This window comes from Hyla sarda, chromosome 2 (genome assembly GCF_029499605.1).
Source record: "Hyla sarda isolate aHylSar1 chromosome 2, aHylSar1.hap1, whole genome shotgun sequence".
Taxonomy (NCBI): Eukaryota; Metazoa; Chordata; class Amphibia; order Anura; family Hylidae; genus Hyla; species Hyla sarda.
The window spans coordinates 115,462,969-115,607,147 of NC_079190.1; the positions used below are offsets into that span (position 1 = coordinate 115,462,969).

A 144,179-nucleotide genomic window follows, 5' to 3' on the forward strand; every position below is an offset into this window, starting at 1 on the left:
AAAATGCTCCAAAACAAAAGTCGCAAATGATGAATTTCATACCAAGGCATGATTTTAATTGAAATGACGACTCACGAACCCCATTCATTTCAATGAGCCGACCGGAGTCAAAAGCTGACTGCGGTCGGCTCATTTTTGCCTCGTATCCGGTTTTCTGACCGGACTTAAAACCGTAGTTTACTACGGTTTTAGGTCCGGTCAGAAAACCAGATACAAGGCAAAAATTTGCCGACCGGAGTCAGCGTTTGACTCCGGTCGGCTCATTAAAGTCAATGGAGTTTGATGCCGGACCGGCTGAGGTACAGGAGCAGCCAGTTTTCCCCTCCCTCAGCCAGATCCGGCAGCCGTATACTACAAACGTAGTGTGAAGGCAGTCTAACATCTGGCTGCAAAGTTTTTTGCCTGGCAAATGTAACATTTTTTGGGGCCTTTTTGCTTAAACCCAGCATTAGGGTACTTTCACACATGCACATTATCTGCTGCAGATTTAAGTCAGCAGATTTTACTGCCAATTGGAGTCAATGGGCAGCAAAATCTGCAGCAAAAATATGCTTGTGTGAACGTACCCTTAGGGTACATTCCCACACGGCGTATTTGCTGCGTATTTGCTGCTGCGTATTTTATTTTCTCTGTTGAAGTCAATGGGTAGGAAAATACGCAGCACCAAATCCGCAGCAAATAAGCAGGACATACGCAGCAAAATACGCCGTGTGGGAACGTACCCTTAGAGTGAAGAGACTGAGCAAAGAATAACTCTTGTTCAAGAGCCAGCATATGTTACATGGTAATCTAATGAATTCAATATGTAACAGCACCGCTGGAGACATACTTCAGCTTCAAATAGGGTTGCCACCTGGCCAGTATTTTACTGGCACAGCCTGTATTTTGGCCACTCTGCTGGTATTTTTATATTAAAAATGGCAGCAATGCAATGGCCGGTAATTATCCAACCAATCCTTCATCTCCCAGAATGTTGTACCATATACTATACCAGCGTTTACCAACCAGAGCACCTCCAGCTGTTGCAAAACCACAACTGAAGTTGAAGTTTTGGAATAGCTGGAGGCTCCCCTGGTTGGGAAACATTGACCTATACTTTATACAACTATATAGTCCAAAATGCTGGGAGTTGTAGTTTTCATTTGGGACAGCTGCTGAGCCACAGGCTGTATCAGGGTATGCTGGGATAAAAAAAATAAAAAAAAGTGATCAAAAAGTCACATCAAAACAAAAATGGTACCATTAAAAACTACAGATCGGGGCACAAAAAATGAACAAAAAAAAATAAAAAGTTATGGGGATCAGAATAGGATAAAACATGTGTATCCTGTGATGTTACGCATATATTATTAATTTTGCAAATTTGCATGGCCGGTATTTATTTGCAAGAAAGGTGGCAACCCTAGCTTCAAAGGATGAAGTAAGTGGTAAGTGGCTGTACCAAACTCTGCCATAATAACAACAACAACAACAATAATTATATATTAATAATAATAGTAAATATGGGAGCATTTTACATGGGAATTGTTGAGGACACTGCTCTGTAGCAAAACTGCGTAGGGATCAGGGAACGCCAAGGCCTCATTTATAAAATGAAGACAGTAAAAGTTAATTATTCGATAAATCATGAAACCTATTCCACCTCATATATCAGACATGTCTCATTCTTCTGGTGTGGCTTAAAAGTTGTTCTGAGGCAATGCTATGTGGGCACAGTTACTCTGAAATGTGCCCAGACCCCCTCCCCTGCCTTCATCCTCCTTATCGTACATGTTTTCAAAAATAGGAGGTTCCTGGAATGTGAACTATTATTTTATGTATTTTTTCCCATGGAAATAAGGTTGGAAAACACTCGCATCATATCCTTTTCTCTTACTGACTGTGCTGCAGACCAGATACTGAAGGGAAAGCAGCATAATACTTAGGTATTGACAGTATCTGTGCATACCCAGCAGCATGTTAAATGTTCACTAATACCCTATTATAACAGGCATATTACGGCATAGTGAATGCATTGTCACATTATGTATGTATCACTATTTTATTGCAGTGGTTTATACATGTGTCTTTGCTTTCATGTGTGCACAGACAGGTGGAGCACAGATCTTTATATTTGTTTTCTTAATGATTAAAGTGCCATATAAAAGAAATATGTAAAACTGTTCCATGGTCATTGTATTTATGTTACTGAGCTCAAATACGAAGAAAGCCCATATTCTTCTATTCTTGCTGTAGCTATGTTAAAGCTTGGAATATATTGGACTGGTGTAGCATCGGGAGCTACACTGCTTATGTAACTCTGGGAGTTAAGTAAACCGCTATTTACGCAAAACCCATTAATGTCAATGGGAGTTAAAGGTGTACTCCGCCCCTAGAAATCTTATCCCATTACAAGCGGGGCATGACGTGACATCACGAGCCTCAGATGCTGCACCCAACACTCTAAACGAATGCTGGGTGCCGCAGGGAAATTGCAGGGGTCCCCAGCGGCAGGACCCCTGTGATCAGACATCTTATCCCCTATCCTTTGGATAGGGCATGAGATGTCTAGGGGCAGAGTTCCCCTTTAAGCAATTTGCATAAGATAGTGTTCAAACCATCTATAGTCACTTTAACAGGCCTGAGGTAGCCTTTTGATTGGGTATCATGGGTGAATTCCTTTACATAAAGACCTATAGAGATCTATAAGCAAGAATAATGGTGTCCCAAAAAAGTCCCTAGCCTTTACTGACTTATTTATCTGATACAGACAGAAAGCAATGGGCACATATAAATGACAGCTCTTACTGACCCGTGCATGTAGTAACCTTTTCATTTCATTAAAACCCAACTAATAAAAGAGAAACTGAGATATACCCAGTTCGGCTGCCAACAAAGCTTAATCTGGCTGCTCCTGATATGCGCCTTAGCTGTGACTCAACTGTTTCAATATATTTTCCAATAAACTTTTGGAACCTTTATGTCTGGTTAATCATTTAAAAAAAAAAAAAAATCCATGTAAAAGGGTTGTCTCCCTATTACAACCAATTTTGGAAATGAGCCCCATAGGAGGAAGCCATTTTCCAGTCTCTCCAGAGATGGTTCAAGTCAAGGTTCTGGCTGGGCCACTCAAATACTTTCACTCCTGTGCTGTCTTGGTTGTGTGCTTAGGGTCATAGTCTTGTTGGAAGTTGAACCTTCAGCCCCAGTTTGTGAGCACTTTGGATCACACTTTCATAAGGAATATCTCTGTACTCCATGAAGCTTTCCCACAGCCTCCTACATTATCAATGCCAGTACACATTTATCATATCTCTGGGTCTTCTGGACAAGGCCGCATGCACCACAGTTGAACTGAAACTCTGTTTCACCAATATTTAACAACATCTGTTATTTTATATATTTGAAATGTATCTATTTTTTTTTAAAGGAAATTAAATATTACTTAAAAGTATGTATTTTGGAAAGCCTTTTATGTGATAACAGGGCTACATAATATACTGAGCGTTACTGCATGTAAACACTGCAGCAGTGCTCAGATCTGTATAAAGGACCTATCCTTTCCTGTCTGATTTCCATGATATGTTGTGTCATCTCTTTGGGCAATGCAAACTGATAATTCATCACTGAATATCACTTCCATCCAATCGTCCACCCTCCATGATGGCTTATCTCTGCCTTATTTTCTTCTGTTTAAAGCGCAACTGTCATAATTTTTTAACCCCCCAGACTACTATAATGTTGTTCCTGATGATCATAAGGTGACTGCAGCCATACCTTTATTGCTGCTCTTCCTTCTTTTATAACTTATAAAATCGTTTTATTCAGCGGTCAGGCACAGTCGGATAGGCGTGGCTTGGGGTTCGCAAAACCCCGCCTCCGCCATACCTATCCGCTCTTTCAGTGCTGGGACCGCTGTGTAGTAAGACACATCGGGCCACAACTAATCCAGTGCACATGCGCCCCTCTCAGACGTGTGTGCCGCTGCCCTGTATTGACAGAACGAGCACTTGCTCCCTCCCACTGTCTATGCGCTCAGTGCGCATTTGCTGTATTAGAGGCGGTGAACGAACAACCTCTCTGCCTCTAGTATCTGTACAACCTGGTTGCCGGGTGCTGAAGAGGACAACAACGGGCATTGTTTTTTGTAGAATATCAGAGCCGGATGGGAGGGGTGCATGCGTTGTGGACCGCTGTGTCTTACTACACAGCGGTCCCAGCTCTGAAAGAGAGGATAGGCATGGTGGAGGCGGGGCTTTGCGAACCCCAAGCCACGCCTATCTGACTGTGCCTGACTGCTGAATAAAAGGATTTTATAAGTTATAAAAGAAGGAAGAGCAGCAATAAAGGTATGACTGCTTGAATAAATGTCCCCCTATGACCTGTTATGCACAATGGAACGTATCTCTTTAACAGCAATAATGTCAGCCTGTCACCTGAGTTTAGAAGGACCTCCTATACTGACCGATTGAAACGTGATTACATTGCACTTACATTGAGTGGCTTTCACATCTTTTTCAATTGGGGTCGTTCATCTTTCAGCCAGTAATAATTATTTCTTTCAGTTACTACTCATTTCTACAGAGCCTGCCAAGAAAAAAACAAAAACATTTTGGGCTCTGCAGTTTTTCAAGACCTATAGTGCCCGAAACAGGAATATTACCTACAAGGGGGCTGCTGTCTACAGAGGGCTACTACCTGTTGCCTACAGATGGCTACTACCTGCTGCTAACAAAGGGATACTACCTACAAAGGACACCTACCTACCTATGTAATTGTGAAAACTGTGCAAAGGGACCTACTGGAGCAACCTAACTACCTAATGGGGGGACCTACCTACTCTTCTCAGACCCATTTATCTACCAACTCAACAGTGTGGGACACTTAGAGGTATTTAAGTCACTATAGGTACTGAAAACTGCAGGCCATAAATGTTTTTCTGGCAGGTTCTGTAGACACAAGTCTTTGCTGGGAAAAATCTTCATGGCGGAAAGTTAAAGGGGTACTCCGGTGGAAAACTTTTTATTTTTTATCAACTGGTGCTAGAAAGTTAAACAGATTTGTAAATTACTTCTATTAAAAATTTGTAATCCTTCCAGTACTTATTAGCTGCTGAATACTACAGAGGAAATTATTTTCTTTTTGGAACACAGAGCTCTCTGCTTTCATCATGACCACAGAGCTCTCTGCTGACATCTCTGTCCATTTTAGGAACTGTCCAGAGTAGGAGAAAATCCCCATATTCTGCTCTGGACAGTTCCTAAAATGGACAGAGAGGTGAGCAGAGAGCACTGTGTTCCAAAAAGAAAAGTACCTCTTTAACCTCTTCAGGACGTGGGGCGTATGCATACACCCTGCATCCCGAGTCCTTAAGGACGTAGGGCGTATGCATACGCCCGTGGGAATTCCGATCCCTGCCGCTAGCCAGTTGGGGACCAGACTGGGATGCCCCCCCCCATGTCGGCGATCACAGAAAATCGCATGTCAATTCAGACATGCAATTTTCTTCTCTTCCAGGCTGATCGGGTCTCTGGTGACCCGATCACCTGGAAAATAGGGATTTCTATTGATTTCTTGTACTTCTGTCACAAAAAGAAAAACAATTTCTCCTATTTGGTTTTTAATAGTTTTATTCTATTATAGTTTTATTCTGTTGTAGTTTTAAGGCATAGTGCTTTGGGTTATCTTTAATGTAATAACCTTCCATTTTTTTTTATTTTTTTTTAAATAAAGCTTTATTAAAGTTTTATAATAAAAAGGAAAACAAAAGTATGCATCAGCAAACATAAATTCAATAGATAAAGGGGTAACATCCTCCTTGGCAGATATATCATAACAAGTGCACTAGGAACACTCTAGGACAGTGGTCTTCAACCTGCGGACCTCCAGATGTTGCAAAACTACAACTCCCAGCATGCCGCTGTCCGGGCATGCTGGGAGTTGTAGTTTTGCAACATCTGTAGGTCCGCAGGTTGGAGACCACTGCTCTAGGAGATATGAGGGAAATGCTTTGAAAGGACAATTAAAGGAGATCAGTAGTGCAATATAACTTATCCCCTATCTGAAGGATAGGGGATAAGTTATAGATCGCGGGGGGTCGGAGCGCTGGGGCCTCCTGGGATCTCCTGGACGGGGCCGCAGCAGTATTTTGGAAAGGGGGCGTTCTGTCCCCACATGACGCGGCGGCCGACTCTCCCCCTCCATGTACCCCATGGAGATACATGGAGGGGACGTGTGTGCAACGGCTTTCTGCTGGGGACGAAACTTCACTTCCTGCAGACAACTGCGGCCCCGTCCAGGAGATCCCGGGGGGGCCCAGTGCTCGAACCCCCCGTGATCTATAACTTAATTTATCCCCTATCCAAAGGATAGAAGATATTTTGCGCTGGAATACTCCATTAAGATACTCCTAGTAAGCACCAACATGGAAAGAAAGAGTGGGGAGTCGTCTGAAATCACTGGGCTGATGCCTGGGTGGGGGAGAAGGGAAGAGAGGGGAGAGGGAAAGCAAAAAGGTAGTGAAAAGAGAAGGAGTAGAACAGAAAAAGATAACCTTCCATTCTTGTTTGTACTTGCACCACTATTTTCAGTTAGCTATTATTTTGTGTCATATTGTTTTGGTGATTCCATTATTTTTGCAGATGTTGCATATTGGTTTACAGCTCTAGAAAATTAGAATAGGCTTGTGACAATAAAGGGAGATTTACAACCAGTTATATGCTGTGAGGGGCTGCAAAGCACAATAAGGCCATGTTTACACGGCCAAAAATTTGCAAAATGTCCCCCGGGAAAATTTACTTGATTCGGCAACAGTAGGACTGGCTTGGAAATGCGCCATCTCCATAGACAGCAATCCATTTCCGGGCGGAATCCGTAGAAGCATTGAACAGGTTCAATGTTTCTGCGTGTGCCACAGAAATTCCGCCGTGTGCACAGTGCAGCAGAATCCCATTGTAATCAAAGGGACTCTGCTGCAGCAGAGTTTTCAAGCAGAATATTTCTGATGAATTCTGCTCGGAGATTTATTAAAACTTGTGTATTGGAAAAGTAGGGCAGTTGCCTATAGCAGCCAATGAGATCGCTTCTTTCATTTTTTTAAAAGGCCTCTGGAAAATAAAAGAAGCAATCTGATTGGTTGCTATGGGCCACTGGTCAACTTTTCCTCTGCACAGATTTTTTTTTATAAATCTCCCCCTATGTTCAGGAGTTGTTGATACTGAAGTGGGAATTTATCATTGGCACAGATTTTTGTACAATGCCAAACCCCGCCGTGCAGGTATGTGGGTTTTCCATTTGCTGCACACAACATAATACGTTGTGCATGTCACTTCATAAATTTGTGCAAATTACAGAAATCTCTAGTGCAAAAATAGGGCAAAAAAACTTGCACAGTCCTACACCAATTGGTCATTGGAGTGTATTTGCATGAAAAATGTTTTTATTCAAGTGATAAATTTTGTGCAACAACTAGTGCATCTACTAACCAAATCTATGTTTACTCCTCGGTGCAGTGATAGGTGGCATGTTGGGTGGGGTAGGTGAGATTTCTGGTTTGTGAGGTAGAGGAGCATTGGAATGTGAGAAACTTAGAACCCAACACCCACCAGTAAAACAGGAACGACATCAAAGACTATGGACAGCTTCTTTGCATTCTGTAAATCTGCACCACACTTTAGCTCCTTGCAGTTATACCTGCTTAGCAATACACTGAAGTCATTGGGAATATGTAGAATGTATGGATTTATCCTATAGAATAAAGAACTTATACAATATAATATCGATGAACACATTTTCAGTGGAATCTAAGGCTTGTCACACCCTAGAATGTCATTTTCAGTCTACTTAAGGAATTGCTGACATGCCAGCATCTGGTGACTTTTCTCCTTTATCTGCATATAAAAGAATTTATTCCACTCCCAAGTATTTACTCAACAACAAATAGCTAGAAAATGGTAAACGCAGTGAACATGTACAGTAAATTAAAATGCAGGAAAATCCAAAAATATCAAGCACAGGTATAAAATAAGGTATGCTAGTTGGTAGTAGCTCATTATATAACGTCAAAAGTGGTCATTAATCTGTGTAATACAATATAATACTTTAATGTTTAATATTTATTGCAATGATGACATCTATTGTTAACAAGTTGGAATTGCAGGCCAATGACTAAACCATTTAAATATCAGATCATAACTTTTGTGTCTAATAATCTCCTGTTCATTCTTTGTTAATAGATACCATCCTCCGGGGGAGGAACAGGGCCGGATCATCATTGGCGCTCTCGGAGCTCCTACTCCTGGCCCCGGCCCGCAGGGGGCCCCAGTTACATTTGGAACATCCCTGTGTCCTGAAAAATCTTTTCAGAACACAAGGATGTCCCGGGGGTTACCTCTCTGCGGCGGCCCCCCGCTTTAACTTAAAAAAACGCAGGGGCCACCGGGAGATAGCGTACGCAAGGACGTCACTGCCGTCCCATTCGTGTGCCCATAAGAGAAAAGTGGAGCGGAACAGTGAGGAGGACGTGGTAAGTGACCAGCGGCACTTCATCTTCAGTGTTCCGATCTCCGCTCCTACGGTCCCGGGACCTACTGCTATGGCCCATAGGCCATAACAGTAGATCGTGACCCAGGTCCCCGGGGTCCCTGTACCGGAGGAGCCGTGGTCGGAATACTGAAGTAGGGCAGTAAACAGGCATACAGCCTCCAGCCATACACTGTATATGGCTGAAGGCTGTATGTCTGAGGGGGAACTGTACTGCACCTAATGTGGGGGAACTGTACTGCACCTAATGTGGGGGAACTGTACTGCACCTAATGTGGGGGAACTATACTGCACCTAATGTGGGGGAACTATACTGCACCTAATGTGGGGGAACTATACTGCACCTAATGTGGGGGAACTATACTGCACCTAATGTGGGGGAACTGTCCTGCCCCTAATGTGGGGGAACTGTCCTGCCCCTAATGTGGGGGAACTGTCCTGCCCCTAATGTGGGGGAACTGTCCTGCCCCTAATGTGGGGGAACTATACTGCAGTTAATGTGGGGGAACTGTACTGCACCTTATGTGGGGGAACTGTACTGCGCCTAATGTGGGGGAACTGTACTGCGCCTAATGTGGGGGAACTGTACTGCGCCTAATGTGGGGGAACTGTACTGCACACCTAATGTGGGGGAACTGTACTGCACACCTAATGTGGGGGAACTGTACTGCCAACCTAATGTGGGGGAACTGTACTGCCAACCTAATGTGGGGAAACTTTACTGCCAACGTAATGTGGGGGAACTGTACTGCCAACCTAATGTGCGGGGACTTATACTGCCAACCTAATGTGCGGGGACTTATACTGCCAACCTAATTTGGGGAACCACAACCTAATGCAGGGGAACTATACTGCCAACCTAATGCGGGGGGAACTATACTGCACCTAATGTGGGGGAACTATGCTGCACCTAATGTGGGGGAACTGTACTGCCAACATAATGTGGGGGAACTGTACTGCCAACCTAATGTGTGGGGACTTATACTGCCAATCTAATGTGCGGGGACTTAAACTGCCAACCTAATGTGGGGAACCACAACCTAATGCAGGGGAACTATACTGCCAACCTAATGCGGGGGGAACTATACTGCACCTAATGTGGGGGAACTATGCTGCACCTAATGTGGGGGAACTATACTGCACCTAATGTGGGGGAACTGTTGGGGGGGGGGCATCATAATGAAGTGCTCAGTATTCCAGGCAGCCTTAATCTGGCCCTGGAGAGGAGGAGCTATTTCATTTGTCACAGATTCTATCCTTTTCACACTCTATAACTCCATCAACTGTCTTAATTGATTCCACCTGCTGCAAAGGTATGGCTCTATATTCCACGCTTCATCCAGGTATACTCTTTGTATACTGTATTCTACTATCAATCAACCTCCACGAGGTGTAAAGCTGCCCTTAATGGCACAGTGGGAGGAGGATCTGCAGATTGATCTCCATCTTCCCTCTCTCGGCATGATTGTTGCACTCACCTGAATAAGGGTAGTTGGCAAGTCTCATTAACAGAAACTGCCCTTAAGATTTTGCATAGGGCTTATTATGTTCCCGCCAGAATTCACGCTACAGTGGGGCAAAAAAGTATTTAGTCAGCCACCAATTGTGCAAGTTCTCCCACTTAAAAACATGTGAGAGGCCTGTAATTTTCATCATAGGTATACCTCAACAATGAGAGACATAAGGAGAATAAATAAATCTGCTCTTCTCCATCTGTTCAGTGAGCAGAATGATGACGCGGCCCCTCAATCAAGCCAAAGGGGTGCCGCTGCCGGGCGAAGTAACAGGAGTAGGTAAGAGGAGCTCCCCGCCCAGGGGACTACTTGCAGGGCTGGCGGGGACTATGTTATAAGTTCATATCTTCACCATCCCTGGGGGCAGGAGCATCCCCCAGGGATGGTGAGAATAAAGATTTTACCCTATATAACACTTTGCTAAGCGTTATGTAGGGTAAAATCTGATGATTGGTTCCCTTTAAGCCAGTACATGTCCAGGCCCATCTGAAGTTTTCTAGAGAGCATTTGGATGATCCAGAATAGTATTTGGAGAATGTCATATGGTTTTTGGTAAAAACTCAACTTATTGTGTTTGGAGGATAAAGAATGCTGAGTTGCATCCAAAGAACACCATACCTATTGTGAAGCATGGGGTGGAAATATCATGCTTTGGGGCTGTTTTTCTGCTAAGGAACCAGGACGACTTATCCATGTAAAGGAAAGAATGAAGGCCATGTATCGTGAGATTTTGAGGGAAAATCTCCTTCCATTAGCAAGGGCATTGAAGATGAAACGTGGCTGGGTCTTTCAGCATGACAATGATCCCAAACCCACCGCCCGGGCAACGAAGGAGTGGCTTCGTAAGAAGCATTTCAAGGTCCTGGAGTGGCCTAGACAGTCTCCAGATCTCAACCCCATAGAAAACCTTTGGGGTTAGTTGAAAGTCCATGTTGCCCAGCGACAGCCCCAAAACATCACTGCTCTAGAGGAGATCTGCATGGAGGAATGGGCCAAAATACAAGCAACAGTGTGCGAAAACCTTGTGAAGACTTATATACTTTGACCTCTATCATTGCCAACAAAGGGTATATAACAAAGTATTGAGATGAACTTGTGTTATTGACCAAATAGTTATTTTTTACCATAATTTGCAAATAAATTCTTTAAAATGTGATTTTATGGATTTTTTTTTCTCACTGTGTCTCTCATAGTTGAGGTATACCTATGATAACAATTATAGGCCTCTCTCATATTTTTAAGTGGGAGAACTTGCACAATTGGTGGCTGACTAAATACTTTTTTGCCCCCTAGTGTACTTGTCCCCATATTTCTGCTTTCTGGAACCAGGTCATAGATTTGCTTACCTCTGTGACCGGGAAGGTCTTATACCCTTGATCCAGCGATGTGCCTTCTAGATCTTAAAACTGAGGGACTGCCCCACGCAATCTTCCGCCTATTCCAATTTATATTTTTAGCGCAAATTCATGTAATCTGTTCTCTCCTTGCCTATGGTGATATCTTTTTTAAACAACATTATGTTATCTGAACGTTTTAATGCTATTATAGCTAACACTATGACACTTTTTGATAAAGTTTGGGATCCCTGGATCTCATCTGCCCATGCGGTTGATAAGTCTTATTGTTTGACTGAGTTTTCTCATTTGTTACCTGCTCCCAAAGTGACCTGCCCAGTTTTAGCTTTACTGTCCTGGCATATTTCCTTACTAGAGTTTTCTATTATGCCTTCATTCCCCACCCCCTCTCCCCTCCCTTCCCATCTCTGCCCCCTTTTCTCCAGACCTTCGATTATATTGTCTGTATCCATTTCTGTTTCCCTTTTATTTTTGTAGCTTATTGTGGTGACCCACGGGTATATGGCAGGACCACAGATGCAGCGATGTGAGTGGTGGGATCAGATGGTATTAACCCCGGGGGCAAGATGTTGTTAACCCTTAGTATTCGTGATGCCAGTGTGATTACTCCGCTATCCCAGTTGCTAGTAGTGAAATGAGAGTCCACAATCAGTTATGGTCAAACGGAGGCTTTACTGAGTATAAGACAGATGGAATTATCTTCACAGCTATGGCCAGATTTCCAAGAGAGGAGGCCAGGTACCCAGAGGGACCTCGCAGCTTGCTGGACCAATATACTTGTAATTAACTTGACTCGAGATGGGACTTCACTTGACTATATGCAGGACTTGACTAGTTTTAGTGACAGCAGACATAGACTTGAGACTTACTGCAATGACTGTAGCTTTTGGGGTCTTCCAGATGCTAATCACTTGCACTGAGATGTCTGGTGTTCACTGTTCCTCAGCAAAGGTTGATCTCCATGAGCTGCTTGCAGCAGAAGTGAAGAGAGTGAATTGTAATGGCCGCCCCTTTCTATAGTGGGGGACTGGACTAAAACCCATTGGTCAAGCTGTGGGTCATAAGTTAGCAGGTGCTCTCTGGGAGAACATGTAACAACAAATCATGTAGCTGCATAACATAACGTGACAGACTTACACAGGTCCTTTAGACCTCCCACAGGTCATTTGTACTACCTATACATTAGGAGACTGTCTAGGCATTAAAGCAATACACACAACATTCTGGAAACAGGGGGAGACCTTGCAGGGGAGCCCCCAGGTCACTGAAGGTCTCAACCTGACAGGGCCTAAGAGTAGTACAGGACCATGTCCAGTACTGGGATATTCCATTATGTTGCTACACTTTGTTGATTGATTGTTTTTACATTGTTGTTTGCACTTTGTATCTGTGTACATATGTTTAACCCCTTTAGGATGCAGCTCATTTTCACCTTAAAGGGGTACTCCGCCCCTAGACATCTTATCCCCTATCCAAAGGATAGGGGATAAGATGTCAGATCGCCGGGGTCCCGCTGCTTTATGGTAGTGGTAAAAATTCGATACCTGCATAATTTCTTGGTGAAAATGCTTAAAATTGGCATCATAACGTTGATGTGTTTTTACTTTTGGGAAGACATCAGAGGGCTTCAAAGTTCAGAAGTAATTTTCTAATTTTTCACAATTTTCAAAATCTGAATTTTTCAGTTACCAGTTCAGTTTTGAAGGGGATTTGAGGGGCCTTCATATTAGAAATACTTCATAAATGACCTCACTATAAAAACTGCACCCCTCAAAGTATTAAAACCCTTTAAGTGTTTAACAAGAATAGCAGCAAAGTGAAGGAGAAAATTCTAAATCTTCATTTTTTACACTCGCATGTTTTTGCAGACCCAGTTTTTTAATTTTTACAAGGGGTAAAAGGGGAGAAATCACCATAAAATTTGTAACCCATTTTTTCTTGCGTATAGAAATACCTGATATGTGATCGTAAAGTGCTCTGTGAGTGCACTTGAGGGCTCAAAATGGAAGGAGTGACAATGGGATTTTGGAGAGTGAGTTTTTCTGAAATGGTTTTGGGGGAGGCATGTCACATTTAGGAAGCCCCTATGGGCCAGAACAGCAAAAAAAAAAAAAAAAAAACCACATACAAACCATTTTGGAAACTATACTCCTCAAGGAACGTAACAAGGGGTACAATGAGCCTCAACACCCCACAGGTGTTTGACGGCTTTTCGTTAAAGTTGGATGTGTAAATTAATTTTTATTACATTTTTTCACTTAAATGCAGTTTTTTCCCCAAATATTACATTTTTACAAGGGGTCATAGTAGAAAATGTCCCCCAAAATTTTAACCCCATCTCTTCCGAGTATGAAAATACCCCATGTGTGGACGTCAAGTGCACTGCGGGCGCACTACAATGTTCAGAAGAGGAGTCACATTTGGCTTTTGGAAAACAAATTTTGCTGAAATGGTTTTTGGGGGGCATGTCGCATTTAGGAAGCCCCTATGGTGCCCTAACAGCAAAGAAAAAAAAAGCACATGGCATAATATTTCGGAAAGTACACCCCTCTAGGAACATAACAAGGCTTACAGTGAGCCTTTACACCTCACAGGTGTTTGATGACATTTTGTTAAAGTTGGATGTGTAAATGGGATAAAAATTTCCACTAAAATGCTGTTTTTTTTACATTTTTACAAGAGGTAATAGGAGAAAAATTTGTAACCCCATTTCTTGTGTGTATGGAAATACCCCATGTGTGGACTTCAAGTGCTCTGCTGGCGCACTACAGTACTCAGGAGAGAAGGAGCGCCATTAAGCTTTTGGAGAGAGAATTTGGTTGGAATAGAAGTCGAGGGGCCTTGTGCATTTACAAAGCCCCCGTGGTACCAGAACAGTGGACCCATTCCCCACATGTGACCACCTTTTGGAAACTACACCCCTCACAGAATTTAATGAGGGGTGCAGTGAGCATTTACACCCCACTGGCGTTTGACAGATCTTTACACTTTTCATTTTCATGGACCACTGTTCCAAAAATCTGTCAGACACCTGTGAGACGTAAATTCTCACTGTAACCCTTATTATATTCTGTGAGGGGTGCAGTTTACAAAATGGGGTCACATGTGGGAGGGGGTCCATGGTTCTGGCACCATGGGAGCTTTGTAAACGCACATGGCCTTCAATTCCATACACATTCTCTCTAAAAGCCCAATGGCACTCCTTCTCTTCTAAGCATTGTAGTTTGCCCTCAGAGCACTTTACATCCACATATGGGGTATGTTCTTACTCAGAGAAAATGGGGTTACAAATTTTGGGGGCTTTTTTCCCCATTTTCTCTCGTGAAAATGAAAAATTTTGGGTAACACTAGCATTTTAGTAAAAAAAAAATTTTTTTTTCATTTTCTTATCCAACTTTAATGAAAATTTGTGGGGTGTTAAGGCTCACTATACCCCTTGTTACGTTCCGTGAGGGGTTTAGTTTGCAAAATGGGGTCACACAGCGATATTTATTTTTTTGCGTTTATGTCAGAACCGCTGTAATATCGGCCACTTCTGTGCAAATCACTAATTTAGGCCTCAAATGTACATGTTGCGCTCTCACGCCTGAGCCTTGTTGTGCGTCCGCAGAGCATTTTACGCCCACATATGGGGTATTTCCGTACTCAGGAGAAATTGTGTTACAAATTTTGGGGGTCTTTTTTTACTTTTACCTATTGTGAAAATAAAAAGTATGGGGCAACACCAGCATGTTAGTGTAAACATTTTTATTTTTTTATATTAACAGGCTGGTGTAGACTCTTCCTTTTCATAAGGGGTAAAAGGAGAAAAAGCCCCCCCAAAATTTGTAACGCAATTGCTCCCGAGTACGGAAATATCCCATTTGTGGCCCTAAAATGGTTCCTTGAAATATGACAGGACTCCGAAGTGAGAGAGCGCCATGCCCATTTGAGGATTAATTTAGGGATTGCATAGGGGTGGATGTAGGGGTATTCTACGCCAGTGAATCCCAAACAGGGTGCCTCCAGCTGTTGCTAAAATTCCAGCATGCCTGGACAGTCAGTGGCTGTCCGGAAATGATGGGAATTGTTGTTTTGCAACAGCTGGAGGCTCTGTTTTGGAAACACTGCCGTACGATACATTTTTATTGGGGGGGGGACAGTGTAAGGGGGTGTATATGTAGTGTTTTACCCTTTATTCCGACCAATAGCGGAGATAGGAGGGTTTACACCCCAGCCACCTCACTCCTATCCGTTCCGGTGGGATTGGGGGTGTCTTGGTCACCCCTGATCCCCCTTATTTTCTGGGTCACCGGAGACCCGTATGACCCAGAATGGCCGTGATTGACCAGCGATTTGCGGCGATTGCCGACATGGGGGAGTCTCAGGACCCCCCTCAGCAATGTGCCGGGATGCCTGCTGAACGATTTCAGCGGGCATTCCAGTCCAGTCCCCGACCAGCTAGCATCGGGGACCAGAATTCTCACGGGCGTAGCTGTACGCCCTATGTCCTTAAGGACTCAGGATGCAGGGCGTATGCATACATTTCTTGTCAATAAACTTTCTCCTTTTGACACTAAAAGGCTTTTTTATCATGTAAATTTATTGATTTTGAAATATATTAAAAATAAACAAAAAATACAACCTTGTGCCTTGGTCGGTAAGTCAGCTGAGCTCCCAAAGTAAACATAAAGTCAATCAAGTATAGCACATTAAGTAATACATGAAATGGAAATTACAAACATGTTAGAATATGAGTACATGTCATAACAATGCAGTAGCAAAGAAATAAAAAAGAAGTGCCACTGAGTAACAATTCCAATGCAGCTACTACCAATGACTCTAGAAGACCAAATAGTCTTTTCTGCACCAGTGTCAAGGGAGCCAGGGCTGTAGAGTCCAGTCAAGGGCCCCATAACGTCTTTAATTTAACAATTTAATTGGCTGGGGATGTAGATTGTATGAAAAGCTTTTGGTGTACACACTTACTTTATACAAAGGCCTCCAATACCCAAATTTCCTTTCAACCTTTATTTCCAGTAGTCCAGTAAATGTCAATATACCACTAAAACTAAAGATGATAGAATATCTTTTATTTATTATTTTTATTTTTTATTTTCCTTCAATTTTCTTTTTTCTTTTATTCAAAATATAAAAAGTTACAAAACATACTGTGCTACAATGACATTCAATAATAACCCTTACCCACCCCCTGCAGGCCAGAGTCAGGTATCTACCACACAAAAGAATAAAAAAATAAAAAAAATTAACTCTTTTACATATTCTCTCCTACCTTATTTTGATCTATATTGAGCAGGATATTTTTTCCTCTTCCCACATATTCCACATCCTTATTGTTTGTATTGCCCTTTTCTTATTTTGCATATTTGACAGAATTTCATAACTCTTTATCTTGCTAACCAGCTGCACCCATTCTTCTATCCTCTGAATTCTTTCTGACCACCAAGCTCTCAGTTTAAGGAAATTTGCGCAGAAAAGTAACTTCAGCAGTGGAATAATTATTTTGACCACTTCCAACCACCTCTCCCAATATAGCTTGTCTAAAATTAATTTGCAGCTCTTGATTAAATATACTGTTCAAATAATCAATTATTTTCTTCCAATATGAAGCAAATGATCTTAGTCGACTATGCTATTCCATTGAGTGTAATCCTGTATAAAATGCTTATATTAAATGTAATTTTATTCATTTTAATGGGACCCTACGGGTAACAGGTGCCACCATATGTCATCTGTTAGAGGTGTCCATTATATGTTGGCAGCTTTTCCCGGCGAATGTTAAACAGTGGTCATTAATGTAATGTGAACATAACCTAACATGACATGAAATTTTCCGATAAGATAAGGCCCACTGGAGTCATGCATGCTTCTAGAGAGAGCTGAATTAACACTAGCACTTAGCTCGCCAACATGTGATTTATCACCACTCCGTGTTCACTAGAGTATTGAAGTGAGGTTTAAGATGTGTGGTTGTAAAGTGAGCTTAGCACAGAGCCAACAAACCACTAAGGTAGAGAGATTTTTCTTATCTACACAACACAATGACCATCTTTACCATGCCGCCCTGTACATTACATTACAATAGTGTGTGATACTTGAGATGTTTGGAGCCCTTGTTGTGCTCAGTAAGTCTATGTAAACATTTAGAAATCATTCTCTAAAGAATAACCATTTACGACTGGAGAAAAGTGGTAAGAAGAAAGACAAACTGGACAGACTCTGAGGAGCCTCAAGAGGGGATGATCAGCTGTTGTCACTAGTTTACACATTGATTCTTATTGTTTTTCTGCATTGATGTTGGAGACAAGGGGTGTAACAAGTTACCATGGCGCCCTATCGGAAAAACACAAACAAAAAATCATGACATCACAGCACATGGAGAAAAAGCAGAAGGTATTGCCACCATGCAGGTGTCGTACACAGTGATTGTACAACAAGACCTACTCCGTTATTGTCCGATATGATGGTATTTATTTACCACACACTAAACAGAATTATGGCGATGTATACATGGCTGGGAACAGTATAAGAGTAATGTAGTTGTAGTGCCTGCTACTCTGTGACTAGTTATAGCAATTGTTTGAGCAAAGAGATGCTGTTTTCTTCCATTTCCCTCATGTTACAGGTACAATAGTTTTCTACTGATGTATAAGCCTTCATGCTAAAATGTAAATGAGGCTTAAGTGCTTAATAAGCATTTTTCAATAAGGCAAGAACCCAGGGGTAGCCAGCCCATCTTCTCTTATTCACCATGCCTTCCTTGTTCATTGAAGAGCAGTAGGTATAAGCAAGCAGACATACAGGTGATTAAAAGGAGGAGATGGGCTGGCAGACCCTGGGCCCTTGCCATGCTGGGGAACACCCCCTGGGCTCTTGAGCCTCATTAACACACCAACAGAAAGAAATATCTCAGCTTTGGAAAGAACTAAGGAGATAAAAAAAAATAAAAATAAAAAAAAAAAGGTTGTCCTATCAAGGTTATTTACTGCTGGCATGTCTAAGAAAAACATACTGGTGTTTCAGACTCAAGCTAAACAAGTTAACAACCAGCATCTCCCAATACCATACTTGCGGTGATTTGTGGTCCTTTGAAGTAACACATTAAAGCCATCAGTCCTTTGCCATCTGGCATCACATAAATGTATCTATATATTTTTTTTTTCCAAATTCCACTGCTGAGCATATACATATATGATAAATGTATGGAACATTATTGACATGACAACCCTATGCAGAATTTACTAGAAAGTCTGAGTGAGGAGTCTCCCAGGGTCAAACTTCTCTGCCCAGAGGGCTGTAACCAATTTAGTCAAAGTCTTGCCCAGGCCAGAGTAGAGCGCAGACATGCCTTCTAGGTCCCATAAGAAGATTTTAAGCCTAGCCGACATATGCATACGTCCTGAGTCATTCCGGTCTCCGCCGCTCGCCGGGCGGAGATCGGAACTGCATGCCTGCTGAAATCGTTCAGCAGACATGCCATGCAAATGCAGAGGGGGGGTCTCGGGACCCCCACATGTCGGCTATCGGCGCAGATTGCAAGCGAATTCATGCCAGCGATCTGCGCCAATTCCGATCATTCGGGTCAATTGTGACCCGATGACCCGGTAATAAATGGTGATCGGCGGTGTACGATACACCGCCAATCTTCTGCCATTGCTGGGGGAGAGGTGACAATACTGTCACCTCCCCAGCAACGCTGCTATTGGCTGGCGATCGTCCAGCCAATAGCAGTGCGGCAGAGGAGGGGTTAACGGCTCCTTCTCCCCCCTCTGCGCGCTTACTGAGTTCAGTCAGCGGGCAGTGCGGGAAAATAAGGACCGGTATCCCCCCTCGGAGCATCGGAGACCCTCAGGAAGAAGAGGACCCCATTTGATCAGGGTGAGCTTTTTCCAGGGACAGTTAGGGAATCAAAAGAAAGCAAAAGTGAAAAAACTGTAAAAGTGAAAAAACAGAAAAAAAAGTAACCCCCCCCCTGACCCCCTAATAGGTCCCCAAGGGTCCGCTGTCACCTGATCCATGTGACCCCGGGCCCTATTAGGGGTTCAGGGTGCTGCGAGTGCCACCCATTATTTTTTTTTTTTTTTTTGGCCTCAGCTTTTATTTTTCCTGTAAGTTTACACCAAGCACCACACACTACACACTTCCCTGACCCCCCCCCCCCCCCCGCACACACACCCTCCCCGCCACCGTAGAAAAAAGGCGAGGGCCCGCCGGGCATTTTCAGCAGCGGAGGCTGGCTCTTTTCTAGCCTCCGACTCCGAAACTGCCAGTGAGGACGAGGTAGATCCTACTTTTTTGTGTTCTTCCTCGTCCTCCTCATCATCTAGCAGTGATGATGAGCCCCCTGCAAGGCGGCAGAGATGCCGCCAGGCGAGGCCAAGCACCCCCCATGAGAGTGACCCAGTGGCCGACACTAGTGCGAGTGGCAATGCCGCTCGTAATAGAAGTCCGGCCCCCCAAACAAGTGCACCAGAGCCCCCTTCCCATTACCCTGTCTGGAGCTCTCCAGAGTGTAAGCAGCCACGGGTTCCGGAGTTTGTTGGCAACTCCAGAATCCGGATTGACCATGCTGGATTCACTGATCTGGACTTTTTAAAGTTTTTTTTCAGTGACAGCCTGGTCAATCACATGGTGGAGCAAACAAACTTGTATGCCCAGCAGTTCATTGCCCACCACCCCGATTCGTTTTTGGCCAGGTCCAATGAATGGTACGCCATTGATGCAGCGGAAATGAGGACATTTTGGGGCCTCTCGCTGCATATGGGCCTGGTCAAAATACCAAGTGCTCGTCAGTACTGGAGCGGGGACGTCCTCTATCAGACCCCGCTTTACAGTATGGCGATGACACGGAAGCGGTTCGAGGCCATTCGGAAATGCCTGCATTATGCAGATAATGTGTCATGTCCGCCCCAAGGTGATCCCGCCCATGACCGGCTTTACAAAGTGAGGTCGGTCATCGATCACTTTGGGGCCAAATTTTTGGAGGCCTACGTACCGCTCAGGGAGATCTCTGTAGATGAGTCTCTCATCAGTTTTAAGTGAGACTCCTCTTCCGCCAGTATATTCCTTCGAAGCGGGTACGGTATGGCGTGAAGCTCTATAAACTTTGTGAGAGTACCTCCGGGTACACTCTCAAGTTTAGAGTGTATGAGGGACGAGATTCCCATATTGAACCCCCAGATTGTTCCCCCACTCTGGGTGTTAGCGGGAAAATCGTTGGGGACCTTATGCACCCATTGCTGGATAAGGGTTTCCACCTATACGTGGACAACTTTTATACCAGCATCCCTCTGTTCAAATCCCTTTCCGCCAGATCCACATCTGCTTGTGAGACCGTGCAGAGGAACCAGAGAGGCCTCCCTCTAAATTTGGTTCAGATGCCTATCCCCAAGGGTGAGCCCCGTGCCCTCACCCATGATAACCTGTTGTTGGTGAAGTATAAGGATAAGAGGGATGTCCTTATATTCACCACTATTCATGGGAACGGCAGCACCCCTGTCCCTGTGCAAGGTACCATGGGACCGGTCCCCAACCCGATTGTATTCTGGACTACAATCGGTATATGGGGGGAGTTGAACTCTCAGATCAAGTCCTCAAGCCATATAACGCCAATTCGGAAAACACGGGCATGGAACAAAAAAGTTGCGGTCTACTTGGTACAGGTTGCCATGTACAACGCTTTTGTACTATCCCAGTACGCTGGCAACACAGGGACATTCCTCCAGTACCAAGAAGAAGTCCTAAGTTTCCTGATCTTTGCTGACCGGGAAAGATCAGGCCGGACTTCCCAAGGGTCTGGAGTTATTATAGGCGCCAGGATCGTCCCAGGCCAACACTTTACAGGTGTGATCCCCCCCACTGGAAAGAAGGGACGAACCCAGAAAAAATGCAGTGTGTTTCAGGAGGGGGATTCGGAAGGACACCACATATCAATGTGACACTTGCCCAGATAATCCGGGCCTCTGCATAAACTGCTTCAGGGAGTATCACACTTCCATGGAGCCCTAAATTTTCCCTTTTTATGTTATTTTCCATAATTTGACCAATGTACCAAGTCCAGAGTACATTCCAAATTTTTAACACCATAAATCTCTAAATTGCCCCAAAAACCTAATAAAAAAAAAACAAAAACTGATGGGTGTTTTTTTCAAAAATGGGTCATAGGTCAACTATCATCTGGGACTTTTTTATGTTGCCTCAAATGCGCAGCACTCTCTCTCCACCTGAGTGGGTGCGCATTTGAGGCAAGAGGTTAGGGACAGCCACACACATAACATTCCCAGAATGATGATTCAGAGCATAGGGTTTGGGGCGGGCATATTTTTTTTTGTTTTGGCTATGCTCTGGGTCATCATTCTGGGAATATATCCTTTTTTTATTATAATTTTCTGGCCCACTGTACCCCATATTACTGGCCTCTGTATCCCACCTGTATACCCCTGTTGCGGCCCGTTGTTCCCCTATTTAATGCTCCTTGAGGGGGGGTCCCACATCTTGGCTCCATATGAAGCTCAAGGCCCCTGACTGCCCTCCCACTCCAGCAAGACCTGCTGTGCATCCGCCGAGCCATTATCATCAAAAAATAAGGTATGTCCTTACTCCAAAGAAATGTATTTACAAATTGTGGGGGGTCTTTTCTGCTATTAACCCTTGTAAAAATTTGGGGAAAACTCACATTTTAGTGAAAAAAAAATATATATTTTTTTTTTTACATATGCAAAAAACGTGAAACCCCTGTGGGGTATTAAGGCTCACTTAATTCCTTGTTAGGTTCCTCTAGGGGCCTAGTTTCCAAAATGGTATGCCATGAAGACCCTTCAAATCCACTTCAAACCTGAACTGGTCCCTGGAAAAATAGTGAGTTTGAAAATTTTGTGAAAAATTGGAAAATTGCTGCTGAACTTTGGAGCCCTCTGGTGTCTTCCAAACGTAAAAACACATCAATGTTATGATGCAATCATAAAGTAAACATATTGTATATGTGAATAAAAAAAATTATTTGGAATATCCATTTTCCTTACAAGCAGAGAGCTTCAAAGTTAAAAAAATACAAAATTTTCACATTTTTCATCAAATATTGGGATTTTTCACCGAGAAAGGATGCAAGTTACCATAATATTTTACCACTATGTTAAAGTAGAATATGTCACAAAAAAACAATCTCTAAAAGCATTCCAGAGTTATTAATGTTTAAAGCGACAGTGGTCAGATGTTAAAAAAAATGACCGGTTCCTAAGGTGTAAAATGTGTAAAACAAAAGAACAGGCGCTCCCTTGTGGAGAATCAATGGGATCACAGGTGCGTGAGAAGGGAGGGTAAAGATGAATGCTCACCCTGCCAGGTTGTGCAAATTCCCACACAACAAGGATCTGCGTTTGTAGTATAGTGAACTGGGTCTGCAGCCTTCCTGGAATCGACAGAAATGCAGAGGCGAAAGCTTCAGGGGTGCAGGAATACAGGCGCTGACCAAGAAGGGGACCAGTGAAGCCAGGTAGATATCAAACAGCTTTAATCCAATGCGAAGCGTTTCACTGCGCTTGCGCGGTTTCATCAGGCATCAGGATGCCTGATGAAACCGCGCAAGCGCGGTGAAATATGTCGGATTGGATTAAAGCTGTTTGATATCTACCTGGCTTCACTGGTCCCCTTCTTGGTCAGCGCCTGTATTCCTGCACCCCTGAAGCTTACGCCTCTGCATTTCTAAGGTGTAAAATGGCTGGGTCCTTAAGGGGTTAAAGGCGTACTCCGGTAGAAGTACTCCAGTACTCATTAGCTGCTGAATACTACAGAAAAAAATATTTTCTTTTTGGAACACAGAGCTTTCAATATGACCATAGTGCTCTCTGCTGACATCTCTGTCTATTTAAAGAACTGTCCAGAGTAGGAGAAAATCCCCATAGAAAACATATGATGCTCTAGACAGTTCCTAAAATGGACTGAGATGTCAGCAGAGAGCACTGTGGTCATGATGTTGTCAGAGAGCTCTGTGTTCCAAAAAGAAAATAATTTCCTCTGTAGTATTCAGCAGCTAATAAATACTGGAAGGATTAAGATTTTTTAATAGAAGTAATTTACCAATCTGTTTAACTTTCTGGCACCAGTTGATTTAAAAAAAAAAAAGTTTTCCACCAGAGTACCCCTTTAAGATACATGACAAAAACACTTTTGCATTTTTTAACAAAAAAACATTTAATTTGGGGAGAAAATTAACACATCGGTTGCTATGGGTAACTTATCTATTGTTCTCATATTGCACTTTAAACTAAACATTGAAAAAAAAAAAGGGATAACACAATGCTATGGTGAAATCACAAAATAGAAGTATGCTCTGTTCTTGACAAATCTTTACACCAATGTAAAAAATGGAACATTAATGCCTGAAAGTTCAGACAGATGCATACATTTTTTTTTTTTTTTAAGCATTACAATCACCATACATATGCTCAGGTCAGTTATACATCAATTTAGGCTGATAATATTGTCTCTGGGTGGATTTGAACCACCAACCTTTCATTTTTTTTTCCCCTTAATGTGCTGACCAAATGCACCACAGAGACTGGAACTATCAGGAAAAAAATGTATGTATAAATTGGTAGCATCAAATAACATGAGAGGGAACAGTAATAAAATGGAAGCAAACAGGGGTCCTGTTGAAAAATAAGGATTACATACAGGTAAAACATTTGTAGAATACACATAAAGGGAGATCCACCATAAGGTGATTTAAGTAAGTTCCTGGCAGACAGTAATGGGCATGCTGTGAGATTACCATAATACTGTGGCTAGCCATTTGTGAACTGTTTTTTCCTGTTTAAATTTTCTTCTTTGCCTACAAATCCCACAATTCCACTTTCCTCCCTCCCACACATCAGCCACCCCACCCATTGTAACATAAATGAGCAGCATCCATTCAAAAGACCTGTGGTTTTCAATCAGGGTGCATAAAGCTGTTGCATTAGTTGCAGATTAATCTCTCTCCCACCAAGTGATCCCCCCACCCATTGAAGCAGACAGGCTCCCTGTCATCAGCTGACTAGTGAGTTAGGTCTCGGCCACATTGCAACCTGGGAAAAATCTGAGACAACAGTAATTTTGTATGTTGTTAAAAATAAATATTGGGGTGAAAATCACATAAGAATTTTTAGAAAACTATTGCACACAGGTACAGACACTATATTATGAACTACACTAACTTTACAGCCCCTGTAGCATAGTCAAATAAAAAAAAATCCTGGAATACCCCTTTAATGCCTACATTAACCTGTTAAGGACCAAGGGCCTACCTGTACGCTCTGAGTCTGCTCCCTTTCTATAAAGCGGGTCCACAGCGGGTCACACTTGGCACCTAGCAATGGCCGGGACCCGTGGCTAATAGCGCACAGCACTGATTGTGGTGCCGTGCGCTATTAACCCTTTAGACGTGGCGTTCAAAGTTGGTCGCCATGTCTTAAGTGAAACTAAACTACCCCCGGCTAGCTCAGGGGGCTGTTCGGGACTGCGGCATCTTAAACAGCTGTAGGACACGAGGAGGGTCCCCTTACCTGCCTCCTGGTGTCCGATCGCCGAATGACTGCTCAGTGCCTGAGATCCAGGCATGAGCAGTCAAGCGGCAGAATCCACGATCAATGGTTTCCTATGAGAATCCATTGATCAATGTAAAGGATCAGTGTGTACAGTGTTATAGCCCCCATATGGGGGCTATAACATTGTTAAAAAAAAAAGTGGGAAAAAAGTTAATAAAGATCATTTAACCACCTTCCCTAATAAAATTTGAATCACCCCCCTTTTCCCATAAAAAAAAAACTGTGTAAATAAAAATAAAAATAAACATATGTGGTATTGCCGCGTGCAGAAATGTCCGAACTATAAAAATATATTGTTAATTAAACTGCACGGTCAATGGCGTACGCGCAAAAAAAATCCAAAGTCCAAAATAGCATATTTTTGGTCACTTTTTATATCATGAAAAAAGAAATAAAAAATGATCAAAAAGTCTGATGAATACAAAAATGATACAGCTGAAAACTTCAGATCACGGTGCAAAAAATTAGCCCTCATACCGCCCCAAACGCAGAAAAATAAAAAAGTTATAGGGGTCAGAATTTGACAATTTTAAACATATAAATTTTCCTGCATGTAGTTAGGATTTTTTTCCAGAAGTATGACAAAATCAAACCTATATAAGTAGGGTATCATTTTAATCGTATGGACCTACAGAATAGAGATAAACCCCAAAAGTTATAAAATGGTGTTTTTTCTTAAATGTTTTTGTACAATGATTTTTTTTCCGTTTCGTCGTAGATTTTTGGGTAAAATGACTGATGTCATTACAAAGCAGAATTGGTGGCGCAAAAAATAGGCCATCATATGGATTTTTAGGTGCAAAATTGAAAGAAAGAAGGAATGTCCGGCACTGAAAATGCACTTAAAACTTGCTTTTACTGCATGACAGGAGTCACAGTACAGGTAGGAACATCTGATGCGTTTCACACTCACAGGTGCTTAATCGTAGACTGGATTTCAAATAAAAAATGCAGATTAAAATACCCTAACACTGGATCACGTGTATAACATCACAATGTAAAAACAAAAACCAGACATGGAGGAAAGGAATCATGAATTACTATCTTGGTCAACAAGATTTCTTGCCTGAACAGGGACATATCAATTCTTGTTCCCCTACATTTTTTTCTTCAAATATACATTTTCTTTGTTTATCTGTAGGTATATAACTCTTGGTTTCAATAAAAAAAAAGACCATCTTGGAACATTTATGATATGTAATTTATGGTTTGCAATTTCTATTACTTGCATGCATGGACCCCATTCCAATCATTATTAGTAGTCCCAAATGGTGACCTGTCCACCTGCATTACTTTTATTAATGTAATAATTGATCTGGGAGGTAGGCATGGCATGGGCTACGTGCAACGTGATAGGATTATACAGTACCCGTCCATCCCATGGGAGGCAGGTTTAATGCCTCTCCGACATCACATGGAACACTACAGTAATTACTCCCCTGGTCTGAAGGAATTTATCGCCATCGCCACTGAATTTCTGTTACATCATAATTATTTCATGTTCGATGGCGATTTCTTCCTTCAGACCAGGGGTGCTTCCATGTGCGCAAAATACTCCCCCTCTTTTGCAAATATCTTTATGTTTTATTGAGAACAATTGTTTATTTTTTCATCCAATAAACCATATTTAGATCAGATCAGTTGGATAGATAGATACATAGATGATTTGTTAATGATTTGGTAGGGCACAAAGACAGTTTTTTCAGTTTGTGGAGTATATCAGTCATAACAGTCTTAATCTTAAGTTTTAAGATTTTAGTTACATGTCCATTTTAGTTACACGTCCATAATTTTTTTTAGATATTACGTTAATTCATAAAGAGTCCAACATACAGTTTCTCCCATATAGAAAGGATATGGCTACAAATCCCGTTTTGATGGCTTCATCTTGCCATCCTAGGCATGTGATATAAAAAACATCCCCTTTGGAGAGATGTGTAGAGCCAAACGTAATTGTTCTGAAAAAGAACAACTTGAAAAGGAGATTGGGGAGTTAAAAAACAAATAAAAAAAGAGGGGTTACCCACAGGACTGTCTGAATAGGGCCCACACTAGGACAAACACAGTGGAAAGTGACAAACTTGTCACTTACACTAAGAAACATCAACAACAATATAAATATAACATGAAACAGAAAAAAACATTTTTTGTTACACCATATAGTGCCCAATTTGGCCAGATCAAAAATATAATTACAGAATATACCCCTATCCTTGAAACTGATCCCATCTTAAAAGAAGTAATAAAAAAATGGAATTCAAGTAGTATCTAAGAGAGGTCCCTCACTAGGTTCATTTGTCTCTCCCAGCCTCTTTAGTACTGTTAAAACTCACAAAAAACTTGAGGGCACGGTTAATGGGTTAAAAACAACGGGTAACTGGGGATGCGGTCACAGTAGATGTATTACCTGTAAATATATGTTCCCAATCAAAGAAATAGCGTCATGCTCTACGGGTAAAATTTATCCAATACAGGAATACATCAACTGTAATACAAAAATGCTTGTCTATGTGGCAACCTGCACTCTATGTAATGCACAGTATGTGGGCTCCACATCGAATACACTAAAAACATGCAATAGGAGGCAGATTTCAGATACCAAGGGTGATACAGTGGGTATCTCCATGTTGTCCCGACACTTCAGGGAAATAGATGGAGGTGCCGTGTACTCCCTACGTTTATCCGGTGTGGAGAGAGTTAAGATGAGTATTAGAGGAGACAGTAGGAGAAGACTTATCAATAGGGAAATCTACTGGATTTTTCTCCTCGGTACGCGACATCCGCAGGGTATGAACAGGAGGTTAGATCTAATTATGACATACTAAATAGCCTGGTGTAGTTTTTTTTCCCCTCCATCACAATTCCAATCGTTGTTGGTTTGAGAAGGTGTTCTTGTTTTTTAGTACTGTTTATGGAATGCCAAACTGAGAACATACTATTGCAATTCGATCTTGCATGCATGGAACAGAATACAAATACGAAAGTCTTCGATCAATATTACCATTGGCGGCGGCGGAGGCCACGATCGGTAGCGGTGATCGTCAGGCGGCGATGACATGCGGCTGGCTCCCTGGTGCAGCATGCTGCAGACTACGGAAGTCGGTGAGTTGCCTAGCAACATCTGGGGGGCTACAGTTTGGAGACCACTATACAGTGGTCTCTAAACTGTAGCCCTCCAGATGTTGCAAAACTACAACTCCCAGCATTCCCAGACAGCTGTTTGCTGTTTGGGCCTGCTGGGATTTGCCGTTTTGCAACAGCTAGAGGGCTACAGTTTGGAGATCACTGTGCAGTGGTCTCTAAACAGTGGCCCTCTAGATCTTGCAAAATTACAACTCCCAGCATGCCCACACAGCAAACTGCTGTCTCATCATGCTGGGAGCTGTAGTTGCGTACCTCCAGCTGTTGTATAACTACATCTCCCAGCATGCCCTTCGGCGATCAGTACATGCTGGGAGTTGTAGTTTTGCAACAGCTGGAGGCACACTGGTTGGAAAATACTGAGTTAAGTAAAAGAACCTAACTGATGGTTTTCCAAACCAGTGTGCCTCCAGCTGTTGCAAAACTACAACTCCCAGCATGCATGGTCTGTCAGTGCATGCTGGGATTTGTAGTTTTGCAACATCTGGAGGGCCACAGCTTGGAGATCACTGTGCAGTGATTTCTAAACTATGGCCCTCTTAATCTTGCAGAAAAACAACTCCCAGCATGCACGAACAAAAAATGGCTGTCTCACCATGCTGGGAGTTGTAGTTGCGTACCTCCAGCTGTTGTATAACTACATCTCCCAACATGCCCTTTAATACATGCTGGGAGTTGTAGTTTTGCAACAGCTCGAGGCACACTGATTGGAAAATACTGAGTTAGGTAACAGAACCTAACTGAAGGTTTTCCAACCAGTGTTCCTCCAGCTGTTGCAAAACTACAACTCCCAGCATGCACAGTCTGTCAGTGCATGCTGGGAGATGTAGTTTTGCAACAGTTGGAGGTAGCAGGAAACTCACCGTAACCCCCCGCCCGTGTAGATGCACCCTAAGAAAACTAAACTAACACATAATAAAGGGTAAAACACTACATATACACCCCTTTACACTGTCCCCCCCCTCAAAAACAAATGAAAACAGTGATTCTAAAACGTAGCCCCCAGCTGTTACAAAACAACAACTCCCAGCATATCCGGACAGCCACGGACTGTATGGACATGCTGGGAGTTTAGCAACAGATGGAGGCACCCTGTTTGGCAATCACTGGCATAGAATACCCCTATGTCCACCCCTATGCAATCCCTAATTTAGTCCTCAAATGCGCTGGTGTTCTCTCACTGTCGTATTTCAAGGAAACAGTTTAGGGCCACAGTTTAGGGCCACATATGGGGTATTTCCGTACTCGGGAGCAATTGAGTTACAATTGTGACCCCATTTTTGAAACTAGACCCCTCATGGAATGTAATAAGGGGTTTAGTGAGCATTTACACCCCACAGGTGTCTGAAAGATTTTTGGAACAGTGGTCTGTGAAAATGAAAAATTAAATTTTTAATTTGCACAGCCCACTGATCCATGAAGATTTTGAATTTTCTCCTTTACTTTGCTGCTACTTTTCTGAAACACCTAAAGGGTTAACACACTTACTGAATATCATTTTGAATACTTTGAGGGGTGCAGTTTTTATAATGGGGTAATTTATGGGGTATTTCTGATATGAAGGCCCTCAAATCCACTTCAAAACTGAACTGGTCCCTGAAAAATTTAGATTTTGAAAATTTTGTGAAAAATTGGAAAATTGCTGCTGAACTTTGAAGCCCTCTTCCAAAAGTAAAAACATGTCAACTTTATGATGCCAACATAAAGTTGACATATTGTATATGTGAATCAATATATAATTTATTTGTGATGTCCATTTTCCTTATAAGCAGAGAGATTGAAAGTTAAAAAAGTGCAACATTTTCAGAATTTTCATCAAATTTTGGAATTTTTCACCAATAAATGATGCAAGTATCGACGGAAATTTATCACTAACATAAAGTAGATTATGTCATGATAAACAGTCTTGGAATCAGAATGAAAAGTAAAAGCATCCCAGAGTTATTAATGCTTAAAGTGATAATGGTCAGATTTGAAAAAAAAAAAAAAGAAAAGAGCTGTGTCCATAAGGGGTTAAGGACGCAGCTCATTTTCACCTTAAGTACCCAGCCATTTTACACCTTAGGACCCGGCCATTTTTTGCACATCTGACCACTGTCACTTTAAACATTAATAACTCTGGAATGCTTTTACTTATCATTCTGATTCCGAGATTGTTTTTTTGTGACATATTCTACTTTAACATAGTGGTAACATTTTGTGGTAACTTGAATCCTTTTTTGGTGAAAAATCCCAAAATTTGATGAAAAATTTGAAAAGTTCGCATTTTTCTAACTTTGAAGCTCTCTGCTTGTAAGGAAAATGGATATTCCAAATACTTTTTTTAATTCACATATACAATATGTTTACTTTATGTTTGCATCATAAAATTGATGAGTTTTTACTTTTGGAAGACATCAGAGGGCTTCAAAGTTCAGCAGCAATTTTCCAATTTTTCACAAAATTTCCAAACTCACAATTTTTCAGGGACCAGTTCAGGTTTGAAGTGGATTTGAAGGGTCTTCATCTTAGAAATACCCCACAAATGACCCCATTATAAAAACTGCACCCCCCAAAGTATTCAAAATGACATTCAGTAAGTGTTTTAAACCTTTAGGTGTTTCACAGGAATAGCAGCAAAGTGAAGGAGAAAATTCACAATCTTCATTTTTTACACTTGCATGTTCTTGTAGACCCAATTTTTGAATTTCTACAAGGGGTAAAAGGAGAAAATGTATGCTCATATTTGTAGCCCAATTTCTCTCGAGTAAGCACATACCTCATATGTCTATGTAAAGTGTTCGGCAGGCGCAGTAAAGGGCTCAGAAGCGAAGGAGCGAAAAGGGGATTTTGGAGAGTACGTTTTTCTGAAATGTTTTTTTGGGGGCATGTTGCATTTAGGAAGCCCCTATGGTGCCAGAACAGCAAAAAACAAACCACATGGCATACCATTTTGGAAACTAGACCCCTTGAGGAACGTAACAAGGAATAAAGTGAGCCTTAATACCCCACAGGTGTTTCACGACTTTTGCATATGTAAAAAAAAATAATAAATTCACTAAAATGTGTGTTTCCCCCCAAATTTCACATTTTTGCAAGGGTTAATAGCTGAAAATACCCCCCAAAATTTGTAACCCCATCTCTTCTGAGTATGGAGGTACCCCATATGTTGAACTGAAGAGCACTACGGGCGAACTACAATGCTCAGAAGAGAAGGAGTCATATTTGGCTTTTTGAGAGCAAATTTTGCTCGGGGGCATGTCGCATTTAGGAAGCCCCTATAGTGCCAGAACAGCAAAAAAATACCCACATAGCATACCATTTTGGAAACTAGACCCCTTGAGGAACGTAACAAGGAATAAAGTGAGCCTTAATACCCCACAGGGGTTTCACGACTTTAACATATGTAAAAAAATATATATATATATTTCATTATCATTTTGGAAACTAGACCCCTTGAGGAACGTAACAAGGGGTACAGTGAGCATTTTTGGAACAGATCTTTGGAACAGTGGGCTGTACAAAATTTTTAATTTGCACAGCCCACTGTTCCAAAGATCTGTCAGACACCAGTGGGGGGGTAAATTCTCACTGCACCCCTCATTACATTCCGTGAGGGGTGTAGTTTCCGAAATGGGGTCACATGTGTTTTTTTTTTTTTTTTTTTGCGTTTTTCAAAACTGCTGTAACAATCAGCCACCCCTGTGCAAATCACCTCAAATGTACATGGCACACTCTCCCTTCTGGGCCTTGTTGTGCGCCCCCAGAGCACTTTGCGCCCACATATGAGGTATCTCCGTAGTCGGGAGAAATTGCATTACAAATTTTGGGGGGCTTTTTTCCCTTTTACCTCTTGTCAAAATGAAAAGTATAGGGCAACACCAACATGTTAGTGTAAAAAAATTATTTTTTTTTACACTAACATGCTGTTGTAGACCCCAACTTTACCTTTTCATAAGGGGTTAAAGGAGAAAAAGGCCCCCAAAATGTGGTAGGCAATTTCTGCCGAGTACGGCGATACCCCATATGTGGCCCTAAACTGTTGCCTTGAAATACGACAGGGCTCCAAAGTGAGAGCGCCATGCGCATTTGAGGCCTGAATTAGGGATTTGCATAGGGGTGGACATAGGGGTATTCTACGCCAGTGATTCCCAAACAGGGTGCCTCCAGCTGTTGCAAAACTCCCAGCATGCTTGGACAGTCAACGGCTGTCCGGCAATACTGGGAGTTGTTGTTTTGCAACAGCTGGAGGCTCCATTTTGGAAACAGTGGCATACCAGATGTTTTTAATTTTTTATTGGGGAGGGGAGGGGGGCTGTGTAGGTGTATGCCTATATGTAGTGTTTTTTACTTTTTATTTTATTTTGTGTTAGTGTAGTGTAGTGTTTTTAGGGTACAGTCACACGGGCGGGGGATTACAGCGAGTTTCCCGCTGCGAGTTTGAGCTGCCGCGCAAAATTTGCTGCATCGCAAACTTGCAGCCTGATACTCACTGTAAGCCCCCTGCCCATGTGAATGTACCCTGTACATTCACAGGGGGGGGGGGGGACCTCCAGCTGTTACAAAACTACAACTCCCAGCATGCACAGTCTATCAGTGCATGTTGGTAGTTATAGTTTTGCAACAGCTGGAGGCACACGGGTTGGGAAACACTGAGTTAGAAAACAGACAATGTTTCCCAACCAGTGTGCCTCCAGTTGTTGCAAAATCACAACTCCCAAACATTCTCAGGCATGCTGGAAGTAGTAGTTCGGCAACATCTTTAGAGCCAGATGTTGCCGAACTACAACTCCCAGCATGCTTGGAGTTGTAGTTTTGCAACATCTGGAGGACTACAGTTTGCAGACCACTAATACAGTGGTTCCCAATCTGTGCCCTTCCAGATGTTGCAAAACTACAACTCCTAGTATGCCAAAACTGTCCAGGCATGCTGGGAGTTGTAGTTTTGCAACATCTGAAAGGCCAGATGTTACAGAACTACATCTTCCAGCATGCCTGGGCATGCTAAGGATGTGTAGTTTTGCAACATCTGGAAGGGCACAGTGGTCTCCGAACTGTGGACCTCCAGATGTTGCAAAACTGCAACTCCCAGCATGCCCAGACGCCAAGGTCTGTCTGGGCATGCTGGGAGTTGTAGTATACAGGGTCCCATTACAGCAATGCATGTCGCTTTACGGCGACGTGCATTGCTGTAAATGGCCCGACCACGGCTGAAGAGGAACTCACCTGTCGCCGCCGTCTTCATCGCCGGGATCCGGGTCTTCAGGGACGAGGTAAGTATCGGGGCCCGGCCCCAGCACTCCCCCTTCCCCCGCTGTGTCCTCCGGTCTTCCTCCCGTCCTCTCCGGACTTCCAGGGGCCGGGAAGGGCGGGAGGAAGTAACCGCCCCCGCCTGCAATTGGTCGGTTAGCTAACCGACGGATCGCAGGGGATAGGAGGAGGTGGCAGGCTTTCCAACTCGCTCCTATACTTTAGCATGGTCCTGGCTGTCTGTGACAATCGGGATCATGCAAAATTACCGGGCGGTCGGGTCCCAGAGACCCGATCAGCCCGGTTTCGCCGCAGATTGCAGGGGCGATTTCCATTGCGATTTGCGACGATCGCCGACATGGGGGGCCTACATGGCCCCCCTCGGCGTTTGCCCTTGATGCCTGCTGAAGCATTTCAGCAGGCATCCGGTTCCGATCACTGCCCGGCGCGCGGCAGGGACCGGAAAACGCCAGGACATACTGGGACGTCCTGGGTCCTTAAAGCCCAGGGTGCGGGGACGTCCCCGTACGTCCTGGGTCCTTAAGGGGTTAAAAAAAAAGTTTCCACCATCAGTATCATAGCCTATAAGTAGTCTAGCTGGCATCAGGATGCTCTTATGGATGATAACATTTTTAAAAAGAAACAGCTTCCTGTGAAGGGAGTGCAAACTGCATAATTTGTAAAAGCATGTATAAAAATAGCTCTATAGTTGTACGCCTTTATGAACTTACGTTAACTTACAGAAATGTGTTCACGTCACAATGTATAATACAATGTATAATACTCTGTAGTGAGGTTTTAGGAAATATATTCACATACTGTACATAAGGGCAAAGAAGTGACTAACACCCAGATACAGATAAGAATTTTAGGTTTGTTGATTGTCACAAGGGATTTGTGGGATATGTAATCTGTAGAGGGCGCTGCTGATTTGTATGAACATTTCCAAGAAATGAAGAGCTGTGTGCTCTGAAATATAATACAATACTGTGTACAATGCCCTGAAGCCTAGCTTATCCTTATTATTCCATCCATCAATGCCCTTTCATTGTTCCCACAAATACAGGCTCCGACAGTTTGTGTGTGAGGCACAGCCACGTATAATAATACATAGGTATAGTGTCACACAACTTAACTCAAAGGGTTACTGTAATCCAATGCATTTCTTAAAGGGGTACTACGGTGGAAAACTTTTTTTTTAAAACACAGAGCTCTCTGCTGACATCATGACCACAGTGCTCTCTGCTGACATCTCTGTCCATTGTAGGAACTGTCCAGAGCAGCATATGTTTGCTATGGGGATTTTCTTCTACTCTGCTGACATCTCTGTCCATTTTAAGAACTGTCCAGAGAGCACTGTGCATGTGATTCAGCAGAGAGCTGTGTTCCAAAAAGAAAATAATTTCCTCTGTAGTATTCAGCAGCTAATAAGTACTGGAAGGATTAATATTTTTTAATTGAAGTAATTTACAAATCTGTTTAACTTTCTGGCACCAGTTGATTAAAAAAAAAATAGTTTTCCATGGGAGTACCCCTTTAAGCCAGGTATGATTCCAGTATAGAATAATGCCTAGGGCAGGGGTCCCCAGCCTGTGGCTCTCACACTGTAGTAAAACTATGACTCCCATCTCTCTAGAGCAATGTTTCCCAACCAGGGTGCCTCCAGCTGCTGCAAAACTACAACTCCCAGCATTCCCTGACAGCCCGCGGCTGTTCAGGAATGCTGGGAGTTGTAGTTTTGCAACAGCTGGAGACACCCTGGTTGGGAAACACTACTCTAGAGGGATGGGTTCCCTGGTCAAGTCTGAGGACTTCACATCATCACATATTGTTTTTTTTTTTTTCCTGTTTGACCACAATGGGGTACTAATTCTATATAGGGGGATTATTACCGTTTTGGGGTCACAGGGCATTATTATTGTATGGAGGCAAAGTGAGGTGGGCAATATTGCTGTATGGTGGCACAAGGGGACATTATTACTGTATGGTGGCACAGGGGGACATTACTGTATGGTGGCACAGAGGGACATTACTGTATGGTGGCACAGGGGGACATTATTACTGTATGGTGGCACAGGGGGACATTATTACTGTATGGTGGCACAGGGGGACATTATTACTGTATGGTGGTACAGGGGGACATTATTACTGTATGGGGGCACAGGGGGACATTATTACTGTATGGGGGCACAGGGGGACATTGCTGCATGGTGGCACAGGGGGATATTATTACTTTATGGTGGGCACAGAGAGACATTATTACTGTATGGTGGCACAGGGGGAAATTATTACTGTATGTGGGAGCAGGGGGACACTATTACTGTATAGTGTTGCTCGCGAATATTCGCAATGCAAATTTTATTCGCGGATATCGAATATTCGCTAATTTGTGAATATTCGTGAATATTGCACTATATATTCGCAATTACGAATATTTGTGGTTTTATTTTTCACAGTACACATCACAGTGATCATCCCTCTCTGCTTCGCATGTGCACAAATAAAATGCTAATATTACGAATATGCGAATTTAGCGAATATATGACGAATATTCGTCCATATATTCGCGAAATATCGCAAATTCAAATATGGCCTATGTCGCTCATCACTATTACAGTATGGGGCACAGGGGGACACTATAACTGTATGGGGTATTAATATTGTATGGAGGCATAGGGAGACACTTATACAGTATTAGGGTACAGGGGAACACTATTGCTGTATGAGGTTATAGGGGGACATTATTATTGTATGGGGGCACTTTTACTGTATGGAAACATATGAGGACATTATTACTGCATGGAGGAACAGGAGGCATTATTATTCTCTGGAGACACAGGGGGAAACTATTACTGTATGAGGGTACAGGAGGACACTATTACTCTATAAGGGTAAAGGGGGGCACTATTACTGAATAAGGGTACAGGGGGGCACTATTACTGAATAAGGGTACAGGGGGGCACTATTACTTTATAAGGGCACATGGGGGCACTATTACTGTATAGAAGAACAAGGGGACATTATTACTGTATGGAGGCAAGGGGGCACTATTACTGTATGGGGAATAGGAGGGCATTATTTTTGTGTGGAGGCAGGGGGGGGACATTATTACTGTATGGAGGCACAGGGGGACAAATGATTTGGGGACAGGGGGCAGGAATAATGAAAAAAATATATCTGGGAGAAAATACTGATAAGGGGTGTATCTGCAAGGGAGAGGAGAGCAACGCTATTAGAAATATAATTTTTTGGGGGGAGGATGCCTTTATGATGGTTTAGTAAAATAGAGCTAACTTCTTCCTAAAACAGCACCATGCCTGTCTGCAGGTTGCGTGTGATATTACAACTTGACTCCATTTACTTTCATGGAACTGAGACGCAACACCAAACACAACCTGAAAAGAAATGTGGTGCAGTATTATACAGAAATCAAAAGGGATAACCCCTTTAAGAATAGGGTCACACATAACAGATCCACAGATGACTGACCACTATTGTGTGCCTCCTGCTGTGCCTGCTCGTAGCAGCAATCCGCCACTGCTACGAGCAGACAAACAGGGACATGTGAGTCGCTGTACTCAGACATTCCGGACGCTCTCTAACTAGCTCAGGTAGAAGGGGGAGTGACCGCAATGTTAGTGAGCGCACTGCACATGCACACGGCTTTTTGCGCAGGAGGCACACAATAGAGTTCGGTCAAAGGTGGATCCACAGTGTAAAATGTAAATCATAGCATTGCCCCTGGTCTGATTTGAGAAGGTCTGACTGCTCAGTTGGACATACACACAATCAGGGCCATTTGAAGGAATTTGGGGGCCCCAAGCAAAATAGACATGGATGTGTCTGAATGACTGCCTGGAGTTTGTGGCAGCATGAGGAGACCACATAGTGTCTGAATGGCACAGCCTGGAATTGGCTGAAGAATGAGGAGAGACCATATAATGGCCGAATGGCACAACCTGGAGTTGGCTGAAGTATGAGGAGAGACCATATAGCGTCTGAATGGCACAGCCTGGAGGTGGCTGAAGCATGATGAGACCATATAGTGTCTGATTGGCACAGCCTGGAGGTGGCTGAAGTATGATGAGACCATATAGTGGCTGAATGGCACAGCTTTGAAGTGGCTGAAGCATGAGGAGACCATATAGTGTCTGATTTGCACAGCCTGGAGGTGGCTGAAGCATGAGGAGAGACCATATAGTGTCTGAATGGCACAGCCTTGAGTTGGCTGAAGCATGAGGAGACCATATAGTGTCTAATTGGCACAGTCTGGATGTGGCTGAAGCATGAGGAGAGACCATATAGTGTCTGAATGGTACAGCCTTGAGTTGGCTGAAGCATGAGGATACCATATAGTGTCTGATTTGCCTGGAGTTGGCTGAAGCATGAGGAGAAACCATAAAGTGGCTGAATGGCACAGCCTGGAGTTGGCTGAAGCATGAGGAAACCGTATAGTGGCTGAATGGCACAGCCTGGGGGTGGCTGAAGCATGAGGAGACCTTATAGTGTCTGAATGGCACAGCCTTGAAGTGGCTGAAGCATGAGAAGACCATATAGTGTCTGATTGGCACAGCATGGAGGGGGCTGAAGCATGAGGAGACCATATAGTAGCTGAAAGGCACAGCCTTGAGTTGGCTGAAGCATGAGGAGACCACATAGTGGCTGAATGGCACAGCCTGGAGGTGGCTGAAGCATGAGGAGACCATATAGTGTCTGATTGGCACAGCATGGAAGGGGCTGAAGCATGAGGAGAAACCAAATAGTGTCTGAATGGCAAAACCTGGAGGTGGCTGAAGCATGAGGAAAGACCATATAGTGGCTGAATGGCACAGCCTTGAAGTGGCTGAATCATTAGGAGAGCATATAGTGGCTAAGTGGCACAGCCTTGAGTTGGCTGAAGCATGCGGAGACCATATAGTGTCTAATTGGCACAGCCTGGAGGTGGCTGGAGCATGAGGAGAGACCATATAGTGTCTGAATGGCACAGCCTGGAATTGGCTGAAGCATGAGGAGAGCCCATATAGTGGCTGAATGGCATAGCCTTGAGTTGGCTGAAGCATGAGGAGACCATATAGTGTCTGATTGGCACAGCCTGGAGGTGGCTGAATCATGAGGAGACATATAGTGACTGAATAGCACAGCCTTGAAGTGGCTGAAGCATGAAGAGACCATATAGTGTCTGAATGGCACAGCCTGGAGTTGGCTAAAGCATGAGGATACCATATAGTGTCTGAATGGCACAGCCTGGAGTTGGCTGAAGCATGAGGAGAGACCATATAGTGTTTGAATGGCACAGCCTTGAGTTGCCTGAAGCATGAGGATGCCATATAGTGTCTGAATTGCACAGCCTGGAGTTGGCTGAAGCATGAGGAGAAACCATATAGTGGCTTAATGGCACAGCCTGGAGTTGGCTGAAGCATGAGGAAACCATATAGTGGCTGAATGGCACAGCCTAGAGGTGGCTGAAGCATGAGGAGAACTTATAGTGTCTGAATGTCACAGCCTGGATGTTGCTGAAGCATGATGAGACCATATAGTGGCTGAATGGCACAGCCTGGAGGTGGCAGCAGCAGCATCAGGAGTCCTCCCTCTCAGTGGGTGTAAAAAAGGCCCCCATTTTGTGCCGGTAGCGAAGGTTCAATAAGGTGGAGATCCAGAAGTCATCCCGCTGCCAAATGGTGACAATTCGGCTGTCACTACGCCAGCAAGTGAGCATGCATTGTGTCATTTGTGCAAGTGACTCGGAGGGACTCCCTGCCTCAATTTCCACTGCATACTGCCTCGGTGTGTCTGGGTCCTCTCCTCCTGCTCCTCCTCTCCCGTCAGATAACTAATAAAACCGCCCATTTGGCGAACCCTTAACTGTGCTCCACTGTGCCCCCCCCTCCTCCTCCATTTCAGCCCCCACAGGACTCATGTGGCCGTGAGATGTAGGCGCCACATCTTCATTGCCCTGATCAGCCATTGTTTCCAACATGTGTTGTAGGAAATGAAGCAGTGGAATGACGTCGTTCATCCCGTATTCCTGGCGACTTACTAATAATGTGGCTTCCTCAAAGGGCCTGAGCAACGGCAGGTGTCACGTATGAGCTGCCACTGGTTGACATTGAAGTTACACAGGGGAGTCCCCCTATCTGCTTGGATCATCAAAAAATTGGTGATGGCTTTTCTCTGTTCGTATAGTCGGTCCAACAAATGGAGGGTTGAATTCCAACATGTGGCAACGTCTTAAATCAGACAATGTTGGGGATACCGTTCTGACGCTGCAGCTCAAGGAGGTTCTGCTTTGCGGTGTAAGAGTGGCTGAAGTGCATGCAAAGTTTCCTTCCCATTGTTAGGATGTTTTGCAAATGGGGGGAACACCTCATGAACCGCTTGACAACCAGATTGAACACGTGTGCCATACAGGGCACATGGCTCAGCCTTCCCTGTCGCAGCACAGACAAGATGTTCTTCCCGTTTTCAGTCACCATGGTTCCCATTTCCAGTTTTCATGGAGTAAGCCATGCTCCGATTTCTTTACGAATTACTTTTAGCAATTCCTCCCCTGTGTCACTCCATTCGCCAAGGCAAACCACGTGAAGAACACCGTGACACTGCCGTGCCCTACACACATGGTATGCTGAAGGGGCACTGAGACTTGTCCGTGCAGTGGAGGCTGAGGACACGGTGGATAATGAGGAGGCGGAGTCGCACACTGCCACAGGACCAACGGCCTGAGATCGTGAAGGAGGAAGCGGAATGACCTGTTGAAATTGCTGTTGTGGCTGTGCAGGAACCACATTCACCCAGTGAGCCGTAAAGGACATGTATTGTCCCTGACCATAGTTACAGCTCCAGACGTTGGCGTTGTAGGTGCTGACTGTCCTCTGTTAGATCGTCCTCACTGAATAGTTGAGCTGAACCCACAGCATAAGATACTACTTTAGGGGAGGGATCAGCATAGGATAGAGGCAATGGGAGGACAGGGACTGCTCCTGGACCATGCCAACTGACTGTTGACTGGGGGTGTCAGATGTCACTTGTGATGAAGTGAATGACCATGTTAACCAATCGATGACGGCAGATGGGTTGCGGGTCGTAGACACGACCGCTAGCTGATACCAGGAGCTCAGGCCTCTCGCTGCAACTCCTGCTGCCACTCGCCCCTAGTCTGCTGTGACCTCTGCCTGCGCCTAATGAATTTAGGGCCCTGCCATGCCTCTGTGCACGTCCTGGCACTTCTCTACCTGACATACTTAGTGCGTATATGAGGGGAGTACAATACGATTCACTATGCTTCAAACAGTAATTGCCTAGAACAGCAGCAGGTGTGTACTTTTGGCTGTCCTTTCACAGTATCTAGTCCCTTGACAGATTAATAGGTGCAAAATAGTTTGCTACTTAGATGTAGGTATGTGGTATGTACTTGTAAGGGCAGAAAAATGCAATACAGTACGCTTAAAAAAACTTAATTGAGTACAACACCAGCCGGTGAGTTCATTTGCCTGGCTTTTCACAGTATCTAGGCCCTTGGCAGATTAAAAGGTACAAAATAGTACACTACTTAGATGTAGGTATGTGGTAAGCACTTATGAGGGCAGAAAAAAATGCGCAACGGTATGCTTAAAGACGTAGTGGAGTAAAACACCAGCCGGTGAGTGCTTTTGCCTTGACTTTAACAGTATCTAGGCCCTTGACAGATTAATGGGTACAAAACATTACACTACTTAGAAGTAGGTATATGGTATGCACTGATGAGGGCAGAAAAATGGGCTACAGTACGCTTAAAAAATTTATTTTTGCACACCAGCAGTACAAAACAGTTCTGCAGCACACAGTCGCTGTGTACTGAACCCAAAATTGCACTCTCTCACAGACTATTAGGAATAGACTGCTGGGTATGCATTTTACTGTCTACAGACTAGTTTAACCAGCAGACTATTTGTTGTGGAACAAAGAGGGCAGAAAAATGTGCTACAGTACGCTTAAAAAAGTATTGGAGTAAAACACCAGCCGGTGATTACTTTTGCATGGCCTTTCACAGCATCTAGGCCTTTGGCAGATTATAAGGGAGAAGTGAGCCCTAAAGCTGTCCCTATAAACCACTCTCTCTACCTACTTGCCCATCTGCCCTAAATGACGGATCGATAACTTTTGAGCCGGTCCGTTCCTTGCTCTAACATTCATGGGCGTCGAAGTCAACAAAATAAATGGAATTGTACAAAGTTGGGGAACAAGTCAGGAACATAACGGAACCTACAAACAGATATAGAAATACAAACAAGGCAAGATATAGAATACTAACATAAAATGGGTCAGGAAATCAAGGTCACTGTTCACACTGGACTCAGAACAATGAACACACTAGACACCTCACCCCAAGCATGGAGCAACATCAATAACAAAGCCAAATAGGCTCCTAGCCAATGGGCACCTTCCACCGAGTGATCAGGATACTATATGTTTTTTGTTTTGTGGTATGTCTATTAGTTTGCTTTTTGCTTCTGCTTTTTCACCTGTTATAGGAATGAGGACAACACCGTGAAGACCATTATCAAGTCCTCCATATCTGATCTATCATACTCTCCTGTTGGAATACTGCAATACCAGAAAGCACTTTATATAATATTATATACTTACTTCTTATAAACAATTTCTGTCTGTTTGTTGCCAATTTCTATATTATGTAAGTATCTATAAGGTTGAATAATCTTATGTATAGTTACATCCAAATCTCCACACATAAACTGACAAATCCTTTGATGAACCATAGTACTATTTGATATACGGGGAAATGCGTCGGGAGTTTGTGGGATTGACCCATAAGAGGATCTCTAATTGAGAGGTTCCATTTTTTGTATACCGATTATTGCGTAATATAAATATTGTATTAAGTAAAAATTGTATACAATAAAGGTTTTTAATCCCTTCCCGCTATATGACGTATGCATACATCATGAGCGGGCTCCCGCGATAGAACACGGGGTCACAAGCTGACCCCACGTCATATCGCGGTGGTCCCTGCGGCCATCAATGGCCGAGACCCGTGGCTAATATCGGACATCACCGATCGCGGTGATGCCCGGTATTAACCCTTCAGACGCGGTGATCAAAGCTGATAGCCGTGTCTAAAGTGAAAGTAAAAGTTGCCGATTAACTCAGTGGAGCTGTTCGGGACCGCGGCGATGAAATCGCGGTGTTCCGAACAGCTTGCATGACAGCTGGAGGATCCCTACCTGTCTCCTCGCTGTCCGATCGCCGAATGACTGCTCAGTGCCTGAGATCCAGGCAGGAGCAGTCGAGCGGCGATAACACTGGTCAATGCCCGGTTGTTGCCAGGCAGTGAACAGAGTATAAGATCAGTGTGTGCAGTGTTATAGACCCATATGGGAGCTATATCACTGCAAAATAAAATGAAAATAAAGTGTTAATAAAGATAATTTAACCCCTTCCATAATAGAAGTCAGAATCACCCCCCCCTTTTCCCAATGAAAAAAACTGTAAATAAAAATAAACATGTGGTATCGCCACATGCGTAAATGTCCGAACTATAAAAATGTATAATTAATTAACCTGTTAAGGACCAAGGGCGTACAGGTACGCCTTTGCTCCCTGGTACTTAAGGACCAAGGGCGTACCTGTACGCCTGTGGGAATTTCGGTCCCCGCCGGCGAGGACAGAGCGGGGGTGACTGCTGATATCGATCAGCAGGCACCCCGCGCAAATGTCATCAGACCCCCCCCCCCCCATGTAGGCGATCACAGAAAACCGCAAGTGAATTCACACTTGCGATTTTCGGCTATTCCGTTGATGCGGAGATACATGGCGATACACCCCCTATCACCCACTGTATCTATGGGGAGGTGACGATTTTGTCATCCCCCCCCAGGATCGCTGCTATTGGCCGGCCAATAGCAGCCAGCAGGGGAGGGGTTACCAACATCCTCCTGCAGCTCCCGCCGCTGGCTGTGTTCAGTCAGCGGTCAGAGCTGCTGGAGAAAGCCAGGGACCCCCCCTCTGCAAGATCGGAGCCCCCACAGGACCGAAGATCCCCCTTAGAGCAGGGACAGATTAACCCCAGGGACAGGTAGGTGTTAAAAATTAATAAAAGTTAAAAAAAAGTTTAAAAAAAAATCCCCCCCCCCTCGACCCCCTAATAGGTTCCCAAGGGTCCTCTGCAGTTTTTCAGTGTGACCCTATTAGGGGTTCAGGGCGCTGCATTTGGTGCCCCCATTATTATTTTTTTTGGCCACAGCGCTTTTTTTCCCCATATAACGGTGTGTGATTTCTAATCACACACCGTTATATATAGAATACACCAAGCACACACACAGTACATCCCCCCCCCCCCACCGTAGAAAAAAGGCGAAGGCTCGCCAGGCATTTTCGGCAGCGGAGGCATACGCTTTTCTTTCCTCCGACTCCGAATCTCTCAGTGAGAACGATGAAGATCCTACATTCCTGTATTCTTCATTATCCTCCTCATCATCTAGTACTGATAATGAGTCCCCTGTATGGTGGCAGAGACGCCGCCAGGCGAGGCCATGCACCCCCCATGATAGTGGCCGGCACTAGTGCGAGTGGTGATGCCGCTCGTACTAGGAGTCCGACCCCCCCAGACATATTTACCGGAGCCCCCTTCCGGTGAACCCATCTGGAGCCCCCCAGAGGGTTATTAGCCACGGATTCCGGAGTTTGTTGGCAACTCCAGAATTCGGATTGACAATTCTGGATTCTTTGAAATGGACTATTTCAGTTATTTTTTCAGTGACAGTTTTGTCAATTTGATGGTGGAGCAGACGAATCTGTACGCCCAGCAGTTCATCGCCCATCACCCTGATTCCATTTTGGCCAGGCCCAATGAATGGTACGCCATTGATGCAGCAGAAATGAGGACATTTTGGGGCCTCTTGCTGCATATGGGCCTGGTCAAAAAAAACTGTGTCAGACAGTACTGGAGTGGGGACATCCTATACAAGCCCCCGCTTTACAGTATGGTCATGACACGGAGGCGGTTCGAGGCCATTCGGAAATGCCTGCATTATGCAGATAATGTGGTATGTCCACCCCGAAGTGATCCCACCTATGACAGGCTTTACAAAGTGAGGCCGCACATCGATCATATTGGGGCCAAAGTTTTGGAGGCCTACGTACCCCTCAGGGAGCTCTAGGTCGATGAGTCTCTTATCAGTTTTAAGGGGAGAGTCATCTTCCGCCAGTATATTCCCTCGAAGCAGGCGCGGTATGGAGTGAAGCTCTATAAACTTTGTGAGAGTACCTCCGGGTACACTCTCAAGTTTAGGGTGTATGAGGGACGAGATTCCCGTATTGAACCTCCAGATTGTTCCCCCACTCTGGGTGTTAGCGGAAAAATCGTTTGGGAGCTTGTGCACCCATTGCTGGATAAGGGTTACCACGTGTACGTGGACAACTTTTATACCAGCATCCCTCTCTTCACATCCCTTGCCCCCAGATCCACGTCTGCTTGTGGGACAGTGCGGAAAAACCAGAGAGGCCTCCCTCTAAATTTGATCCAGACACCTATGCCGAAGGGTGAGTCCCGTGCCCTTACCCATGAAAACCTGTTGCCGGTCAGGTATAAGGATAAGAGGGATGTCCTTATGCTGACCACTATTCATGGTAACGGCAGCTCACCTGTCCCTGTGGGAGGTACCACAACACCGGTCCTCAAGCCCGATTGTATTCTGGACTACAATTGGTATATGGGTGGAGTTGATCTTTCTGATCAATTCCTCAAGCCATACATGGCCAAGCGGAAAACACGGGTATGGTACAAGAAAGTTGCGGTCTACATGGTACAGGTTGCCATGTACAACTCTTTTGTACTTTCCCAGTACGCTGGCAACACAGGGACATTCCTCCAGTTCCAAGAAGAAGTCCTAAAGGTCCTGATCTTTGGCGACCGGGAAAGAGCAGGCCGGACTTCCCAAGGAACTGAAGTAATAGGTGCCAGGATCTTCCCAGGCCAACACTTTCCAGGTGAGGTCCCCCATACTGGAAAGAAGGGATGATCCCAGAAAAAATGCAGAGTGTGTAACAGGAGGGGGATTCGGAAGGACACAACCTATCAATGTGACACTTCCGATCATCCGGGCCTCTGCATTAAAAACTGCTTCAGGGAGTATCACATGTCCATGCAGTACAAAATTTTCCCTTTTCATTTTAATTTTCCATAATTTGACCCCAATGTACCAAGTCCAGAGTACATTGCAAATTTTAACACCATAAAACCACTAAATTGCCCAAAATACACTTATCTAAAAAAACTAAAAAAACTGATAAGACCTCTGGGGGTATTATTTTCTCTGGGTCATGGGTCACTGAGTCACTATCATCGGGGACTTTTTATGTTGCCTCAAATGCGCAGCGCTCTCTCTCCACCTGAGCGGGGTGCGCATTTGAGGCAACAGGTTAGGGCCGGCCACACATGTCACATTCCCAGAATGATGATTCAGAGCATAGGGTTTGGGGCGGGAATATTTTTTAGTTTTGGCTACGCTCTGGGTCATCATTCTGGGAACATAATCTGTTTTATAATTTTATGTTCCACTGTACCCCATTTTAGTTATTTAGTGTACCCCAGTTATTTACCCCATGTAATTCCCCTTGAGGGGGGCCCCTCTGTTCTGGCTCCATAGGAGAAAGCCAAAGCTCAAGGACCCTGACTGATCTCCGGCACCTCTGAGACTGGTGTGCATGCTGTTTACGCCCAGACATGAGGTATTTCCTTAATCCAAAGAAATGTATTTACACATTTACAATGACATTTTATCCTTTTACCACTTGTGAAAATGAAATATTTGGGGTAACCCCAGCATTTTAGTGTAAAAAATCAAATTTTTCATTTTCACATCCCACTTCATGAATATTTATCAAACACCTGTGGGGTGTTAAGACTCACTGTACCCCTTGTTATGTTCCTTGAGGGGTGTAGTTTCCAAAATAGTAGGCCATATATTTTTTTGTTTGCTGTCCTGGCACCATAGGGGCTTCCTAAATGAGACATCCCCCCCCCCATTTCAGCAACATTTGCAATTGTGACTCCTTCTCTTCTGAGAATTGTAGTGTGCCCAAAGTGCACTTGACGTCCACACATGGGGTACTTCCATACTCAGAAGAGATGGGGTTACAAATTTTGGTGGACATTTTCTACCATTTCCCCTTGTAAAAATTTTGGGGAAAAAATGCATTTTAGTAAAAGAAAAAAAAAATCCATATGCATATCCAAAGTCGTCAAACACCTTTTAGGGTGTTAAGGCTCAGCGGACCCCTTGTTACATTTGGGGGAAAACCATCTTTTTAGTGAAAAAAAATTTCATTTACACATCCAACTTTTACGAAAAGTCGTCAAACACCTGTGGGGTGTTAAGGCTCAGCGGACCCCTTGTTACGTTCCTTGAGGGGTGTAGTTTCCAAAATAGTAGGTCATGTGTTTTTTTTTTTTTTGCTATTCTAGCACCATAGGGGCTTCCTAAATGGGACATGCCCCCCAAAAAACCATTTCAGCAAAATGTGCTTTCCAAAAGCCAAATGTGACTCCTTCTCTTCTGAGCATTGTAGTGCACTCACAGTGCACTTGACGCCCACACATGGGCTATTTTCATACTCAGAAGAGATGGGGTTACAAATTTTGGGGGGCATTTTCTCCTATTACCCCATGTAAAAATGTAAAATTTGGGGGAAAACCAGCATTTTAGTGAAAAAAAAATTCATTTACACATCCAACTTTAACGAAAGTCATCAAACACCTGTGGGGTGTTAAGGCTCAGGGGACCCCTTGCTACGTTCCTTGAGGGGTGTAGTTTCCAAAATAGTATGCCATGTGTTTTTTTTTGCTGTCCTGGCACCATAGGGGCTTCCTAAATGGGACATGCCCCCCAAAAACCATTTCAGAAAAAACTCGCTCTCCAAAATCCCACTGTCGCTCCTTCCCTTCTGAGCCCTCTACTGCGCCCGCCGAACACTTGACATACACATATGAGGTATTTTCTTACTCGAGAGAAATTGGGTTACATATTTTAGGAAGATTTCTCTCCTTTTAACCCCTGGTAAAATTCCGAGTTTACAAGAACATGCGAGTGTAAAAATTTAAGATTTTGAATTTTCTCCTTCACTTTGCTGCTATTCCTGTGAAACACATAAAGGGTTAACACACTTACTGAATGTCATTTTGAATACTTTTGGGGGTGCAGTTTTTATAATGGGGTCATTTGTGGGGTATTTCTAATAAGAAGGCCCTTCAAATCCGCTTCAAAACTGAACTGGTCCCTGAAAAATTAAGTTTCTGGTCCTACAGTGGAATTTGGCCTGGTCCTTAAGGGGTTAAACCGCACGGTCTATGGCGTACACGTAAAAAAAAATTCCAAAGTCCAAAATAGCGTATTTTTGGTCACTTTTTATACCATAAAAAAGGCAATAAAAAGCGATCAAAAAGTCCAATCAAAACAAAAATGATACCAATTAAAAATGTCAAATCAAAAATTAGCCCTCATACCGCCCTGTACGCTGAAAAATAAAAAAAGTTATAGGGGTCAGAAGAGGACATTTTTAAACATATACATTTTCCTGCATGTAGTTATGATTTTTTCCAGAAGTACGACAAAATCAAACCTATATAAGTAGGGTATCATTTGAACCATATGGGCCTACAGAATAAAAATAAGGTGTCATTTTTACCTAACAATGCACTGCGTAGAAATGGAAGCCCACAAAAGCTACAAAATTGCATTTTTTTTCTTCAATTTTGTCGCACAATTTTTATTTTTTTTTCATTTTGCTGTGAATTTTTGGGTAAAATGACCAATGTCACAGCCAAGTAAAATTGGTGGCACAAAAAATAAGCCATAATGTCGATTTTTTAGGTGCAAAATTTTAAGCGTTATGATTTTTAGAAGGTGATGAGGAAAAAATGAAAATGCAAAAACGGAAAATAGCCTGCGTCAGTAAGGGGTTAAGGTATTTTGTAATAAATATTTTATAAAAATAAATTTTTTTAGCTAATGTTTGGTAGTAGTTTTGGTTTGGAACTAGCTAAATTGGACATGGGAGTCCATTTCTTCAGTGATAGTGTTTTCCAGCGGAGTATGATTTAAAGTTTTTCCTATATATATTTTCCAGTCCTTTGAATCCACTTCTGTCTTTGGCTCAAAAACTGAATGTAAAACTGTTACAAAAACTGCAACAACAAAAAGCTGCGCATCAAACCCCTTTTGTATTATCTTTTTTTTTTGTCTCTTGGGGTAAAGGTCACACCCATATCTACAGTACATTTGATATCCAGTCACGTTTTGGTTATGAGCATTTGTCATGGTGTATTACATTGATCCTCACTCACCTTGCTTTGTTAGATGAAGTTATGACCTATTTTACATTTAGCCACAACGCATCTGACTGATGAACATAAATTAAATTTTATTAAATGGACTTTAATTTGAGTTGTCTCAAACAATGACTATGCAATTTTCCGCAGATGTGTAACAACACTGAAATGTTTGTCAAGCTGCATGTCACCACCTGGCAACGTTTAATATCTCATTTAATGACACAAAAAGATCTTGTATATAGACATTTACTCATCGAGACACTCATAGCTTCTGACATGGATCACCAGAAATAATCGTAATACAGGTCTAATGAAGAATTGACAGACAAAGTGACATCTGGCCTATGATACACAGGAAGAACATAAAAACTCCTTAACCCCTTAAGGACGCAGCCCTTTTTCACCTTAAGGACTGAGCCCTTTTTCGCAATTATGACCACCGTCACTTTACGAATTAATAACGCGAAAACGCTTTTACCGAATATTCTGATTCTGAGATTGTTTTTTCGTGACATATTCTACTTTATTTTGGTGGTAAATTTTCGGTGTTACTTGCATCCTTTTTTGGTGAAAAATCCCCAAATTTCATGAAAATTTTGAAAATTTTGCATTTTTCTAACTTTGAAGATCTCTAATTGTAAGGAAAATGGATATTCACAATAAATTTAATTTTTCTTCACAAATACAATATGTCCACTTTATGTTGGCATCATAAAATGGACATACTTTTGCTTTTTGAAAAAATTAGAGGGCTTCAAAGTAGAGCAGCAATTTTCAAAAATGTCATGAAAATTGCTAAATCTGAAGGGACAGATGTTACAGAACTACAACTCCCAGCATGCCTGGGCAGTCGAGGCAGGATGAGAGTTGTAGTTTGGCAACATCTGGAGGGCTACTGTTTGGACACCACTGTAACAGTGGTCTCCAAACTGTGACCCTCCAGATGTTGCAAAACTACAACTCCCAGCATGCCCAGACAGCCTTTGGCTGTCTGGGCATGCTGGGAGTTGTAGTTTGGTCCCCCTAGTGGTTGCCACAGTAAAGATTGATTTACTTTCACTTTCAATCCCCCCCCCCCCCACCACCACACTGTCGATTCCCTACCTGAGCAAAGATCCAGCAGGCTACAGCGAAGATCCCAGGTCCCCAGGCATCTTTTCCTGCAGGTACGGCCTCCATCTTCTTCCCAGAGCCCCTCAACATCCAGGGGCGGGCAGAACGGGGGGTTCTGTACTGCGCTGCCATTGGTCAGAACTCCTTTCTGAGTAATGGCAGGGGATAGGAGGAGATCGCAGCTTTGCGACCTCACTCCTATCCTTTAGGCTGATCGGGGCTGTTGCTGACAACTTCGATCAGCCCTATGTTCCGGGTGATCGGGTCACCAGAGACCCGATCAGCCCGGAATTGGAGAAAATCGCATGTCTGAATTGACATGCGATTTTCTCCGATCGCCAACATGAGGGGGTCTCAGGACCCCCCTGGGCGATGTGCCAGGGTGCCTGCTGAATGATTTCAAAAATTTTGAAAATTTTGCATTTTTCTAACTTTGAAGATCTCTAATTGTAAGGAAAATGGATATTCACAATAAATTTAATTTTTCTTCACAAATACAATATGTCCACTTTATGTTGGCATCATAAAATGGACATACTTTTGCTTTTTGAAAAAATTAGAGGGCTTCAAAGTAGAGCAGCAATTTTCAAAAATGTCATGAAAATTGCTAAATCTGAAGGGACAGATGTTACAGAACTACAACTCCCAGCATGCCTGGGCAGTCGAGGCAGGATGAGAGTTGTAGTTTGGCAACATCTGGAGGGCTACTGTTTGGACACCACTGTAACAGTGGTCTCCAAACTGTGACCCTCCAGATGTTGCAAAACTACAACTCCCAGCATGCCCAGACAGCCTTTGGCTGTCTGGGCATGCTGGGAGTTGTAGTTTGGTCCCCCTAGTGGTTGCCACAGTAAAGATTGATTTACTTTCACTTTCAATCCCCCCCCCCCCCACCACCACACTGTCGATTCCCTACCTGAGCAAAGATCCAGCAGGCTACAGCGAAGATCCCAGGTCCCCAGGCATCTTTTCCTGCAGGTACGGCCTCCATCTTCTTCCCAGAGCCCCTCAACATCCAGGGGCGGGCAGAACGGGGGGTTCTGTACTGCGCTGCCATTGGTCAGAACTCCTTTCTGAGTAATGGCAGGGGATAGGAGGAGATCGCAGCTTTGCGACCTCACTCCTATCCTTTAGGCTGATCGGGGCTGTTGCTGACAACTTCGATCAGCCCTATGTTCCGGGTGATCGGGTCACCAGAGACCCGATCAGCCCGGAATTGGAGAAAATCGCATGTCTGAATTGACATGCGATTTTCTCCGATCGCCAACATGAGGGGGTCTCAGGACCCCCCTGGGCGATGTGCCAGGGTGCCTGCTGAATGATTTCAGCAGGCATCCGGCTCCAGTCCCACGGGCGTATGGATATGCCATCGGTCCTTAAGGACTCGGAATGCAGTGCGTATCCATACGCCCTGTGTCCTGAAGAGGTTAAACATGGGGAAATGTTAATGCTTTGAATTTTGAGTTTATATTTTAATAGACTTCACCAGACAGGTATATGTTGGTATACCTTTTATGTACTATCCATAATAACAATCTAGCCAGAATGATATGCAGCTCGCCCGCTCCCGTGCCAAACATAGGCCCAGAATTATGAAAACCTTCCTGGAATCTTGCCAATGTCCTGAAATACATCTATGATGTTAGATGACAACGCCCCAGGAAGAAGCTCTTGTCAGAGTGAAACACGTGTTGGGTTGCAGGCTCTGGTTTGTATGAGGTTGCACTTTTTTACACATGAAATGCTCATGTTTCATATGCATCTTGTTGTACTGAAGGATATGTGACTGAAAGCTGTTTGCTTTCTTTCCTATCAGGCCTATTGGCTGTATTTGGTACACACTATCCAGACATGCACCTTTCTGATATTTCCTCTGCATGCCACCATATTCTATGTCATTTATACTCTGGGACAAGCACCCAGACGTCAACCTTTTTTTTTTTTTTTTTCCTATACATTTGCCACCTCCTTTTTATGATGTTTTAATGCATAAATAATGAATAAAGTTTTCTTGATCATATAGTATTGCATATCCTCTTGTGTTTTGGGGGCTTTCTTCTTTTCGCTGAACAATAATTTTTTCTCATTTTTAAAGAACTTGATCCAGCTCTCTGTATGGATTTCGGGTGCATGGGCCCTTTAACACAGATGTGTATGTGTTAAATGGAGAAAACAAGGAAGGTAGGATCCAGCTCTAGTTGCAAATAAAATCCATTTATTCAAGGACAAACCAGGAACAAGAAGGGTAGTTTCGCGTTTCAAGCGTCAAGCACTCTTATTCCTATTCTGAATAAGAGCGCTTGATGCTTGAAACGCATAACTACCCTTCTTGTTCCTGGTTTGTCCTTGAATAAAAGGATTTTATTTGCCACTAGAGCTGGATCCTACCTTCCTTGTTTTCTCCATTGTTCGGTGTTGTCCAGCACCTGGATCCATGCTCCATCTGTTCCGGGCGGGTTGAGCTGGCTGGAGTTTTCTCCTTCCCTTCCTCCTTTATGTGTTAAACGGCGCATGCATCCAAAAAGACTTTAGAGGTCTCCTTGTCCAGGCACTGTGTGATGTTACTTAAAGCTTTAAAATAAAGAAAGAACCATTTTACCAAAACGCCTTTCTTTTCCAGAGCGCCATTCTTTTACCACTATGTGTCTTACACATGGCCGTGGCTGGATTTTTGTATATATATCTCTACTAGATGGGCAGACAACATGGATGAGGTAGGTATGATGTTTTATAAAGTACTATGGCTAGAACATATGGATTAGTAACCACTCTGTTGGAGTAGGTAATTGGAACACAACTGTTGTATTCCCTGCACAATAATATGGCAATTTCTGTGTCGATGTTGTTTTTGTGCCGGCATTATTATTATGCGTAAATTATTTAAATGGCAAAACATTTGAATACATGTGTATGGTGGCACAATTGTATAGATACCTTGTGACCTAAGTATAGAGACAGTACGGGGTAAATGCTACAATTTAGCATACAGCCTGAGAACACAGGATTGAGGTTATCTCTAGGGTTAGATTTGGAGAAGTAGAATTTTTTTCATTTATTTGTTGTTATTTCTATTGCAGTGTATGGATATTAGTCCCTACCACCAATGGGACTCACAATCAAAACTCTACCTCTCAGATGCACACACTCATAGACACATACACATACATGCACTAGGAACAATTTCATAGGCATAGTGTGGGAGGAAATCTGGGGACCCAAAAAAATTGGGGAGAGCATACAAACCTTTTATAGATATTGGGGGAGATTTATCAAAACCTGTGCAGAGGAAAAGTTGTCCAGTTGACCAATCAGATCACTTCTTTCACAGGCCTTCTTAAAAATAAAAAAAAGCAAGCTGATTGGTTGCTATGGACAACTGGACAAGTTTTCCCCTGCACAGGTTTTGATAAATTTCCCCCATTGTCTTTGGTTACATCTAAACCCAGGATTCCAACTAACCGATGAGCTACCATGTTGTCATGCTATTAAGGTGATAGAAAGTTGTATTTGGTATATACTTTTATACTTCCATAACCACATGTCCAGAATAGCAGCTAATCAAAAGAATATATTATTTCACCCCAGATAGAACTATTTACGGTATACTAAAATACTCATTCTAAGCACAATTTTTTTTATATAAAAAAAGAGTTGATTATTTTACGGACAATGGTGAAAAACTAATTGTTTTCTTTGGTATTGAGTTGGATTAAACACTAGATAATGTATTGTAGGAGGAAAACTCAGTAACTGGAATAATGGGCATGGTCAAAATAATAAACTCAACAACACAGTATAAGATATATTGTTACACCCTATGTAATAGTCTTGTTTAATAACAAAAATATACAATGAAATAGGAGTAGGCTTGACTAAATAAATGTGCCTGTACTTGACGGGATGGGTTCAGAATTAACTCAATATTTTGTGAATAAACCAAATATGTAAACATTTTAGCTTTTTGTTAGAATAATCTCATAATCCCCTGTACTTCCAAGACTGCCAGGTATTACTGAGGTTTAATCCTCGTTTAAATTTGTTCAACAATAACAGATGAAAATTAGTTTAATGGCAACCTGTCACTAGTTTTATAGTGCCCAAACTGTGGTCTGCACGATCCAGACACATTATGATTTACCATAAACACTTGGGGCACTTTAAAGAAATCCTAGTTGCCACTGGGACCTGGTAAATGGTCACTGGAGGTGGTTCCTGTGGCTGCTTCTGATCCCGATCACTGTTAGGGAGTGACACATCACTCCCTATCAGTGCATAGGAGGAGTCATGTTATTCAGTGCTGGCAGGGCGGGTAGCAGCCGCTGGGACCCTCCTTCATGAATAGTTACCAGTGGCATTTTTAAACTATGATTTTTCTGAAATGCCAGAGCGTTCAGAAAAAATAATAGTGTGTCTGCATGGTGCGCCCTGCTGTTTTATGCTGTCCATGGTTTGAGCACAGTTAAACTGATGACAGGTTCCATTTAATATAGAAAGGCATAAAGGAATTGCCCAATAAAATATTATATGGTGTTGGAGGTATTCGTTTTTCAGATTTTAAATAATATCAATTAAAAGCCTTAGCGCCCATATATTTTGTTTTGTGTTTTTTTTTTTTTATCTCAAGACTGGTGTCCCACCAAAAAACTGCAATTTACACACACACACACACACACACACACACACACACATATATATATATATATATATATATATATATATATATATATATATATGCGCTGCGGAATCTGTAGGCGCTATATAAATAAATAATTATTATTATTATAATTATATATATATATATATATATATATATATATATATATATATATATATGCATTTTTTTTTTTCCAGGACTTTGATTTTGAGGAATACTGAGGGCAATAATAAATACCCATAAATACCCATTTACAGGTCTTAATAAAGCTAATGGCTCCAGTGTCTCAAATCTCATGGCTTAGCCTTAATCTTTTCAATCCTCTAAACCCTAAAAGCCCTTCCAACAGTATCAGATAATAAAGTCTTCAACCCTAATCCTGCCCATTAATATAGTTATACATATTTCAAGAGGTGAAAGGACAAGAAAAGTCTCCAGCGTGCCTAGGTTCTGACACAATACTAAGCCCTAAATGCCCACCAACCCTATTTGGAGCTGACTTTGCCATCAATCACTTGCTATTTGGGTCTATTTCTTGTAGGTCAAATTACAAATAATCCTTTTGACCTTGTATCCACATAGGCACTGGGCTGATTCAAACAAAGCCTCCCAGAGACCCACAGAGGTACTGAAAAATGGGGAAACACAGACTTAAAAGGGGTACTCTGCCCCTAGACATCTTATCCCATATCCAAAGGATAGGGGACAAGATGTCTGATTGCAGGAGTCCCGCCGATCGGGACGCCCGCAATCTTGGCTGTGGCATCCCAGACATCCGTTGCACAGAGCGAACTTCGCTCCGTGCCGCTTAACTGACGATGCGGGGCAGAGGCTCGTGACGTCAAGGCCGTGCCCCCTCAATGCAGGGCTATCGGCAATCACGTCCCTCCCATAGACTTGCATTGAGGGGGTGCGGCAGTGATGTCACATCCCTATGGCGCTGCACCCGACACTCTAAATGATAGGGAATAAGATGACTAAGGGCGGAGTACCCCTTTAACATAAAGTCACTTTGGTGGAAAACCATTCCAAGATCGCTCCCACACTGTGTGTAACAAAGTTGTAACCATTCAGTGTACTGTGCCACCTTGCATGTTTTACAACCATGAAGCCTGTAAAATAATATATAATTATTATTATTATTTTTTTTTTTTGCATGAACTAAAATTTGTTCATCCACAAACTGAACCATACAGTGGAAAATAGCCTCTATGCATCTGTAAGAGTCCATTACATGATGAAGACTAATTTGTATCTCCTAATAATGGTTGCTATTGACTGACTGCAAATAGAGGTATTGAAAACAATGAAGAAAAGTCTTTTACTTCTTTATTAATATCCATCATCTGAACGATTTACATAGAAGTATGACATCAATCCTACACCTCAGCTCTGCTTCTGAAAATGTCTAGAGCATTTGTGAAATAGCTATGTATACTTGTCTCAGCGTGCCGAAGCACAGAAGGATACTGTTTGCAGATCTGTACTTAGTGCCTGAAAAACAGCATATACTGCATGATATGTACTGCATAGCATAGACAGGGGTAGCAAACGTTAACCTGACATTTAATGCATCACATTTTATTGAAACAATCACTTCCTTTGTATATAGATATATATATATTTCCCTGCATTTCCATAGACACATGAGGGATTTTTGTGTGCCACATTAGCATACCATATGGCTGACACCCCGTTGTACTTTGCAGACGGCTGGTAATTGCAGCCTCTCCCTGTGTCAGGCACACCCAGGCTGTGTTCTCCCGCTCTGGAATCAGAGCTTCTCGCAGATTTCTGTCAACAAATAAAGATTTTGTTACCGGAGTTCACAGCAAGTATCCTATCTGCTCTAAATGGCTGCCTTTTCCCATTCAACTACTTACGACTTGCCTCTTTGGCGTCCAGATTCTGTCAATACTGAACGTACGTTATTCTACAGCTCCCCTTCATCAGAAACCCACTCGACAGAGTCCTACGCTAAAAATGTATCCTATTCCCAAAGCATTGAAGAAACCTTTAAAAGCAAAGTGACTGTGACCGAAACCAAGTCTTCAGTCAGCTTAGAGAATGGAGGGGAGAAGCCTAGCACCAAATCTTCACTCTGCTTAGAAGATGGAGAGAAAAAGTTCAACACCAAAACTTCAGTCAGCTTAGAGAATGGAGAGGAGAAGCTTAACACAGAACTGGCCACATTCAAAGACAAGGTAAGTGCAGGGGAAAGGGCAGATGGAAATGGGAGTTTACATATCTACACAATGGAAATATGCATAAGTTAAATTCAATGAGGAAGTGTGTGTGTGTGTGTGTGGGGGCGCTTAGCGCTTAATGTCTTCAATTTACACTGTTACATAGAATTGTTTCCTTATAGAAAATGGTGGTACACTAAAGAACTAACATATTCACTTTGTATCATATATGTACCAGACTCATCACAATTATAAGAACAGTAAATCACATATTCATTCTAGGCCATTAGGCCCGTAATGGTTAACGAGTCATTGGAAACCAACTTGTCATTCCTGTTCCCTTTTTGAACCCCTGTGGGCTAAGAGACTATATTCCTTATGGCTTTTAATACTGAATATGTAGAAACCCATTACTTATTGGTATAAAATCTGATAAGCTTGCTGGCACCAGTTTACAGTCACTAGTCTGTTATGGGCAATATATACCCTTTTAATTTCATATGCTTCATACATTTCGCAGTACCTTTCGCAGTACCTTTGTAATGTTTGTTTTGCATGTACATTTTGAAAGCTCCTGGCGTGCATGCTAGACATGTTTGTATGGTTAAATAGTCCCACAGAGGCCTAAATTGTGTCCTGATAAATACTGCCAAAAACAAGGGAAGTAGACTTTGATATTCTTCTCTGTAAAGTTAAGGTAAAAAAGTATTTATTAAATGTTGACAGATGCCATTATATGAAATTCATCATGGTCTAAAACATTAGCGCACGTTATTTGGAGGCCATAAAGGGTTATTTTAAGTACTGCACATTTTCAAAATGCCAACTGAGTCCTTTTGGTTTAGTTTATGCCAAGTTTTTGAGATGGATGTTGCTTGTTACCATGACTATTCCATATGCAACAATGACACAAACATCAGTAAATGTCCGCCATACTAGGAAAGTCAGCACATTGGTGGATGTGAAATTGGTGCCAATATTATATCTTGGGAGATGCCCATCAAAATATAGAATGTCTCCAGGACTGGCCTTGGGCTGTATCACTTGCCTGTATTAAATGGACCATCACTGCCAATAATTATACTACATCCCTAAATTTACCGATTAGCAGTTGCTCTTTGGGCCCAGAACGATTGTCTCCTTTGATCACTAAGATGAGGTGGGGGGGAAAACAAGGTGCAACCCTCCATACACCAATACACTTGAACAATCAGTTTATCCATTTCATGTGTTCTCAATGAAGAGAGGAAGAGCAAACTGCTGCCAGATTCCCCTGTAGTGGGTTATAACCAGTGGGGTTGGGCAGTTGAAATCCAACATGCATGACCCTTCTCTCCTCTCACGTCTCTATCGAAGTCGGGAGGCCCCCATACACCTTAGTCAGTCAGGAGTTTGGCCAATTCATGTGTATGAGCACCTTACAGGTTTATGCTCACTGAGAAAATTCAGTGAGGAATTTCCTAGTTGAATTTCTCAGTGAATTAGCCCCAGCTGGAAGCGACATTAATTTCACTAGGAATTTGCCACCAAAATAATGGATTTCAGGCAGACTGCAACGAAAGAATGCACATGTTCATTCTTTGGGCAGAATCCAATTGAAATCAATGGGAGGCTACTGCAAGTGGAATCCACTGAGAATTTCCAAGCAGAAATGTCCTTAGTGTGCCTGAGCTCTAATAAGGCAGGCCCTTCAGGTCTTAAAACGATAACACATGGATAGGCCCAGACTGGGGCCAAAAATAGGCCCAGCCTTTTGAACTTAGCAGCCTATTTTTTTTTTTCATGTGGGGGTCAAATTGCTGGCAACCCCCTTGGTTTAAGTGGCTATCCAGCTTTTGCAAAGCTATAACTCCCTTTATATGGATTGGGGTACAGTCCCTCTGATGGGACACAGTCAGGAAGCATACACAAATCAATGACTCACAAGTGGGGTCTTCTATGTAGTCTTTATCTTCTTCATCTTTATCTTGTCCAGGCACCAGGACTTCTTCCAGACTTTGCGTAGACATTAGTAGCTCTTCACTTTCTCAGCAGATCCTCATTCTCTATATAAAGACAATAATTATTATAACCCTGCCAGACACTGTGCCCCCTGAGTATAACCCTGCCACACCCTGTGCCCCTAAAAAAATATCTGCCACACACCATACCCTTGAAAAAATTACTGCCACTTCTGTACTGTCCTCCCCCAACCCCTGTCCCCCAGATCCTTATATTATTTTCAGACCCCTGTGCCCTCCTCCAGACCCCTATGTCCTCCTCCAGACCATTATGCCCCCTTAGACTCTTATGTCCTCCTCCAGACCTCTAGGTTCCCCAGACACCTCTGTCCTCCATCTCCACCCCCTATATGTCTCTTCCAGACCCCCTTTCCCCAGACCCCTAAGTCCTCTTCTATACCCCTAAATCCCCAGAATTCTCTGTCCTCCTTCATGAGACCCCTCTCATCCCCCTCGACCCCTCCTCTTGCAGACCCCTCTGTCCATCTGCCCCTCCTCTTCCAGACTCCACTGCCCCCTCAGACCCCTCTGTCTCACCCCCAGATCCCTATTCACCCTCAAATCTCTCCTCCAGACCCCTGTGCCCCCCCCCCCCAGACCCCTCTGTCTCCCCCCAGACCCCTCTGTCAACAGTACACAGGCAGTGTGGTGTGCTGCAGACAGTTATAGGCAGCAGCGTCTGTGCATAGTTCTTCTCCTCCTGCTCTGGGTGGCTTCTTCTTCTGCTCCAGTGTAGCAGGGGTTATAGCGCTCTCCCCTGAGTCTTCTGGCTATCCCTATACCTCTATGGTCTACATGATGGGCATGTTTAAAGGGGTATTCCGGGCAAAAACATCTTATCCCCTATCGAAAGGATAGGGTATAAGATGTCTGATCGCGGGGGGCCCGCCTCTGGGACCCCCGCAATCTCCCTGCAGCAGCCTGCATTCTAGGGGTAGCTGCATCTGAAGTTTCGGAAACCGCCGGGCTTCCGAGACAGGGACGTGATGTCACGCCACGCCCCCTCCATTCATGTCTATGAGAGGGGGCGTTGCGGCCATTACGCCCCCTTCCGTAGAAATGAATGGAGGGGACATGGCGTGACATCACATCCCCTTCTCGGAAGCCCGGAGGCTTTCGAAACTTCCGGCGCAGCTACGGGCTGCTGCAGGGAGATCGCGGAAGGTCCCAGCGGCGGGCCCCCCGCGATCAAACATCTTATCCCCTATCCTTTTGATAGGGGATAATATGTTTTTGCCCGGAATACCCCTTTAAGGAGACATCTACAGCCTTTCTTTGTATTTTGTAGCAATCATTCTGACATTCCAATGTGCATCAGTTATCCCTGTGTCTATACAATAAATGCTCAAACACTAAGTTTGTTACATAAATTGAAATACAGCAGAGCATAGAGAAAAAAAAATCCTAAAAAATATTATCTGCAATATCCTGCTGCCCATGTCATTGAGATCAGAGGTGCTATATGCATAATGCAATTTGTATAGCTTAACCCCTTAAAGACTGATCCATTTTTTACCTCAATGACCAGGCTCTTTTTTTTTTTTTTTTTTTTTTTATTCCACGTGTCTCTTTAAATGGTAATAACTTTAGAACGCTTTTTCTGAGCGATTCTGATATTGTTTTTTTGTGACATATTGTACTTTATATAAGTGGTGGATTTTTGTTGACACATGCAGCTTTTTATGTGAAAAACTCCAAAATATTGGGAAAAACTGGAAAATTTCTGGTGTTTTTTAATTTTTATGGTGTACACTGTGCAGTAAAAGTGATGTTATATTTATTCTGTGGGTCAGTATGATTATGGCGATACCCATTTTATGTAGCTTTCTATGTTCTTTGTCTATGTCTGAGCAAAATTATTTTTCAACAGCCGTAACTTTCATTTTTCATCTGACGCCATTGAGTAGGGGCTTATTTTTTGCGGGATGAGCTGGTATCATTTTTGGGATACGTGCTACCTTTTGATCTTTTTTTTCCCACTATTTGTACCAAAATTGGCAAATTTAGCTCTTTTTTCCCCTTTTACGACGTTCACCGTGCAGGATAATTTATATTATAGTTTTATAGTACATGTCATTACAGACGTGGCAATACCTATTATGTTTATGATTTGTGTTTTTGATCTTTTTTATGATAATACAGGGCTTTTATTGGGAAAGGGGCATTTTTTTTTTTTACACTTCATTCTTTTATTTTAGAACTATTTATTTTATTTTTTACAGGTTATACTATGCTGTAATACATTTGTACTGCAGCACACAGTACAGCCTGTGCAATCCAGCCTGCGGCTGGATCTTACAGGCTTCCGTAGCAGGCAGACCGGAGGTCATGATCTGACCTCCTGCTGCCATAGCAACCAACGGCGATCCGCGATCGTATTGCAGCACGCTCCCCTTGTAAACACCATAGATGCCGTGATCAGGATTGATCATGGCATCTATGGGGTTAATGCTGCCAGGACTGGCGCTGTGATTGACAGCCGGGTCCCGCCGACGTTCTAGATCCCTAGGACATATGCATCCCTAGGACATATGCATACGTCCCATTGCACAAACGTGTCGGGTGCTGGGACGTATGCATACATCCTATAGCTGGAAGGGGTTAAAGGGGTTCCCCACTGACATTTTTTTTAATCCAAATCAACTGGTGCCAAAAAGTTAAACAGATTTGCAAATTACTTCTATTTAAAAATCTTAACCCTTCCAGTACTTATTAGCTGCTGTATGTTCCAGAGGAAGTTCTCTTTTTTTTTTCATTCCCTTTCTGTTTGACCACAGTGCTCTCTGCTGACACCTCTGTCCATATTAGGAACTGTCCAGAGCAGAAGCACATGCCCATAGCAAATCCCCATAGCAAGCACTGTGGTCAGACAGTAAGGAACTTCAAAAAGAAAAGAACTTCCTGTGAAGCATACACCAGCTGATAAGTACTCCAAGGATTAATATTTTTAAATAGAAGTAATTTAAAAATCTGTTTAACTTTCTGGCACCAGTTGATTTAAAAAAAGAATATGTTTTCCAGGGGAGTACCCCTTTAAGTATCTGATGACTCCAATTGATCAAATATTTTCTTTAAAGAAACACAGGCATCTGTAAATAAGAGACCTATGAAAGGCATAAGTCTAAGCACTGTCTTATTACTGAATTGTGTTTTGCAGATTAGATACCTGGAGAAACAGCGGGAGATTTTGAAGCAAAGATGGTCAATGCTGCAGGAAGAAGATAATTCTGAAAAAGACCTGGAACCCATTTACCTGTCATATATAAGTCGCATCCTTGGTCAAGTCAATGGTGTTACAAAGAGAAACAACCAGACTCAGAAAAGCCTACTGGAATTGATGGATTCGGTCAATGACATAAAAGACAAGTTAGTCTGGGGTTGTGGGATTTTTGTGATGATTTACTTGACAATTTTGTTCAAACATTATTGGCAGGTCCTCAAACCCATTCTGAGGGCCAACAGGAGGCAGGAAACCAGTCTGCTGAGCCTTCATAATGCTCAATCCATCGTGTGGCCAGAAATGAGTGTTTGTGCGGCCATTATTTTCATTATTGGCTGCCTATTACCTGTTTACGCAGGGCACTGTGCAGCCATTAACCATAATTTAAATGACTGCACTAAAGTGTCCTAAGAATGCTCAGTAGCCCAATAATAGGCCCATATAAAAGGGAGATAACTGACAAGGTCCATTGATCTGGTCAGTTTTCCTCGAAAGAAGTATCATGATGTTTCAGTAATACTGATGTTCTGTATGACGTCAGGTTTCTGTCCCCTTATCTGAACAGTACTAACTATATCTGTACTGTCTACAAATTCTTATCATATTTAGACATCTTATCTGTAAGGACAGGAGAAAGCTCCTATATGTTACTTCTGTGTCTTAGATATGAGCCTCATAGGTACTTAGGAGTCAGTTAATAATTTATTAGCTTATAATTACACCTATTAAGCTGATTCACAACATATGGGTTATATATATATATATATATATATATATATATATATATATATAACTTATTAACTTGGTGAAACTCCAAACAGAAACACCAAATTGATGGGAGGAACCTATAATCCAAAGTATATGATCCAGCCCAACTTCAGGAGCAACCCAGTGTGTGAGTGTACCAGTCTTGTGATTACGGAGTACATCACTTCATTTAGTTCATTCTTAATTATTATTCCAAAAAGAATCAAAGAATACACCACAGGCTGGTTGAAAACAGTCAAAAATAGACATTAGTTTAGCATCTCTGCATCTGGCTGTCACTGGTGACCATAAAGCATAATTCTTCTGAGACAGGAAACAGCAGACAGTGGCTTACTCAAATGTAAAAAAAATCTGTGCCTTACAGTAAGTGGGCACATTAGATCATGTCTACTAATCTTCATTATTTGTTAAAACTTTAATGCCTTAATAGATTTCCTGAGCCACAACAACACAAAAAAGTCACCACCTCCAAACAGGGTAAAATAAAATACCGATCCTAACACCCAGAGTACTGCTGCATCCTTGTGTTTGTTGGCAACAACCAATCACAACATTCATGTCTTGTTTTTCTTTATATTGGCTGTTGCATGAAAAGTAATTAAACCCTTTAGAACTACCTGGACTTCTGGATTGGTTACTAATTGAATGTGGTCAGATTGTTATTTAAATACAAAAGACAAAAGCGCTCCCTCGTGTGACATTTTCAGCATAAAAATTTAAAAATAGGTGAGCCAAGGGTTAACTCGCCTAAAAGGGTTGTGCAAATTCCGGCACAACACGTATATGCACTTGATCATTTATCTGCCTGAAGAAGAAACCGGTCCGGTTTCGTAACGTGTAGCATGTTTTATTAAAATAGTTTTTATCCTCATCTCTGGATTACCTTACTGGCAGTGCCTATTATCCTCCATGGGGTTTGGAGTTATTGAGATTGTTATTTAAGTCACAAACATTTACACACAAACGGTTATGTTTTTCATTGAGCACATTGGACAAACATCCACAGTGCAGGGAGATAACATAAGTAAACCTCTGTGTTTAGGACTCCTTGGCAAAAGGTGTTTCAACGAAGGAAAGGAGGTGTATTTGCTGTGAATCCGTCCACAGTTAGACAAATCATCTAGACATCTCTTCTAAGGAGAGTGAGACCTTAACCTTAATCCTGAAAGAGGTTAGAAGGAACCGAAGAGTAACACTAGAAGACCTACATAAGACTGTAATTGTAGACACATCGACAGAATTTGTAGTTTGTACAAAGACATTGAACAAGACCAGCTCTCATAGATGGACAATACAAAGGAAGCAGCTTATCCGAGATGACCTGGAGCTTTAACAGAGCTTCTCCGAAGTGTCTTATATACAGATGAGACAAAAGTTGAACTTTTTAGCATAGATATACAATGCTATATGTTTGAAGGACATATAAATCTGCACATTAACATGATGGAGGAAGTACCATGGTTTAGGACTGCCTCCAGACATGTATGTTCTGTGATCAATTAGAGAACAATGAATTCTAAACTGCATCAAAAGAATTTACAGAAAAATTTGAATGCAACAGATTATTACCTTAAACTGAAGGGATTCAACAAGACAATGACCTAAAGCACACATTTAACTTGGCAAGAGAATAGTTGAAAAAGATTTATGTATTGGAATGGCCATGAATACTATCAGATTGCATAAATGGCCTAAATTAAAGAAGGCTATTCTTTCAAGACATCCCCGAAATATTGAATATTGAAGCACTGAAAGACATTGCAGGGAAAAATGGTCTAACACTTTCTCCCCAGTGTTGCACAAATCTTATTTGCAGCTAGAGCAAATGTTGGATGGAAGTGATTGCTGCTAAAGGGGATCTGCAAGTTATTAAATTCAAGGGCTCCTTTTTTCTCAAAGCACTGTGGATGTTTACTCAACATGCTTAGTAATAAACATGAACAGTACACACAATGGCCCTCATTTACTATTGCAAACCAGACATGTCTTGTCGGGTTGTGCGAAAGATTCTGTCGCATTGCGCCAGAAATTCTGCCTGCGCCAAATTTTGCACCAGAATTTCTGCCAGAATTGAAAAAACCCGCCTAACTCTCCATTTTGCTAAGAAAACACGAAAAAGGGGCGTGGTCACTGGGGAAGGGGGCATGGTCTCAGAAAAGGGGCGTGTTCACGACATTTTCACAAAAACCCAACATATTTACTAAGGTTTCCACAATAAATGTGGTGGATTTGAGCTGAGGAAAACCAGACAGATCAGAGCATGTGTAAAAAAAAGCAAAGTGTAGGGAAAGTGGAAAATGAAGGGAAACCGTAGTAAATACCGTGGAAAATAAATTGTAGGGAATTAAAACCCACAAAGAAACCTACACTCCACTCTTAATAAATGAGGGCCAATGTGTGTTATAGGTGTAGTTAGATTTTGTGTTTATCTATAATTGTGATAACAATCAGACCACATTTTATTAGTAATCAAAGTAGACATTTAGGTCATTTAAAGGGCTCACTTCCTTTTTTTTTTTTTTTTTTTTGTAATTACTAATTAAAGGGCTCACTTCCTTTTTTTTTTTTTTTTTTTTTACTGTACTAGTAACTGTAATAGTCAGTTTTTCTAAAAGTATGGATATACTGTAAACATGTTTAGTCTTATGGTTCACCAGTTGAAAATGTTTAAAATCTTGCTTTAGGTAATTGTTTACCTGTGGATCTGCCTATCTTTTGGATAAACAAAGAGCACTGCCAAGAGCATTACTCTACCTCCTTCAGCTAGCCAATTATGATTATTATTATCGATCATAATAATAAGGTATATAGCGCCCTTGCTTCCAGAGCACTTTACATGTGATAAGAATTAACATAACGCAGGAACAGCAAACGTGACACAGACTAAATTGCAGACTAATATAGAGGGAGAGAGGGCCTTGCCTGCAAGGGCTTATTGAAGGGCTACAAGTCTTCAGGTTGCTCTTGAAGGTCTTGATGGTGGGTGAGAGATGGATATGTCGGGATAGTGAGTTCCAGTGTATCGGGGGGTACTTTTCTCCCATAGTGCGTCTTGGTACCATCACTTCCGCAGGTGACACAATAAGCATCTGAAAGTCCATATAGTGTCAAAACAGTCCACCTTTTCCATTGCTTCACAGCTCAGTTCTGATGTTTGCATGCCCATTGTAGGTGCTTTCAGTAGTAGACAGGGTTCAACATGGGCACTTGACCAGTCTGTGGCTATGCAGTACTATAACAAAGGCCAGTAGTTTCCAACCTTTTTCGCCTCAGGGCATCCCTCGAAAAATTTTTTTTTTGCGGGGCACCCCTACCAAATAATATTTGACACGCCACAAAAAATGGTTAAAAGAAGCATTACACATCACCTATATATCTGTTAGCTATGTAGATTGCAGTGCTGTCTTCTCTGATCGGAGTTGTTCACTTTTCTTTTTCTTCTCCATCTGGCCCGGACCATCATGATGGCTTCTTCCAGCCACAACTTTTTACTGCAGAACCTGCAAAAAAATAAAAAATAAAAAACATATTAGGCTCCGTACTTCTCCAGCATCATCCTATCTTTATTTCCTACAAATACTTCCAGTCTTACATACAGAGTGCCTCCAGCAGCCTCGCACAGTGCCTCCAGCAGCCTCACACACACAGTGGCTGCAGCAGCCTCACAGACACAGTGCTTTCAGAATGTCTCACACACACACACACAGTGCTTTCAGCAGAATCACACACAATGGCTCCAGCAGCCTCACACACAATGGCTCCAGCAGCCTCACACACACAGTGGCTCAAGCAGCCTGACACAAATGCAGACAGTGCCCCCAGCAACCATACACATACACACAATGCCCCCAGCAGCCGCACACAATGCCCCCAGCAGCCTCACACAATGCCCCCAACAGCCTCACACACACAATGCCTTCAGCAGCCACACACACACACACAATGCCTTCAGCTGCCCCACACACAATGCCTCCAGTAGCCTCACACACAATACCTCCAACCTCACTCCAACCTCTCTCCCACACACAATGCCGCCAGCATCCCCCCAAATGCCTCCAACCTCTCTCCCACACACACAATGCCTCCAGCATCCCCCCCAAATGCCTCCAACCTCTCTCCCACACACAATGCCGCCAGCATCCCCCCAAATGCCTCCAACCTCTCTCCCACACACACAATGCCTCCAGCATCCCCCCCAAATGCCTCCAACCTCTCTCCCCCACCCACCCACACAATACTTCCAGCCTCCCCCAAATGCCTCCAGCCCCTCTCATACACAATGCCTCCAGCCTCTCCCACACACAAATACCTCCAACCTCTCAAATGCCCCCAGCCTTTCACCCACCCCCATTGCCTCCAGACTCCCATCCACCCACCACTATTGTCTCCAGACTCCCAGCCACCCACCACTATTGTCTCCAGACTCCCAGCCACCCACCACTATTGCCTTCATACTCCCCTATTGCCTCCAGATACCCAGCCACCCACCACTATTGCCTCCAGCCAACCAACCACTCACACCTTTTGCCTTCAGCCTCCCACCCAAAAGCCTCCAGCCACCACCTACGTTGCTTCCAGCCTCCCAGCGCCATTGCCTTCATTCACCCCCACCCCTGCATCCATTCACAATCCCATCCACCCTGCCACTGCTTTCATTCACCTCCAACCACCCTGTCACTGCTTCCATTTACCCTGCAGCCACCCATCCACCCCTGCCACTGATTCCATTCACCCTGCAGCCACCCAACCACCTCCCTGCTTCCATTTACCCCCCGCCCCTGCTTCCATTCACCCCCCTGCCTTGCTTCCATTCACCCCCCCTGCTTCCATTCACCCCCCCTGCCCCTGCTTCCATTCACCCCCCGCCCCTGCTATCATTCACCCCCCCTGCCCCTGCTTCCATTCACCCCCCACCCCTGCTTCCATTCTTCCCCCCCGCTTCCATTTCCCCCTGCTTCCATTCACCCCCCCTGCCCCATTCAAACCCCCACCCCGCATCTGCCTCGCTTCCATTCAAACGCCCCCTCCCAATTCTGCCCTTGCTTATATTCAAATTCCCCCGCTGCTGCCCCTGCTTACATTCAACTCCCCCCTGCTTCTGCCCCTGCTTACATTCAAATTCCCCTCACTTCTGCCCCTGCTTACATTAAAACCCCTTCCCCCCTTCCCGTGCACCTGTTTTCATAAAAAATACCCGCTCCACAACCTCACCTGTGCGGTGTACTTAACGCGGGCTGCCAAGAAGCGTCCCACGTCATCGCTGCAGTGACGTGGACCTTCCCCGCCTGGCTACCGGATGCCGGATCCTCTCTGCCGGAAGCATTCAGCGCATAACGCTGACACTTCTGCCAGGATGGATATTCAAATACTAAAAAAATGTACTAAAAAAACAAAAACATTTTGGACACCAAAGCCCACAGCATCCTGGCACTGCCGAATGGCACCCCAGTTGGGAATCCCTGTCATAGACACAGACTGATCAGCCTGCAGTGTGTGTTTTGACATCTTTGTCACACAGTCAGACATACATTTTTAACAGTTTGTGTTAAAGTAGCTGTTCTGTAGAATTAGACCAGATGCTCTAGCCTTCACTCCCCATGCACATCAATAGACCTTGGGTTTGTATGACCCTGTCGCCGGTTCATTGGTTGCCCTTCATTGGATCACATTAAGTACTGTAGGAACTTATCACTGAATACAGGAGCAACCCACAAGACAACAAGATAATTAATTTAATTGGTTTTAATGTTATAGCTGACCGATGTATATTCATAATATAAAACAAAGAAAAGCCTATTTTAATTGTACAGAGTACATAGCTGTATTATATAGAACGTGACTAATAAGACCTATATAGAAAGATTAACCTTTTAACTTTACTCTCCTAGGTATGAGGATAAGTTGCGCTCACGAACTGACTATGAATATGCCTTTGTGCAACTGAAAAAGGTACAGTACTAGTGCTACAGATAACTACATTATTTCTAAACATTATTAGGCTTTGTACTTTGATTGTTAAAATATCACATTTTTAGGATGGTTGACAAATGAGTTCACTCACTATTCCATCAAAACTGCAGCTGTAATATACTGCCACACTCCTGCTCCAGTGATGGGCATCAGAGAAAGCTGTCATGGTAATAAATAAAAATGATAATGAATAAAAAACAGACCTCTTTTAAAGAGTGCTTTTCAGGATTAGGAAAAAATGCTTCATTTTTTACACCTGTCTATAGATTGTGTATGCTATCGCAGGTAAACTCAATTAAAATAAAGATTAAGCTGTAATACCACAAACAGCCTGTAGACAGGAGTATTGCTGTTTTTGAATGAAAAGGGACATGCTTTTTTAATCCTGGACAAACCCTTAAATTGCATCTACAAGAAAAAAGTGGGTGCAAGAGAACCAATTTAAGCACCCCCTAATACTTTGGTTTGGGGCAAGGCGACTTAAAGGGGCTATTCACTTTATAAAAATGAATCCTCTATCCAGAGGAAAGGAGATAGGTGTCGGGTTGTACATGGATGGGTGCATTACATTTCTCCAGCATGCTTTAGCCGCCATCCTTTGGAGATGTACTCTTGCTGAACAGAAGTGACAGCCCACTCAGCCAATCCCTGGCTGAGATGGGGCCCGTGTCCATCGGTGATTGGCTGAGCGGGCCATTACTTTTGCAGAATTTTCAGAATGAATTTCCTCAAGGAGATTAAAGTTGAATTTCCATGTGGACATTGTTCTAAAATCAAAGCCCCATTGATGTCACAGGGAAGTCCTGGCCAGTATTTTCTGCTTCAAGAAATGTCAAGTCCATTTTTCAAGGTGTATTATTTTTTATGAACTGGCACTAAAAAGTTGAACAGATTTGTAAATAACTTCTATTTACAAATCTTAACACTTCCAATATTTATCAGCTGCTGTATGCTCTAGAGGAAGCTGTATAGTTCTTTCCAGTCTGACCACAGTGTGCTCTGCTGCCACCTCTGTCTATGTCAGGAAATATCCAGAGCAGGAGAGGTTTGCTATGGGCATTTTCTTCTACTCTAGATAGTTCCTGACATGGACAGAGGTATCAGCAGAGAGCACTGTGGTCAGACAGAAAATAACTATACATCTTCCTTTGTAGTATAAAGCAGCTGATAAATACTGGAAGGCTTAAACAGATTTGTAAATTGCTTCTATTTAAAAATATTAACATTCTGGCACCAGATCTTTTTGGAATTTTTTTTTTTCCCTTCAAAGTACCCCTTTAAAGCAAAAATAATCCTTATCAAGACCTTCCATTGACATCAATGGGGCTTTCATTCCACAAGGATTCCAGGCAGGATTTTCACATGAAAATTCTGCTTGAATCTGCTTTAAATTGTGTGCCATGGTTTGTGCATGGAGAAGTAGAGGATGTTCAGTGAGGAAATTAAAGAGGTACTCCCCTGGAAAACTTTTTTTTTTTTTTTAAATCAACTGGTGCCAGAAAGTTAAACAGATTTGTAAATTGCTTCTATTTAAAAATCTTAATCTTTCTAGTACTTATCAGCTTCTATTTGCTCCCCAGGAAGTTATTTCCTTTTTGAATTTCCTTTTCTGTCTTACCACAGTGCTCTCTGCTGACACCTCTGTCCATTTTAGGAACTGTCTGGAGCAGGATAGGTTTGCTACGGCAATTTGCTCCTACTCTGGACAGTTCCTAAAATGAACAGAGATGTCAACAGAGAGCACTGTGGTCAGACAGAAAGGAAATTCAAAAAGAAAAGAACTTCCTGTGGTTTAAATAGAAGCTGATAAGTACTAGAAGGATTAATATTTTTAAAAATAGATAATTTACAAATCTGTTTAACTTTCTGGCACCAGTTGATTTAAAGTTGGTTTTCCAGGGAGTACCCCTTTAAGGAGTGTGGACGAGCCATGAATCAGATAAGTATATTCTGGTTTCCTCCCACACTCCAATTAAAGTTAAGTATTTCTTAATAAATCAGCCCTACATTGTGAGTATATACGGGAATGAAAAATTAGATAAGAAAAATATATCAGCTCTGTGGGATATGCTGACAGTATAGGGATAAATAATTATTACAAACAATTAAAATGTTTTCTATAAAATGTTCTTGTCTTTGCAGAGCTGGAAGTACTAGATAAAATTCTTATGATAAAATACTTGTGAATTGTTGCAAAATCAGATTGATTTAAGGCCAACATTTTGGAATCTATTACCAAAATAGGCAGCAGATTATCTATGCTGAATTGTGTGTGACCATATGGGATATTTAGTGGGAGATTTGTCAGACTTTGTACAGAGGAACAGTGAAGTAGTTGCCCACAGCAACCAATCAGAGTTCAACTTTATTTTTTTTAAAGCCTGCTGAAAAGGTGTAATTTGATTTGTTGCTAGGGTCAACTGCTCCACTGTTTATTTCCCCTGTTTGATAAATCTCCTCTTAAAGGGGTACTCCAGTGGAAAACAAATGTTTTCAAATCAACTGATGCCAAAAAGTTAAACAGATCTGTAAATTACTTCTATTTAAAAATCTTAATCCTTCCAGTATTTATCAGCTGCTGTATGCTGCTCAGGACGTTGTGTAGTTCTTTCCAGTCTAATCTTAGTGCTCTCTGCTGCCACCTTTCTGTGTCAGAAACTGTTCATAGCAGGAGAGGTTTGTTATGGGGATTTCCTCCTGCTCTGGACAGTTTTTGAAAGGGACAGAGGTGGCAGCAGAGAGCACAGTGGTCAGACTTGAAAGAACTAAATAACTTCCTCTATTGTTTACAGCAACTGATAAGTACTGGAAGGATTTAGATTTTTAAATAGATGTAATTTAGAAATCTATTAAACTTTCTGGCACCGTTTGATTTGAAAACATTTGTTTTTCACCAGAGTACCCCTTTAATCTCTAAGATTGAGACATTCATTGTTTATTCACCGGATGTCAGAACAATAAAAAAAAATTATGGATCAAATAAGAATGTACTCTATAGGTTTCCTATAAATTTTCTAATGTTTTTGGATTGTCTTAAGTGCCATGCATTTGATACAGCCATATAGTAATGATGCATTGGCTGGGTTCATACAAGATAAATTCTGTACATCCAAGTTATACGTATTCAATAGCTTGTTCTGCTATGTGCGGAAAATGTTGCCAACATGGTCACCCTTGCTGTGCCTTTTGGAGTTATGCTGGCATTCCTTTTTTGATGGGATGCCAACATATATCTCAGATGACACCATTAACATTGGGTAAACCCAGCCTCAGCCATACATTGGTACTGTAGGACCTGTTCATCATTGTGGGTGCCCAAAATGTACATGATTTTGTAGGACTACAGCTCCCACCATGTGGATGCTTGGAGTTGTAGTCCTGAAATACCTACACCCTATAGATGATAGGTAACCTGTAATTCTGGAGCATAGAACTGTGACTGCGGTACAGCCTCCATGCAAGCATTACTGATCTCAGTCAATGTTGCCAATAGTCCTGGAAGGAAGGGGGGAGGGATCCGCTGGTGGGGTTTCAGAGGTCCCGTAGCAGGACTTAAGTTATATGAGATTTGGTCGCAAGCTTACATTTGCAATAAATAGAGAAAATGGTAACATGTAGAACACATTTAATGACTTTAAATGTGTTGGCACTGAAAGCAATGAATGGATTCCCAATATTCATGAGGGTTTTATAGACAAAGTGACATCATTCACCAGAATTACCATTTGTTATAAAGACTGCAGACCGGCAATTCCTGATACATCCAAAGCTATATATTGACTGAGCACATTTCATGAGTAATAAATAATGCGGACTCCAGATTAGAAATAAATGATGGGTAGAATCCATGTTCAGTAAATGACTGGCACGACAATGCATTACTCATAGAATACGTACAAAATGTTATTGTAGCAGAGCTCATTTTACAAGTATCATTCGTACCATGTCTGTCGTGTTGCGAAATTAACCTACGATCAACTTTTATGAGCAATGAGAGGGAAGACAAAGAAACGTTACAATAGACAAAACGCTACACAGACTTAAGAAGATTTCATTAAATATAATGCACCGATGAGGGCTAGGAAGCCTTAAAGGGGTACTCCGTCTGATCGTGGGGGTCCTGCCATTGGAAACCCCCGGGATCTCGGTTGCGGCACCCCAGACATCCGGTGCACAGAGCGGAGTCACGCCCCCTCCTATAGACTTGCATTTAGGGGCATGGCCATGATGTCAAGAGCCTCTTGGTGCAGCCAACGCTCTAAACGGGGGTCCCCCACGATCAGACATCTTATCCCCTATCCTCTGGATAGGGGATAAGATGTCAAGGGGCGGAGTACCACTTTAAAGCATCACTGTAATTAAAAAAAAACTTTTAACATTTTAGTCAGATATGTCAAAAGTTTGGATCGCAACAGGTATCATGCCTCACACCCCAGCTGTCACTCAAACTCGACTCATTCAGGCCCAAGTTCACATAGACTCTAATGTAGTGAGTGAATTGGATTTGGCTGCCCACAAGGCCTTCAGGGAGTAATAACTCATAATAGCGAGTTTCATGACTGAGACTCAGTGCGATCTAAAGTGTTCACATACCTGAACAACATGTGAAAAGCTGGGGAAAAAGGATTTATCACAGGATGACATAAAGCTCTCATGGGAATTCTCCTTTGATGTGTAAATTACTGTTTTGTTACACAATGGCCCTCATTTACTAACAGGATCCCGACACTTTTTGTCGGGTTTTGCGACAGAATTCTGTCTGCGCCAGAATTTGCGCCAGTATTTGCGCCATAATCTGGCGCACAACCTGACCAAATCAAAATCACTCAGAGTGGGAAAAAAACCCTACAAAAGCGTTTTTTCCCAACAAAAGGGGCGTGTTCCCGACAAAAAAAAAAAAAAAAAAACACTCCGAGTGTGAAGAAAACTCACAGGAAAACCTGTGAGTTTTGATTCACAGAAAACCGACAGCTCAGAGCTGTCGGTAAATTCCTCGAAACGGAGTAAATCCTGCTACCCCCAGCATGGAACAGGGGCTGTTCCATGTTGGGGGTAGTAGCAGAGGGGCTGAGGGATTTATCGCACTGGGTCTCACTTCTGAGACCTGATCCGATCAGATGTTATTAAGCAGGGGAGCGGGCGGCATGTTCCGATCCCATGCAATGTACAGTAAACTTTCATTTTTAAATTCCCCACCAGTCCACCAGGAGCCCTGAATGGCCGGGACCGAGGAGCCAATCAGGGCTCCTGGCAGAGTTTTAATATAGAAGCGCTGTCGTGGGCAAAGATGTATAGAATCTCTGAAGGGGTATATATCTGGCCCCTCCAGCGTTTCTATATATCTTTCCCCCTGCTGCCCGCTGCACTTGAATAAATGTACTGCCCCCCCAGTGCTATTATATATATCTATACTGACCCCCCACTGCGCATTTACTGACCCTTACTGCGCATATTTATATATATACTGACCCCCCCACCCCCACCCAAGCTGCGCATATTAATATTCATGCTCTCCCTCCCCTGGCTGCCAATGAATAAAAACTCTATTAGCGGGGGAGCAGAGGGCTGCTGCCCACTCTCGCTGTTAAGAGTTTGTCATTCATAGCGGGCAGCAGCGAATTTAAAAATGAAAGTTTACTGTACATTGCAGGGGATCGGAACATGCCGCCCACTCCCCTGCTTAATAACATCGGATTGGGTCTCAGAAGTGAGACCCGGTGCGATCAATCCCTAAGCCCCTCTACTACTACCTCCAACATGGAACAGACCCTGACACTAATGTAGTCAGAATTTGCAGAGACTTTTTTCTGTCGCACAGAATACATTTTGTGCGACAGAAAAAGAACCCTGCGACAGAAAGAAAGGGAAATTGGGCGACAGATTAGTAAATAGCATCAGAAAAAAAAGGAGTAAAGGACTTGCAAAAACACAAACCGACACTCCACTCTTAGTAAATGAGGGCCATTGTTGTGATTTAATACAATAATACAAAATTATCTTTTTTTATATATATAGGATGTGGACAATTGTAGCTTAGACCGAACTGAACTGGAAGCAAAACACCAGGAGCTAAAAGGGACAATTGAGCTTATGAAGTTAGTTTATGAGCAGGTGAGTTATTGGGCTCCTTTCTGAAAATAGGCAATAGAATGTACAGTGGTCCCTCTTTTTACATTGGCCTTAGGTTACAATATTTTCAACATATTACTACTCTTTACCAATGCCAGGGTTAGCTGCTCCTTTGGATGCCAGGTGAGGGCAGCTCCAGTTTACTTTTTTGAACACTATATACAGGATCCTGAAGAAGCTCCTCTTTATAGACAACCATTTACAGCTCCCAGCAGCTCTTTCTTACATAAGGATTTGCTTTATCTGTATTAGTTATGTACTTTAATCCTCAATTTTTACTATTTTTGGATGATATTTCCGTGGCTTCATAACCAGTTATTAGGTTTCCCTAGAGTTATGGTCTCAACATACAATGGTAATATTACATTGGTAATATTGTGACTTGAGGGACCACTGTACAGTCCTGATATGTAGAAGCAAGCATGATGAATGAGACTTCAGATTACTATTTTATTTTTAATACTTCTTTTATATAATACATAAACTCTTCTCAATAAACTATAATAGCCCTGTAAGTATGAACAATTTCCAAGTTTATATATCTTAATTCATTCTGCTTCAGAGCTTACAAATATTATTAATCTAACATTGTGTACATTAGTGCCATCCATCATTTAACATACTAAAAATGGCTGACCTGTTTTTAAAGGAATTAAAAGATGCAATGGAAGAGTCTGGGGATATTTCTGTGCTTTTGAACATGTCCAATGTCTGTCCATTAAACCTGGAGAGCGTGGTACAGGAGGTGAAGGAACGGTATGAGAGCATTGCAGCGCGGAGTCGGGAAGAGGCACAAGCGCTTTCGAGGAGTAAGGTACTTGTTACATAGTGCCCTAAATGACAGAAGAACAATTTCAACGTTTTATTTATTTAATAATACTTTAACTTTCACTATTTATTTTGATCATTATGTGTATTTTGACCAAATGTTTTTTTTTTTTTTTTTGCCTTCATTTGAGTCACTGAGACATACAGGGTTGTAACTTATTTGGAAAATTAGAATGTTTTGTCCTTGTTTAGTTACAGCAAGGAGTACAACAAGCTGGACGCTACGAGGCAGAACTGGAGAACAGTCGCAGTCAGATCACACAGCTCAACAGCAAAATCCAAAGGCTGAGATCAGAGGTCCTAAGTGTTCAAAATCAGGTAATAACCACACATGTTAAGAACAGGCGTCAAGTGTTGGGGAAAAAAAAGAAAGGAACTCGCCCAAGATTTCCACTCAAGGGCTGGTCCTGCAGGACTCTTGCTAAATGGAACGGTGTTCCTGCTATGGAAAAGGTGCAGGAACTCAGTTTCCATGCGTTCCTGCAAGACTTGAGCGCTGGGTAAGACACATGGACAGCAAGGATGTCAGCTTTCCAAAGAGTACCTGTTAAAATAAAGGCCAGATTTATACCTTATTACAGTATATATTCTGTATGTTAGAAAATGAGATTAAGACAAAAAAAATAATGTAATTCTTCCCATACATCCAAGGCTGAATTCACATACAGTATGTCTGGCCTAAAGCTTGACACAACTGATGCCACAACTGATGACAACATGCATCAGTTGTCATCAGTTGTTAGGCATCCGGCATCCATTGTTTCTGGGCGCCAGATGGGAAAGCAGCAAGCTGTGATCCCCTATCCAACGCTGCCCGGCAAGTCCAATCATTAGGTGTCCAAACTGAGAAACTGGTTGATTGGGAACTGTCCCATTCAAATGGAATGGAATCAGTTCTAGCATCAGTTTCCCTTCGGTGCACTTGGCCAGACAACTGATATATGTGAAGGGGGCCTAATATACACAAAACAGTGATGAAGCTTTGTAGTTGTGTAGTCCTGACTTAAAAAGTCTATATATCAACTCTGCAGGTCCAAGTGTCCACTGGAAAAACCAACTGCAAACAAACTCTTTGTAACGTGATCCTGCAGTCACTCTTCCTTCTAATTGTTCTCTACTTCTTGCTAATTTACTGAATGTAAAGGCCCCTTTATATGGGTCGATTATAGGGCAAATGAGCATTTTGTAGGATTATGTTAATAGGAAAATTACATTTTCTGTTTATAATCTCTTGGCCAGCCTGGTGAGGAGTCTATTAGCAGGTTAGGGGGCCCCCATTTTCTTCAAAGAAACATCTTCCAGAGGTGGGACCCCCATCTGTAAAGCATAGAAATGCTACAAGCATTGCTGGTTCAACATGCAGAATTTAAAGGACAAGTGTCATTTAAAAAATCTTATCCCCTAGCCGAGGCTCTAAATAGGAGATCGCTGGGGGCCCCAGCGCCCGGACCCCCGTGATCTAAAGCTTATCCCCTATCCTTTGTATCCCTTACTTACAACTGCAAACTACTGCCGCCCTTTCAAAATCAGGTTGTAATGCAGCTGCAGTGTGTACTATATTGGCAGCCATATTGCCCTTCATACATTTTCAAAAGTAACATCTTTCATATTGTTCATGTTGCAACAGAAACCTAAAAATGACCAGGCATAGTGCCCCCCCCCCCCCCCCCCCCCCTACAACCATGCCAACCACAGACTCCCTTATCTAGTGTAAATGACTATGTCTGCCAAAAACAGCCACAAACTACTAAGTATCAGCCTCAGATTTATCATGCAATACCAGCTACGAAGCTACAAGCTCTTAGGAAACTTCATAATATACCGTATTTTTCATCCTATAGGACGCACCGGCGTATGAGACGCACCCAATTTATAGGTGCAAAATCAAAAAAAAATTAAGATTTTGAACCCAATAGTGGTCTTCAACCTGCGGACCTCCAGATGTTGCAAAACTACAACTCCCAGCATGCCCGGACAGCCAACGGCTGTCCGGGCATGCTGGGAGTTGTAGTTTTGCAACATCTGGAGGTCCGCAAATTGAAGACCACTGCATAGGAGGTAATACTCACGTGTCCCCGCCGCTCCGGACCCGTCACCGCTGCCTTGGATGTCGCTCCATCGCTATCGCCGTCGCTCGGGAACGTCTCTGCTGCCGGCCGGGTATCCTCGCTCTCCGTCGCCGCCATCACGCCGTACGCACGCCGACGCACGTACGCAACAACGTGATGACGAGGAAGGAGAGCGCCGGCCATACAGGGGATCCCTGAACGGAGAAGACACCGAGGAGGCAGGTAAGGTCCCTCCCGGTGTCCTGTAAGCACTGACCCGGCTGTTCAATCGGGCTGTTCGGGACCGCCGCAGTGAAATCGCGGTGGTCCCGAACAGCCCGACTGAACAGCCGGGTTAGTGTCACTTTCCCTTCAGACACGGCGGTCAGCTTTGATCGCCGCGTCTGAAGGGTTAATACAGGGCATCACCGCGATCGGTGATGTCCTATATTAGCCGCGGGTCCCGGCCGTTGATGGCCGCAGGGACCGCCGCCATAGGGGTGTATTCGCCGTATAAGACGCACCAACTTTTTCCCCCCAGTTTTGGGGAAGAAAAAGTGCATCTTATACGGCGAAAAATATGGTACTGTAGCCTACTTAAAGGGAATCTTTCTTCAGCATCATCCACACTAACCAATTGGTACAGGCTTGTCGTGCGGGTGAAGCTGATGTCAATGGTATTTACCATTTGCTGATTCGTGGCTAATTTCCTCTGTTATTCCTCTGTTTGTGATAATGCAAATGAACGCAGGGAAAGATTGCACTTCATATCATCTGTCAGCAAACAATATAATGTGAAATTTTTGCTCGCAAGAGAGATTTCACAGGGTAGAAGGATCAGCACAGGAAAGGAGGACAGTTCCAGGTTGGACATTCTGTGCCCTGCATGCACCAAGCCACTCATTTGCATAATAAGAAAACCCAGAGTAATAAAGGAAAGAAACCAAGGAACAGTAAACAGTACCAGGTCCTCAGCATCACGTGTCTTATAAGCCTAAGTAAATAGTTCACTGTGGGTGATGCTGACAACAGATTCCTATCAATACATAAACAGTAAAAACCTTTCTAGTTTATTTTTAGGTACTAGCATATCTCAGTAGATCTATAGTTAAAGGGGTACCCCAGTGGAAAACTTTTTTTTTTTTTTTTTTTAAATGAACTGGTACCAGAAAGTTAAACAGATTTGTAAATTATTTCTATTAAAAAAATCTATATCCTCCCAGTACTTATTAGCAGCTGTATGCTACAGAGGAAATTCTTTGCTTTTTGAATTTCTTTTTTGTCTTGTCCACATTGCTCTCTGCTGACACCTCTGTCCATGTCAGGAACTGTCCAGAGTAGCATAGGTTTGCTATGAGGCTTTTCTCCTGCTCTGGAGTTTCTGACACGGACAGAGAGAGCACTGCAGAGAGCACTGTGGACAAGACAAAAAAGAAATTCAAAAAGCAAATGTTTCCACTGTAGCATACAGCTACTAAAAAGTACTGGAAGGATAAAGATTTTTTTAATAGAAGTAATTTACAAATCTGTTTAACTTTTTGGCACCAAAAATGTTTTCCACCGGCATACCCTTTTAAATCTCTATGGCTGGATTCACAAACAGCATTTTGCTGTGTTTTTGTTGGTGTTGTTACTCTAGTGTTTTTTTTTTTTTTTACTGCCGGCTTTTCTATATGACTTGACAAAGCTAGAACAAGAAATAAAAAAAAATTAAATGCTTAAAAATATGTGAAATCTTTTAGAATTGCTTACAAATGGTGATAAAATTGTGTGAAAGTAAAGAGGGCCTGGCCTTATTACATTGGTATTATATTAGTATATGAAAACAAAGCCCTTATAGTACTTTTCCACATTTATAGTAATGGTGGTCATGGGAATAATCCATGAAACTTAAAAAATATTTACATAATGCAAACAAGGACTATTGACTTACGCAGCTATATAAACAATAAACGGAAAAATTCAGACATTAGGATGTTTACTGTGGCGCCATGGTTACCACCTATAAAAAAATACCTACAGCACAGTGCGAAGTAAAGTAAAACCAAAAATTAAACATCTCTACATCAATAATGCAGGAAACAAATGAGGATATTTTCAGTTTATATTGGGTTTTAAAAGTTACCGTATTTTTTGCCGTATAAGACGCACTTTTTCTTCCCCAAAACTGGGGGGAAAAAGTTGGTGCGTCTTATACGGCGAATACACCCCTATCGCGGCGGTCCCTGCAGCCATCAACGGCGGTTGCCATCGCGGTGATGCCCTGTATTAACCCTTCAGACGCGGCGATCAAAGCTGACCGCCGCGTCTGAAGGGAAAGTGACACTAACCCAGCTGTTCATTCGGGCTGTTCGGCACCGCCGCGATTTCACCGCGGCGGTCCCGAACAGCCCGACTGAATAGCCGGGTTAGTGCTTACAGGACACCAGGAGGGACCTTACCTGCCTCCTCCGTCCAGGGATCCCTTGTATGGCCGGCGCTCTCCTTCCTTGTCATCACGTCGTCGCGTACGTGCGTCAGCGTGCGTAACGACGTGATGGCGGCGACAAAGATCGAGGATACCCGGCCGGCAGCAGAGATGTTCCGGAGCGACGGGGACACCGCAACAGCAATGGAGCGACATCCAGGGCAGCGGTGACGGGTCCGGAGTGGCGGGGACACGTGAGTATTACCTCCTATGCAGTGGTCTTCAATCTGCGGACCTCCAGATGTTGCAAAACTACAACTCCCAGCATGCTGGGAGTTGTAGTTTCGCAACATCTGGAGGTCCACAGGTTGAAGACCACTATTGGGTTCAAAATCTTTATTTTTTTAGATTTTGCACCTATAAATTGAGTGCGTCTTATATGCCAGTGCGTCCTATAGGGCGAAAAATACGGTAGTTTACATTGAGAATACTGATTTATTTGCTAAATATGAAGTTTTTTATTTTAAAAAAATGGTAACAATAAAAATGTTTACATTTGACAGATTTCTGTGACTGTCCCATTTATTTGAAGCTTGAAATCCTTTTCGACAACCCTATTTAAAAGCATGTGGATTTACCCTTACAGATTCAACATTCCCATATGATTTAATCTTTGTGTAAGTTACTTGATATTACCACATTCATGTCTCATATTGGCATTCCAGTGCGTACAATTGGAACAACAAGTGTCATTGGCCAAGGCAGACACTAATACCTCTGTCCAGGATGCCAATGCAAAGCTAGCCGAAGTACAGGAAGCCCTGCAAAAGGCAAAGTTGGATGTCAACCGGCAGTTACGGGAGTACCAAGAGCTGATGAACGTCAAACTGGCTCTGGATGTGGAGATTGCTACGTATAAGAAACTGCTGGAAGGAGAAGAGAGCAGGTGAGGTTCTCCAGTCTACTATAGTGTAATGACCTTTAGTCACTAATATACAGGTACACATGATCACCATACAAGATGAATGAGCAAAAAAGCCAATCAGTCATTTATGACCAACTCACCACAGATTTTCCATGTTGTGTGATTTTCATGCTATTCTTCCAGGTATAAAAGAGGGATAAAATCGCTCTGATACTTGGGCCTCATCCTGTAGTTTTTGCTATAGTTTTACAGAAAACCACTGTGGAAAATCTGCTTCGATGTCGACTTAACATGATTGCTTCTTTATTTAAAGGGGTAGTCCAGTGGTGAAAAACGTATCCCCTATCCTAAGGATAGGGGATAAGTTTTTGAGATCGCGGGGGTCCGACCGCTGGGGCCCCCTGCGATCTCTCTGTACGGGGCCCCGGCTCTCGGCCCAGATAGCGGGTGTCGACCCCCGCACGAGGCGGCGGCCGACACACCCCCTCAATACATCTCGATGGCAGAGCCGGAGATTGCCGAAGGCAGCGCTTCGGCTCTGCCATAGAGTTGTATTGAGGGGGCGTGTCGGCCGCCGCCTCGTGCGTAGGTCAACACGCCCCCTTCCCGCGGGCTGTCGGGGCTCCGTACAGGAGATCGCAGGGGGCCCCAGCTGTCGGACCCCCCGCGATCTGCAACTTATCCCCTATCCTTAGGATAGGGGATAAGTTGCTCACCACTGAGTCACCACTGGACTACTTCTTTAATCTTGTTGCTTATATCATATGGCACCAATGTGTTTTTCAGTCTTATAGGGGAGATTTATCAAAACCTGTGCAGAGGAAAAGTTGACCTGTTGCCCATAGCAACCAATCAGATTTCTTCTTTAGTTTTTCAGATGCCGTTTTAAAAATGAAAGAAGCGATCTGATTGGTTGATATGGACAACTGCTCCACTTTTCCTCTGCCCAGTTTTTTTTTACAAATATCCCCATAATAGATCAACATCACTTCCATCAGTCCCTGTCCCCAGTGAGCCTCCTGGTCTAATTTCCCTATGTCAGATACACACACAGGACAATTTCATTGTTGTAAGTAAATTATACTTCTAGTATTTATTTATTTTTTTTGGTGTATGGGAGGAATCTTTCTCAAATAGGAGAAGAATATATAAACTCCACCCAAATAGGCTCCCTGACCCCAGCTCTGGAAGGCAACAATGCTGTCCACCACGCTGCTGAATAATGGCTGAACTAACATTGTATTTTAATGATGTAGCTAATGTCACCATATCCCTCATGCACGTATAACATAAATTCTTAGTTTTCCATCATAACTTTGTTTTACAGGTTACAGTCACCACCCGTTGTGAATATTCACCGTGAAACTGGTAAGGACATAATTCGAAATGACTACCATATTATAGAGGATATAGAAGGAATTTCCTAAAGGGAATCTGTTAGCAGCAACCTGCTGGAACTACCTGGTGGGTAACTTACTTTCCTAAGTGCCGCTGTTCCCAAGATATTGTTAAAAATGTAATTATGTAAATGAGGCTCTTGGTGCATTTGGGGACATTCCCTAGGTTCTTCTTTCCGAACAGTCCCTTACACACGTCCCCTAAGGAATATTCATAGCTGCCATGTGCTGAGGTCCAGCGGGAGTGTGATCTGGTCAGTGCTGGAGATCTCAGATCGTGAGGGATCTCAGCATGTAGCAGCTACGTGCATACAAGGGAATTTATGACTATTTATCAGGGGGCACGAGTAAGGGACTGGCCGGGAAGGAGAACCACTGTACTTCGGGGCTAGGGTATGCCACATGTGCACCAAGAGCCTCATTTACATATACAGATTTTTAATAATATTTCAAGAGCAGTGACACCCAGGAAAATAAGGTAACCACCATTTTGACCAGCGTCACCCATTCTAACAGGCAGTACCAGAAGATTAGTGCCAGTGATGCTGTTTACAGATTCCCTTTAAGGTATGCTTTAGCCTCCCAATATTTAAAATGAATTATTTTGATTATTGATTCCTTCTATAGTGACAATGGAGGAGATTTAGCAAAACCTGTCTTGAGGAAAAGTTGCTGAGTTGCCCATAGCAACCAATCAGATCACTTCTTTGATTTTTTAGAGGCCTTTTCAAAAATGAAAGACGCAATCTGATTGGTTGCTATGGGCAACTTAGCTTAACTTAACTTTTCCTCTGGACAGGTTTTGATAAATCTCCCCTAATATCCCTACATGTGACCCAGTCTATTTTAAGGAGAGGGGTCTTAACCTATTAGGCACATAAACAATCCCTATTAAAGGGGTACTCCCGTGGAAAACATTTTTTTTTTTTACAATCAACTGGTGCCAGAAAGTTAAACAGATTTGTAAATTACTTCTATTAAAAATCTTAATCCTTCCAGTACTTTTGAAGGGCTATATACTACAGAGCAAGTGCTTTTCTTTTTGGATTTCTCTGATGTCACAACCCCAGTGCTCTCTGCTGACCTCTGCTGTCCATTTTAGGAACGGTACAGAGCAGCATATGTTTGCTATGAGGATTTTCTCCTGCTCTGAACAGTTCCAAAAATGGACAGCAGAGGTCAGAAGAGAGCACTGTGGTCGTGACATCTGAGAAATCCAAAAAGAAAAACATTTCCTTTGTAGTATACAGCCCCTAAAAAGTACTGGAAGGATTAAGATTTTTTTAATAGAAGTAATTTACAATTCTGTTTAACTTTCTGGCACATGTTGATTTAAAAAAAAGTTTTCCCATGGGAGTTCCCCTTTTAAGAAGACAAGGGCTGGCAGCTTTAGCTTTGGTCCCTGATATCATATTCAAGCATTCCACCTCTGTAAATTTGTTGGTGCGTTCCAATGTCTATTTTGGCACACTTTGTATGTCAAGGTGGACAGTAAGAATTCTTCCTTAACAATGCATACCACACAATTAAAATATAAGGTAAATGTCTTTTTTTTCGGCAGATGTTAAAAGATTTGACTTCCAGAGACCTTCCCGATCTCGGACAAGCAGTAGTTCATGGAGTGTTCAAAGCAATTATTCAGACAACTAAGTGGCATCTGGATTATAGCAAACTACCCTGTGTCAATGCCATCAATGCCCCTTCTCTGTGTCAATGCCATTCCTACCTGCCATATCAAGGCTAAATGCATTAGGTGTAAATGCATTGGCCTCCATTTATTAATCTGTCTGAGACAAAAATGTGCCCTACTTGCCTGTAGCAACCAATCACAGCTCAGCTTTCATATCTCAAACTGCTCTTGTAAAATTAACACTGGGCTGTGATTGGTTGTTATTGGCAAATCAGACAGATTGATAAATCTTGGCCATTGTCTTGTGTGTGTGTTTTTTTATTTTTTGGAAATTGTCAAAAAGTTTTTAGGATTTGAGAAAGTATAAAAATAGCAATTAGAAAAAATAAGTTATGCCAAAACTGCTCAAGTGTAAATGCAAGGTGTGCAATTATTTTCTGTTTTATAGCTAATTCTTATTTGTATAATTTGTGTCATAGTGATATGTTTTGATTGTCAATGAAAGAAGCCAATGGTCTACAGTTGTCTAAACTATTCACACATGCAAAGGTGATTACAAGCTAAAAGGATAGAAGTAAGGTGGAAGTAGGTTGCAATAATATGCTACCATTTTAACAAGTGAATACATCACAAGCAGCTTATAGTATACAGTTAAAAGATAACTTGTCAATGTAAGGGTATATGGTCATGGACAGGACAACCACTAGTCTATATAAAAGTATATGGTCATAGACATGACAACCACCAATCAATATAAGGGTATATGGTCATGGATGTTACAACCTCCAGTCTATATAGGGCATATGGTCATGGAGAGTTCAAAACTACCTGTATCCTGTCTCTAAGTTTAATTTTAACAGCAGAAAGAAACCCTTGGGACCCTGTTAAAGTCAATAGGATCCATTGGTGTGGTGCAGAGGCATAGTTTAAGAACGGCTCTGTCATCCTCCACTGCCACAAATCCATCCCCCCCCTCTGTCATCTTCCACTGCCACAAATCCACCCCCCTCTGTCATCCTCCACTGCCACAAATACATCCCCCCTCTGTCATCCTCCACTGCCACAAATACATCCCCCCTCTGTCATCCTCTACTGCCACAAATCCTTCCCCCTCTGTCATCTTCTACTGCCACAAATCCATACCCCCTCTGCCATCCTCCACTGCCACAAATCCACCCCCCTCCCTGCCATCCTCCACTGCCACAAATCCATCCCCCCTTCTGTCATCCTCCATAGCCACAAATTGCACATATAGCACAGCCACCCCAACCCCCCAAAGCGCACCCCCCCCCTCTTGTAGAGTGCAGCCGGGAAAGGGACATGTCCGTGACGTGAGGGGCGTCCCTGCACACGGATGTCTGCTGCTCTTAAAGCGGCACCGTCCGTACCCTTGGGGCAGCAGCCAGCCCAGAGCGCCGCCATCAGAGAAGGCGGCCTCCCATTAGGATGACAGGAGGAGGTGAGAAGGGGGGCTGATGGACAGATGGACAGCCCGGCATGTCCTCACTTGAGTATAAGCCGAGTGTGGCTTTTTCAGCATAAAAAATGTCCTGAAAAACTCTGCTTATACTCGAGTATATACGGTATGAATATTTGGGAATTAACATAACACACAACCTGTATATGTGATGTCCTTTATTTGCAATGGCAAATGTACCTCTTCTGCCTGTTGTCCTTACGGTTTACATGCATGTAAACCCTTCCTAATAGATTCTATTCCTAATATAAGTGCTTTATACTACTAATGTACTTTATATATTGCAATTTAGTTTTCTAGTAACTATTTTATACAGAAAAATGTATGTCTTATGTATTGATTTCATCAATGCTAACTGTATTACTGCAAATGCTTTGGCCATAATAAAGCATCATACCAGCCATACCTGTCATAGATTCTGTCATTCCTAAGCCTCATACAACCTGTTATTTAAGGCCCTGAGAATCTGAATTGTAGGCGCAGCCCCTGAGGCCTGAACCAAGGTATAGATGTTCCTTTATATTTTAGACATTTTTGACAAGTGAAAAGGCAAGAAATGACTGTAGATTTTTATCCTGTCACTCAGTGCAGAATTACTACTCTCGTAGCTGTAAGCATCTCTTCTTAGGAATACCCACCACAAGGGAAAGGCACAATGACTATGAAAGCAGATATCACACAAGAATGTAGAAATGCAAAAAAAGGGCGTTTCATTCAAGTAATTGGAAATACATTAATATAGTAGGTGAAAAGAAAAGAAATAAAGATACATTAGGAAAGATTTGAGAGTGGTTTCTATAAATAAATAAATAAAAAATGTAACAACCAATCAGATTCCAGCTCTCATTTTTGAGTCCCTTTGAAGAAGAAAAGCAGTAATCTTATTGGGGGACATTTATCAAAGCATTTTGTAGGTTTTTTTTTTGCTTAAAATTGTCGCAAAAAAGTCACACGCGCGCCTACTCTTTTTTTTCTGCGACTTTTTGCATGTTCAGTGTCCTAAGCAAAAAATTTAAATCTTGCTCACCAAAGCAAAAAGTGATTTTTGACTTGCAGTGGTCAGAGATTTATCAAGTGCGAAAGTCGCAAAAAAGTCGCATCACATGAAAAAAACTACTAAATTTACTCCAGCTCAGACATGGAGCAGAAAAAGCCACTACCAAAGCAAAAAAAAGAAAAAGTGCTTAAGTGAAAGAAATTTATCAACAGGCTGAAAGCAGTTGATAAATAAGTCGCACATAAGCAAAAATATTGTAAGAAAAAAATAACTAAAAAAAGGAATACATAAGCAAACCTTGATAAATGTCCCCCATTGTCTGCCATGGCAACACTTCTGCTTTTTGCTCGCATTAGTTTTATAAATCCTCTCCATTGTGTTTCTTTATTTTTAAATTTGTATGTATTGTAACTTTTACTTCTTCTTTACATAAAAAGCAAAGGATAAAATACATGTAAACAACTCACTTATCTAGTTTCATTCACCCGAGTATTTACTGAAAACAGGGGCCATTTCTTTATAGCAAAAGTAGAAGATTTAGGCTAGGTTTACACACAGGTATTTTTTGGGCGGTTTTCTGGAAAACTAAACACTCCAGTTCTTGAGCCAAAGCTAGCAGTGTTTTCAAAAGGAATGGGAAATATAAAGGAAGGATTTATACTTCTCCTTCCTGCTGGATCCACTTCTGACTTTGGCACAAAAACTGCAGAGGCAGATTTCCAAAAAACAGTCTGATGATAACTGGGCAAATGGGGCAATTGCTTAAAAACCGCAACCACCAGGGACTTTTTCCATCCTACATTTACCAGGGGTTTTTCCGTTTTTGCACTTTCCTTTTTTCCTCCTTTCCCTTTAAAAATTATAACCCTTTCAATTTTGCATTTAAAAATCCATATGATGGCTTATTTTTTGCATCGCCAATTCTACTTTGTAATGACATCAGTCATTTTGCCCAAAAATCTATAGCGAAATGGAAAAAAATATATATTGTGCAACAAAATGTAAGAAAAAATGCAATTTTGTAACTTTTGGGGGCTTCCTTTTCTATGCAGTACACATTTTCCGGTAAAAATGACACCTTATCTTTATTCTGTAGGTCCATACGATTAAATTGTCATAAAATTGCCATCTTCTGACCCCTATAACTTTTTTATTTTGCTTCATACATTTTTTGTGCCATGATCTTCATGATCATGAAGTTTTTAGCGGTACCATTTGTATTGATCAAACTTTTTGATTGCTTTTTATTATTATTTGTTCATGACATAAAAAGTGACCAAAAATACGCTATTTTGGACTTTGGAATTTTTTTGCATGTACACCATTGACCGTGCGTTTTAATTAATGATATATTTTTATAATTCGGACATTTCACTTTTTATTTTCACTTTTTTTTTTTTTTTTTGCAATGTCATAGCCCCCCATAGGGGGCTATAACACTGCACACAGTGATCTTTTACAATGATCAATGGTTTCTCATAGGAAACCATTGTTCAATGATTCTGCCGCTTGACTGCTCATGCCTGGATCTCAGACACTGAGCAGTCATTTGGTGATCTGACACCAGGAGGAAGATAGGAGGACCCTCCTCGTGTCCTACAGCTGTTCGGGATGCTGTGATTTCTCTGCAGTGGACCCGAACAGCCCACTGAGCTAGCCGGGAACAGTTTAGTTTCACTTTCCGCCATCAGTGTTGCGCGCTATTAGCCACAGGTCCCAGTGCCGGGCCGGCCCACTATGACGTTACAGAAAGGGAGCGGACTCAAGGTGTACAGGTATGCCCTGCATTCTTAAGGGGTTAAAAATCCTTATACAATTTAAAGCGGCCCTGTGGTCAACCTCCTAGAAAATCATGACTTTACTGTGATTAAATAGCTATGAGCATCCTGATCATACACCCTTGTACAGTTTCTTAATATACCCTTCTGTTACTGAGATATAAAAGGGTTTATCCAGGAATTGAAAAACATACCTGCTTTGTTTCAAAACCAGCTCCTCGTCTGTCTCCAGGTTGGGTGTGGTTTTACAAATTGGCTCCATTCACTTCAATGGAACTGAGCTGCAGAACCACACCCAACCTGGAGACAGATGGGGAGCTGTTTTTGAAAGAGAGCAACTGTGTTTTTCTATTCCTGGATAACCCCTTTAAAGGGGTATTCCAGGCCAAAACTTTTTTTATATATCAACTGGCTCCGGAGAGATAAACAGATTTGTAAATTACTTCTATTAAAAAATCTTAATCCTTCCAATAGTTATTATCTTCTGAAGTTGAGTTGTTGTTTTCTGTCTAACTGCTCTCTGATGACTCACATCCCGGGAGCTGTGCAGTTCCTATGGGGATATTCTCCCATCATGCACAGCTCCCGGGACGTGACATCATCATTGAGCAGTTAGAAAACTTCAGAAGCTAATAACTATTGGAAGGATTAAGATTTTTTAATAGAAGTAATTTATAAATCTGTTTAACTTTCCGGAGCCAGTTGATATATGTATATGTATATATATATATATATATATATATATATATATATATATATATATATATATATATATATAAAAAGGTTTTGCCTGGAATACCCCTTTAAGGTTTATCATTTACCTGACAATTCATGGAATCAGTCAGATGGGCATGAATTTCATTGTAACAATGGTGAATATCAGGTAATGGGTGGGAATATATAGTCAGTGGGTGTGAATGTTTTACCTTGAGGGGCGTATATGCCTGATACACACCCCCTGACTGTATAATCCTGCCTATCAATTGACTGAGTCACTTTGTCAGACAAACTATAATCTCACATATCTTGGAAACGGAAGGGCTTATCAAGAAACTATGAAAAAAAGTGTCTGATTAGGGCAGCCTAAGCTATTTTATAATAATGCAATCTAAGTTGTTTTGGGTTTGGCCACAGGTCCGTTTTCAAGGACTATTAGTGGTTGCCTATCTTTTGGATAGGCCATCAGTGTTTAATCTGTGGTGTCTGACCTCCATGACGCTTATATGACCTACAAAAAGAAGGGTTTTAAGCGCTTGTTTACATGCTCTCAGCGTATTATCTGTATGAGCGGCTGAACTTGGTAATGCAGTTTCTTCTAACCCTAAGCCGAGGGGCCCCAAGATCAAACATTCATGAATTATCGCATGCTAAGAAAAAGAGTCTTTACATGGCTAAATTGTTGTAAGTCCAGGGCTGCACGAACGATCATTGAATTTACTTACACAATTGTTGGCTGCACATTATTTGTTTACATGGGGCAAAGGAAGGCCAACTTACAATAATTTTGGTGCCACATGATCCCAACAATCAGTCAAGGAAAAAGCGTTCACTCACTCATCAGCTGATCACTGGGTCTTTTTACACAGGGCGATAATCAACCTGTTTGGCCGATTATTATTCCCTGTAAAAGGCCTTTGAGGATTGGCTTTAAAAAATGCTACAGTCCTGGAGAACAACATTAATGTTAGCAATAAAAATCTACTTGCCTTCTTAAGACAATAAATTATTTATTACTTTCCGCATCATGCAGACAACACCACAAGTAAAGAGATTTTTATTTTTGCCTAGGGGCCTTCCCCAACATTTATCCAGCCCTAGTGCCCCATAGTCTAGTAAATAAAACACTAAAGAGGCAGTAAACTGCTTGAAGCAATAGACAGCACAAGTAATTTTGTCTACATTGTCATGGTATGTAGCATAACTGATGCAATATACTAGTTCTTAGAAGCAGGTGTTATAATGGTATAGTAAAATGTTGCTGGGGGCACAGAATTTAGTAGCATATTGTATGTAGAGTATTGCGATTGTAAAAGGTTACACATAATTGTAAAAGCAGCCATACAAGTGTATGCCTCAAACATGTTCCTGTCACTGGTTTCAGGACTGATACATATAATAATGCTATATAACTAGGGTATTTGGGAAATATATTTATCAGTCTGTCTCAACACTGTCGGATTTGCCCACCGCAAACAGCCAAAGCTCAGCTTTCATTTCTCAAACCGCTTTGGCAAATGAAAGCTGAGCTGATTAGTTTCTGTGGGAAAATCAGACAGTTTTTGTCTCAGACAGACTCTGGGTTAGTGTATTCCAAAAATGGCATTTAGATGGCTTCTGCGCACTGCCCCAATGAGAGATGCATAATATACATCTGCACTCATTCTCCTTATCAATGAAAGTTTCCATTCAGCTATAGTAGTGCCCACTCCTCTTCCTAAAACCCTTTGAGGGGTTAAACCTTTTTATATGCCAAACAGTCATAGCATAACCATCACTTGCCTACTATTAGGTCTAACTTATACTGCCAAAACAACTCTGTCTTATGAGTCATTGACTTCACCTGACCTTGGGTCAGGTGCCCTGTGGTATCTTGTGGTAAGGTGTGAGGTAGGTCCTCCATGGACTTGTTTTTCCAGCATATCCCACAGATGCTCAATTTGTGGTGGCAAAGTATGAGAGTTGTTACCCCTTACCCTTGCTGCCCTGTCAGGCAGCCTCCCTTCAGTGTCCCCTGGGCCCCCTCTACACCTGTCTCCTCATGTATTTATTTACTGCCATATGTTCTACTGTAAAGTGTGTATAGAAGTGTTCTTGCTTTAAGAAATCTTAACATGTGATCACTAGTTGTCATGTGAGTTGTCATGTGAATGTAACCCAGGAAGCGTCAGTGACCATGTGACCGAAGGGTGACCTATAGGACCCCACCAGAGTCTCCCCTATATAAGCCCTGGGAGGAGTCTCTTCAGTCTCTTTGAGCTCTGCTCTTAGCTCTTATGCTTCCTGCTGAGTTGCAGTGCAGTCAAGTCCTAGAGTGTGTCTGAACTCCATAAGAGGCCTCAAGTCAGTCCTGCAGCCACTAGGGATGGCAAATTCCCAGGCTGAAGAGTCTACGTGTACCCACTCTGCTAATTAGTCAAAAGGCTAACTTTGTGTGAAGTGTGTTTTTTGTTTTCAGGTTTAGCAACATTTAAGGACTGGTGGACTCACCAAGAACTTCTGTAACCATTTGTGTAAGTGTACGTGCCCGGCTTTTAGCCATGACCCTTTACTGAGAATTCAAAACGTACCAGAACTATGGAGCGGTACAAGAAAAAATATGTAATGAATGTATATAAAGTGTTTGTACAAAAATGTTCAAGAGTACAGTGTCTTTTGTTCAAGGCAATTTATATAGGCGGTATCCTGACCAGGTCGGGAGAAGCATATCCACTACCTCACCGCCATGACAAATACCAGTTAGGTACAGAGAATAGTGACAGATGAGGATAAACCACATCCTTCATTAAGGAGAAAAAAAATCTGTTTCCATTTCTCTTCCACAGGTAATGAAGTTCCTCGGAGTTTGGCACACAGTAGAAATTTAAAGAGAGAGAGAGAGATAATATCTCTCAGGCCTTTAGACATGCCTATGAGGGTAAAGTGAGAAAAGGGTCTTCCCTGGGCCAACTACACTTTTTCTGAAGCAGTATTCCCGAGCAATGTTAGCAGTATGGCAGGGGGTAGTATGCTGCTGAAAGAGGCCACTACTTGTAGGTGGTACATATGCGAGTATTAGATAAGTACCAGGAGCAAAGGTTTCCCAACAGAACATTACCCAGAACATTACATTTCCTCTACCACCTTGTCGTCTTTCCTCAGAGAAGGCTTGTGCCCTCTTTTCCCCATGTATGAGCCACACACAGCCAGCTGTCCACATGATGTAAAATCAAATATGATTCATCATGCCAGAAAACCTTCTCCCATGGTAAGGTTTTGATGCTCACATGCCTACTCTAGATAATTTTCATAATAGAGATGTGGTGTCCCAGCACCAAAGGCTGTCCTGTGGCTTTGAACTTTCTCGGACAGACCTGTGACACAGGTATTGGGCCCACTAAAGGACTGAATGTTATTGCTATTATGTTCAAGCACTTTATTAGAAGTCAATGGGAACCCCTAGATTCTTAGCCATATAGTGTAGTGTGGGAGGAGTTGCCCCAGTTCTTAGTGAGCAGAGCACAAGTGTGGTAAAGGAGTGAGGTGTGTGGAGAAGCTCTAAGGGAAGGCTCAGAACAAATCTATAATTTCAGGTCTTATCCAGTCATTCTGCAAGGATCTCCCACACGGTGGAAGTTCATGCCCTAGCGGAGAAACCTACAAGACCTTGTCAGAACCCTAGCGACCTGGAACAATCTTCAGTCCTATCTCAAGTCAGTATCAATCCATTGGGTGAAAAGCACCACAAGTCCCAGCAAGGCAACAGGGCTCCCAAGGGGTTACACTGCATCCTCTCCACTCTGCACCATACTATCTGTGTTTATTAACAGCTGTACCCTGCTCAGTAAAGACAGTTATCTGTAACCTGACGTCAGTGTGTTCCTTTACTCCCCGTGTCTGGCCCTGGAGAAGCTGTCTCCAACCTCGGACCATGTATAGGCTAACGGTGCCCTGGCGTCACAAAGTGATAAGGTATGTCCTAGCACCCCTGTGGCTACCACAGAGACACATCATGGCACTCTGACTAATCTTCGGCAGTGCAGCCCCACATGAAGCAAGCTGTGTTACTCTATGTGTTCTAAGGCCTTTCTACCATCTAGTCAGCATTTGTTATTTAGCAGCTTTTATGTATGATCAGACAAGATGACCTAGTCTTGACCATCTGTTCCCCCGTTGTCTTTCAATAGACCACTTTTACTAGATACTCACAACTGTATTCCAGGAACACCCCACAAGAACTCTAATTTCGGAGATGCTTTCATTCAGTTGTCTAGCCAGTGCAATTTGCACCTTATCACAGTCACTTAGATCCTTAGGACTGCCCAGTTTTCCTGCCAGAAAGAACTAAGTCACTAAATACAAATAACATAGAAGAGACACGGCTACCCGTACTCACCGCTTGGCTTCAGTCGGCAGACTCCGCTTCAACTGCTCACATGGACATCACCAGTAGTGTTGAGCAGCATAGGCCATATTCTAATTCGCGATATTTCACGAATATATGGACGAATATTAGTCATATATCCGTGTTATATATATATATATATATATATATATATATATATATATATATATATATATTCGTTATTTGCGAAAATGTGCATATGCTAAAATTATCATAAAAGAAAATTTGCATGTGCAAAAATTAGCATATGCGGAAATTAGCATAAGCAAAAATTCGCATAATGGAAATTAGCATATGCAAATTTTCCCATATGCGAAAATTCATACGCCAGTCTCACACAGTAGTATTAGAGCCTTCTTTACACCACACAAGCTGGAAGCAGAGAGGGATGATCACTGTGATGTGTACTGTGAAAAAAAAAAATATTCGTAATTACGAATATATAGTGCTATATTCGCGAATATTTGCGAATTTGCGAATATGCGATATTCGCGAATAAAATTTGCATTGCGAATATTCGCGAGCAACACTAATCACCGGTTCCAGACCTGATGCAGGTTGCTCAAAGGCGACCGCCGGCGGTTTTGCACTGCGTGCGCTTCTTTCGGCTTCATCAGGTCTGGAACCGGTGATATCCGTGTGAGCAGTTGAAGCGGAGTCGGACGACTGAAGCCTAGCGGTGAGTGTGGGTAACCGTGTCTCTTCTATGCTATTTGTATTATTATTTGCATGACCGGCAGGTAACTCCCCTGTATTGTAAGATCCACTCCAATTACAGCCAAACCCCCCTGGTTTGGCTGTACACGGGAGCTCAATTCAGGAAAACAGTCTAGACATATAGTAAGCCCCCCGACCTGCGATGGCCCCGATATATGATAAAATCGACATACGATGGCCTCTCAGAGGCCATCGCATGTCGATGTCAGCATCAACATACGATGCTTTTATATGTCGGGGCCATCGCATTAACTGCTCTCCGACAGCGCAAAATGCTTAAGCTGCTGTCGGATAGCAGTTTAAGCATCCCGGACAGGTTCACTTACCTATTCCCTCTGCTCCGGGTCCACTTCGCGATCCTCCGGCATCTTCTGCATCTTCTCCAGGGTCCGGGCCTCGCTTACTGGCGTCGTTATTACGTCACTACGCACGCCGCGCCGGCGCAGCAGCGTAATAACGTCACCAGAAAGCGAGGCCCGGACCCAGCAGAAGATGCGGAAGAAGACGGAGGATTGCGGAGAAGACACCGGAGCAGCGGGACAGCATCGGGAGCCCCTTGGACAGCATCGGGAGCGGTGAGGACCTGGTCTGGAGTGGCGGGGACAGGTGAGTACAGCTTCCTATACTTTACATTGCACGGATCCCTCAACATATGATGGATTCGACAAATGATGGGTTGTTTGGAACGAATTACCATCGTATGTTGAGGGACCACTGTACTGGATAGGCAATAGTAGATCAATGGCACTCATCAATCTCCAGCGGGTAAAACGCAGAGCTTTATTCAACAAAAGTGCATATGTGCATACAAATCACAAGGAGAGCAGGGACGCCGTCCACAGAAGCAGTGATAGCTATTTTGTGCACTGGGCGCACTTCCTCGGACCACTCCCCCACAGACGTCAAGGCAGGAGTTAAATACCTGTGCCTCTGATGCCAGTGGGCGTATGCTTTAACAGCCAAGTGCAAGAGTGCAATTAAAAACATACAAAAATGCAATGCAAATAGGAAACCAAGTGCCTAAATGAAAATGGCAAGATCAATTTTATCATTTAATTATAGTGAGTCTTGCGCAATTTCCAACGGGCTTCGCTTTGCAGTAAAGCCTTCCTCCTGTCAGTGCCGTCCCTCACATTAACCCTCTCTATGCCAAAGAATTCTAGCACCCTGGAGTCTCCTTTATGGGCTCCTTTAGGAGACATCAGGCCGCTAGAATTCTTCGGCATAGAGAGGGTTAATGTGAGTGCTGCAGGTGGCTTTGACGCCATGAACCTGCGGAAATGCATCATCCCAACTGATGGTAATGCATTCCGTGCGGAATTCCCACCAAAGAATGAACATGTTCATTCTTTTGGTGGAAATTTTGCAGTGACAATTCCACAGCAGAACAGAATTTCTACAGTGGAAATTCAGCTGCAAAATCCTATTGACACTAATGGGAGGCTGCTACAAAGCAGGTTCCACCTGGAATTTTCAAGTGGGAATTCTGGGTGGAAATTCTTAGTGTAAACGCACACTAATTCATCTACACGTTGCCCTGATCCGGCCTGGAGACAGATAGTGGACTGCGTTATGTACTGTGCCACTGGATTTAATTTCTCCTTTATTGCCCTGTACCATGTACAAACCAGAAAAATCTTTTATAATAAAGTTTCATTTACAGTAGTGTTTCCCAACCAGGGTGCCTCCGGCTGTTGCAAAACTACAACTCCCAGCATGCCCGGACAGCCTTCGGCTGTCCGGGCATGCTGGAAGTTGTAGTTTTGCAACAGCCGGAGGCACACTGGTTAAGAAATACAAATCTACAGTTTATTCCTCCAGTGATGCACTAAACACGTCCTATCTGCAGCTTGTACAGTATATTATCAGCTTGTTTTACAGAGATGGTATGAGGGCAGACATTGCTATCAATACCCTAGTGTTATACGGAGGGTACAGTACAGTACAGTAAACAAAATGAATGCCAACTGGTGCAGAATGAGCCGAGGAGTCACATTCTTTGGCGATCAGGTAATACCACCTGCATGAGAACAAAAAGCTGCACATCGCTCTGAAGTACTGTTACAGGGGAGTGGCAGCAATGCTAAAGTGCAAGGCTGTTTGTGACACTGGGAACTTGCTATATACTGCCTATCTTGCTGGATGATGATCCTTAACAGCCAATGGGAAGAGGACAAGTGTAATGTATTCATGTTGCTCCAGGCAAGGGAGACAAGGTGAACAGATACATGCCTGTCTACAAAGCAAATAGGTGTATCTTACATGCCAGCCCAGTACTACTACCACACCCTTATTCACATAGGTGGCATGACAGTGCGCCACCTCCTGGACAAAAGTGATATTTTTATTTATTGTCATTTTAAGTCTAGGTTACCACACAGGGTTTATTTTTTTTTTCTGTGTTTTTTTTATTTTTATATTATTATTATTATTATTTTTTTTTATATATAACTGCTACTGCAGTTTTTGAGCCAAAGTCTGAAAGTGAATACAGAAGAAAGGAGAAGTATAAGTCCTTCCTTTATATTCCTGATTCCTTTTGAATACACTTCTGGCTTTGGCTCAAGAACTGCAGTGGTAGTTAAAAAAAAAAAAAAGCACCAGAAAAAAACCTGTGTGGAAACCTGTCCTTACTGTGCATGATCTGTTCATGAGAGCCACACACTTTATACCATCATATATACAGATACTGTGGTGTCCCAGCACCAAAGGCTGTTCTGTGGGCTGTGGATTTCCTTGGGCAGGCCTGCTGCTCTTGTGTTGGGCCCACTGTGAAAATGTTTATTATGTATTATGTTTAAGCACTTTATTGCGTTCATTATATCCACTGTGTATTATGTTATTTTTGTACTGTGCCTTTAAGATGGAAAGATGCAGTGTTAGGCTGGGTTCACACTACGTTTTCTCCCATACGGGAGCGCATACGGCAGGGGGGAGCTAAAACCTCGCGCTCCCGTATGTCACCGTATGCGCTCCCGTATGTCATTCATTTCAATGAGCCGGCCGGAGTGAAATGTTCGGTCCGGTCGGCTCATTTTTGTGCCGTATGCGCTTTTACAACCGGACCTAAAACTGTGGCCGACCGGACCGAACGTTTCACTCCGGCCGGCTCATTGAAATGAATGACATACGGGAGCGCATACGGTGGCATACGGGAGCGCGAGGTTTTAGCTCCCCCCTGCCGTATGCGCTCCCGTATGGGAGAAAACTTAGTGTGAACCCACCCTTAACCAGGTGACCCTGTCTGCCCAATTGGAACCCCTGACCAGTATATAGGGGGGAGGAGTTGCCCCAGTTCTAGTTTAGTATGTGCTGAGTACAGTGTAAAAAGGAGGTAAAAGATGTGTTTAGAGAATCCAGAGGGAAGCCTAACGAAAATATCTTCTCAAGTAAGCCCCGCCTCTCTGCAAGTGTTACCCCGTACCGCGGTGAGTCAAGCCCAGGCGGTGATAGTGATGTGACCTTGTCTGAACCCTAGTCAGCATGGGATATCGTCTAGTCTCAAGTCTCAGAACCCTAGCGACCTCTGAACAATCTTCAGTCCTATCTCAAATCAGTATCAATCAAGTGGGTGAAAAGCACCATAAGTCCCAGCAAGGCAACAGGGCTCCCAAGCATTACACTGCCTCCTTTCTACTCTACTCCACACTGTGTGTAATACCATCTGCACCTGCTCAGTAAAAGACAGTTATCCGTAATAGTGTTGAGCGGCATAGGCCATATTCGAATTCGCGATATTTTGCGAATATATGGACGAATATTCGTCATATATTCACTAAATTTGCATATTCGTAATATTCGCGTTTTATTTCCGCATATGCGAAAATTGTCATATGCGAAGATTAGCATATACAAAAATTTGCATATGCGAAAATATTCATATGCGAAAATTCACATGCCAGTCTGACACAGTAGTATTAGAGCCTTCTTTACACCACACAAGCTGGAAGCAGAGAGGGGTGATCACTGTGATATGTACTGTGAAAAAAAAAATTGTAATTGCGAATATATAGTGCTATATTCGCGAATACGCAATATTCGCGAATAAAATTTGCATCGCAAATATTTGCGAGCAACACTAATCCGTAACCCAACATAGGTGTGTTTCTTACCAGGCTACATACCATCCCCCTAGAGCAACAAAAGATAAAATGAGAAAACTCAATGTGGGCAAATAAAGTAATAAACCACCATAAAGTGCATAAACAAAAGACAAATAAGGTGCTAAACTGCAAAGAGTGACAAAAGTACAAGTGCATATAACCTACATACATAGCTACATAATACCAGCCCACAAAACAATCTTGGAGGGGAGAGATACTCAGGGATACCCAGAGTGATCATACATACGGGGCTCCCCTCTCCTCCTAGATCGGTGTGTGGGCTGCTATTATATAACTATTGCAGACCAGGTTATATGCACTTGTACTTTGCAGTTTTGCCATGGAGTTGCAGATTTTCTATGTAGCACCTTATTTGTCATTTGTTTATGCACTTTATGTCTCTTTCTTACTTTATTTGCCCACCTTATTTTATGTATATTTCAGTTATGCCTGCCCATTGTTCTATATCTATTGTTGCACATACCTTATCATGGTCTTTTGTAGCTCTAGGAGGGAAGGTATGTAGCTTTATCCGCTATAAACCTGACAATGGTGCTTTTAAATGTTTTTTACCAGCATTTGGTGTTTGTGATTCTACATGATAAAACATGATAAAAAATGAAATATCATGTACTACTTCAAGAAAAGAGTAGACGAGGACTAAATGGTCCTATAGTGAGATTTATTTGGAAACAAATAACACCACCTGCTGGTAGATATTAGTAAAATAATCCTAACTAGGGAGCCTCCAGCTGTTGCAAACCTACAACTTCCAGCATGCCCGGACAGCCTTTGGCCTTTGGCTGTCCGAGCATGATGGAAGATGTAGTTTTGCAACAGCTGGAGGCACCCTGGTTGGGAATCACTGCCACAGAGGATTACAGTATTAGGAATAAAAGTAAAAGCTGATAAACTGTGGTTACATTTAAAGGGGTACTCCAGTGAAAAACTTTTAATTTTTTTTAAAAATCAACTGGTGCCAGGAAGTGTATTTATCGGCGTATAACACGCACTTTTTAGGCTAAAATTTTTTGCCTAAAGTCTATGTGCGTGTTATACGCCGATACACCCCCAGGAAAGGCAGGGGGAGAGAGGCCGTCGCTGCCCGCTTCTCTCCCCCTGCCTTTCCTGGGGTCTAGAGCCCTGCTGCCGGCCCTTCTCTCCCGCTGGCTATCTGCGCCACTGCCCATTCTGTCCCCCTGACTATCGGTGCCGGCGCCCCATTGCCGGCGCCGATAGCCAGGGGGAGAGAAGCGGCGCCGTCAGCCAGGGGGAGAGAAGGGGCAGCGGCGCCGGCAATGGGTGCCCCGTTGCCTCCCCCCATCCACGGTGGCATAATTACCTGTTGCCGGGGTCGGGTCCGCGCTGCTTCAGGCCTCCGGCATGCGTCCCCTGCGTCGTTGCTATGCGCTGCACGGCGCGGCGCATGACGTCAGTGCTCTGCGCCGTGCAGTGCATAGCAACGACGTAGGGGGCGCACGCCGGAGGCCTGAAGCAGCGCGGACCTGACCCTGGCAACAGGTAATTATGCTACCGGGGATGGGGGGAGGCAACGGGGCAGCGGCGCTGGCAATGGGTGCCGCTGCCCCTTCTCTCCCCCTGGCTATCGGCGCCGGCAATGGGGCGCCGGCACCGATAGTCAGGGGGACAGAACGGGCAGCGGCGCCGATAGCCAGGGGGAGAGAAGGGCCGGCAGCAGGGCTCTAGACCCCAGGAATGGCAGGGGGAGAGAAGCGGGCAGCGACGGCTTCTCTCCCCCTGCCTTTCCTGGGGGTGTATCGGGGTATACACGCGCACACACGCACCCTCATTTTACCATGGATATTTGGGTAAAAAAGCACAGTGCTCTCTGCTGACATCTCTGTCCATTTTAGGAACTGTCCAGGGTAAAAGGAAATCCCCATAGCAAACATATGCTGTTCTGGACAGTTCATAAAATAGACAGAGATGTCTGCTGACATCACGAGCCCAGTGCTCTCTGCTGACAGCTCTGTGTTTCAAAAATAAAAGAATTTCCGCTGTAGTATTCAGCAGCTAATAAGTACAGGAAGGATTAAGATTTTTTAATAGAAGTAATTTACAAATCTGTTTAACTTTCTGGCACCAGTTGATTTAAAAAAAAAAGTTATTCACCGGAGTACCCCTTTAAGTGCAATATTCTTATAGAACTACAGCAACTAACCAGACACTACAGACGCTGATAAGAATTATAACCTTCATTTATTGCACCAATAGAATCTTTGTCACTTTACAATCTAGGAAATTATTCACAGTGAGAAATAGTGAAGCTTTTTCCGGTAACGGCGCTTAGAGAATAAAGGGGGCCCGATGCAAAGATCACACATGACTTCCACCTTCCCCATTATAATGCCAAGTTTTGTCACCCAGGACAGAATGTATACAGTCAGGGACAGTATGTGACAAGGTACCATATAGGGATACTGCAGGGTTTATGGATAAAATGTGCACAATAAGGGCCATAGGGACCAGAGGCGTGGCATGGGTTGGCGGCACCTAGGACAAGGCAAAGTATTGTGAGTCCCCCCACCCCCCCCCCCCCCCAAACCTGGAATGTATAAGGCCATGTTCCAATGCAGGATTTCAATAGAATTCAAGAGGATTCTGCTGCGCTGTGTACACGGCAGAATTTCTGTGCCAGATGTTTCCGGCATGGAATTTCCATTTTCCGTGTCTTCACAAAAAATGAACACATTCATTATTTGTGCAGAGTCTGCATGGAATGCATTCCGGTGTGGTCATAGCCCCACAGTTTGCAGAATATCTGCACAGAGATTCTCCATGCGGACTTTCCATCATGTGAACATAGCCTAAGAGTGGCAAAACAGTGTATGCAATGGCACTTACCAGGGGAGTATGCAGGATTTTCTCAAGGGTTTTAAAATAAAAAAAGAAATAATACCTCCACACCAACGATGACATATTACCCCTGCAGTGACTAAATAATATCATCATACTGTGATTAAAGGAGAAATGCGGAGCCAAACATTTAACTTTCCCTGTGCCCAGGCTGCAAAAACTAAACAAACAAACTTTTATTCACCTTCCTACTTTCCCCCGTTGCTCCGGTGTCTGTGTCCCATTCCTCCTGCGCTGCTCGGCTCCCTGCTTCTTAGGCTTGGAACGTCACACTGCGTATTGCTAGACGCAGCAATGTCCCACCTTGGCTGGTGATAGGCTGAGTTCACTGTCATGTAAGGAGCTGGGCAGAGCTCCATACATGACAGTATGCTCAGCCTATCACCCGCAGGGCTGTCTTTAACGCGGGGCAAAAGGGGCAGCTGCCCTGGGCACTGTCATTCCTGGGGGCCCAAAACAGCTAGCCCTTTAGCCCCATGCTAAAGCAGCTTGCTGCCGCCGGTCCAGCGCTGCCGCCGTGGCTCCCTGTTCTAAAGCGGCGCCACGGCCTTTAAAACAGCAAGCCTGCGGCTGGGACTGACGGGCAGGGCCAGACTGGCCATCGGGCATACTGGGCATTTTCCCGGTGGGCCGTGCCGTCCATCTGTCCAGGCACCCTTTTTTGTATAAAACAAATGCGGCCACTATCAACATCCCCCTCCTCATACCGCGTGGCCCCCTCTTTGGTAAAGCTCCTTTCTTCAGCCGTTTCTCCAGGCCCAGAGTACACTGAGCCGGGGCAGGGACGCTGCCGCTTTAAGACGTCCACGGGCAGGCACGCCCGACGTCACGGACGTGTCCCTGCCCTGGCTGCTCTGCAGCAGAGGGAGATCCTGCCGCCACTGGGAGCTCCAGCTGCAGCTTCTCCTATAAGTTGTGGACACTGGAGAGGTGTACAGAGGGAGGGTTTAGGGTGGGCTAGTTTCGACTGGTGATGACTTGGGATTAATGTGGAGGATAAGGGGGGGGGGGGTGCTGAGGACTAGGGATGAGGGAATCGAATCTGACGAATCTGAATTTGTTATAAATTTAAAGAAAATTTCAATTTGCAACGGATGCGAATATTGCCACAATTCAATCACACAAATCGCTTAATTAAACTCCATTTAGTGCGGTCCAGGCTCCAGGGCATCTAAAATGGTGGATCCACATGTGAGGACATGGGGCAAGGTATCTTGGGTAGGCGGGAACAAGGGTCGATGGGATGACCCTGAATCACATGCAGTATCAGCAGCCAGCCACCCCTGTGATGTCACAGCCCTATATAATTGGCAGCCATCTTGCAGCCAGTCACATCAGTGTTCTATTACAGAGAGAGAGAGGGACAGACAGCAGCGTTTCTTGCACAGAAAAGTATTTTACAGCAGTGATTCGCCTCCCAGTCACATCAGCATTCTATTGCAGAGAGAGAGAGAGAGGGACAGACAGCAGTGTTTGTTGCACAGAAAAGCTTTTTTACAGCAGTGATTCACCTCAAGCCCAAATCCAGCCTAGAAGCACTGACAGTGAAGGGAGTGAGATTGAGAGAGAAAGTGCAATTTTGGGTGTAGTACACAGCGACTGTGTGCTGCAGCACTGGTGTGTACAACAACTGAAAAGTTAATAGTAGCCAGCCAGTTACGGTGAGCAGAGCACCAAAAGCGTATTATCCTCAATTAACTGTAACCTGTGTGTACATCTAAGTGGTGTACCATTTTGTTCCTGTTAAAGTTTCAAGGGCCTAGTTACTGTAAAGGCCAGCAAAAAGTACACACCTGCTGGTGTTATAGACAAATACTGTTTTAAGCGTACTGGAGTGCATTGTACTCCCCTCATAAGGGGTGTACCATTTTGTTTCTGTTAAAGTCTTAAGGACCTAGATAATGTGAAAGGCCAGAAAAAAGTACACACCTGCTGGTGTAGATAAATATCTTTTTAAGCGTAGTGGAGCGTATTGTACTCCCCTCATATACGCACTAAGTATATCAGGCACAGAAGTGCCAGGACGTGCACAGAGGAGTGGCAGAGGCCTAAATTCATCATGCAGAGGTCGCAGCAGACTATGGGCGAGTGGCAGCAGGAGTCGCAGCGAGAGGCCTGAGCTCCCGGTATGAGCTAGCGGTCGTGTCTCAACCAGCAACCCATCTGCTGTCATCGATTGGTTAACACGGTCATCCACTTCATCACAAGTGACATCTGATACCCCAGTCAACAGTCAGTGTGTTCCTCAGACACAATCCTCAGTTGGCATGGCCCGGGAGCAGTCCCTGTCCTCTGTCCTATGCTGATCCCTCCCCCACAGAAGTATCTTATGCTGTGGGTTCAGCTCCACTATTAAGTGTGGACAATATACTAGAGGACAGTCAGCAGCTACTGCCCAGCCAAGACGTGGAGGAGACATCCGCCGCTTCCTCCGCTGGGTGGGCAAGTAGTGAGGAGGAGAGTGGCATAGGAGGTGGTGTTGCGAGTGTTCAGGCTCCTGAAGCAGACACACACACATGCACACACACAGACAGACACACATGAACACAAACATAGACACACACACATAGACACACACAGACAGACACACACACATGCACACACACACAGGCACACACAGACAGAAAGACACACATACACAGGCACATACAGGCAGAAAGACACACACACATAGACACACTTACCAGTCTTGCGCTGCGCTGCTCCTCTCCGCCGGCGGCCTGACGAGTGACGTCACTGATTGGTCTGCGGAGGGACATCACATGCTTGATGTCCCTTATCAGTCTCGTGCCGGCTGTCCAACTGGAGACTGAGGGGAGAAGTGCTGGGTAAATGAAGGTAATGGGCTCTATTGAACGGGCGGGGGTGAAGTCTTCCCGCATTTAGCAAAGCTTGGCCGAAGCAGGGCTAAATGCCTAAAGAAGTCATCTGTTTTGCGGCCTGGTGCGGGCCGCAAAATCTCGTTCCGCGGGCCGGGAGTTTGAGACCTTCACTATATGGTCTCCTCATGCTGCCGCCACCTCCACGCTGTGTCATTCAGGCACTATATGGTCTTCTCATGTTGTCACCACCTCCAAGCTGTGTCATTCAGCCACTATATGGTCTCCTCATACTGATGCCACCTCCAGGCTCTGTTATTGTGCCACTCTGCAAGAGTGATTCTAATAACGATGCCTCTAACCTGCATGTTGTGTGCTGGGCTATTTCACTAACCCAGCACACAGACTATGTGTATTACAGCAAGGCAAAGTGTTCTACACCCATTTTGAGGCTCTCAGTAGGCCAGAAATAGCCGTTTTTAATACAGATTCGCTGAGAATAATGTTGGACCGAATCAAATTTTTCCGGAAAATTCTGTGAATTTGCCGAATTGAATTTTTCAAAAAATTCACTCATCTCTACTGAGAAGTATAAAAGATGACAGGGGTGTGTGTACTGAGGACTGTGGAGGATGACAGGGGGGTGCTGAGGACTATGGAAGATGACAGAGGGGTTCTGAGGACTATGGAGGATGACGGGGGTGCTGAGGACTATGGAGGATGACAGAGGGGGTCCTGAGGACTATGGAGGATGACAGGGGGCAGCTGAGGACTGTGGAGGATGACAGGGAGGGTGCTGAGGGACTATGGAGGATGACAGTGGGTTTATGAGGACTATGGAAGATGACAGAAGGGTTCTGAGGACTATAGAGGATGACAGGGGGTGCTGAGGACTGTGGAGGCTGACAGGAGGTGCTGAGGACTGCAGAGGATGACAAGGAGGGGGTGATGAGGACTGAGGAGGATGACAGGGGGTGCTGTAAGAGTGTGGAGGATGACAGGGGGTGCTGTAGGAGTGTGGAGAATGACAGGGGGGGTGCTGTAGGAGTGTGGAGGATGACAGGGGGGGGGGGGGTGCTGTAGGAGTGTGGAGGATGACCTTGTGCTGTCAAGCTGCCCGAGACAGTCCAAAGCCGCAGGACAGCTATTGGTGCTGGGACACCACAGCAGCAGAACAACAAAAATCACATAAACAAAAATCACATGTATATAATGGGGTCTGTCAGACTTCTGACATGGTGTCCTGCAATTTAACTGGATGCAATGTTATGTGGTCCAGGATTTTTTGCTGGAACCTGGGATAAAGGCTACTAGTGTAACCTATGACACAAAAGGACCTATGGATGGAGGATCCACTTATAGAATTTGAGAACTGTTGATCCCCTTAGTGATTACATTGATCTTAGATTTCCCATCCACTGATATATTAAAACATAACTTTTATTGTGCCTCAATAAATAGTGTGATTAAAACTTCATGATGATTAGGAAGTGATTATTACAATCTATCACATTATCCCATCTAACGTTTCACCACTGCTGTGGCTTTCTCAAGGACAAGTGGGGTAATGGCATGGAAATGAGCCTCACAAGGGTTTTTAAAACCTCCCCATATGATGTCACTATTTCCTCTATGCAATCAGGTGAGGTCTAAATACATCCTACAGGTTTCATTGGTCAAAATCAGATTGGCAAGTGGATTTACCTATCCCTCGTTGCTATACTCCTCCAATCATTTCTTCCCAGAATTAATTTCATCTTGTCTGACAAATGCAGCAGCCAATCAGATCTCCACTACTCCCAATCTGAGATCCGATTGGCGATCTTGCCCGTACCTAGGATGCGAAGCAGCCGCTGCATGACAAGATAGAGCTCCGGCCTGAGAAAATCCTCTACAATGCGCAGGGCACATCGAGGTATCGGCAAATAAACTAGGTCTGTGCGCACGGCAGTCTGGCGCAGCTAAAGACGCATACACATTGTGATATATGTCCACTCTCAGAAACTATCAGTCAGTGCAGCATCTGATGCGCAACACGTCATCTGGGACACGTGCGCAGTAGAGGATTTTCTCCGGCCGGAGCTCTATCTTGTCGGGCATCCTAGGTGCAGGCAAGATCGCCAATCGGATCTGAGATTGGGAGTAGTGGAGATCTGATTGGCTGCTGCATTTGTCAGACAAGATTAAATGAATTCTGGGAAGAAATGATTGGAGGAATATAGCAATGAGGGATAGGTAAATCCACTTGTCAATCTGATTTTGACCAATGAAACCCTTAGGATGTATTTAGACCTCACCTGATTGCATAGAGGAAATAGTGACATCATATGGGGAGGTTTTAAAACCCTAATTTCCACGCCATTACCCCACTTGTCCTTGAGAAAGCCACAGCGGTGGTGAAATGTTGGATGGGATAATGTGATAGATTTTAATAATCACTTCCTAATCATCAGCAAAGAGACAGTTGCGGACTGCAGCCGCACTGCCTAATATAATAATCTCTCTTGTATGGAAAACTATCATATCAATTGATTAGTGAGTGAAGTTTTAATCACACTGTTTTTTGAGGCACAATAAAAGTTATGTTTTAATTAGAGATGAGCGAACTTACAGTGATTGGATTCATCACCAACTTCTCGGCTCGGCAGTTGCTGACTTTAGCCTGAATAAATAAGTTCAGCTTTCAGGTGCTCCGGTGGGCTGGAGACTCTCTTCTAGGACTCTATCCACCTTTTCCAGCCCACCAAAGCACCTGAAAGCTGAACTAATTTATGCAGGTTAAAGTCAGCAACCGCCGAGCCGAGAAGTTTGTGACAAATGAAATCGCTGTAACTTCGCTCATCTCTAGTTTTAATCTATTAGTGGATGGGAAATCTAGGATCAATGTAATCACTAAGGTGATCAACAGTTCTCGAATAGTGTAACCTATGACACAGATGTGAACACAACCTAAGATAAGGTTCATAACGCATTTAAGTGGAGGCAGAGCCATCTGGTTAGTGCTATATATGTGGATTGTGGTAAGGTATTTGAGTACTTATCACTATGCAGTGACCATAAAGTGATTGGTGCCAGTTCTACCTACAGTAGATGCTCTACCGACCTTGTGCGTGACTACAGTGCAGCTAATTCATAACAGTTAAGACTTCCCTACGACTTCCCTACTGTAGTTACTATAGGTGGTAGTTGGAAAGGTCAGTGACCTCTGATACACATAATGGGGGAGATTTATCAAATCCTGTGTAGAGGAAGAGTGGCACAGTTGCCCATAACAACCAATCAGATTGCTTCCTTCAGTCCTAAAGAGGCCTGAGAAAAATGAAAGAAGCAATCTGATTGGTTGCTATCTTTATCCCCTTACTTCTACAGTCATCCCCAGACTCTCTAAGAACATATATACATGAATTTAGACCACAGACAAGAGCCCAAAATATATTCAGAGCCCAGTCCAGAGACATATATAACACAAACTCAGGATCACCCCCTCCCCCCAAAAATGTTTGTATTAATTCATAAATAATAATAATAACGATAATGATAATAATGATAATATTAATAATTATAATAATAATTAATGAAGATGCAGACATCAGGTGGCAGGGGTTATATTAGGGAATGGACACAGAGGCAGATGGCAGAGACAGAAGCTGCCAGAGGCTCTTTGATGGTAAACAAATGCAGGTGGTAGTGGCACAAAAGTTTCCGTAAATGGCCAGTGGGTAGACAGTAAGTGACATGGGGGAGGATAGGGAGGGCTAGCAGGCAAGTGGTCTTCCTACCAGAGACATTCTTCTGCTACAAAAGCTCTCCTTAGCTGTGTGAAACATGACTGCAACCCTAGCTTCATACCAGAGTTGTTTCCATGTTACCTGAAGATTGCCATTGTAATTAGTTTGTGCCCATGAGCCATTGCAGGCAGCGGACACTGAGAGAAATTTTTTGACCTGGCTGCCAAATAAAAAATGCAAGAACTGACCTGCCCTAACTCTACTACATCCCTAAAGAAGGCCTAACATGATGTGAACCCAGGCTTAATAATGCAATCTTATCATTTCTGAGATTAAATATTTTAGACTTTACTTCAAACAATACACTCACTTTTTGTATATCTGACCTCATGGTACATGGGTGATGCCAACCTCACTCTGTGCCACGACTAGCATTACTGCATTTTTGTTAACCAGTTCTGTTGCAAGAGCAACTAAAAATAAGTCATGCGTATTAAGTATTCAGTAATCATCCCTTGAACCTATAACCACCTCTGAAACCTGCAGTATCCATACCTAATGCTGAGAATTTACACAAGCATTTATATTTTTCCACTACTTGGGTACAAGAATTCTTCTTCAGCAGATAATATAGCTTGGCATTCATAGTTATCATATCTAATGGTGCCACACCTACAGGTGTAGCAGAGCTGAACACCTGTCTCCAGATCATCTTTACTAGTAACTTCTGGTTTGGGGCACTGTGAGATTCGTAGATAAAACCTGAAAGACAATTAGCTGGAAGACCCTTAGGGCTCGGATCTGACATTTGTAATTGTCCTGTGTTGTTGTGAATTGCCCCCATAAAACAGAGGTGTCTGGATATATATCACACTGTTGTACATGTTTCATTAACTACATCACGCAAAACCCATACAAATGCTCCAAAATCCACCATTCACAGATGTAAAAATTCTGCTTAAACACATAAATAAGTTATGCAGACATATTGCATTCCCCATAGCAGAGAAACTATGAATAAATATATGCAGCGCGCCCTTGCCCCAGGTGATGAGCTAGTCACTATTCTGCAGAGCTCATTACATATTTTAGGGTATACACATAGATATATCAGTGGTGAGAACCATCACATTGTGCTCTAAACTCTCTGCCTGTTTGAACAACAAAATCATCAGATATGACTTCACACATCAAAGGGGTTTTGTTGGATTTTAAAAACATAGCTGCTATTCTGGTTTTGGTGACACACATAGAGGGGGGGGGGGTCCCTATAGCAAAAAACTTAAATTGGCACTCTATGATGTGTGATGACTAGCTCTTGCAGACAGGGGCGGTTGCAGTATAGAGGCATGGAAACAGGACTTTTCAAATCAAAGTTCAGTGTTTTATTCACACTTGGCAAACAGCAAACAGTCTTAAATGCAGATCAAAGAAAAATGAACAAAAGTCCACCTGTGTTCCTTATGTGTTGCGGCATCAAGCAAGTCTTTTCCAAGCCTCCAGGCACTCTGCTCACCAGCTTCCACACTCCACAAGGAAGATCTCAAAACTCAGCTCTCTGGCAGTGTGAGCCGCAACATGCAAATCCCCCTCAGCTGGTGGAGCAGCCTGCCTTGAGAAATTAAGTTACGCATGTTTTTTATAGCTGAGATAGCTATATGGTCATTTTGAACCTTTACCCTCTTGCCCTGTCACTCCATCACTTGGCCTATCTCTATGGTTCCTCCGCCACTCACACCCGTGCAATTTTTATGTTCAATTTTTATGTTCTATTTCTACTACAATGACTTACTCACTCGGTACTCTGAACCTACCTGTCTGAAGGTAAATATTTTTTCAGTTGACCGACACTGACTAACATGTCCCCAATTAGTAGGATTGTACTACCTCTATGTTTTACTTACCACTAATGTCCCAGATCCAGCCCCCAAACATACTCACTCTGTCATTGTTTACATAGTTGCGGACGACGCCTGCACTTATCATTATGGTGTCGCCAGGCAACGGCAGACGCTCCGCTCTGTAATGTTGACGCGCCCCCGGAAGTGATGCAGACTCACCAGCGTGACGTCAGCATCCGGTAGTGGCGCGCGATTCGAGCGTAGCAGCGTCTGACTAAGTAAGTGCTATAAGAGGGCTCCTCTTTCGCTGATCAAACCAGCGGAAAACAGACGCCATAGCTGTGCATTCTGCCACTACAGATGCCAGCATCTCGCAGACCGCCACTGTGGGTCACGTGAGTCAATACCCAGGAGCAGGGCTCTGCTCTGGGTCATTAGCACATCGCTACTCCCTGCACCATTACTTGCTTTTGAGGGGTGCCTAAACGGATGGGATGTATTTGCGGTGTGCTTTATTGTGTTTACTTTATATGGTGCACTTTATTGTAATTGTTGCACCTTTTTGGCCTCGGCTTGTATCTTACACTCTGTATCACTAAGTTGGAGTTTATATTTGTGACATTGGCTGTTGATGCTCTGTAGCCCCTGACGAACCCAGTGATTTGGGGGAAACGCGTTGGGCGGGCGGGCTGACTATTTCTTACTACAGGGATTGACAAAGGGGTAGACCGGGGCAGGGGTCGTCCTTTCTAGGACGAGTGCCCCGACAGTTCCCTGAGCGAGCAGGGGTAGTGGCACGACATCTCCCTGATAGGGTATACTAGGGCCACAGCCCTACCCTCCCTGGTCTCTTATTGTTTATCCCCTATCACTCCCTGACCATCACCTTGGCCAAGTGACTGACTCAGATTGCTGTCCACATTCTATGGCCTCTGGGTCCGGTGTGACTACTTTTTCTGTTGTATTGTTGTCAGTGGGGTCCTGTTCTTTAATTAGCACAATAAATGTTAAGTTTTAAAGTTGTTATACCCCTTCTGTGAAGCACATTTTGGAACTGGGTATTTACTACAGAATCCTGTGATCTACTCTCCTCTTACTGAGTATGGCTGGTTTCCTGGCGACAGGTTTGAATACTGAGAGTTGGGTGACAGAAGTGTCAGAGGTCTTTTCCGACAAAGTATACATCCAGAAACAATATACCCCCTCATTTAAATCTGCCTTCAGAGAGCTAACCCAGTTATATAAGGAACACATTACGTCATGGTGGGAGATCCAGAGTCTGGAAAACTATCTTAAAAATCAAATTGTACCTAGGGGCTTACGCATCAGTCTAGTCCCAGCCACCAGGATCAGGAGTACTGGTTTAATGAACAAATGGGAGAAAGAGGCTACTCAGAGCTCTCTTAGACTGATGCGTTTACTACTAGAGGAGGAAAAAGCTAACTACTCTACCACTGAAGAAAAACTGAAATCTCAGATTGAAATTACCCAGAGGTTCTCTACTGAGGCTGAGTTTCAAACTAAGGAATCTCAGCTAAAGAACACAGTTGAACGCTTTCAGTACCACCTCAAGGAAAGGAAACATAAACAGTTTGTCCGGGACCTCCAGGACTTCAAAGATAATAAGATATACGGGGTCCTTCCGAGAGGTGGTACTGTAGCGTCTGAGGTAGAGTACTCCTCCACAGAGACGGACGTCTCTGATTCGGATAAAGAGTCTCAGGGGAGGGGACGTGGTAAAGGTAGAGGTAGGGGCAGGAATAAACGTGGAGGTAGGGGGAATAATAGAGGCAATCGAGGAGGTTTACCTGCAACAAGTGACAGCTCTTTTTTAGAGCGCCAGAACCAATACACGGCGTACCCCCTACGCAATCGGAACGCCTAGCCCCGACTAACTCACAAATTATCAATCTATCCTCCCACTCCTTGACATCTGACGAAATGTGCATCCTCAGTAAGGGTCTTGGCTTTGTCCCCACAAACACCTTTAACATATTTAACTGGGTTAAGGACCTGAACTTATTTACACGTAAACTACAATGGCATAAGCATTATCTGAACGTGGAGAGGAGGAGGGCTCTTGAACTGGGAGTGCCCAGGGATGTATTACAGGGCGCTGACATGCTGGTGGGCTTGCTATCAGAGAATGAGGCTACCAGTGGTCAGGGTCCTTTCACGACTCTCAGGAATAAGAGCACAAAGATGCCCCCGGCCGGGGATATCTCATGCATTGACGTTTTTTTGGGACTTGTGACTGGTGAACTTGAACAGATTCATTCTGACGGACATACCAATTTTAGACATGGGGAGATGATGGCCCTCCAGTCATTGGAACGTGACCAGTCCCTGACCATAAAACCCTCTGACAAGGGGGGTAACATTGTGGTCATGGACTGGTCACAGTACCGCGAAATGTGTCTCACTTTACTAGCGGACACCACCAGTTATGAGACTCTGGAGGGAAATCCCACAGAGGTCTATCTCTCTGAACTCAAACAAATAGTGGAGGGGGCCAAAGGCCTCAACTTACTGAGTGATGAAGAGATAGACTTTTTGGTACCCCGTTTTCCTCGGATCTCGACGTTCTATGCTTTACCCAAGGTCCACAAGGGCACATCTCCCATCAAGGGTCGTCCAATTGTCTCTGGTGTAGGAAACATCACTCAGAATGTGGGTATCTATATTGATAACATTCTAAAACCCTTTGTAATGGCATTACCTTCCTACACCAGAGACACTACAGACCTTTTGCAAAAATTGGATGGTTTATCCCTTGAGGGTGACTGCCTACTGGCGAGCATAGACGTCGAATCTCTGTACACCTCCATCCCACATGATCTTGGGATGGCAGCGGTTGACTTCTTCCTTCAAACAAGGGGTGTTCAATTTCACGCCCACAGCCGACTAGTTTCCGAACTTTTGCGCTTTACTCTCACCAGAAATTACTTCCTCTTTGATAGGCGTATTTACCATCAAACGCGGGGGACCGCGATGGGGAGCCCCTGCGCCCCCACCTATGCAAATCTCTACCTTGGGTGGTGGGAGGAATCGATTGTTTTTGGTGAGAGTCTTCTGCGCTATACGGAGCTGGTCGGTCTGTGGGCGCGCTATATTGATGATATATTCATTCTTTGGAATGGATCATCAATCCAGTTTAGAGAATTTGTGGATGCTCTTAATCAGAATGATCTGGGATTACGCTTTACTTTTGAGATTCACAAGGATCAGATCCCATTTCTCGATGTTCTGATCTCGAGAAATGACACTGGTGGATTGGACACTACAATATACCGCAAGCCCACATCCACAAATTCACTACTAAACTGGGATAGTCATCACCCCAGATCCGTCTGCCGAGGGATTCCGAAAGGACAGTACCTGCGCATTAAGCGCAACTGTTCTACAGATTCGGAGTTCAAAAAGCAGGCTGCTGACTTACGGAAGAGGTTCAGAGAACGGGGGTACCCCGATTGGGTGTTAAAGAAAGCATATCAGGAGGCTAGGAACAAAGAACGCAATTCACTCCTTGCACCCCGACAAAAAACATCAGATAAAGACATTACACGGATAGTAGCTACTTTTGACAGTGGCACCCCGCAGGTCAGAGCCATTATTGAAAAGTATTGGCATGTCCTACTGATGGATAAAGATCTCCAGGAGGTCTTGGACACTCGCCCTCAGATTTCATTCCGGCGGGGTCGAAATCTGCGGGATAGACTTGTTCGCAGCCATTTCTCTAGACCCAATCAAGGACATACCTGGCTAGACCGCAGAATCAAGGGCTGCTTTAGTTGCAGTGGGTGTATTGCATGTAAACACATTGCAGTGACCAAGACCTTCAGGAGTTCCATCACAGGGAGCATATTCAACATCCGTGATTTCATAAATTGTCGGAGCAAGGGGGTGGTATACAAGGCCAACTGTATATGTGGTCTTGAGTATATCGGCAAAACCAAGCGTGAACTGAGAAGGAGGATAGGGGAGCATTTGAGGGATATCGCTAATCAAGCAGATAAACCCTTGGCAAGACATGTTTGTGACAGCCACGGGGGGGACCCAAAAGTGGTGACCTTTGTGGGGATTGAGCTGGTAAGACCCCCCCTTAGGGGAGGGGACTGGGACAAATTGATTTTGCAAAAAGAGGCCCAGTGGATTTTTCGTCTCCAGACTCAGTCCCCGAAAGGCTTAAATGAGAAATTAAGTTACGCATGTTTTTTATAGCTGAGATAGCTATATGGTCATTTTGAACCTTTACCCTCTTGCCCTGTCACTCCATCACTTGGCCTATCTCTATGGTTCCTCCGCCACTCACACCCGTGCAATTTTTATGTTCAATTTTTATGTTCTATTTCTACTACAATGACTTACTCACTCGGTACTCTGAACCTACCTGTCTGAAGGTAAATATTTTTTCAGTTGACCGACACTGACTAACATGTCCCCAATTAGTAGGATTGTACTACCTCTATGTTTTACTTACCACTAATGTCCCAGATCCAGCCCCCAAAAATACTCACTCTGTCATTGTTTACATAGTTGCGGACGACGCCTGCACTTATCATTATGGTGTCGCCAGGCAACGGCAGACGCTCCGCTCTGTAATGTTGACGCGCCCCCGGAAGTGATGCAGACTCACCAGCGTGACGTCAGCATCCGGTAGTGGCGCGCGATTCGAGCGTAGCAGCGTCTGACTAAGTAAGTGCTATAAGAGGGCTCCTCTTTCGCTGATCAAACCAGCGGAAAACAGACGCCATAGCTGTGCATTCTGCCACTACAGATGCCAGCATCTCGCAGACCGCCACTGTGGGTCACGTGAGTCAATACCCAGGAGCAGGGCTCTGCTCTGGGTCATTAGCACATCGCTACTCCCTGCACCATTACTTGCTTTTGAGGGGTGCCTAAACGGATGGGATGTATTTGCGGTGTGCTTTATTGTGTTTACTTTATATGGTGCACTTTATTGTAATTGTTGCACCTTTTTGGCCTCGGCTTGTATCTTACACTCTGTATCACTAAGTTGGAGTTTATATTTGTGACATTGGCTGTTGATGCTCTGTAGCCCCTGACGAACCCAGTGATTTGGGGGAAACGCGTTGGGCGGGCGGGCTGACTATTTCTTACTACAGGGATTGACAAAGGGGTAGACCGGGGCAGGGGTCGTCCTTTCTAGGACGAGTGCCCCGACAGTTCCCTGAGCGAGCAGGGGTAGTGGCACGACATCTCCCTGATAGGGTATACTAGGGCCACAGCCCTACCCTCCCTGGTCTCTTATTGTTTATCCCCTATCACTCCCTGACCATCACCTTGGCCAAGTGACTGACTCAGATTGCTGTCCACATTCTATGGCCTCTGGGTCCGGTGTGACTACTTTTTCTGTTGTATTGTTGTCAGTGGGGTCCTGTTCTTTAATTAGCACAATAAATGTTAAGTTTTAAAGTTGTTATACCCCTTCTGTGAAGCACTTTTATTCACACTTGGCAAACAGCAAACAGTCTTAAATGCAGATCAAAGAAAAATGAACAAAAGTCCACCTGTGTTCCTTATGTGTTGCGGCATCAAGCAAGTCTTTTCCAAGCCTCCAGGCACTCTGCTCACCAGCTTCCACACTCCACAAGGAAGATCTCAAAACTCAGCTCTCTGGCAGTGTGAGCCGCAACATGCAAATCCCCCTCAGCTGGTGGAGCAGCCTGCCTTTAAAGAGTACCTTTCATCAACAAAAACTTTTAATATGTTGTTCATAATCATTAATGAAGAGATATTGTAATATATCTTCATTAAAAAATATTAATATTTATACCAGTTCATTTTACTTTTGGCCACTAGGGGTCACTCTTCTATGCCTGGTCTGCAAGCAGCATCCTATGCTTTTCATAGTAAGTGTACAGCTTTTAGGACTAATGCTGAAAGGGTTCTGGTCCTTCCACCGGAAGTTCAGTACTGTGAGCTACAAGCCTACACATGCCTCTCATATAACAGAGGCCAGTCACCTCCCCCTCCCCCTGCTCTGTGTTCTCCCTGCCCCTCACCACACGTTATCTTATAAATTGTATTATCTCACTGCACTCCCTGCTCTGTGCCCCCCCCCCCCCCCCCCCCCCGACATTCATCTTAATCACTGCCTCTGTAATTGCTCCCTCAGCCCCTGGTTCTCAGCATTGACTTTTTAGTGCAGAGAGACACAGGAGAGAGACAGGCTGCCGTCCCTTCCCTGTACTTAGTCTGTATGCACACTGCAGAGCAGTGTTTCCCAACCAGGGTGCCTCGCTGCCTGGGCATGCTGGGAGTTGTAGTTTTGCAACAGCTGGAGGTGCCCTGGTTGGGAAACACTGCTGCAGAGGGAGAGCAGCATACAGGAAGACTGGCAGAAGCAGAGTCCCAGCCAGGCTTCATGTGACATCATGACTGCCGGGACCCGCCTCCTTCCACCCCTCAGAAAGACATTGCTCCTGAGCAAATGAAGAGGGATGAAAAAAGGTATTTCCACAGCGTTTTAAACCTCAATAAACACAGGGATAGGCATAGTTAGAGAAAGGGGCAGATGGGGAGGAGGATCATGGAAAGTTTAGATGATGACAGGTACACTTTAAGGCTAACAAAAGGTGGCCTGGATTGTGGAGAATGGCCCCCACCCAACACTTGACCATTCCCAGTAAGAGCCGTCCCGGATTGGCTTTCCAGCCATACTACAGCAACAGTGTAAGTCTGCATCACAGCACAGACTGTAGCAAATTGGGAGATGAATCTCATAGTAACCCACCATTCTCAGAAACAACTTCACCTGTCGGGTAGTGACAGGTTTTGGCCAATTCCGGATGGCCTCTATTTTGTTTACCTGGGGTTTGACAACTCCAGGCCCAATGACATACCCCAGGTATTTGGTCTCTTCTAACCCTATGGCACATTTTTTGGGGTTAGCAGTTAACCTGGCCTTCCTAAGGGAGTCTACCACTGCCTGCACTTTTGGAAGGTGACTTTCCCAGTCAGTACTGTGATTGATGATATCGTCCAGATAGGCTGAGGCATACCGACGATATGGCCGGAGTACAATATCCATTAGCCTTTGAAACGTAGCGGGAGTGCCATGTAGACCAATGGGTAACACCTTGTACTGGAATAAACCTTCTGGTGTGACAAAGGCTGTTTTATCTTTGGCAGCCTCCATCAAGGTTACCTGCCAGTACCCTTTTGTGAGGTCCAAAACCGAAAAATACAGAGTCTGTCCTAGCTTCTAAATAAGCTCATCAACTTGGGGCATGGGATATGCATCAAACTTGGAAACCACATTAAGTTTGCGGAAATCGTTACAGAACCGCAACGTACCGTCTGGCTTGGGTATTAACCTTTTAAGGGGAATGAAAGTGAAAGTAAAGTGATCTTTACTGTGGCAACCACTAGGAAGGCCAAACTGCAACTCCCAGCATGCCCAGACAGCCAAAGACTGTCTAAGAATGCTGGGAGTTGTAGTTTTGCAACATCTGGAGGATCACAGTTTGGAGACCACTGTTACAGTGGTGCCCAAATGGTAGCCCTCCATATGTTGCCAAACTACAACTCTCAGCATACCTAGACTGCCCAGGCATGCTGGGAGTTGTAGTTCTGTAACATCTGTCCCTTCAGATTTTGCAATTTTCATGACATTTTTGAAAATTGCTGCTCTACTTTGAAGCCCTCTAATTTTTTTCAAAAGGCAAAAATATGTCCATTTTATGATGCCAACATAAAGTTGACATATTGTATTTGTGAATAAAAATAAAATTTATTTGGAATATCCATTTTCCTTACAAGTAGAGAGCTTCAAAGCTAGAAAAATGCAAAATTTTAAAAATTTTCATGAAATTATGGGATTTTTCACCAAAAAAGGATGCAAGTAACGCCGAAAATTTACCACCAAAATAAAGTAGAATATGTCACGAAAAAACTATCTCAGAATCAGAATTTTCGGTAAAAGCGTTTTCGAGTTATTAATTCGTAAAGCGACGGTGGTCAGAATTGCGAAAAAGGGCTTAGTCCTTAAGGTGAAAAAGGGCTGCGTCCTTAAGGGGTTAAGACTATCAGACTGGCCCACTCACTTTTCAACTCCTCGATGACATCCAATTTTAACATCTGTTGTGCTTCTTCCGAGATGGCTTGTCACCGCGATTAAGGCACCCGGTATGGTTTCAACCATATTTTTACCTGGGGTTCAGTGACAATTTCATGGCAGATGGCAGATGACAGATGTATGTCCAGGAAGGTCTGAGAACACATTGGTGTTCCTACTGATGAATTCCCTGGCCTTCTGAGTCTGTGCAGAGGAAAGGCTGTCAGCAATTTTCACTGTGGCAACTGCTTCCCTTGCACCAGACTGAGGGACAGGCAAACTCCACCCCTAACAAACCTGGCCGGGGGCTGTCATCCACACTAGTCTCCCTATCTTTCCAAGGTTTCACCAAGTTTACATGGTACACTTGCATTGGCTTCCTCTGCCCGGGCTGGTGTACCCAGTACATCACCTCTCCTACCTTTTTGATCACTTCGTAGGGACCTTGCCACCTAGCCAGAAACTTGCTGTCGACTGTTGGAACCAGAACCAAAACCCTATCCCCCGGGTTAAAATTCTGAGCGATTATAGACTCTACTCTGGGCTCACAGAGCTGCCTCCATATGTTCCCTAACTGAGGGCAACACTGTTTCCATCTGCTCTTGCAACTGACTGAGTGACATACTCAACTACACTTTTGTGCCACCAGGTAGGTCTCGACGTTATCTGAGGGCTCATCTTGGGGATCGCCAACCGTACAGCTTTCCGGGCGTCAGGGGCGTTCCGGGTTGTTACTGCCGCTTGTAGCGCCATTACATGCTGTAGTAATAGCTGGTTGGTTTCCTGCTGGTGCTTCTTGGACTCCAGCTGTTGCTTGGTGGACTCCCACTGTTGCAAGTTGGCCTCCATGAGCGCTTTTATAACAGCCTCCATTTTGGCAACACTGCGGTCACTCGTACACTGCTTTGCCTTGACTCACTTGAGAAAACACTCCCGCCGTACTGACAGTCACTTGTCGGCAGGATTGTTGCCCCTAGCAACAACTCCGATGGGTTATCCCAGGCTTGGTTCTTAGCAACAGCGTGCTGCAACTCAATCACTGACCTCACTGTGTTGCCCGCATCCTCCACCAAATGTGATGACTCGCTCTTGCAGACAGGTGCGGTTGCGATATAGAGGCATGGAAACAGGACTTTTCAAATCAAAGTTCAGTGTTTTATTCACACTTGGCCAACAACAAACTGTCTTAAATCCAGATCAAAGAAAAAGTAACAAAAGTCCGCCTGCGTTCCTTAGGTGTTTGTTCACACCTGAGTCCATGCCATGCTGCATCAAGCAAGTCTTTTCAAAGCCTCCATGCACTCTGCTCACCAGCTTCCACACTCCACAAGGAAGATCTTAAAACTCAGCTCACTGGCAGTGTGAGCTGCAATATGCAAATCCCCCCTCAGCTGGTGGAGCAGCCTGCCTTTAAGGCCAAAGAAAGGCGGCCTGGATTGTGGAGAATGGCCCCCACCCAACACTTGACCATTCCCAGAAAGAGCCTCCCCAGATTGGCTTTCCAGCGATACTACAGCAACAGTGTCAGTCTGCATCGCAGCACAGACACTGGACAATTATTGGCTCTTACTACACCAAGGTCAGGAGCCTTGGTGACACATACCAACCATCAACCATAATGCCCTTCACCTTCTCACAGATGGTACAAGGTATTGTGACCTAGGAGAGAAGGGTCTGGTAATTTTTACCCCCTCCATACAGGTTCATTGATTCCCCCCTCCCCCCAGTTTGCTACTAGGTAGGTAGTGAGAACCTGTATAGGACTTCTCTCAAGAAGTTGCATGAAGATGTTGATCCCTGTGGAGTACTGTTAAATATGTACTACTGTATTGCTGCCAGGACCAGATTAACCTCATGGGCTGCATCACAGGCCTCTACTAGCTATGGGGCCTCTCAACAACATACAGATTTACATCAAAGTATGTGGGACTGGTCTTGTTGCTGATTCAGTTCCAGCGTGGAGGCCGATTTATATTCCCAGAGACAGCAATTCAATTAGGCTGGTTTGGCAGCTGCTGAAGGCCTTGCGCTGTACAGTCAGAAAAAGAGAATCAACACAGTAAAGGAGTAGATTATATTTAACCCCTTAAGGACCCATGACATACCGGTACGTCATGAGTCCGATCCTGTTCATAGCGAGCCCCGCATCATAGCGGGTCGGGCCCAGCCTCTAACAATGGGTGGGAACCGTGGCTAATAGCGCGGCACTGATCGCGGTGCCGCGCGCTATTAACCCTTTAGACACGGCGTTCAAAGTTGAACGCAGTGTCTAAAGTGAAAGTAAATCATTGCCGGTTAGCTCAGGGGGCTGTTCGGGATGTCTGCGGCGAAATCACGGCATCCCGAACAGCTGAGACACAGCAGGAGGGTCCCTTACCTTGCCTCCTGGTGTCCTATCGCCGAATAACTGCTCATTTTTGCAGTAATATCAGGAAGTATTACTTTACTGAGAGAGTGGAATAGCCTTCCTGCAGAAGTGGTCTCTGCAAATACAGAGAAGGGGGGAGATTTATCAAAACCTGTCCAGAGGAAATGTTGCTGAGTTGCCCATAGCAACCAATCAGATTGCTTATTTCATTTTTCACAGGCCTTTTCAAAAATAAAAGAAGCAATCTGATTGGTTGCTATGGGCAACTCAGCAACTTTTCCTCTGGACAGGTTTTGATAAATCTCCCCAAACGAGTTTAAACATGCATGGGATAAGCATAAGCAGGGCTCGAGTCCTGCAGGAATGCACAGGAATGGTGTTCCTTTGCTTTTTCCAGAGGAGGACTGCCGTCCCTGTTACATTAGTCCTGCAGGACCATCCTCTGTTCTTACCCTCCCTCTGTCTCCTCACCTGGCCCGGACTGCTAGATGCTGGAGATGTAGGACCTGTAAAGATGTCACCATCACATGTTGGGGGCGGAGCTCAGCTGTGGAGGAGAGGGAAGATCGTGGCTGAAGGACCTATGTGATGCTGTGGAAGAGGTGGTGCTGAGCTGGAGGAGAGGTCACATGTCACTCCAGTAAAGTAATTACATGGAAGGAGATTTGTTACAGTGTGTCACCCCAGTATTAAGGAGATTACATGAGGAGGATGTTTGTTACAATGTGTCACCCCAGTAGTAATGAAATTATATGAGGACAAGGTTTGTTACAGTGTGTCACCCCAGTAGTAAGAAGATTTCATGAGGAGGAGGTTTGTTACAGTGTGTCACCCCATTAGTAATGAGATTACATAAGGAAGAGGTTTGCTACAGTGTGTCACCCAAGTAGCAAGGAGATTATATGAGGAGGAGGTTTGTTACAGTGTGTCCCCCCAGTAGCAGGTAGATTGCATGAGGAGGAGGTTTGTTACAGTGTGTCACCCCAGTATTAAGGAGATTGCATGAGGAGGAGGTTTGTTACAGTGTGTCACCCCAGTAGTAAGGGGATTACATGAGGAGGAGGTAAAAAAAAGTTATAGGGGTCAGAATACAATTATTAAAAAATTTTAAAAAAATGGTTGACTTTTTTTTAAAGCAGTTCAATAACAGAAAAGCATGTAAGCATGGATATCATTTTAATCATATTGACCAACAGAATAAAGATGGCATATAATTTCTACCATAGAGGGCACTCCAAATAAAGGAACCCCCCCCCACCACCACCAAAAAAAAAAAAAAAAAAATTTGCTAAATTGCATTTTTCTTTTCAATTTCCTTCACAAATTATAAATATTTTTTTGGTTGTCCCATAGATTATATATTTTATGTTATATAAAATGAGTGATGTCATTACAAAGTACAATTGGTCGTGCAAAAAACAAGCCTCTTATGGGTCTGTGGACGACAAAACTAGTTATAGCTCTTACAAAGTGAGGAGGAAAAGATCAAAACGCAAAAAAAAGTAAATTTTCTGTGTCTTCAAGGCCAAAATGGGCTGTGTTCTTAATTCTATGAAGGCTTTGTTACAGTTTGTTATCAGAAAGATAATTAGTTACAATGTATACTCTTGAGTGACAGTCACCCAGGGCCACCATTACATTAGGAATGAAGTCGCTCTATACCACTTTAACATGGCAATGCCTGCTGGGAGTAGATGTGCTAAGACAGTCATGTCTGCTAGAATACACCTGGTCCTCCGCTGCCCACCAATGAGGAGCAGAACAGCCACTACTGTGGAGTCGGATTGTGATGGTAACTAACTTTGGTCGGGGCCTACTGCCATATAGGGGTTAAACCGGAGGGCTGGTAATCTCTACAGGGGGGCATTATTACTGTTTGGGGCACTATAGGTGCTGGAAAAGTGCAGAGCCTTAAATGCTTGTCTTGCAAGTTCTGTGGAGACAAGTTGTGTCTCGAGTTAATTGTCATGACATTCTGGGCTGGATGAAGAAGAAAAAGGAAAGTAACCGAGAAGACGTCACATGCGAGTCACCTGATGTAAGTGTATGTAATCGCTTATATGGTCTGCAGAGCCTGTGTGCAGCTGATATCTACCATTATATGATCACCATATGTGGTAATATCTGTAGAAGTGGGGGTAGGGGCAGTAGTTACCTCTGTTCTCTCCTCTGCCTACTATATATGATCCTATACATTCACTTAATGATTTAACCTTACACTTAGGGTATATATTCTGTCAAACAGAGATGTCAACATATACTGAGGTGTAGGGGCAATGTCTCCATTTACTTTAGTGGCCTAAACATAGTCAAGGGCTAGTGTCTATGTTTAGTCCATTTTCTGCATATATATGTTTAATTAGACACAAAAAGAATAGACAGCACCAGGTAGTTGTGTATTGTACTCTGTTTCTCATGATATGTACTAGGTGCTAGGGGTCTATAAATAGTAAATCAGTATAGCTCCAGAAACTATTTTTACAAAAAAAAAAGAGAAAGAACTCAAACAAAGAGCAGTTGCCACTGATAAATATGCAACATTTTATTTATATATCCAAAAGGTTAAAAAAACATCACACATTTGTGACTAAATGCAATAAAGATAAAATACCAGATGTGTATATATAAAGCAATACAAAATGAGATGTATCAGATACAGCCAAAAACACGTGTGTGGATCAGATACAGCAATAGTTGTAATCACAATGGATATATATATAGTGAGGTCAGGGAATGATATAATATGGCTCTTATTCAACAAGAAGTAAACAGGGGTCCAAAAAAGGCCCCAGTGTAATGTATGTGAGGGCTACCTGCTCTATCACATGACTAGTAGTATGAATAAGCCCAAAGTAAGTAATTAATAAATCAGTGATCCTCACTATCCTCACATATACCGTATTTTTCGCCGTATAAGACGCACTTTTTCTTCCCCAAAACTGGGGACGGCGGTCCGGGCATGCTGGGAGTTATAGTTTTGCAACATCTGGAGGTCCGCAGGTTGAAGACCACTATTGGGTTCAAAATCTTTAATTTTTTAGATTTCGCACCTTAAAATAGGGTGCGTCTTATATGCCGGTGCGTCCTATAGGGCGAAAAATACGGTATATGTTTAATTAGTGTGACTAAAAAGTGTGCTCTACTGTGCTTTACAGTGCTGCAAAGAAAACATATACATGCAGGGAATGGACTAAAACTTAGTCACTAGTTGACTACGTTTAGGCCATTAAAGTGAAATAGACCACTGTCAGTACACCACAATATGTGTTGGCAACCCTTTTTGTATATTGTAAGTGTAAGTTTAAATGGTGATGTGAACAGCCCCCTAGTAGGATAACACATATAGTTAACCTGTTATAAAAAAAAAAAATGTGTATACAGTTAATATTTGAGACTGAGCTTGCCATGTTACTAAACTCTTATAAACCATAGGCAGCTGTATGCCTGCGGCCTGTAAAAATCCTGGAACTGTGAGGCTAGCTTTCCACTTGTCTTTTTTTTGTACACCTAAAAAAATGCCAGTAAAAACGCCAGAAAAACTGCCACAGGTTTTTCCTGAGTTTTGGCAGTTTTTCTGGCGTTTTTTCTGGCGTTTTCCCTGGTGTGTGGAAACAGCCAAATTTGTCCCCTGTGGCAGTTTTCTCACTGTCTTCAGGTACCACTCTGTGGGTTGGATGCTGAGCACCCGGTCCACAGAGTGTAAGGAGGTGAGGAGTGATGTATATACACCATCACTACTGTATACTATACAGGAGCCGGGAATCCTGTCACCAGACTGAGAGGGATCCCTGCTCCTATAGCCCCATTGGGCGGTATACAGAATATACAGCTATCTATAGATAGCTGTATATAGTGTATACAGAACAGGAGGTCCACTTACCTCCCTCGTTTCTCTCACCACCGGGTCCGTGTAGCTCTGCCCCCTAGTGATGATGTCATTAGGGGGCGGAGCTACAGACGCGATCCAGGCTGGCAAAGGTATAAGGCTCTGTTAACATTGTCCTTATTTGATAATGTGAACAGACCCTTCTGCCAGTGTCTACCCAGACAGGGAGACTCCAGCTGTTGCTAAACTACAACTCCCTGTTTAGGTAGACATTGCATTATGGGCGCTCTCTCCTGCAGAGAGCGCAAAAATGTCCTAACCCATTTTTTTTGTGTATTTTTTTCTTCTCGTTTGAGATCCGTGTATGCAGAGGATTACGACTGATTTGATGGATTACGACGGATGAACTTTATTTTTTTAATTTTAATAAAAGGGTTAACGAGGGCTGTGGGGGAGTGTTTTAAAAAAAAAAATTCCAATGTGTTGTGTCTTTTTTTTTATTGAATATTCAGGCTTAGTAATGGAGGCTGTCTAATAGATGGAATTCATTACTAAGCCGGGGCTTAGCGTTAGCCCCAAAAACAGCTGTTTTAACCCAGTACCCACCGGCACAGGGGTGCCGGGAAGAGCCATTACCAACAGGCCCGGAGCGTCAAAAATGGCGCTCCTGGGCCTAGGCGGTAACTGGCTGGTGTTATTTAGGCTGGGGAGGGCCAGTAACAATGGTCCTCGCCCACCCTGGTAACCCAGGCTGTTGCTGCTTTGTTGGTATCTGGCTGATACTGAATATACAGGGAACCCTATGCGTTTTTTTTTTTCATAAATAAAAAAACAACAAAAAAAAACAAACCGCATAGGGTTCCCCCTATTTTCAGTATCAGCCAGATACCAACCAAGCAGCAACAGCCTTACGTTACTAGGGTGGGCGAGGACCATTGTTTCTGGCCCTCCCCAGCATAAATAACACCAGCCTGTTACCGCCTAGGCCCAGGAGCGCCATTTTTGAAGCTCCGGGCCTGTTGGTACCGGCTCTTCCCGGCACCCCTGTGGCGGTGGGTACCAAGGTAATAATTGTGGGTTAGCGCCAGCTGTTTTTGGGGCTAACGCTAAGCCCTGACTTAGTAATGGATTCCGTCTATTAGACAGCTTCCATAACTAAGCCTGAATATTCAATAAAAAAGAAAACACCACACATTGGAAAAATTATTTTATTTAAAAAAAACACTCCTCCACAGCCCTCGTTAACCATTTTATTAAAATATAAATCAAGTTAATCTGTTGTAATCCTTCGAATCCGTCGTAATCCTCTGCATACACGGATCTGAAATGAGAAGAAAGAAAAAAAAACACCAAAAAATGGGTTATGACATTTTTTGCGCTCTCTGCAGGGGAGAGCGCCCATAATGCAATGTCTACCTAAACAGTGAGCCTCCAAGCCTTTGGCTTTCTGGGCATGCTGGGAGTTGTAGTTTAGCAACAGCTGGAGTCTCCCTATCTGGGTAGACACTGGCAGAAGGGTCTGTTCACATTATCCAATACGGACAATGTTAATGCTTATGCAGAATTATAAAACTACATCCCTTCCCCTTATCCCCTTACACCCTTTTCTTCAATTCCCTGGTTGAACTTCATGGACGTATGTCTTTATTCAATCGTACTAACTATGTAACAGAGCCTTATACCCTTGCCAGCTTGGATCGCGTCTGTAGCTCCGTCCCCTAATGACATCATCACTAGGGGCGGAGCTACACGGACCCGCAGGGACTGGACGGAGGTAAAGGGACTTCTCCCTCTTCTGTATATAGTGTATAACGCCCAAAGGTTTAACCTACACTGTCCAGCAGTGTAAGTTAACTCTTTCCTTGCCGGGCTGGCTTAGCGCACAGCTCAGCAAGGGGTTAAGTGAGCCAGCAATGTGTATACTGTATTCACATTGCAGGCTCGCTGTAAGTTCTTGCTGGGCAGTAAGTATACGATGTATATACTGCTCAGGTCAGGATCAGCTGTTCTCCCGGCTCTGTAGCCTTGACAACAGCTGATCCCGACAGTCACTTCAGGAGGATCGCAGCGGGTGTCAGGAGGAGTGACATCCGCTGTGATCTGTCCCTTACTGCAGGTACTTATACTCCCAACATGGAGCACACTCTGCTGAGAGCTGTAGTACCTGCATTAATAGACAGATCGCAGCGAGTGTCACTCCTCCTGACACCCATTGTGATCCTCCTGTATAATGTATAGATACGGGCAGCCGCTCTTCTATGGTCCCCTGCACTGCCGTATACATACACAAATTCCTATTTCCCACAGAGTTGTGATTGGCTGGAACCATCTGGCCAATCACAACTCTGCGGGAAATATGAATATGTGTATATATACGGCAGTGCAGGGGACCATAGAAGAGCGGCCGCATCTATACATTATACAGGAGGATCGCAACGAACCCCGACGATCTTTCAATTAGTACAGGTAACTACTACTCCCATCATGGAACAGTGTGTTCCATGCTGGGAGAAGTAGTACTACCTAAAAAATGTTTACAAAAAAAAAAAAAAAGTAAAAAACACGCACACACTACATTTTTATTATTGTCGGCTACATTTTTAGTGCCCTACCCGCTCACATAAATTGATCCCTGTTTAAAAATGTATTAAAATGTTATTATAAAAAAGATACATTTCATTAAATACAATTTTTTCCATCACTACTGTATCTTTTTTATTATTATTTTTTAATGGTACCCTACAAAATGTTCATAAAAAAGGTATCTCAATCTCTTTTTTGGATCACTAAAGTCCAAAAGAGAATAAAAACCACCTGAAAAAACACCAAAGTTAAAACTCACATGGCGTTTTTCTTGGCGTTTTTTCACTCCCTTAGACTTCTATGGGAGAAAAATGCCAAGATTTTCCTGAAAAAACACCAAAGTCTCGACAAGAGGTCATTTTTTTAAAACTGCCAAGGAGCCCAAAAATGCCAAAAGGATTAAAAAAAATGTCAAACTGAAAAATGCCAAGTGGATTTGGCAGTTTGCAGTTTACTATTGACTTGCAGCTAACATCTGGCCGCAGCGTTTTTTCACAAAAAAACGCCATGCGGCAGAATGGGCGTTTTTATTGGCGTTTTGTCAAAAAAAAAGTGGAAACCTAGCCTGAAGGATGTCAAATTTTAGCTTGGACAGGTTTTTTTTTTTTTTTTTTGCACAAACTGGGAGGGTAGAAGTGTTTGAAATCTTGCGTGAGTTCCCACACTTTTTTTTCTAGGACTTGACCCCTGGGCATAAGACTATCCTTTATATAATATAGGGGCAAGGGGGAGATTTATCAAAACCTGTGCAGAGGAAAAGTTGCCCAGTTGCCCATAGAAGCAATCTATCAGGCTGCCATAGGCAACTGGGCTTTTCCTCTGCACAGGTTTTGATAAATCTCCCCCAAGGACTATTCATAATATTTAGATATAATGGGCAGACTAGATGGGCCAAATGGTTTTTATCTGCCAGCACATCCTATGTTTCTATGTTTTTTTTTACTGTAAAACAAGAAAGCAATGATTACTCATCACTCCGATGCAGCAGCGATCCCGCCCTCCAAGATTCGGTTGTAAAAAGTGGGAAAATGTGACCACTGCACCCAATCAGTAACCTCGGCAGTCACGTTCCATTCTCCTAGCATAACTATGCAGAAATAAGAGCCATGATGCCAGGAATACATAACATGACTGATGAGGCCGCTGATCGGTTACAATGGTCATGTGCTGTCCAGTCAAGAGAAACGGGCATCAGCTTTTATGGGGGGATCGCTGCTGGATTGGATGGGTGAATAACCAGTGCTTTGTTGTTTTACAGTGATTTTGGTCCTTTTAAAAAAGAAAAGAAAACGTCCAAAGCTGGATAATCCCTCCAACTTCTTCAATCTTCAACCATTTAGTCCAAGTGGGACTTGGAACCATCAAGCTCATGGTGCCACCTAGTGTGTTTTTAATCAAATACTGTATATATGCCGCTTTTTTAAAATAAATAAATATTTTCAAATGTTTGTTTCTGCAGTTATTTTATATGGGGGTATTTCTTGCAAATCAACATATTAGATTAAAAAATGTGTTTTCCACTGGAGTTGATGGTCAATCAGTGCTGCTTCCTGAGTGGACAGTGTGATTTCACAGAAGTGTGATTGACTTGGAGTTACATTGTGTTGTTTAAGTGTTCCCTTTATTTCTTTGAGCAGTGTATATATAGCATCATCACAGCTCACAGAAAGACTGTGTTATGATAGATTATATATATCCAGTGTGATGGATATTTATCCTGTATGCCGGGATAGTTATTCTGTATGACAGTTTTTTGTAGACAGTGTGTTATGGTTTTGTAACACTGCTGTATGCAGTACATTGCACAAACTGAGAGGGAGAAATGCGCAATGTACAGACTGATCGCCACTGCATACTACATATTCTTTATACTTCTTGGAGTACATGGGTGATATACCTTTAAAACAATATTTGTTCAAGTAAATCCTCCACAGGTGACTCACTGCGCTGAAACAAAGGTAATCGTGCACAGAAAAGGCCTGATGAAAGAATGAAAACTGAGCACAGGGCGCGGTCTGTGCTGAAAGACGGAACTACTACCCGGCATGATCAAAGTACTTCTGACTGTAAGCGTAGGAGGAAGGGAATACTAACGTGTCCTTTCTGGAGATCTGTCTAGCAGCTCTACAAATGGAGATGTCTCCAAAGTAATACAGACAACCTGGTATCTCAAGAGACATGATACAAACCATGGCTTTGCAGAAGCAAACCGAGGCCATGTTCACATGGAAAACAGGGGTGGACATTCCGCATATTTAAATAATCAGGCAAGCGCTAGAACCACTCGCAAATGCTTCATCTCATAGACAGCAACGCAGTTCTGAGCGAAATCCGCAAAAAGAATCAACAAGTCTATTATTTTTGCAGATTCCGGAATTGGGATTTCCGTGGCAGACACATCCGCCACGGAAATTCCACAGTGTGAACAGTGCAGCAGAATCCCATTGAAATCAATGGGACTTTGCTGCAGCGGAATGACCTCGGTTGTAATGCTGATGCATATAAGCGTACATCGGAATATGTTGATTATAGGATTCCATGGTTAAAAAAAAAAACTACAAGGACTATTCCTTATATTGCATATTTTGGTATGGAATAAGTTACATAAACATAGAATGTGTCGGCAGATGAAAGCCATTCGGATCATCTAGTCTGCCCAATATTCTGAATATTATTATTAATTCTAGGCCCTATCTTATATGAAGGATAACAACATAACAATAATGACAATATATCAACTCGCCTGATGACAAAAGGACATTATTTTGGCCCCTTTCTGGTAAATGGTCTGTCCACTTCTAAAATGACAGTCTATTAATACATCAATAATCTGTAGGTTACGCTACATGGTGAGATTCACACTTGCAGATTTTGATGTCATTTTATAGCAAAATTCAGGTGTGAACCTCAGGTATAAAGGAAAGGCTTCTCTTCTTTGGATCCACTTTTGGCTTAAAGGGGTACTCCGCCCCTAGACATCTTATCCCCTATCCAAATGATAGGGGATAAGATGTCAGATCAACGCGGTCCCCGCTGCGGCACTGCACTATCATTACAGCACAGAGCGAGTTCGTTCTGTACGTAATGACGGGCAGTACAGGGGCCGGAGCATCGATACGTCATGGCTCAGCCCCTCTTGACGTCTCGGCCCGCCCCTTTCAATACAAGTCTATGGGAGGGGGCGTGGCGGTTGTCACGCCCCCTCCCATAGACTTGCATTAAGGGGACAGGCCGTGATGTCACGAGGGGCGGAGCCATGACGTCACGCTGCTCCGTCCCCCATATCGCCCGTCATTACGCACAGAGCGAACTCGCTCTGTGCTGTAATGATGGCGGGGTGCCGCAGCGGGGATCCCGGGGCTCCCCAGCAGCGGGACCGCGGCGATCTGACATCTTATCCCCTATCCTTTGGATAGGGGATAAGATGTCTAGGAGCGGAGTACCCCTTTAAGAAATCTGCAATGAAAACTGAGCAAAAACTGCAAGCGTGAAACAGGTGTAAGTATGCTTTATGGTCCAGGAAGAATACCGTGTAGAATATATTGTTGTCCATGGGGACAGGCAAAGTTCTAGGGTGAAATTTATCAAAACCTGTCTAGAGAAAAATTTGTGAGTTGCCCATAGCAACCAATCAGATGACTCCTTTCATTTTTGAAAAGGCCTCTGAAAAATGAAAGAAGAGTTCTGATTGGTTGCTATGGGAAAATCAGCAACTTTTCCTCTGCACAGGTTTTGATAAATCTCCCCTATAGAGTATTTCCGGGTGGAAATTCCGTAGTGTGAACCCGGCCTAAGGATGCGTTCACACATGCATATTTTTGCTGCAGATCTGCTACAGATTTTGCTGCCCATTGACTTCAATGGGTAGTAAAACCTGCTAAAGCTAATCTGCATCAGAAAATACGCACGTGTGAACGGTATATTCACATGGCGGATTTTCTGCAATTCCACAGAAATTCCATTCAGCAAAGCTGAACAGAATTTGCAGAATTCTGCCGGAATTTGGTGGGATTTCTGTGTTTTGAGAATTCCACCTAAATTCAAGCCCTGTTGATTTCAAAGAGATTCCTTTACGGAATTCCGCATAATATACTTATAGACTAGACTTAAGAAATACAAGAATCATATATTTTTGCGGAATCCCATTAAAAGCAATAGGCTTCAAATTACAGCAGAATTTCCGTGGAATTCTTCAATGTAATTCCACACAGAAATTCCACCATGTAAACATAGCCTAAGGGTTGGGTGCTTCTTTAATAAATAGGCCTTGCTCACATTTTGCAGCTTTGGTGTTGCTTTTACTTTTTGAATCAAAATTAGGAGAAAATATACCAAAGAAGAGGAAATTGGAAGCTGAGGCTATAGTCACATGTGACAGATTTGCTGCACGAGTAGCTAGACATAAATGCACACAAAACGGAATTGATGCTGAAAAGTTTTGCAGCAATTTCGACACCTAGAACTATACTGATTGGCTGGCACTAAATCACCCCATGGATCATAGGTCATGGAAAATTTGGCACAACACCCAATTGAATGTACTGGCCTGGAATTCCATTCACACAGATTCCCAGAAGACTGTGAACTCCCAATCCCCACCAGCACACGTGAGTCATAAAGCTGAACCGACACTGTTATTGTCCCTGCTGCTGCCTTGGATACAAAACAAGAATTCTTCCCTGTATATGCTGACAGTCCGGGTCCATCACTGTGAACCTTCTCAACTAACAGCCACAGGCTAAAGTTATATTACTGATCAAACTAGTTACTCACCCCTCCTCATTCCATGGATACTACAGATATCAGCCATACTACACATTCATGCTAATGGGCACATACAACATACATGGACACACATCTACATATTCACTGTGATCTCCTGTTCTTATAGTGCTTTCGTGACTTGTATGCCTATGTTACATACCGTATATACTCGAGTATAAGCCGAGTTTTTCAGCACAATTTTTCGTGCTGAAAACACCCCCCTCGGCTTATACTCGAGTGAACTCTACGCCCTCACTGGTCTTCAACCTGCGGACCTCCAGATGTTTCAAAACTACAACTCCCAGCATGCCCGGACAGCCATCGGCTGTCCGGGCATGCTGGGAGTTGTAGTTTTGAAACATCTGGAGGTCCGCAGGTTGAAAACCACTGCCCGGGCCTTCGTCATCATTCAGGCCCCCATCCCCCCTTTAGTTTTGTACTCAACTTCGCTCGGCGGGATGTTCGGGTGAGCTGGTCCGGGCCATCTGGGCTGCAGGACCGTCCGGTGGGGAGGGATAGTCGTTCCGGGCTGTCCATTTTCACGGGGGGGGCCTCTTCTCCGCGCTTCGGGCCCGGAATAATGACGTTGCCTTGACGACGACACACAGGGACGATGACAGAGTAATGATGAAGGGGGGATGATGAAGGGGGGATGAAGACAGGGTAATGATGAAGGGGGGGATGATAAGGATGGGGCTGATGACTGGTGATGATGATGACAGGGTGATGATGATGAGGGTTTTAATGACGGGGGTCTGGATGATGACAGGGGGAATTATGTATTTCCCACCCTAGGCTTATACTCGAGCCAATAACTTTTCCTGGGTTTTTGGGGTGAAATTAGGGGCCTCGGCTTATATTCGGGTCGGCTTATACTCGAGTATATACGGTAAGTCATTTTCAGCAGTCCAATCACGCCACCCAAGTAAAAAAAAAAAACAGTACCTACTTTTGGTTTGCATGTTCACACACTGCAGATTGGTTGATTGTGTGAATGAGGTTGTTTCTGCAGCAGATCCGCACGATGTTTTTTGCATCAAATCTGTTGTGTGTAAATATACCCATAGGGCTCAATGTGCCCGCATGCATTATATAGTTGCTGTACAGCCCCCTGTACAAAGCTGTACAGACTCCTGGTGCTGCCATGGCAATAACATACGTGTGGTGTCCCAGCACCAAAGGCTGTCCTGTGGCTTTGGACTGCTTTAGACAGACCTGCGGCACAGGTGTTGGACTCACTGAGGGACTTATTGTTATATTAAATAAGTTACAGCACTTTGCCAAGAGTCAATATATATTTTTTTATAATCATTTGTTGTTATTTTTATGTATGTTATTTATGTGTTACTGTACCTTTAAGAGAGGAGTAGTGTACCCCCATGTGCCTCTGCCTTCCAATGGGAACCCCCTAAATTCTAGTCCATATAGTGTAGTGGGGGGAGGAGTTGCCCCAGTTCATCTCCAGTTGTTCCTGAGCATCAGTGTGGTTAAGGAAAGGCCCAGATCAAATCTACTTTATCTGGTCATTCTGCAAGGATTACCTGCACGATGGAATTTCATGCCCTAGCTACTATATGGTGGAAGAAGCTACAAGACCTTGACAGAACCCTAGCTACCAGGATCAATCTTCAAGTCTCTTGAGTCAGTATCAATTTATTGGGTGAAACCACCACAAGTTCCAGCAAGGCATCAGAGTACCCAAGGGGTTACGCTGCATTCTCTCACTCTGCACCATACTGTCGGTGTAATACCATCCGCACCCTGTTCAGTAAAGACAGTTATCCGTAAATTGACGTTGGTGTATTCCTTTACTTCCCTTGTCTGGCCCAGGAGAAGCTGTCTCCAACCTCAAACTGTGTATAGGCTAATGGTGCCCTGGCGTCACAAAGTGATAAGGTATTTTCCTAAACCACCCATGGTACCACACATGCATATGTATTCTCCCTAAGAGGCACTGAATTCTGTATTGAGTTTGACAGAAAAGGCTTCTGTATAAAAGTGGAGCTATATGGAGGTACAATAGAACCAAAAAAAGAACCACAATAAGTGTGCTTGAGTCCTATAGGCTAGGTCAGTGTCTCCAAACCAGGGTGCCTCCAGCTGTTGCAAAACTGTGGCTCACTATGGGCCAAAGCAGTACATCCCTCAACCCGATGAGAAAGGAACACCGGAGCAGGGCAGTATGGGGGCCTACAACTACACTGCCCTAGTTGGGTGACCTCCACTGAGCTACTGGCAACTTTTATTTTCATTTTAGATCACAGTGTCCAAAGGTTTAAATACCGCCACTGCCTGTCATTAGCAGTGAATGTACGGCTTCTGATAGTAGCCAACACTTACTGCTCTCAAGTGAGCTCCCTGTCATTGTAGAATCTTTAAGTGTAAGGAATAAAGGCAGGGCTGAACTGGTGTACTGGGCCACCTGATGCAGGGCTGATCCTGAGAGCCGAACAAGAAGGGAGACCTGACCGGGCTGCCCAGCCACACAAGCACTTATTGGAGGCTGCAGGACACACAGAACATCCTGGTGCTAGCTGGCAGCAAAACATTCTCTGTGTACTCCAGAGTGGGGGAGCATAAGAGCTATACGCTCCTTTCCCTGCCACTAGTACCTGTAGGATGCTGGAGGCCACTTCGTGGCAGAGGCGGCGCAATTATATGACATCATCATGCCACTTATGCTAGGATGCGGACATTAATAGAACGAAATGAGTGGCTGTGCATGGATGATATTGACGGTGGGATGTTATTTATTTTTTTTTTTAGTTGTTGCAGAAGGAGCCTATTAAGGGACATGGGTACCTATCTACCCACCCAGCTAATATAGATGAGGGGAGAAATCGAAGAGGAGGCCTAACAGCCATATGGGGGCACAGAGGAAGACCTAGCTGTCATAAGGGGTCACAGGGGGCTTAACAGTTATATGGGGCTATATTGAGGCACAAAGAAGAGACCTATCTGCCATATGGAGGCAAGGGGGAGGGGACACCGAACAGTCGTATGTGGTCACAGCGGGGGGGGGGGGGAGCTAACTGTCATATTGGGGCACAGAAGAGGCCTAACTGCCATATAGGGCACAGGAAGCCAAACTGCTAAATAGGGTAAATAGGGGGCCTAACTGCTATATGGAGGCACAAAGGGGGCCTAGCTACTATATGGGGGAACAGAGGGGGCCTAACTACATAAGGTCGCACTTTTACTATGTAAGGCAATATTGGTGGAGAGTATAGAGAAAAAGATTGTGCTGGAGCGAGGAGTCTATATTTGTCTGGCAGATTCTGCAGAGACGGGTTATTGGCTGGGAGAAGGACAGATGGAGAAGAAAAGTAAAAGTGAATGACTCTAAGTCACTAGAGGTAACTGTAATCACTTAAACAGTCTGCAGAGCCTATGTAGTGCTGTTATCTACCGCTATATGGTCACTGTATAGAAGGAATATTGGCCTTTGTATAGTAGATTTATTCAGTAGCAGATTTATTCAGTTATTCTGTGGTGGTAGTGGTTATAGTGTGGTGATATTATTTGTATTTTGTATACTGGTATTATTGGTATAATGTATGGCAATATTTCCTCCATGTATACTGGTATTATTGGATACAGGATTTGGTCAGTAACAGTAAGATGGTTATATGTATGGTGATATATTCCTCCTTGAATAATGTATTATTGATACTTAATTCCAGCAAAACTCTGGGATTGCTCAGGTAAAGCTTAGGCTCTGTTCACATTACAATAATGGTCTGTATTTGATATAAACACTAGGAAAAGCTCCAGTAGATTTTAACCTCCAACGTAGGCCTTTAATTGATGCAGCGGCAGTATTTGGCTATACCAAGACATATGATTAAAGTGTGCACGTTCAGAAGAATATAGTATGTTGCGATCTGTAGTAATACACCTTAAGGTTTTATAATATATAATTGTTTTGAATTAACTGCATTACTGGAAATGTTATGGATTTATTCTACCACTAAGTGATGCATAGAATGAATCATACATCTTATCGGTAAGGTCTGTTCCCATGCACAATTTACTGCGCACACTAGTCCTGGGATTTTTAGAACAATGATATCATGGTGGAGTCCTCCCTCCCATTGCATAACGCTGTTAATGCCTGTGTCAGCACCTTTCTGTGTAATTGTCTGGGGTGTCCCTGCAAGATGAGGCAGGTTTCATGGGCTGTGTAGGGAATGTAAAGAATATGTAAACGCTCAGCCTGCTCAGACAAAACCTGACTGCCAAAGCAGGGAAAAGGATCTCCTAATTGAATCCTTTTTTTTTTATGCAAAAAAAAAGATTCAATTAGGAAATCCTAATTTGTAATATATTTCCTAAATTGTAATATATTTCTGAACTGTACAGCCTATCAGGACACAATGCACTTTTATTTAACAAACAGCATGTAGCAAAGATCCAGTGATTCAGCATGGCTAAAACTTGACTTTTATTAGGTGCATTAAAATATACACAGGTAGTGGCCATGAGGAAGAGTGGATGATGCACTAGAAACGTGTTGGGGGTTCCCAACTGTCAATGTAAAAAAGGAAAAAATAATCTTCAGCTCACCTATCTAGTCCTGTGCTCAGAACATCACCTGGCCCGGTGATAGATGTGGGTAACGGAAGAAATGAGGAACTTGATCCAGCACTACTAAAATGCTATTTAAAATATATATATATATATATATATATATATATATATATATATATTAAAACAAGCTTATATGTAAGACATCACACCAGATGGATGCGTTTCCAGCACATGCGCACTCTTGATCCCAACTGTCACTTCGCTGCATGCTGTATGTTTCAATCTATCTGTCTATCTATCTATCTGGGACTTCATGCACCTTACTTCACAAGCTCTGCTCTGCATCTTTAAGTGGGTGTATCAGTCTAGCTTGCAAGCCACACCCATTCCAGAAGCCACACTCTTCTGTTTTCTGCATTTTTTGGGTTTAGGCTCAAGGCCAAAACACCATTTTACCCTTCTCCACAAGCTGTGCTCTGCAGCTTTAAGTGAATGTGTTGGCCCTGCCTGCAAGCCATGTCAACTCCCACAGGTCACACCCCTGTCTATTTTTAGCCCTTTAATGTGAAGCGGTCCAACTTGCAAGCCACGTCTCCTTCCACAAAGCCATGCCCACAGTGGCATCTCCAGCTTTCAAATTATTATTATTATTATTATTATTATTTTTTTTTGGGGGGGGGGGTCACACTGCACACTGGGGGGCCAGGACAAAAATAAGGGGGGGGGGGGCAATTATAACAACAGTACATTTTTAAACTGCTAAATTATCTCTAAGCTGTGGGCAGCATGGGGGAAACTTAACCCTGAAGCTCCCATTGACTATAAAGGCAGCTTCAGAATGTGACCACGTGGAAAAGAAGTGACATGTCCCTTATTTTCTGTGCAGTTCCTGGTTTACCCCAAAAGTCAATGGGACCAGGGTTTACAAAGCTGCATGCTTTTTGGCACAGAAATTAATGCGGCTTCTGTGACAAAAATTACATTGCAGATTATGTGATTATGTCTATGTGAACATGCCCTTGAAGTTTTTTTTCCATATCATTAAGGTATCCTTTATAGAGGATACCTTAATGATATGATAGGGATAGGGGATAACCAGCAGATAGGTGGGAGTCTGACTGCAGGAACCCCTGCCTATCCTGATAATGTAGACACAGTTGTCTCTGGAATAAATGGTGTGAACCCCACCACTCCAATCATTATCTATAAGACTACTGAACATTTCAAATTTCAGTGCTTATACATTTTTTGCAGCCCCTAAATTGAAGGAGCGGTGGATAGGCAGGTAGTACTAGGTAGGTGTGCAGGCAGGCAGATAGTACTAGGCAGGTGTGCAGGCAGGTCAATGGTGTGGACAGGTAGGTAGTGTAGGCTAATAGGTAGGTAGGTTGGTAATAGCACCCTGACATCCCCCCTTCCAAAAATCCCACTCATTTCTCATTACATTCCTGTGCTCACACAGGGCCTCCTCTTCAGCAGGACTTCTACACAGTGATGCACAGCACTCTTATCATGCACACCACGCATCATGACATCATCTCATTGTGGAGCATGCAAGACAAGCAGATCGCCGCCTGTGTACTGTGCTAGAGCAGGAATTCCTGCTTTGCTCCAATGGGGGGGGGGCACATGGGGTGGAAGAGCAACATATAGGGGGCGTGGCTCCTCCATGGCGAAACCCCTGCATAACCATACCCCTCTTCTACTATCGACCATTTTCCGATGCATTGGTCCAGCTTGGAAGCCATGCCTCTGTGCCCCCCCCACCCCCCCAATACAATCTCTCCATAATAGCTGAGCCCCACCTGCGGACAGCATTTGAGGATGGAATACAAGGTCTGGATAGCATGACATCAAAGATATGACATCTGGATATGAGGACGGAATATAAGGAATATAAGGAAGACATATGAGGTCAGGATATGAGAACGGCATATGAGGTCAGGATATGAGGACGGGATATGAGGTCAGGATATGAGATGATATATGAGGTCAGGATAGGAGGACGTAATATGAGGTCGGGATATGAGGATGGGATATGAGGACTGGATATGAGGTCAGGATATGAGATGATATATGAGGTCAGGATATGAGGACGGGATATGAGGACAGGATATGAGGTCAGGATATGAGGACGGGATATGAGGTCAGGATATGAGGATGGAATATGAGGACAGGATATGAGGTCAGGATATGAGGACGGGATATGAGGACAGGATATGAGGACGGGATATGAGGACAGGATATGAGGTCAGGATATGAGGACGGGATATGAAGTCAGGATATGAGGACAGGATATGAGGTCAGGATATGAGGATGGGATATGAGGTCACTATATGAGAATGGAAAATGAGGACAAGAGTGTCATTGTTGCTTTTCCTCTCCCATAAAGTTTAGATAAAAAGAACAGACAATGCTGGGTTTTCAGCTAGTAGACCTAATAAGTCAAGTTTTAGACATGTCGAATCAATGGGTCGTTTGCTAAAGGCTGTTTAAAGTACACTGCGTCTCTTCGGAAGCTTACTGTAATTCAGCACCCTTATAACCAATGTTAAAAGTAGTCACCCTTTTGCGGTGTCCTGGTACCGTATGTTATACCGTATCCTGTATGGTGGTCCCCAAAGTCAGAGTTACTTCGTTCCAGTAGCATCCTCCTGGTGGGATAACCCCTAGTCGCCTTTTCTTCCTTAAATTTTATGATATTTACATGTATAAGTAATTATATATTTAATTGTCTATAGAGTGTCGCCGGACCTTAGGTCACAAGACTAATGTTACTTCTTTAAGTTATGCTTAACCCCTTAAGGACCAAGGGTTTTTCCGTTTTTGCATTTTCGTTTTTTCCTCCTTGCCTTTAAAAAATCATAACTTTTTCAATTTTGCACCTAAAAATCCATATGATGGCTTATTTTTTGCGCCACCTATTCTACTTTGTAATGACATCAGTCATTTTGCCCAAAAATCTACGGTGAAATGGAAAAAAATCATTGTGAGACAAAATTAAAAAAAACTAAAAAAAAACAGTTTTGTAACTTTTGGGGGCTTCCGTTTCTACGTAGTACATTTTTCGGTAAAAATGACACCTTATCTTTATTCTGTAGGTCCATAATACAATTAAAATGATACCCTACTTATGTAGGTTTGATTTTGTCGTATTTCTGGAAAAAATCATAACTACATGCAGGAAAATTAATAAGTTTAAAATTGTAATTTTCTGAACCCTATAACTTTTTTATTTTTCCGTGTATGGGGCGGTATGAGGGCTCATTTTTTGCAGTTTTTAGTTCGGTTTGAAGTTTTTAGCGGTACCGTTTTTGCATTGATAGGACTTATTGATCGCTTTTTATTCATTTTTTCATGATATAAAAAGTGACAAAAAATGCACTATTTTGGACTTTGGATTTTTTTTGCGCGTACGCCATTGACCGTGCGGTTTTATTAACGATATATTTTTATAATTCGGACATTTCTGGACGCGGCGATACCATATATGTTTATTTTTATTTACACTGTGTTTTTTTTTTTTTTATGGGAATAGGGGGGGATTCAAACTTTAAATAGGGAAGGGGTTAAATGATCTTTATTCACTTTTTCTTCACTTTTTTTTTGCAGTGTTATGGGTCCCAAAGGGACCCATAACACTGCACACACTGATCTATTACATTGATCACTGGTTTCTCATAGGAAACCAATGATCGATGATTCTGCCGCTTGACCGCTCATGCCTGACGATCTCAGGCACTGAGCAGTCATTAGGCGATCAGACAGCGAGGAGGCAGGTAGGGATCCTCCAGCTGTCCTGTAAGCTGTTCGGGATGCCACAATTTTGCTGAGGCTATCCCGAACAGCTCCCTGAGCTAACCGGCATACTTTCACTTTCACTTTAGAAAGGGTTGATAGCGTGCGGCACCGCGATCAATGCCGCGCGCTTTTAGCCACCGGTCCCGGCCGTTGTTAGAGGTCGGGAGCGGACACATGACGTACCTGTACGTCATGTGTCCTTAAGGAGTTAGGGACCTTCCAAGGGCCCATGGTATAGTCACATGTCAGACCATAATCCTTTGTAAGGAGAATTGACATATGGTATGGACCAATGAGCTTAAGGCCAGCCCCTGCCCATATAAGGGACTTGCAACCAATGATCGCTCTCTTGCTCCTGAGCTGCAAAGCAAGCAGCATTATCTCTTGGGTGCCGGACAATCAGAGAGAGAGGAATTCCGTGTAACTTACAAAGACAAGACCAGGCCAGAAGCCTGAAAATTCTGCACCTTGCAAAACCGTGAGTTTAAATATCAATCCCTGCTAAAGCTAGCGTGACTACTGGACCTAATACCAATCCCCTAAATCCAGTGTAACAGCGCATATTAACCTCCTAAGCTCTATAAAACTCACGAGGTCCCAATCAACTGTCAAACTCCAAATAGACTTTGTTACATGGACTGTTCCTGCTTAATCCTGCACAAAAGCTGCAGTAAAAGTTATGACAGTTTTCTACAAAATCTCTGGTGGTGGACAATAATTTACTTAATATCTCCCTATCGCTCTTGGGACGGGTGGCGATAGGACAAGCATATACAGAGGAGCCCTCACCCTGGCGTCACGAGTGATAAGGGTTAAACAAGCACCCTTTAGTTACCGCACAGCTACACCCCATATACCCTACACCCCCACCCCCTACACATGAAAAGTGCTGCAGTTGCTAGACAAGCAACCAAAGAGGTTACAAAGCTCATTATAAACTTTTCCCTGACCAGGAACATTTCTTATTCATATGCATAGACAATCCTGAAAAACTAGGACGTTTACATGTCTATAGATAGTCAGCAAGTGGTTAAAATAGAAACTGCAATCTTATTATTGCTCAGACTAGCAAACTAAAGCATCCTCTGGTAGGCCAAAAGACTGACTAAAATCCACCTCAAATCTTGGTCGTATGGGGTGTGATTATCAAAAAAAGAGGGACAAATCTTAGATTACTGCCACTATTAAATGTTTCTGTGTCCTCAATACACAGACACAGTTTTAAACTATAATTGAGAAAGGGCTTAACTAACGAGTGGGGGCACAGTGTGGGGGTCTAACTACAGATTGAGGGCACAGTGCGGTGGTCTAACTACAAGGTGGGGGCTTAAAGAATACTAGTAGCAAAGTGGCCACTTATAAGACAGTTTAGAAAGAATTCCATTTAATTAACCATACCATTAAATAATGACAACCACTTTGTGATGGGAAGCCAGTGCATTTTTCAACTGATGGACCAGGGTTAAGCTTCTCCAAAGCAGAGCGGTGATTCTAGCCGCTACAGGAAAAAATGTGATGGTAATTCAAGTAAATGGCCATGCACGTAATGCATAACATTGCCAAAAAAGCATCCACTGAGGTCTGACAACCGTGTAAGGGTTAAACATTTGCATATTGTATCAGAAGTGATACATTGGTCACATAATATTCTCCCCAGCTATGTTTCTGTACAGAAGTTTTCAAAAAGGTTGTGGCAATCGCTAGTGACAGAGTAGGATGATCATTCAAGTTAAAGGGGTACTCCGGAGCTTAGACATCTTATCCCCTATCCAAAGGATAGGGGATAAGATGCCTGATCGCGGGGGTCCCCCCGTGTTCGCTCCGGGTCTGATTACTGTCGATCAAGGGGCCGGAGCATTGTGACGTCACGGCTCCGCCCCGTGTGATGTCATGCTCCGCCCCCTCAATGCAAGCCTATGGGAGGGTGTGTGACAGCTGTCATGCCCCCTCTCATAGACTTGCATTGAGGGGGGAGGGGGTTGATGTCACACAGGGGTGGAGCCGTGACATCACAATGCTCCGGCCCCGTGATCGACAGTAATCAGACCTGGAGCGAACACTCTCTGGGGACTGATTTTAACGGGGTGCGGCGTGCAAGATCACGTTGGGACCCCGGCGATCAGGCATCTTATCCCCTATCCTTTGGATAGGGGATAAGATGTCTTAGCGCCGGAGTACCCCTTTAATGGTCATAATGCAGGGCATGGTTGGGTCTGCCACAGAGGCTTATTTTTGCTTGTCCTGACCAGGAATATGGTTTATCTTTACAAGACAAGAATTTCTTTATGTGTACAGTATTGTACAATAGCATGTATATTAGCACCCTTCTCAAGCAATTGTGATTGCTTTCATAGTAATTATTTGTAAGGACAAATATGTAGTAATATTCAATGGAATCTTACGGAATGTTGCTTTATTAGAAGACCTGTCCTTAACCTGTTAAGGACCAAGGGCATACAGGTACGCCTTTGCTCCCTGGTACTTAAGGACCGGGGTGACTGCTGATATCGATCAGCAGGCACCCCGCGCAAATGCCCAGGGGGGTTATCAGACCCCCCCCATGTCGGCGATTGGCGCAAATCGCAAGTGAATTCACACTTGCGATTTGCGCGATTCCGGGTCATTACGGGTCAATGGTGACCCGGTGACCCAGAAAATAAGGGGGATCGGGTTGTCTAAGACACCCACGATCCCCCTGAAGGGATAGGAGTGAGGTGGCAGGGGTGCCACCCCTCCTATCCCTGCTATTGGTGGTCTAGACGCGACCACCAATAGCAGATCGGGGGAGGGGGGTTAACTTTCGTTTTCCCCAACCTGCCCACCCACAATAGGCGGGGTAGGACGGGGAAACGACGGAGGACCGGCGCCGAAGATCCTCTTACCCTGCGGACGAGGCTGAGGGCGACGATCGGTGTCGGATATCGGCGCAGGCGGCATGTCATGCGGCAGAAGAGGACGGCTCCCTGGATCCGACGGAAGCTGGTAAGTTGCTTAGCAATATCTAGGGGACTACAGTTTGAGACCATTATACAGTGGTCTCTACACCGTGACCCTCCAGATGTTGCAAAACTACAACTCCCAGCATGCCCAGACAGCTGTCATGCTGGGATTTGTAGTTTTGCAACAGCTGGAGGGTCACAGCTTGAAGATCACTGTGCTGGGAACTGTGGCCCTCTAGATCTTGCAAAACTACAACTCCCAGCATGCCCACATAGCAGTTTGCTGTCTGGGCATGCTGGCATTTGTAGTTTTGCAACATCTGGAGGTCCACAGTTTGGAAATCACTGTGCAGTGGTCTCTAAACTGTAGACCTCCAGATGTTGCAAAACTGCAAATCCCAGCATGCCCAAACAGCCAACAGCTGTCTCAGCATGTTTGGAGTTGTAGTTGCATATCTCTAGCTGTTGCATAACTACATCTCCACATGCACTTCGGCGATCAGTACATGCTGGGAGTTGTAGTTTTGCAACAGCTGGAGGCACACTGGTTGGAAAATACTGAGTTGGTAACAGAACCTAACTGAAGGTCTTTCAACCAGTGTGCCTCCAGCTGTTGCAAAAGTACAACTCTGTCAGTGCATGCTGGGAGTTGTAGTTTTGAAACAGCTGGAGGTTTACCCCCCCCCCCCATGGGAACGTACAGGGTACATTCACACGGGCAGGTTTACAGTGAGTTTCCTGCTTCAAGTATGAGCTGCGGCAAATTTTTTGCTGCAGCGCAAACTCCTAGCGGTAAGCTCACTGTAAACCGCCAGTGTGAATGTACCCTAAAAACACTACACTAACACATAATAAAGAGTAAAACACTACATATACACCCCCTAACACTGTCCCCCCAATAAAAATGAAAAACGTATTGTTCAGCAGTGTTTCCAAAACGGAGCCTCCAGCTGTTGTAAAACAACAACTCCCAGCATTTCCGGACAGCCACTGACTGCATGCTGGGAGTTTATCAACAGCTGGAGGCACCCTGTTTGGGAATCACTGACGTAGAATACCCCTATATCCACCCCTATGCAATCCCTAATTTAGTCCTCAAATGCACATGGCACTCTCTCACTTCGGAGCCCTGTCGTATTTCAAGGAACAGTTTAGTGCCACATATGGGGTATTTACGCACTCGGGAGAAATTGCAGTACAAATTTTGGGGGGCTTTTTCTCCTTTTACCCCTTATGAAAAGGAAAAGTTGGGGTCTACACCAGCCTGTTAGTGTAAAAAAGAATATTTTTTTACACTAACATGCTGGTGTTGCCATTTACTTTTTATTTTCACAAGAGGTAAAAGGAAAAAAAGACCCCCAAAATTTGTAACGCAATTTTTCCTGAGTAAGGAAATACCCCATATGTGGGCGTAAAATGCTCTGCGGGCGCATAACAAGGCTCAGGAGTGAGAGTGCACTATGTACATTTGAGGCCTAAATTGGTGATTTGCACAGGGGTGGCTGATTTTACAGCGGTTCTGCCATAAACGCAAAAAAATAAATACCCACATGTGACCCCATTTTGGAAACTACACCCCTCATGGAATGTAACAAGGGGTATAGGGAGCCTTAACACCCCACAGGTATTTGGCGAATTTTCCTTAAAGTTGGATGGGAAAATTAAAAAAAAAAAAATGTTCACTAAAATGCTGGTGTTACCCAAAATTTTTCATTTTCACAACGGAAAATAGGAAAAAATCCCCCCCAAAATGTGTAACCCCATTTCTTCTGAGTAAGAACATACCCCATATGTGGATGTAAAGTGCTCTGAGGGCGAACTACAATGCTCAGAAGAGAAGGAGCGCCATTGGGATTTTAAAGAGAAAATTTGTCCGGAATTGAAGGCCACGTGTGTTTACAAAGCCCC

General features: G+C 43.5%; 1 protein-coding gene and 1 long non-coding RNA gene across 2 annotated transcripts; one reads left to right on the plus strand and one right to left on the minus strand.

Annotated features, from left to right (window-relative positions):
• Positions 1-55,788: 55,788 nt before the first annotated feature.
• LOC130357706 (uncharacterized) lies at positions 55,789-80,892 on the minus strand. The gene is made up of 3 exons (XR_008889227.1): positions 80,766-80,892; positions 75,345-75,540; positions 55,789-55,928 (listed from the first exon to the last, which is right to left on the minus strand). It is a non-coding gene; the product is annotated as an uncharacterized LOC130357706 (long non-coding RNA).
• LOC130357705 (keratin, type II cytoskeletal 80-like) lies at positions 56,163-86,194 on the plus strand. Its single transcript, XM_056560433.1, has 9 exons — positions 56,163-56,638; positions 61,778-61,986; positions 68,497-68,557; positions 74,594-74,689; positions 75,357-75,521; positions 75,728-75,853; positions 80,716-80,936; positions 82,243-82,283; positions 83,874-86,194. Exons 1-9 carry the CDS (start codon positions 56,288-56,290, stop codon positions 83,960-83,962), a joined length of 1,359 nt encoding a protein of 452 aa, XP_056416408.1. The 5' UTR covers positions 56,163-56,287; the 3' UTR covers positions 83,963-86,194.
• The last annotated feature ends 57,985 nt before the right edge of the window (positions 86,195-144,179 follow it).

What these genes read in the sequence shown, in the direction of transcription:
- LOC130357705 (XM_056560433.1), top strand. Translation starts at nt 56,288, where the DNA reads ATGGCTGCCTTTTCCCATTCAACTACTTACGACTTGCCTCTTTGGCGT. An exon ending in TGGCCACATTCAAAGACAAG is followed by an intron (nt 56,639 to 61,777) that starts GTAAGTGCAGGG and finishes TGTGTTTTGCAG; the next exon opens with ATTAGATACCTGGAGAAACA. An exon ending in CCTTTGTGCAACTGAAAAAG is followed by an intron (nt 68,558 to 74,593) that starts GTACAGTACTAG and finishes TTATATATATAG; the next exon opens with GATGTGGACAATTGTAGCTT.